Source organism: Anopheles nili, chromosome 3 (assembly GCF_943737925.1).
Source record: "Anopheles nili chromosome 3, idAnoNiliSN_F5_01, whole genome shotgun sequence".
Taxonomy (NCBI): Eukaryota; Metazoa; Arthropoda; class Insecta; order Diptera; family Culicidae; genus Anopheles; species Anopheles nili.
Window position 1 is genome coordinate 17,372,642 of NC_071292.1, and position 111,557 is coordinate 17,484,198.

At 47.8% G+C, this 111,557-nt stretch overlaps 2 protein-coding genes across 2 annotated transcripts; both read right to left on the minus strand.

Annotated features, from left to right (window-relative positions):
• Window positions 1-3,632: 3,632 nt before the first annotated feature.
• LOC128723522 (nicotinate phosphoribosyltransferase) lies at window positions 3,633-14,595 on the minus strand. The gene is made up of 9 exons (XM_053817275.1): window positions 14,427-14,595; window positions 14,224-14,350; window positions 14,068-14,151; window positions 13,765-13,892; window positions 8,822-8,962; window positions 8,578-8,749; window positions 4,309-4,574; window positions 3,834-4,243; window positions 3,633-3,769 (listed from the first exon to the last, which is right to left on the minus strand). The coding sequence occupies exons 1-9, from the start codon at window positions 14,578-14,580 to the stop codon at window positions 3,692-3,694; spliced, it is 1,560 nt and encodes a 519-aa protein (XP_053673250.1). The 5' UTR covers window positions 14,581-14,595; the 3' UTR covers window positions 3,633-3,691.
• Window positions 14,596-31,980: 17,385 nt separating this feature from the next.
• On the minus strand, window positions 31,981-48,159 carry LOC128727709 (homeobox protein aristaless). Its single transcript, XM_053821647.1, has 4 exons — window positions 47,876-48,159; window positions 45,389-45,434; window positions 32,625-32,887; window positions 31,981-32,482 (listed from the first exon to the last, which is right to left on the minus strand). Exons 1-4 carry the CDS (start codon window positions 48,157-48,159, stop codon window positions 31,981-31,983), a joined length of 1,095 nt encoding a protein of 364 aa, XP_053677622.1.
• Between the last annotated feature and the right edge of the window lie 63,398 nt (window positions 48,160-111,557).

Below are 111,557 nucleotides of genomic sequence, written 5' to 3' on the forward strand. Positions count from 1 at the left end.
CGTCACACGGTTGCAAAGCCTAGGGAATTAACGCAAACGCGATGATAAGAGGGGCGACCGGACAACCAATCAGCCGCTAAATCACTGCAAATCACCACGGATGGACTTGGTAGGTCCGCACCACATGAGATTGATAAAACGGTGGTCTACTTAGGATCTACCCCGCGACTGTCGGTGTGTCGGTAGTGTGGCGCTGCTGCTCCTGCTGTTATTGTTGCAGCGTTGCTAAGGCGCAGCGAGCTGTCACCTTTTGGCAGGCAATAATATTTTCTTTTCCCTCTGTGCACAACTCGCCACACCCTCTGACCACTCACCGCCTGAACCACGCACCCACCACCTCCAACTGCTCTATGCTGTCTCCGACTTGCGTGCGCAACAACTTCTCTTCGAAGAAGACTCCTGCCGAGATGATGCGTTGGGTCCGCACCCTGCCGTACAGATTTCGAGGAGAGCGAAAAAAAAAACAAGAACTCACACTCAACCGGAAGCTGTCATATCCCCCCAAGGGCTCTGCTTCTTCGGTTCACTTTGCCGCTAGCCAGCAGTTTGACTCACTCTTTTCACGGCATCAGCTAGCCTTGAAATAAAGCAAGAAACCAATCATGCTGCTTTGGCGCTTCTTCTACGCCCATCACGGATGCGGGGGATGCTGGCACGAAGCAAATTAAACACCCACCATTCACAACGCGATCACGGCCGTCACCGACGCCCCACTGCAACTGCACGTCGGCGAAATGATTCACGGACAGTTCCAGCTAAATTGGGTTCCCCCGCCCAAAAACTGCGTAATGCAGACTCACTGTATGACACACTGCGACGATGAGAAGCTAGAGCGAATCGTCGTCTTGCCAACGCACCGCCGCGTTTCTTGTTCTCTTGTCGCTTGCCACAAGACCTGAAAAGTCACCATCCGACACCCTTGGGTCGGTGCGGCCAAACGCGAGGAAACCGTGAGCCACACCAGGAGGGCGGGTCGCAATGCTTACCGACACCACCAACGTCGCCGCCACAGCAACCGATACACACGGAACCGTATCCCTGATCCGTTTCGGGAGCCGGAACACTCGGGTTCTTTACGCCGACAAGATGACGGAACCGATTTCACAAGCGCCCTGCAGCAGGCGCCACCACCGTGAGTTTCGAGCACGTCAACACAGAAAAAGACTACGCACCCGATGCGACCACTGCAACTTTTTCTCTTGTTCGCAAGAGTGTCCGTTTTCTCCTCCTTCGTTGTTGCTTTGCTGTTCGATTGGATTTTAGTGCCACAGCGGTGTGGCCGATGGAGCGAGACGAACGATGCAACGCTTGAAAAAAATCGACGTCACTGTCAACCTGACAGCTGCCTTGACGGTCGTCATTCCAGGTTAGCCAGCTTGTTGGTAAGGCGAATTTTTTGTTACATTTCCTAAGCTAAAACTTTAATTTGACAAAGAACCGAAATTATAACGATTGCCATATCATGTTGTAAGCTTAATATTGATAACATCTTAGAATTATGGCTTATTCACAGTGAGTTCCCATTGACAATTATGCACGTAATGATTTTCGAAGTTGTTTGAACATCCATTCGAAAATAGTTTCAGAATTTCGTTACGCGATTTTAACAGATAAGAAATTTAACAAACCAAAATTTCGGTTGATCGAATACAAGAAGCAGTAGAGCCTATGAATCTATTCTACAGATTATAAATGATTTTATTCCATTTCCCACGCAACAGGTTTGCATTTTGCATTTAACATTGCACGCTATAAATTAGGATTTGCTTTCGTAACTCGTTGCTTCTTCTCTACCAACTGTAATAGAATGTGCTCAATGTAACCAAATACCCACGGGCAATACATAAAATAGGGAACAAGAAAAACATGCACCGTCCAAACGGATGCTGCTCGTGTGATTAAAGGATGGATTTTGCTTTTTCGAACCAATGTTGTTGGCCCTAGAGGAATGCATCGTGCAGTGCAGTTAGGAGTGGAAAGATAAGTTATAGGTTGATTTGGAACGATTGTTGATTCTACTAAAAATATATTGAAGTCTTCCGTTACTAAGTTGCACAAATAAAAGAGAACTGAATCATGAAAGCTTATTTTTAACAGAGCTTTTTCTACATAGCTGACTATAATTTTTGTTTGATGAGTTATGCAGAAATATCACAAATCTGGCAATGGGTTGATCCTGGGATTACCACAGATAAACAAATGTGCACTCTGTCTTTCCTAGCTGTGCGCTGATATCTTCTATCATGTTTTTTTTACTTTCTGTTGCTCAATTGCATGCGGCAATTTAGCACCGTTTAGTCCTAATGGCTCACTATAGCTTTGTGATTCCTGTACTCCTAAGGCACGGTGATATTTGCAGTAGCAAAGTGTTGCACTTTTTTACGTCCTGAACCCTTTGGGCTACATCACGCTTTCTATCAGGTGCGTTTGACTCCAATTCCTGTTAGAAATCGTTAAACTAGTAACAACGACAGTGAAAGATACATTAATATCTTCATCTGCAATCTAACCACTAATTGATAAATGATATTACTATTTAAATATTCGCAGAGACAACAACTCTATCAAATATCACAAGACATTCGTATGCTTAACTTCAGAACAAAATAACTCCAACCTCCTTAACACAGGTGGATGGAAAATTCAACCAATTTTCGGGTGCTTCCTTTCTTGTCCTGTGGAAGGGTTTGCGGAAGTTATGCAACAGGTTCGTTCTAACACAATGCCTTAAGGGGAATCAACTAACATTATGAGCTGGAGTTGTGATTAAAATAGCCACCAGCAGACACGACATCTTTGCATCGTTCTCTAATGTACCATTGATTTCTGTTTCTAACACTGTGCGGTGTATTGTGTATGAGTATTACAGATAGCTATATATGAACGTGTCGCGTTCGTTATCACTACTTTCCAACAAATTAACTCCAGTACGAGACGGGTAAGGAATGCCTTTGTTATAGGGGTCCTCTCTCGGGACGTGTATTTGTTTTGTTTGTATTTTGCTATCTGGTGCTGTTTTTTTCGATTAAAAATAAGCTTTCATTCGAAACCTATCCTTCGGAGGAGCTAAATAATATCTACCACACACCAACCATACTCGGCGGAGGAGTTCGCCTTAAGGGAAGGTGGCCAAAGTTTTCTTCCTATTTTTGCTCCTGCTACCACACTACACAATTACCCTTGGCGCAACAAACAAATACGGTCACGGGAACGTACCTGTAACACGTGCTCCTATCGTTCAAATACAATAGGGACAATTCGACGCAAAATCCGATCGCATTTTGGGAACGGTTTCGCATACAGCAAATGGATCACAAATTTTAGTTACCATACGTTTATGCTCTCGAAAAACATAAAATTAATTTAAAAAAACTAAAATATCCTCGCGTTGTTTGATCTGGAAGGAATTAGCTGATTTTTTTCTGTTTGTTCTTAGGCTCTGATTTCGAAAACTGTTTGAAACAGTTAAATGAGAGATATTCAAACCCAGGACTGTCTGCGACAGTGGATGCTCAACAAAAAAGAATACTCCATTGATAGGAGAGGAAATAAAAAAAAACACACACACACATCAAACTTAAAAAAAAACAACCAACACTGCTTCAATGTTGCATACAAAGTAGAATGTCCGAGGGCATCATATTACAGCATCGGGAGAAAATAGATGAATTTCCATCATTAGACCGGCTTATCATGACAGCTCACCGATCGGAGCATTCTGCAGCCACAGCTCGTGAATAAAGTTGTACAGATTATCACTTACGGCCACCTGTGATCGGTTGGGTTAAGAAGAGTTGATTAATCCTAGCGTTGTCAAAGTTCTTCGATCTTACCTTGTACGGAGTTGGATTCAACGTGCGCTTATGATCCTGACGAAGTGTTTTCAGTGATGCCTGTACGCGCTCGCGAACTTCCTCAAGTGAGGGCAATACTTGGGCCACGCGTCCCTCGGTCCAGTACACCCGGTAGAGCGGCTCCACGTTGGTCGGAATGACGTACGCACGCTTAGACTCCTGGAATGGATGGCGGCACAGGACCTTCTGGCCAACTTCGGGTGGGTTCTCGTCGACTCGCTGCAACAGATCGATCAGTGCGTGTCCATCGGCTCCGTAAAGCCGGAACACGTTCTTGCTACCCGGCATCGTCACCTTGCCCACATCCTGGCTCAACTTGATGCGCGGTTGATTGTTGATCTCCACCATCTTGTACACGCAACCAAGTGCTGGCTGACGCTGGCATGTAACTACAAAAGAACCCACAATTAACGTCCTTTATCATTTGATGGAACAGATGAATGATATCCCTTACCCAGGTGCGTTCCGATGCCGAAACAATCAATTTTATGACCCTGTTCATTAAGGCTCAATATCGTGTCTTCATTGATGTCGTTCGACGCCACTATAGTCAGCTTGCTGAACCACGGCAGCTTGAATCGCTCGGCGATGCGCTCGAATGTTTCCCGCGCCAAACAACTTAGATACGCCAAGTCACCGGAATCGATACGGATACCGATCGCCCGATATCCCTGATCGTTGAGCGCCAACGCCACGGCACAAAAGTTCAGCAGCCCACTTCTAAAAACACGACGATTAATCACGAAAAGGGAAAGAAAAAAAGCAAAGAAAGAAAAGAACCGCCATGGACGGAACGGGAAAAACCTTCCATTAGAACGATCGTGGCCGTATGCTGTTTTTCGCTGTAGTAAAAGCGAACGTTTTGAGACTGAGAAGAATAGTTAAACATGTTCATATAGATAAAGCCTTTACCAGCGAAATACCGAAATGATACCGCGATAGGGATACGATCGGAACACCGTGGTTAGCACATTGAACTATGGAACGAAATTTGCGAAAACGATGAACGGTTTTTACTACATGATAGCGGCTAGGGTAAGGATGAATGTTATCTAGAAACTCCAAAGGCACACGCACGCAATTGCACGACTTTGAATGATGCTGCATACATGCAATTTATCATTCGTAAGGAGACGAATGGAGAATGATGACGTATGTATGGATAATTTACGACAAGCTACTTCTACTGTTTGATGCTACAAATCGAGTCTTTTGGACAACTAATCTAAGCTATCACCTATGGGGTTGTTTCTAACCTCGTAACGATGTGGTGGCTCGCTAGGTGGCTATGGGTGCTGTTGGGCAGCTCTAAATGCGACACAATTCCACTGAACGCTGCAAGCTCCTGTTCAAGCCAACACTTTCGACTGACGAGGATATTCAAAGTGCGTTTGAGCTGATGTTAGAATGAGTTTTGCAAATTATGACAATACAAATAATATAAGGTAAAATAGCCAAAAAGCCGAAAGTATCTTTAAACGCAAAATAGAGAATAATGCAAAATAAAAGAGAAGGAAAGAAAAGAATACTAAATCTGAAATATTTGAAAGAATGTTAAAGATAAAACAATGTAATAAAAATGAAACATCGTATAAATAATATGCATATCGTACGATTGTCTGAATAATATCTGTAGAACATTGATAAGCAAATAGCAAAATGATGGCTATAGCATCAATTTTAGTACTAAAGCATAACGAAAACGTAAGGAAAAAAGCTGTTGTGTATTTAAAAACTACAAGCAACACGTTACAGTTTCGATGAAGGAACATGAGGATTGAATGTAAAAGTTACACAACACACGCGTACGCATTACAAAGCAAAGGAAATTGAAAGCGAGGAAACAAATCCACTGACCACCATACATTGGTGCCGTTGCCAGCAACCAGGACTAAACATCAACGTTTATTCTGACACAAGCCATGCAGAGTGCTCTCTCGGACTGTGGAAGTATATTTACATTTCGATTTTGAAGTAAAATAAAGGAGAACGGAACTAAACTGTGGAAGAAACAGATAATGGGTGGGGCGAAACGATACGACCTCTTTTTTCTGGAAATGTAAGAAGGGACGAGATAATGTTATAAAAACATGGATATTTGGCCAACAAGGGACAAACCGGGTAAGGCGTAATGTCTTGGACATAGATAGACTATGCTCGTCATGAACAACAGGTAAGGAACAAGTGTAACAATCGTGAGTCTAACTATGCTCATGGTATTGTAGCAAGAACTGATAGCATCTTGTCTGACAGGATTCAATGGAAGGTTGTCCAGATGGGGAAGAAGCAGAAGCTTATCGCTAAGATTATCGTGCACGCAAAGCCGGAAGGATATACTAACAGTCATTCTCACTTTAGAATTTTGACTGTAATGAGAATCATCACGCATACGGTTTTGCCTTGCACCTATTCCCATTACAAACACTCGCAAATTCACTGTCTCATTGGAAAGTCCTGCAGCAAATGGTTTAGCTTCTCACTTATATTGCACTTTGTGAACAGCTCAAAAACATTTTTAAATATACCAATATACAATACTGGTAAGCGGTTAAGTTTAGATATAAATGAATTGATTAGCCTTCCTTCCTATACATATATATGGATTAGCGCGCTTGGTTAATCGACATTATATGGATCAAAAGCAACCGCGAAAGGGTTATAACGACGTGTTAAAAATGAATTAATGAAGATTAATAATTAATACGTAAAATAAAAATACACGTAAGTAAACAACACGTGTTCAAAATATCCAAAACCCAAAAACACTGCTAGCGTTTTTGACTGTTACAGACAAAATTGGAAAATAAATCAACATACGAATATGGTTTGCTTCGTTGATTATATGCTTTGCGTCAAATCAAATAACATCATGCATGCACACCCTCGCTATCAGATGGAATGCTCGCAACACTGTGATCATGAATGACTGCGTGAGTATTCTGTTTGTTGTATGCCATGATCGATGATCGATGGTAATGAATATTATTAATCCAAATCATTCCTGTAACGAGCATATTTATGATCAATCGATTATTAGCTGCATGAATTAGTCATAAGAGCCACACACGCAATGGAAGAAGTACGCCATTGCACAAGATCACTCGCAAAATCCAAAACCAACTAAAACACGTGTACAACGCAAATAATTGATTCTGTTTGAGCGTTGTAAGATGGAATGAACATGGCGATAGTGGTAGTGGTTGTGGTGGTGGTAATGTAGGGAGGGTTTTTTTTATTTGCTTCCTTTCGTTATCAATGGCTTCCTCTTGCTATTACCATTCATTACCTGAAGGACTTTCCAACGGACTTAAGATGGTGTATCATGGTGTTCAAAGCTTCACAATTTGCGCAACGGACAATCTCGTCCTCTGCGACGGGATTAATGGTGCCCGTTTCGTCCGGTGTGATTGCTTCTTCTTCGTTTTCTGTCACCAGACGCACGTTTTGATCTTCAATATCTTCATTACCATTTTCATCACTCTCTTTGGCAGAATTTTTCATTTCTTCGTGCGCTGGATCATCATCTTCCACGGTGATGGACGGCAATGGATCAGAGGTTTCATCTTCTGCTTCTTCTGGTGCGTTTTTATCGATATCTTCATTAATAGGCTGCTCTTCCGCTAGTTCTTCTTGCACGTCTTGTTCTGGTGGCGTCGCTTGTTGATCGTCATCATTCTCCAAGCCGCATCCATTGCATTCTTCTTCCGGAATTTCGGGTAGCGCAGTGGCGACGATCAATAATGAGTGTAACGGATCCTCTTCCTCATGATCATGAAGCCGACCCGTGCACAGCGAATCACACACGACGGAATCTGGCGGGTCGCACAGTTCTTCTTCCGGTTCTCCCAACAGCTTGTCGCTGTACCATCGATTCACAATCAAGCGGATATTAATATAACAACAGTTAAGGAGAATAATGTTCGTTATAAGCACAACCAGCCAACACTCTACCGATGAAGCGAATTTTGAAGATCTAACTAATCTTTTGGTAACGTTTTAGAACACGTCAGACATACACAGGACAATCACACATACTCACATACCACCAAGATTCACAACGAGAGCAAAATTATACCATCCACCTTTACTATACAGCCAATGTACAAGGGTGATAATGAATGGTCGAAATGTGCCTTAAACAGCAATGATTCAATTTAGCGTGTTAGGATTTTTGATAAAGCAGGTGGCGATTGCATGTTTTGTACATCCTGCGTTTACCACCGGGTTGGGTGTGACTCTGATGACTGATTAATTAATTCCTTTGACCTCAACTTCCATTGAAATCACTGTCAGACAATTGTGTTCGAAATAAGAATGTTAGCACGGTTGTGAAGTAAACATAAAACAAAGGACTTTCAAATTCACCATATGATACAGCTCGAAAGATACGACTAGATACGAATGGAGATATATTGCGTAGTCCACAAAAATCCAAGCCAAACTTTCCTTAAGGAACATTTTATGGAAAGCAAAATGCCTACACAAGGGATCCATCATCACAGATAAATAAGATATTGAATAAAACTCTCATCTGGTATAGATCTACACCAAATGTCCTTTGAAAGACATCCACAGAAATCAGGGAACAAAGTGATAGAAAAGTAATAACAACATATTAAAACGAAAGTGACAATTTACAATGGAGACCATCGAAAATAAGACAAAAATCAAGGACAGAACAACGAAACAACATCCGAGAGAGTAGAGCCTAGAAGCGGAATACCTCTTGACATCGTACGTGTCGACTAGAGCCATAAAACCGTCCGGGAAAGCGATTGCGAAGGACACCATTGCTGCTAGCTCGCCTTCGCTGCTCTCGTCGGTAGAAACGTCCAGTACGCTAGCCAGCGCTACCCGATGTTCCATTGCCAGCTCGAGCAGATCACGTGTAGTACCTGGAAAAGGACGAGACGAGAAGCAACTAATGTTCATCGTGCAAGCAAGCAAACAAGCAGTTAACTACTTACCATCTTCCTTGTGCTGAAGAACGCGCGTCTTTAATTCGTCGATTCCGGTAAAGGATGTGATATAGGCATGAGCGTGAGTACCTTTCACTGGAATGTTAAACAGCTTCCCAGCTAGCACGTTCGATGTTCCATCAAAACCACCTGGAGGTATAATCGCAAGCCGGTAATGTTAAGTTTGCCTTTTTAAGAGATTAGAGAGCTCTGTAGCCGGGAGAAATTTAGACATACAGCGTACCAGTATTTATCAATTTCAATAACTTCGTTTTTCTACGATTAGATGCTCAAAGAAATTATCTCCTGCTGTGTTTTCATGCTTATGCCAAACCAATACAAGCCGTTTTTTTTGCAGTTCAAGATTAATGTACTGAATGTACTTGAGTATTCATTTTTCGTAGGCCTTTTCAATACTGATATAAAACATTGAATAGTCATAATGATGCGCCTTGAATTGCAATATCATCTACTTCCACGCTTTAGTGAATATTGTATAGAAAATGGTAACAATTTTCACCGGGCTCCACAGCACGTTTATCGCACTCTCGCTAAAAAACCGTATCCAACGCTAGCAGACGGGCGTTCCGTTCCACCAGGGCCAAGCAGGCTTGCTGTATGCACGGATCGAAACGGATATCGGGCATGAACATGAACATTTAGTTTATATGGTGATGTTATTGATCAATCTTTCCCACGGAGCAGCCGGAACCGCGCAGTGCACGCAGCTGAATCCCTAGCTCCTGGTGCGCCACTAGGCTTTTGGAAGGGAAATGCAGCAATTATTTTTCCACCCGCTCACTCGATACACAAACAACAACATCGCCTTTCGTTCTGCGATTTCTTTTTTGGTGGAACGCACGATGTGGTGTGCAATAGTTTTTTTTCATCATGCTTGCTGCTAAATTGTACCCGCAGTAGCGTTTGACTTTGCGTTTATGAGACTCATTTCGTGATCAAATATTTTTTTTATTTCTGCACCACTTTTCGTACGATCCAGGCGAATAAGGCAACCAAACGGAACAGCTTATCGATGGTAATCATTCAGTTTTGCCCATTCACGCTACGGCGACGCCAAGGTTACCTGGAAAGAGCTGCCTAGGTGACCGCGTGCGTGTATCGTCAATTATTGCTACAAATTGATTCGAAAAAAAACAACGTGTAAAAAGCGTTTCAAATTTCCTTCACACCTATGCCTTCCTTCATTACAGGCATGCATATGAATGTTCCTTTGCAATTACATAGTTCCATCGTGCAGATGTCGAGTGAAATATTTTATGCAGCACTCATTTCTTCGCCTGGTTATGTTGCATAGTTATACCAAGATGATTGTTTTTGCAAATATAAGTTCGCAAATATGTTTTGAGTTAAAAAGAGAAACTGTGCAACTACAATTGGGATTACAATTAAATGTCAAAAATTTTATATTTTCAACAAAACAAGTTTTTTAAACATCTTATCATAATTATAAGCTTTGTAATTTATTGCCCACTCACAGCGCATGATTAACGCTAAACATTTCCGCAAAGGATGAAGCATTGCCGAAGAACACGTGCCGATGTCAGGTGAGTAAAACCGACCGAGCGACTCCTTTCCCGAAATGCATCACGCGGTTCTTTACCGGTATCGGAACACCAGCAACCGATACCGCGTTCGATCAGGCAATTTACGTTCGACAAACCCCACAGCCACAAAACTGTCGTCAATCGGTGCTATTTATGATGCCGCATTTGTGCATCGATAAAATCGCGTGTCATCAGAAGGCCACTGTAGGCAAATAGCTGCTTCAAGAATTGGTTTTTATTTATTAGATCTCCGTTTGCCGTGGAGAAAAAGATCACAACGAAAAGGGTTATAATGGATGTGGGAAACGTGCCATACTAGAAAGGTATGGGAGCGCGACACAGTCACGGCAGACAATTGGCAAACACTTTCGGTGCGGTACAGCGGACAGCAATAGTACATCTACCGGCAAACACTAAAAGAATGATGTAACAGAGCATCGACAACGCTGCGACGCGTATTCAAACATATATCTCTTCGTGTCCTTCGGTCTGGTTCCATGTCACAGATGGAATATTTATGCTCCGATCAGGCAGAAATTGACAAAACCGCTGCTGTTGTAAACGAATCAACGACGCTACAGACGTAACGCTTGCTATATGAAGTACCAGCAGATATTTTTTCCAACCACCCTCCCAATAGCCGCTACAGGAATGACTGATTGCAGGACATCGGATAGCAGCATGATAAAAAGAACAAAATGTCAACTTTTTTTTACTGGCTGCTTTTATGAAACTCAATATTACAGCAACCGTCAGCATCGCCTAATGGTATTTTAATTTATTTGTCAACAAACAAATCCACTTCGTAGCCGAAAACGGGTATGAAAATGAGGGTTTTGCTTTAATGACCAACGGATAAAACATCAGAGTTAGTTCATTTGCAGCGCTTTTTAACACGCATAGAAAGAAAAAATCTTCTGTGGTCTATTTTTCATTCCAATGTAAAACAAAAGATATATTTATTGTATGAAACCATGTGCAAATGCCTTTCAATAGTGTGTGAATTGAAGATGTTCGTTTATCCATTGCAAGGTACAAGAAATATCGCCGTCGGTCTACTGTAGAGTATCCTCACAAAAAGGGAGGAATAAGACATTTGAATCATTTTACTATTTTGTCCAATTTCGTCCTAGCGGCACCTGCAGTCAAGATGCAACCTATCAGAATCGTTGTACTAGTACTGACGATATTCATCAGTCCTGTGCATCCTTATCATACACAAAAAGGATACTGTCCAACGGTGCGTCAATCATCAGGGCTCAAGGACGTGAATCGCAATTTCTTCAACTTCAAAGCATGGTACATTTATGCACACACTGACCCGCATCCGCGATATATGTCCATGTTTCACATCCCAGAAGGCTTGACACCTTCACCTAGTTGTATGCGACTGTTCAGCGAAACGTACCGTGGATTGATCCTGCTACGGTACAACTGCTACAATAACTTCGATCTCTACCAGATGTCTCTGCACAGTGACAATTACTACGGGGATAAGTACCAGCAGATGCACAATATCCAAAGGCTTTACTTGATATACCAACGATTCGCCAGGGCGGAGGTGATCGGTACCGATTGGGACAGTTACGTCGTGTTCTACGGCTGCCACCGTGAGCGTGAACGGACGTTTTATGGTTTGCTGTTTCTGGTGCGAATGGACATTTACGATCAGTTCAAACCACCCCCGGAACTTATGCGGCTGTTATCACTGAAGTTAAAGTTTAATGTTACTAAACATCTGAACGTCAACGATCAAAAATGCGACTGTAAGCAAGCTTCGCGGTACTTCAATGCTGAAATAGTTGCTGCTTGGCGCAAGCAACAGGCTATGGTAAAAGAGAGCGAACGTTTCAAAGAACGTTTTGCAGAAGGGATAAAGTACTTTTTCATCTGCGTTCTTTCATTCGCGTTGTGTTTTCTGTGTGTGAATAAGTTTATTGACAAGTTTGTGTTCGACTTGGAATATTGATCGATCAGTGGCTAAGTGTAATTATGCTGTGTTGAACAAGTTATGGGATTTGAAATAAGAAAAAAAAATCATAATATATACATACAATGCTTATAGGAAACTATAAGAAAATAGCAATAAATAGGGGGTGTATAGTAATAGCTCTAGCAATAAAAAATCAAGCAAAATTCTAGCATTGAGATAAATATGGTTGATATTAGATATATTTGTTATCTGTTTTTTTAATTGAAGATTGAATATTGCACTAATGCTTTGAACTATTGAAATGCACTAATGCTTTGAGCAGATAATTTGATGTACATTGGCATAGATAAGACACAAAGCATAAGAAAAATCTGCTATACAAAATCTACTTGCACGGGATACATGTGTTATGTCTCTTTCATGACATAACACATTTTTTCTAAGATTGCATATGGAACCTGTGTAAATGTAAATCAAACGTTCAATATCAATTTCTATTTTAAAAATTGTTTTAAAACCACGCAAATGATTGACGTGGTGAACGAGAGGCTAAATGTTTCGAATAGCACAAAATTGCAACTACAGGGCGCGTAGCGTGAGGACAAAAATCGACACTTCCCTAGATTGGTTGCACGTTGCCGTTTGGCATTGCACATTGGGCGTTTATCAAGGTTACGATCGCTCACCAGTGACATTGACTGAAAGCGATATTTTTCGATTTACGTATGCGCTTGGCTTGAGTAAATGCACCCATCAGGGCACCCCGATCTAGAGCACAATGCGCGTGCCTAGCCCTTGCAACAAACCCCCCATCTCTTCGTTTTCGGTACCTCCTGTAGCTAATACTACTGAACAATCGAAAAGTATCAGCAAAAGCATCAACAGCGCCAAACAAACCTTGACGGCATTGAAAGGGCACTAGAAAACACGGGGCACAAAGGTTCCCTCCATGGAGGGTTTCAAATTTGATAGCTTCGAAGTTTTGTGAAACAGTTTGTCAGCCTCAAACAACAACAGGGTACCCTCTCTTCCGGTTATGACATATTCCCAAGGTTACCCAACTGCAGCATGGCCTTAAAAAACGGAGGACCACAGGGCCGAGCACCACCTGGAAAGTGTCTTCCGTATGGCATGGCATGCAACATAGCGAACCAACCATTCCCGCTCCCCGATAAGTTCTGGGGAACTTTTTCCTCCCACGAATACTTTCCCTTTCTCCTATGGAAGTGGGATCGCCACGTGTATGGAGTTCGGTAGTTCGCGTGCTAGCAACATTCTACCTACAAAACAAACCGAACTTGGGGGCACGAAAGGCAAAGATTCATGGGGTGATTTGGGTGCAAAGTATCCTTTAAGGAACGTTTCACACGCCGCCGTTACATCATCGAGCGTTTGCAACCTCCACTAGGCTAGCTCAGGCTCTACGATCGTCAACATCGTTCGTTATTGCTCACCGATATAGGAGTACTTGGATGCCGAGAGACCTCCGTCCGGGCCCTGGGCACGCCGTAGCCCGAACTCGAGTAGGTGTATATGCTTGCCGGCGACCATGCGATACCGGGCCGCGTTCGTGGCCATCAAACTGCAATGAAAAGAAGCGGAAGGTGGTGCAAAAATCGTGATATGCGTGAGAAAGTTTGTTGGAACGAGTTATGACTGAACATGAAGAATGCTTGGCAACGGCGCCATGGCAAGGGAAAATAAAACAACTTCCTACATGCGTGTATTTTTTCTCTTCAAACTAACGATTATCGTACCTTGCATAGTTCACTAATGTCAGAAGGGTAGTTTCCAGCAACTGTACAATGATCAGCGGTCCTGTCACTTTGATGAGTGGAACCCTGAGAAACAGGAAAAACACCCAAAGGATTTTTTAGAATGTAATAATGATTTACTATCACAACACACATTACCTCGGGAAAGCAACTGATCCTTCCTCGATCGCGTACAACGTCACGTCCTTGGCCGTCAGTTGGCTTAAATATTCGAAAAACTCATCTTCGATGCCTTGCGACAAGGCATGCTTGAGATACTCGATGTCTGCAGAGTGGAAAGAAACAAACATGTGTGAGAATAAAGTATTATGCAAAAACATTACGCAAAAATCCAGGCTTACCTGTTTCTGAGTAGTGGAAGCTGTCTAAAAATTTCAAACACTCCTCCAATCCTGCGAAAATAGTAAACTCGCCCTGGAATGGGTTCGTACGGAAGAAGAGATCGAACACGGCATGATCGTCGATTTTACCCGACTTCCAGTAGGCGTAGGCCATTGTTATTTGATACAAATCTAAAGAGAAAAAAAAACAAGTAATAAAAAGATCAGATAGATTTGATAAAAACAACACTATACAATAATTGTCCTAGTTTTAATTTGAATGATGTATATTTTTTATTCGTTTTAAAACAAAGAGCTGACGTAACTTTCATGAAAGTATATTTATATCAATATGATGCAATTGAACCAAAATATGATGCCCAAATTCGTCTAGCATGATATTAGTCATGGAAAGGCAACTTCACTGCTTACGAAAGCAAGCTACAATGTTGCACGTGAACTTTCCTGTCCTTTTGGCCTTCTTCATGTTATGCTTGAAAAACAAAAAATACGATTTTTTCGAAGACTCACCATCGTTAGCAAAAGAATCACTTTCCCGCCATCGTACATTCTCTGTTTCAAGCGATTGAGTCAACAATCCCGAGACCCTTCGAGCCCGCGGTTCCGGGTTGGCAACGCGCACCGGCCGTTAGCAAATCAGGTTAAGAAAGTAGAGATAGTAAAAGAATCTCTCATAGCGGAGCCTGTCTGGTTTCGTCTTATCAGTTAGTTCAACTCCCGCCCAGAACCGAGCCCTGAGCCACGGGCGAAAAGATGCTTATTGTAATTGCTTTATGATGACGGATACGCCACCGGCGTACGATAAGAGCGATAACGCGTCGGGGTGATAAAACCATGGGTAGTTAATAACAGTTCATCGAGGGGTCGAGATTTTTCCTGTCATGAAAGCATGCACTATGCCGGCGATGAGCGAGAAGAAAAGCGGTACGAGCTGTTTACAAACAACATTTGAGTTGAAAAAAAAAATACTCGCACGAAAAACCGGTAGTGGTAGCTCGTGCCAAACTACCAAACACAATCGATGTCCTGAGTACGAGGACTCGAGCGTGGGGCCGGTAAATAAAGCAAATAGAAAAAAAAACACACACTTTATTTCGTTCAATCACGTAGTACACCCATCGTAGTAGGGCATGCTCATGAATGACGGAAATCGAAAGTAGACGGCGGTGGTGCGCCCGGTGGTAAATCAAAATGCACAACTCCCTCCCCCAGTCCCCCTCCTCAGCTCTTCTACAAGGGTGCATATGCAGGCGTAGCACGTGTGACAGCTGCAGGCGGCAATGTGGTGTGCGAAAATTCGCCCCAAATTGCAAGTGTAAGCGTGCAGCGATGTATTTTAAAAAGACCGACCCGCGGGAGGCTGGCGAGCAGTTTCGCATTCTCGTTTTGTGCCTTTTTTTTTCTTTCTCGCCTTTCTCAAGGTGAAAAGAACGAATTTTCCCTCCATTTACCTGTCAACAGCGGCTGCACGACGCTGTTGTGATAGTGGCGGTTCCAACTGTTGCGGCCAGCCGCGAACGCACTGTCCGTGGACAGCTCGCGGTTCAACGACGACATCTCACTACCTTTTTCTCGGTTGTCTGCTTAGCAGCACGAATTCTCGTATCGCACGCGTATGGGCGAGGGAACAGTTGATTAGGTCGATTTTCTACTGTTCCGGCCCGTCTCACTCGCAGGGCGCCGAATTCTACCTTCCCTCGGGATCCGTCTACACGTCACTAGTGATCTATTTAAGCGCGACGCGAATAAAACGCACAATACACAACAATGTTTCGATCGGCGGTTAGTTTTTTTTACGCCCGATAGCGCGCGAACGTTCGAAACGAAAGACGGATGGGTCGCGTTTTGGTGTGCGTGATCTTGAGAGGGTATTCAGTACACACAACACCGAAAAAAAAGTGTCACTTCGCCCGACGAGGGTTCGTAAATCGAAATCGCAAGATTACGCTCCCTCAGGTGCTGTATGATAAACGGACAAATTCACACTTTACGGTTGTGGAGCCAGCTGGAACGTAAACAGTACAACACGGGATTAAAAGAACGACCGCCAAACGGAGCGCGACTAGAACAACAGAACGAGCGTGCTGGTTGTGTGCGGAATGGAGATTGACTTTGACGCACGGAACAGCCGGACCCAATCCACAATTCGAGGCATCGCATTGATAGACCGACGTGTCTTCTCTCTCTCACTTATGCTTTTTACCTTCACTACGCTCTCTGACTGTTTCAGGGCTTTCATGTCGGATCGCTCAGAGATATGAACGGCAAGGTCTCGTCCTGTTTTTATAACATTTCTCACAGGGGGATTACACATGCAGTACTAATGTGGCACACTATGGTTTGAGGGCTATACTAGATTTCCTATAAAATATCCCTCGAAGTAAAATAACTTGGTGCCCTTTTAGCGTCCAAATTCATCCTGTTAAAACGATTTTGTGCCAATTCTAAGGATCGTATCTTGATTTAATGTCCTTGCATTATTCTGTCAGCTATAAGTATGACACATGTAGGTGCGCTCTAACTTACTCTAAAAGAGAGAGGGATGTTTACCAACAATACGCTGTTCGACTGTTCTAACACTGTTTTGACAACAATCAGCTTATAGCAATGAAGGAAAATTAAAAGAAAGTAGGTTAGCACATGACTTACTTTTTAGAATAAGATAAATTTAATTTGAATTTTAATTTTTTGTGTTTATAGAAAAAACAAACGATCGTTTTTGGAAATACGTGTGATTCAACAGACCCATTAATTTACTATAAAATAAACACTCATTCAAGAATTTCCTAGTTTAAACTTGAACCAACGTGACTCAATAACAACCAGGCTGAAGGGAAGCGTTTTGATGGGAAGGATGCTATAAAACGCTTCATTGATACTATAATATTATGTGCTCAATTTTGAACTGTACTATTTTGTTATAATTATAACTGTGCTACAAATATTCAAAATTTCTTACTTTGCAGTGTACTTAACTGAAATACTGAATTTCAATATCTCAATTGATACTGTATTATTGCAGGTAAATGAAAAAGTGCCAACAAAATTACAAACCTCAAGTTTGAAGTAACGAAAATAATACCAGGTAACTGATGTTATTAGCATTGTCAGTTTGATATTGAAAAAATCTTTTATGCATGTTGTATTGCATTACAAAACACAAGTTTTCAACGGTGATAAAGAAATGATCTTCTGCGCCCGTCCCGTCAGGTGCATTTCCAAGCACTGCAGACTGCATCTACTGCAGTCTTCGACACTAGCTTATATGCAAATTTTACCTAATTTGATTTCATTGCAAATGGCCACTAAATCAACTTACGGGCACGGTGCGTCACTGCGCCGATGCACCGAGCGACGCACCCCAATGGTCGAATATTAATGAATTTTTAATAAGTTAATTTTTGCTTCCGATCCACAACGGCCGCACCCGTTAGCGCGCGAAGCTGCCAACAACCATTGAGAAAGCAATGCCGTCCGTGTGACAGTGAAGATAGGCAACGTGGTTGCCGATGACGGAATCATCCGCCGCGGCTGTACTGTCCAGAGAGGGCCATAAATTAAAAATTAAATTACATTTTAATAAAAAATAAATTTACAAAATTCACAGCCTACTCATGGAAGGCATCGGGAAACGGAAAGGAGGTAATCGAACGAGCCAAAAGTGTTTACTGGCATGGTCCTGGAGGCGCTGACGGGAGCGGAAAATGCCAAGAGTAAACGTGATTGATCGTTTGCGTAACTCGGTACGCTGGTTTCGGAAACGTTTTTTTTCCCTTTGATGAAAAACCTATCTTTTTTCAAAAGCTACTTCTAATGAGAATTATTTGCAGCTATAATTTTAAACTAAAATACTTATGTAGGCCATATATACTTATGTTATATACTTATGTTATATATTGTAAAACTTCTTCAAGTAGTAATACGTTTATCCCTATAGTTATTAATCAATGATTAACTTAACTTCCAGAAACTATAATTTTAATGAAACATAATCCTACTTTGTTCCAACTCCTCTCCCAACTCTGACGATCCATATCATTATCAATTAAGGAATGATAATCAAAACTAATGTGAAAATAACTGATTTTGGCAACGGATTAGAATTCTCATATTTGCCCAACAAGCACTCGATCGACATGATTAGATCAATCGGCAACGGGGTGTCTAATATTAATTCGATAGCCCTTCATCGGTCGGTTATTCGATCACTGGAAGCCGGTATAATTAAATTGACCGGGAATAAAAACACGTGGCCACGGTTTTACATCCTTCAACCGGTGCGCGACCGACCGAAACTTTGCGCCACTGTCGAAGGAACGCGTCCAGTCCAATTGCGCGGTATCGGATAGCTTGTTATTATCCTAACTGTAACTAATGGCAAATGTCCCGACCAGTTCAGTCAGTTTCTTCGCGTCGCAGCGAGCAAATAAATTGTAATTTACGCGACGCATTTCGGCACTTGTTCGGTTCTGTGATCGCGATCAGGTGTTGTGGCAGCAGGTCGGTTGTGCTGATCGTCGATCAATTGGAGGCGTTTGTAATAGACTCAACATTTGGGGATCTTGTGCATTCCAAGCACGATGGACAGGGTACAATTTTACATTCGAAGGAAATAATTTCCTGTTTTTATACTATGTTAGAAATTTACTTTTCAATCATCAATGAGCCCACATTTAGCCAACACCTTAAGTCCAATACGCGGACTTATAATAAAATATCGATTAAGTAACACCATTTTTTACCAGCTTGATGATCAGCCCATATGGTCTTGGTTTAAGTACCTACAAGAGCCTGTTCGGAACACAACGAAGAAGTGTGGATAAGATTATCGTTCCTTCCCGAACGCCGCACAATAGGGGCGTGGAGCATTTAACTAAAGGGCATGCAATTTACCACTGAATTCAACGCGTTTGCGCCTGTTTTGCACGGAACTTTGATAGTTCCCCAAGCTGCACGCGCCGGCTGTTTTCGAAATTATTTGGCCGGCCGATATAGTTACCTAATAATGTGCTTGCAGCACTCGTCGTGAGTATTACTGGACATCTGGTTTCGATTCCGTTACATCGCGCGTGCTTCCGCAGAGCTTGACTTTGGAGAGAGAACCGAGCATGATGTAACACCAATCGGTGGAAATTCACACTTTACCAGCTCGCAAAGGCAGAACTCTACAATGGAGCTTTGAAAAACGGTCAATCACTAAATTCATCACTAGACAAGTTTTGCGTTGTCGTCATTGGCGAAAGGAACATGATGCGAAGCTAGAACACGAGGTTTTCTTCATCGAAATCAACCGTAACCTCACTTTTCTTACTTACAACTGGAATAGGTATTAGAGCACTACTCTATTCTCAATTCTGTGGAGCCCGGTACCACATGCTAGCCATCAAAACAACGAGGAAAACGGAAGTTAAACCAACATGATATAACTGAACACTGTAGGGCTTTTATTAGAATATTACATATAGAGTTGTGCTACACTAGCGCTGGACACGACACTTCACAGAACAATGAGTTAATCAATCGTTGTGTAGCGCAATTGAATTCACTCGAAAGTATCAAATGTCATACGACGTTTACAGCGCGTGGTTCAAAGACTGCAAGGATGGAAATTCGAAGCAGCAAATGTGGCGTCCTGCACTGTGCAGGATGACTAATTGCGTAATATTAGCTGGCACATCAAAAATCACTTATCGCATCAGAATCCCTTAGGGCGCTATGGGCGCTTAGGGAATGTTCGTGTAAGGGCCAAAAATCAATCATTATCATTACGATGCGCGCTCTTCAAGAACCTTATTGGCTTTGGGGCATAAAGCGACAAACTGTCGCCTTTATTTTTTCTTTGCTTCGACGTTGGTTTTCGTCCCTATTGCATGCTGCGCTCGCGATCAAGGGTATGCAAATTGGGCCTACGGGCTTCCTACGGGTTGTTATTTCGGTGCAATGTTTCTCATCCCTGCTCGCCAGCATAATGTGTCGCAAGGGATGGTTGTTCTTTGTTATCGTCGATCAAACCGACAAGTTGTTCGATCGGTCACAAGAGAGTGTGAAACAGGCACATCTTTTATAAGCGAGCCATTTATTACGTGCTAACTTGTGGACGATCGTCTCAAGGGACGACTTTTCTCCTCTTCAATTAATCGATGCGGAGTGGTAAATGTCTCTCCGTAGTGAATTAATTTTGCCGGGAAATTCCAACCCGTAAGCGCTCACTTATTTCCTCGCGAATGAAGTTCGATTACGTGCTTGCGTCCCTTAACCAATAACGAAAAAAAGAGACCGGATAAATTAAGCTGCGTCGCGATCGTTCACGTCCGACAACGCACACTAGCATCGGAAATAATTTAAGATTATTTAATTTGCTTACTTTGTGGCCCGACGCCACAGAATACCCGAGGGTTCCGATGCGCGGCCAATTCGAGCATAAAATCATATTTAAACCACCCTCTGCCCGCTCGGGGCAACAATCGAATGCTGAAACATGCATTCGCAATCGAGACCCCGGGTCTGGCGGGCAACGGTGAGCTGAACAAAAAATACAAGCAAACAAAAATGAAAAAAGATGGCCAAATCGTAACCCGCAGCTAACGAGAGCCAGGTTAGCTCCCTGTCGTTGCGGTGCAGCGCCCATCACCACCGGCAGAGGCATCCCCGCGCCCTTTTACTACCGACAATTGCCCCGTTGACGATCCATAACGATAACATATTGAGCATGAATAAATTTGAAAAACAAACAAAAATCATTCGCGGTTGGCTGATTATTTACTGGCCCCTCTACAGCACCCCACGAACCACCCAACCCCTGGGGGTGGGCTGCACCCGCGCTTCTGCGATCGTGTCCTTTCGCGGCGATCGAGGCGTCGTAAAATCGCAGCCACTCCGGGCTGCCGTTGAGGATCGTCTGGAGCGTGGTGCGAGGATGCCAGTACCGGGGTGACGGGCAGGCGTCTGGATGCATGCATTTTTCCCTCCTTCTTCTTCTCATTCTTCCATGTGAAGGGCTCGGGATGCACCAGCCGCCTTACGGGATGCTGCCGGCGCAAGCGATGAACCGCACGATCGTTCGCAAAACGGCCAACGGCGAGCCGGCTTGCGGACGCGCGCAGTGTGTGAATAATAAATGATCGTAAAAGTGAAATATGCGTTATTGCAAATTGGATTTTCTGTTCCTCTTTGTAAACAAATTAATGAATATTTTTTTTATTGATTATATTTTGCATATTTTCGTCCGCCAGACCAATTTCCAACCGTCCGGGGCGGTGCCTTATGGTGGCGTGTGGGGGGCTCTGCAAGGGGTTGGTAAAAGAGGGGGAAGGCATGAGGGAACGGGCCGCGTAATAGCACTCCCGGAACGAACGTGAATTAGTGCCGGAACGAACGCACGATGGCGGATTGAGGCGATATTTCGGTGCGCCACGGAAATCCACGCAATTTGGCCGTAACTCGGGTTGGCCCTTTATTGATGCAAGAGCCGATCGGAAATAAATAAGCGCGCATTGTAGATTCATTTGCCCTAGCACGGGAGCGTCGAAGTGAGGGAAGTCAAGAGACAGCGGTACAGCAACGAACATGGCGGCAAGTTTGGATATGCAGGCGCCTCCATCGTTCACAGTTCATGTGGCTTCGAGAAGAATGAGCTTCGAATTATGCAAAAATTTTCGAATAGAACTATTTGTTTATTATTTGTTTAAACCACGGGACAAATAAAATTTCGACTAGCAAGCAGCTATTTATAGAATTAATATCAATGATGCTATGTTTTGTTAGAGTACTATATTTGTTGGTATGTAAACATTTTAGTTGAAGCAAGTTTTGTATTTACCGTTCTGATTTTTCCCAATTCAAAACTATTTTAAGAATATTTGGAAAGCCATTGACATGATATTGATGTTGTTGAAATGTACCGGAATATAATTTGCAATATATTGCTACTCAATAAGCAATATTTTTAAAACAAAATTTTAACTATTCCTCCATCATGGACTTATTTCGAAACACACGATCTCCTGCTCCTGGCTGGAAACTAATATCCGTTCAATTTGTAAGTCGACAACATCCCACAAAAAACAACATTTCACAGTCTCTTCTGCTTCGGAGCGATCAGTGGCTGTGTTGCAAAAGAAAAACAAAAAATGAAACGCAATTTCACTCTCAATCAATCATTCGTCATCAGCCGTGGCGAGTTTTGGGACGTGTTTTATTATTTTTTCCAGCACCCCAATTGGCATGTGCACTTTTTTTCTTCTCTTCTTCCCCACATTAATGCCCTTCCCGAGAGTCGTTTTTCGTTGCAGTTGGAATGGGCTGACAGCAAGAACACTTATACACCGAAGCGGATTCCGCTGCAATTGCACGTTTCGTCATGCTTCAAGGTGCACCATTGCAAGCGATCACCAACACCGAACACCACCACCATCGCGATCGCCACCGTGCAGGCATAGCTGAGCTGATGAATATTGCTATTTCATTCCGCGCTGCGGTAGGCAATTTAGAATGTAATAAATTGAAGTTCATTTATAACCGCGTCCGATAAATGCCATTCCGTGCCGGGCACCCTTAACCGTCACTTCCCATCTCCTGCGGTCATCCTCCCAGGAAAGGACGGGACGAAATTCGTCAAACATTGCGCACATATCCGTCCGCCGGCCGAGACTTCCTTATCTCGAGCTCCTCAGGAGAGGAACCGACCCCGAGGAGAGCCGACCCGAGGACACCCGATAGCCCGAAAGGGGGATTAGCCGGGCCCGGGTCCTGCATCCTTCTCGCGAGCCTTCAATCATTATCGGCTGCTAAATTCAATTTGTTAGCATTGCAGTTGATGGCTCGTTCGAGCGCGTCGCGAACCGCCGGGCCAACATGGGCGGTACCGGTAGGGTCTGGTGGTTCGCGATCGCAGGAATGCCCATATTTCTTGGGCCAGCCGGAGCCGTTTAGCTTGATTGCCGGTAATGGATTTCTGCGGCCGTTCTGCCCGTCGTGGACAGTGTGGATCGTGAAATTAAGCGAACGAAATAAAACACACGGCTTCGCGGTGGGAGGTTGCGGCCTGGTGGCGGGCAGTAGTGAAGGGTGCTGTGCATGAAGGGTTGTGCACGAGGAAGCTGACGCATTGACGATGGCCTCGCGTTCGCCCAACTTTACGAGCGTTGCATCGGTAAATTTCCATACTAAATTAAGCGTGTTTTCTTTGTGCCGAATGCATATTTCCTCCCGTGGTACGTTCGATGGGGTCGTTGTCATATTTTCACCCTTTTTTTCTGCCCTTCTCTCTCCCTCGCCGAGAGACAACAGCCAAGGAAAAGTGTACCTTTTTACGATTTTCAGTAATGGACGTTTAACGACGATCCAAGTGGCCCGGCGCTGTTTCGGGCCTGGCCGTGGCCATTTAACGATCGCGTGGAACGACCCGGGGAAATATGCACGCGTTAATTACCGAAGCAACCGTCGGCGGCCAGCAGGCGAGGGTTGCTACGATCGGGATGACGCTGCAGGCGCTGTGAAAAAAGGGCCCGGCGTGTATTGAGCGCAGTTTCCTAGGATACTAATTTATTCCTTCGAGTGACAGGTGAGCTATCGCCATTTTAGAAACCGATAAATTATGCATGCTGCATACACAATCTCGCTGCCTCGTGGGTGTAGGAAGATGGATATGGTCGTGTTTGATGCAATCCTAGCGTAACATTCCCAATCACAATGTGGGTCAATGATGATCCGCGTGTCGGAAATTGAAAATATGTAGCAAATTCGTTTAGCTTACCGGTGTTAATTTAATACGACGTGATTCGCATTCTTCTAAAGCGCTTCGTAATTGTTATCTCGCAGGCTTGTGTCGCAAATTAACAACGATCGTGCCTTTCGGCTGGCTTATGAATTAATTCGTTGTTCGTTCGTTCACCCACAACCACAGCCTCCAACCGGAAACGAAGCCGTTGAGCCATAAATCTTGCCCCTCCTAACGATGGGCTCGGTCCTAACAAGGTGGCCCCCGATGTTTGTTTTTGCCCGGATACAGCCCGGATCGATAAAATTTACATCTTCTGAAACGATCCTGCTGCCCACCGGTCCGGCGACGGTTCAGCGACGGTCCTCGAATGAGAGGAGGGCATCGGTCGCCCGCGAAGCCGTAAATCTAAGCAATTGTGATCGAAAAAGCCATCCATCCGAGTGCCGGATCCATGCGGCAGCGAACACGCTTTGGGAAGCAGTGCCCCGTATACTCCCGCATGGCCGAAAAACCAAACCACGGGCAACCCGCTGTGATAAGTGCGTGTCATCCTCCCTCTCGGCACAGATCGGCAGCAGTGGTTGGTATTTTCGAACAGGCCACCAACACGGTTTCGGTGTCGTACTCCTCAACGCCATCGCCGATCGCCCTTCGCCGTCTGAGTCACTTCGGTGCCACGGTGAACACGGCGACTTACGGTAACACCGCCAGATGACATTCCACACCTCATTTAACACCCAACTAGAGTCTATTAAAAGTCATCGGTAAGACGATTTAGTATTATTGATGGCCTTCTGCGATCACGAAACCAGGGGGGGGGGGGGGAGTCACGGTGCGCCCACCAGAACGCGCCCAGGAACTCGATCATAATCTGCGCCGGGTTCGTCGCTTGCTCGAGCATCGATGTCTTTCTAGCGCGAAGCTCGCCGTTCAGGGCCTGTTGGTTGTATAATTTGGTACGAAAAAAAACCCAAATCGTAGGATAATCCCCGCGCTTTCTCTCCCTCTCTCTCTCGCCCTTGTCTGTTCTCCAGCCCCCCTGAGGATCGTGCGATGTCGCTATCGTGCCACGACGGACATCATTTGGAATGGAAAATGTCTCCTTATTCCTATTTCACGAATAACGAACCCGCGCGCTCTCTCTCTTTCGCCGACGTGTTTTTTAGCCTTCTTCGGAGGAATAAATCCTGCCCAACGATCACCCTGACCATCGAAAGGGTACCGACGGGGGGGAAGAAGGATTCACTCTCGATTAATATGCCTTTGTGTGATCGGTGCCGAGAGCGGAACCTCGGATCGGCTTGGTGTTTCTAAATGTGCCTTTAGAAAACCCCACGCTATGATTGAATTAAATACTGCTGTTGACGAATAAAATGCGTGCCGGGAGGATCGGTTCGGCTCTCGGTTCCTAGAGCCGGACCCTCTCTTTCCTGATCCTCTTTCGTACCACCCCACCGGATCGTCCTAACGACTCCATCTCGGCGTCATTATTCGAATAATATTTTTTGTGTCTATCTAATTTCCTAAAATACCATAAATTATATTTTTATTATTTAATTTTATGTTCCGTTTCATAAAAAGTAAATAAATTTTTATTTTATTAGCTCTCACGGCTGCGAATGGGCCGCCCGGACCGGCCGACGACGGCCGCGCGGACTCAACCGGCACCTTCCACCGGCCTTCCACCGAGCCGAACCGGACCCCGGGAGTGGGACCAGATTTGGAGGTTCCGTTTTTGGAGCCACCCGGAGCCCCCGGGGGCCAGATGCCCAGCGTGCGGGTCTAGGCCCACGGTCGCTTCGCCCGCCTTTGAACCTTTCTACGGAGCGCGCGCGCGGCAAGGGGTCCACCATTTAATCGCGCAATCTAATTTGATCCGGAGAAACGGTGCGGCTTTATTATAGTTTCCCGAGCGCGCCGCGTCCGTTTGTCCGTCCCGGTTTGGCCTTCGGTATTCGCTATGATCCTTGCGGTTCGGTTCGCTCCGGACGCGCCCGTTCCTCATCAACGCGCGAGGTTGCGTTTGTCAAAACACGTGAAAACAAATGTACGCCACGGTCCTGGGCCCGGGCGTCCCGAGCTGTGTGGCGTTTTATTAAAACATAAATTTTCATTAGATTGTTTCTAAGCGAAAGGTGAAAAATGGTTAATATGAAATTAGTGAGCATTGTTAATTTTAATGTTTTTTGTTCGTTGTTCTTCTGTTCTTTGCGCTTCTTCGTCAACCGGCCGGACGGATGGGCTGGGGATGCGATGCTGATTGCGACGGCCAAATGGCAATAAAATTAAATTATACCCAAGTGAAGGTGCATTATAAATAAGTTGCTAATTTCTATCATCCGATAAACGTTTTTTTTTGCCTCTCACAGCTGACGCTATCGACGAAGTGGGGATAAGTTGTAGCTAATTGTTTACTTATGTTTGAAGCAAGGCACGAATACACCTTACTCGAAAACTCTCGAAACCCACAAACCATGCATCCATCGAACCATCCATCAATTGATCCGAGAAGGGGAAAAAAATTAACCATCTCTACGCTCTAATTGCTCAAATTTATTATTTCAACAAATATTTAGAGCCACCGATGATGGATGATGGTCCAACGTGAGCCGAATCAACCGATCGCGAGCGCCAGCGTACGATCGTCTGCAAGAGCAACGAAAATTAGACAACGATTAATGCTCCGGAGATGGTTTGGCGTGGATTGTTTTTTGACCGCTGGCCAAGCCATGCTAAACACCAACCAAACGCCGGGCGTCGCGTCGTGTTGGGCGGCGAGATTGGTGTGAACAGTTCTGGTGGTCCACATGCCGATCGAGGATCGAGATGCGCGGATGTAGTTCAATTCATTAGCGATGATTATAGGGACTGTCGTGGGGACGTGAGGATCATTAATTACGGACCGCGTTCGGGCTCGTTCGCTTATTATCCCGTCTTCCTGGAGCTGGAATCCTGCGCCTAGTTCACCCCGCTGTGAATTAGTAATGAAAAGCTTTCAGCTACAATTCTCAACTAAACGTTGGCGTCGGAGAAGCGTTCGAAGCTTTTGCATTTTTGGGCGTACTGTTGGGTCGATTGGAACGGGTTTTAATTCGATCGGTTCGATTCATGTGCAAAAATCGAACTAATCTGCATCGCTTGTGCATCGGCGTGGGCACCGACGTATCTGACCCGCCAAGGAATCCTTGCTGGCACCGTCAAAGACGCGCCCGAGATGGACCAGCGACGTTGGGGATTTAATAATTTTAATGAAATTAAATACACCGCCTGCCGCGGATCGGTTTTGGCCGCTCGCAGGTCCACGCGGTTCGAAAACCGATAATAACTCCGTGCGGGCCACATATGAGGAAATTTATTGTCCTCCGCAGTAACGACTTTGTAGCTGGCATTTCGTCGTTTGACGAGCTGCTAGATCGCTGCCCTGGATCGTGAGCCCGCATTGGAGGGGCCCGCATACGCGCTCGTAAAAAAAACGGTCCCGCAACGTTTTTATTCGTGGCCGGTTCTAAATCTTTCCCGCTTTAATCATATTTCCATATTTTCCACTCGATCGAACCGAGCGGTTTTAATGCGTGCTTTTATGAAGCATTAAAAGGCAAAGCAAATCCTTCTGCGCTGGGGTCTTTTGGGTTGCGCGGTGATTTAAGGAGGAAATAAAAACGAGAGCTGTTTACTCTCTTTATTCCTGCCTTATTGTTGCCTTTTTGGTGTGAGCGTGTGTGTGAGTGTGTTCGGTTTGAGGTTGCTGGTGCGTGAGAGCGAATCCGCGTGAAAAGGGATCGAACCCCTCCAAGGACGGGGTGCGCTGATGTTCACGAATCACATCGTTCGCTGGCCGGACTTTCCGAAAGCTTGATGGGGTTCTTCCCCCACGCACACACACACACCCTCATTCCGAGCAGCATCCTCTTCGACGCCACGGGAACGACGGAGAGAAATTTAAACAAAATTAAATGTATTTTTCTTAATATGCTTGCCATAAACCCGTATTTAAGAGTGTGATTTACGGCAACGCTCAGCAGGAACACTTCCGTCGTGCGCTGGTGCTGATTTGGCTGGGGATAGGTTCCTTCTGGGAGCTCGCTGGTCTGTTGGCATGACGCAAACGCGAACCGTGGTTTGAGGGGGATTTTGCGTGGATGAGATCCTTTCCTTTCTCAAGCATTTTGAGCGAATGAAGCCGAGCTCAAGCAGCTTGAGCCAAGGACAATTCACGTGTTATATTTACTCACGAAGCACAGGGAAATCAATTCCGGAGCGTTTAACAAACAACTCACGTGCAAATTCCTTCTCATTCTCGTCCCAAAAGTTAGCCCTAAACCTATCCGCAGGCCAATATAGCGTCAAATAAATGAGACCACAAATAAACCGGGACCAGCGAGGTTTTAAACTCCGTCCGTCGTCGTCGTCGGCGTTATGGCGCCTCAATAATCATTTATTATTGTAAACGCTGTTAGCTGTCAGAATCATAATAAGAAAAATCCAATTATGTTTGCTTTTGTTGCGCTGCGTTTGGCCCACACGATCCGGTGGGTTGGAGCGGTGGAGAAAAAGGCTAATTGAATTTGCAGTTTCCCTGTCGTGAACGTGCGCGAATTCCGAACGAATTCCAAGCCCCTGTGGAATGCAAATTGTGAATGGTCCATCAAGTTGAGCGTTATCAAATCGTATCCCGGTCGTGTTTCGAAGCCTCCTGCACGGCGTTTATACACAATTTGAAGCGTTTATAAAACAACAATCGCAACCGCATGCCGTTAAACATGCTCCCCGAATGTGTGGTTTCCATGGCGATGGCGAAAGATAAAACTCGCGAGGAAAACGCTTGCCACCATCGTGCAGCAGGCCGTGAGGGCTGCTCCTAACGAAGCATGCTGGAACATTTGTTTATAATTAATTTTTTGACAGCTTCCCAAAGCTCCACGACCAGCCGGGGGTTCGGTGGCGAGAAAGAGGAAAAATTCTCCCGCCATCCCGCAGTGGGGTGTGCTTGTTATGTTGCTTGTTACGGCGGCCAACACGAGCTACTCCCGCCGCTTGAAGCTCGTTGAAAGTTCGGCGCAGCTTCCGCTGGCTTCTGCTACGCCTGGGCAGTAAATTAAAAAAAAACAAAAAAGAACAACCCCCCAAGAAACGCCCTTTTCGTGCTCTTTTCGCTCTCGCTCACTTTTTATCCACGTCTTTCACCTTGTTTTACGAGAAAACCCGAAGCATGAGTGAGCGTGAATCGTGAGCTAGATGTCGACGGATTTTAATTGATTTTAATGGTAATTGTCTGAACCCCTCCACGGTGAAACTTGGGGGTCCTTCGCAGCCGTCCAGCCTCCCATACAGCGGTTCGTGTTAGCCTTTATTGCATCTCATGATCCTCGACAGTGGGTGCCAAGAAGGGGTTGTGTGTGTTTATGATTTATGAATCGAAAATGATGCCATCGCTTTTCGCCGTCGTTTCACGCGCAATGACACAATGTTGCGTGAGTTTTCAGCTCTAGTTTAGCGTGCCAGGCTCGCCGGGCTGCTCAAAACGGTAGAGATGACTCCACGCAGCTTCACGACAGCTTCTTCCGTCGGCCGTGATTGAGTAGGGTCACTGGGTGCGTTCGAAACCCTTGGCACCGGGGCGGGCAGCATTAATTATGACGGTGGAAAATAGCGATCTCGCGTTATTGTTTCTGAAAAGTCACCCACCCACCCGTACGGGTGGTAGGAAAAGCTCCCATCGGAGGGGCGTAAGTACAGAGAGCGAGTAAGAGAAGGAGAGCAACAAAATTCAATTACGGCTAACCTTTTGAACCGATCGTTTTCGGCGTCCGGGTTTGCCGGGCTGCGGGAAAAAGCTCACCTGAACGGAATTTTAACGATACGGTGTAATATATCTTTTTAATTGAATGACGTCCCCGTTCTTGGCATGGAGAGCATGGCAGCAGCCCTTCGGCAAAGGGAAGGTTCGTTTATTACTTCAACGGCGAAATAATACGCCCGGCTCACGAATATGTCAGCACCTCATCCGTGCGCTCAAACTTGACACGCACGCGGTACGTAGAAATTCAATTAAAAATGCTGCCCCTCACGGAACGCACCGAGGAGCCGTTTTGCTTGTTTAATTTACTGTTAATGGTCAGCATTAATCAACACACGGTTGGAGATTGTTTATTGTGCTCGGTCGACTCCTCGGAGCCCGCTATAAAGCTCTTTTTCCTTGCCCAGTTGCAAGTGATCGTACTCTTGATTCGAAGGTGCTGATGATCTTCATCGTACAGTTAAACCCAAGCAGGCAAATTGGTGCACATATTCGTATATTAATTACCGGCAGCTCGAACGTTACATTCAATTTCCCTTACACGCGGACGCGTCCTTAATTCGAGTGAAATGTTTGATTTATTTATCCTTCCGGCCGTCATCAGCTACAAATTGCAATTGCACAAATTTTTCAACACACGGTGTCCGTTCGTTAAATAGTTTATTTCTTTTCAGCAATCAAAAAACAACTTACAAGGATAATGGGTCAACCGAAGTACGCACGCGCCTGGTGGCGATTAATGCAAGCTATTTACAAATTCAAATAATAATCGCTTCGCGCTCGAAAGTGGCTAAGTTAAAAGCTATACGCTAACCCTACACTGGTACGCTTGTTGTGCGTTCTATGCTGCATCCTGCGAGCGCCTACAGTGGCCTTCGTGATCGTTCTTAGTTGGTTTCTTTTTTTTTGTTCTTCATATATACACTCGGACTGTTAGTGGGTGAGACAATCTGCTACATAGTTTATTCCTCTAAGTTGCCGCCTAACGCCTAAAGCTCGCTTTAAGTGGTTCGTTTTCGTCTGAAGTACCATAGCGCCAGAGTTGCTGCATCGTGCCGACGATCGCATCCTAATAAATAACATCCACCCTTCGCGACCTTGAGTCCTTGATCGTTCGGTTCATCTTTCGCACGCAAACGCCCTGCCACCCTGGTCCGGTTTCGTTTCGGTTCATTAGCAAACGGTGCCGCTTTCCAACGGTAGCGCCGGCAAGGACGACATACACAGCGCCTGGGGCCGATCGAAAATGGCTGCCCGGAATCGGTTTCGAAATCAAAGCCTTCCGCCCATCAAAATGATGCATATTTTCTTCTTCTTTTTGGTATCAAAAATATCCCCTTTCGTTTACAGGGCCACCGATCGTTCCCGGGAGTTCCTTTCCGGCCGTTCGAAGGACGCACGTCAATGCGGAAAACCAGAAGCTTTATTTCCCGCGGGCACAACGGGCCCTTTGTGTTGCGTATTACATTACATTTTTTGCCTTTCTCGGGCTCTCTCTCTCTCTCGCGCGCGCGCTCGCATTAGCAGGAACAAAGCCGAACCCAGCATCGCATGGTGATAATGGTTATAATCATGGTGCCGCGAGCTCCCCGGGCAGTTCCCCGGGAATAATGATGATTTCGCCGCGACATAAGCGATTTCGATCGAGGTGACGGTGAGTCCCATTTGCGGGATTTCATTCATTCGGCAGCCGATGCCTTGGAGATGCCGTGCCAGGGCGACGTTTCATTGAGGCCGGCTTGTTTTTGTGTAATTTGCGGCAATTTAAAGCTGAACCGACGGGGTCCTGGCCCTTTTCCGCTGGCTCGGGCACTTTGTCACGCTAGCGCTACCGGTGGCACGCAGGCGGTTCGACGGGTCTGGGCGGTTGTTGTAATTACGACGGCGTATCCTACGAGAAAGCTGGCTTCCGAATTTCGAAGAATGAACGCTCGTCGAACGGGCGCAAGCAAGGACTTGGATTTTGGACGCTGTCTAACTCGTGGCCACAGTCACGGCTGCTGGAATGCGTCCGCGTGCTGACACTAGATGCGTCCTTAGCTCAGGATATCCCCGTGGCCGTTCTGACGCAGCATTTCAAGGCGCAGCTCGTGCTCACGTGCCTTCAACCGCAGTGCGGCGATGGAGGAGCTACGCCGATCGGCCTGCGGGGGTGACACGGATCCGGGTGGATGCTGGGATGTTGGGGGTGGCAGGGCGGCCTGAGGAACCGGCATCACTGGTGACAGTGCAGTCGGTGAGATGGGTGGTGACGTTGGTGAGGGTGGCACAGGACCACCACCACCGGGTGGCAATCCTCCAGCCGAATGGGGCAACTGTGGGGGTGGTGGTGGTGGTGGTGCCAGGTAGTCCACCATGGGGCCCGAGGGTGGGGGCTTCGAGGGCAGACCGGGTGGGGCACGTTGGGCCGCCGAAATGTTCGCCAGCAGCGTCTGGAAGGAAGCGGTCGGGGCGTAGAGGGGTCCCACCCCCGGGGGAAGCAGCGGTGGGGGTGGCGCTCTGCAAAATTCGTCAACGAAGGAAGAGAACGGTGAGACGCTACATTCGATCCGATCGAGAAAGAAACAGAGAGCGAGAGAGGGAGAGAGAGAGAGAAAGAGAGAGAAAATAAAATCTGTCAGCAAGGATGGTGCGGGCGTGGCGGGTGGTCAGGTGGGATGAAGGACGCAGGGATGCTTACCGGTGGAACTGGTTGAAGTAGGCCGAAGGGAGCACGTGGCCGGCTCCAAGCGAAGGATAACGAAAAGCGGCCAGACTGGCCGCATCGAAGGGCTTGCGCAGGTTAAATCCAAGATGGCTGAATGGGTTCGGTGGCAACGGCGGTGCGACGACGGTCGCCGAAGGGACCTGAGCGGCACTGGCAAGGTACGGATTGTACGGGTGTCCCTGCGGGCCGACCTTCTCCTGTTTGCGCCACTTCGCTCGCCGGTTCTGGAACCAAACCTGAGAAAGCACGAAAGAACAATGAAAACAATGGAAAAAGAGAAGCAAACAAAAAAAAAACAAGCACGGAAGCACGGTTAGCGAAAGCTGTTGCGGCCGGCGAAATTGAATTACGGAAAATTACTGCCCTTTCCCTTCGCAAAACCGTTGGCCAACGTGCAGGACGAGAGCTTGCCTCCAAGAACGCACGCAATTTTTGAGTAGGAAATCGTGCGCAACAACCAAACGACGACCAACGATGGAGACGCGACGTTTCGGCCCAGGACGAGCCATTAGACGAGGCATTATCAACCCCGCGGACGGCGGACTCGCCAAAGCGTGCCGATAATTTAATAAAAACTTCGCCAATCCCACCGGGCACGCGGGATGTCCCGCCGATGGAAGGAGTGGAGGGACAGTCCGACGCGAAACGTGCCCCAACCGTGTACTGTTCAATTGCTTTAATGTCGTTCCGGGAATCGAACACACCGGAGGGCTCGTAATTTTCCGTTTCGGGGGTCGATTGCAATGATCATATGCTTCGCGTTCTGCTGCACGCGATGATTATTTGATGATGGATTCGGACGCAGCGTGGCTCGATCCCCAAGCGCACGATGGTTCGATGTCCTTGAGACGGGGGTGGTCGAATGGCACCGAAATGGTCCCAATATGGCTCCGTTTTGGAAACGGGCAACAGGAAAGAGCAAATAATAGCTTCGGTTGCCTGTGGGATAATATATATGTATTGGCGAAGGCGAACTGTAAGGCACGCCGTGTCCTTTTCGGGGCTCAAATCACGAGTCCGTGAATTAGAGGCGTTTCATAATGAACGCTTAGGGGGAGTTTGCAGTTTTGCGTTAGTGTTTGTAAACAAGATGGCGTAGCCATTTCGAAACTAAATCCATGCTTAAATTGTGCATTCATCTGAGACTAATTTCATTGCCCTCAATCGCGAATCAGCCTACTAAGACGTGATCTGAGCTTTGACTGCTCGAAAAACCCTACGCCAAGCGAAGAAAGTTAAGTGCTTCAACCACCTTAAAAGGGCGTTTTTCCTAACCTCAATTGCAACCATTCTATTAAAGTTATCTGACAACCAGCGCCTCCCAGCGTTTTCCTAGTTCCATTTTCCAGCCCAGACCTCAAGCACCGCAGATTGGTCTTCCGACTCCTAACGAGTGATTCAATTAACGTAGGCCCTCAGGAAACCGCCCCGTTGCTGCCGTTGGGGACTCCAACATGCAGTTGAATCGTGCTGAAACCCACACGAGATGCATCTCTTCGGAAGAGAGAACTCTCCGCCATGGGAGTGGTTTTATCGGGTTAATTAAATCTAAAATCTGTTCGAGCAAGCGAATGATTGTCGCAGCTTGAACTCAGCAGACAAAAACTCATCCCAAAAGGGCTCTATCTCCCGGAGAAGATCACCACATCAAGCTCTAACGCGGCCGCCGGAACAGGTCCACTCAAAGGGCTGCTCATCTCACGCAACTTTGTTGGGTCCTGCTTGCTTTTACGGTTCATTAAACAGCGATAAAACGCGAAGCATAAGTGTCCCCCTAGGCGATGGCGACGGCCCTGCGATGCTCGTTACCCGCGCGAAAGGACTCGCGGCGTCCGTACCGAACCGGCCCCAGAGACGTTCCATCTTGCCGGAACACCGGTAATTGACCGGTTTCCGTGGCACCGGGCCGCCTCCGGGGGCTGGCAGCTGATTGGTGCAATTAACACGCCTCGCCTCGGGAAACCGCGTCGCGAACGCGTGTCTGGATGAAAATGGATGCAAATTTTCCACCCCCCCCCACCCCCTCTTCTTCTACCTCGTCGCCGGTCAGGACGAGCGTCTCGATAAGCATCCTGCAACGAGGCAGTATCCAATTTAATCGCGTCCTGATTTATGGCCGGTAAACGCCTTAAAACCAATATTATCGTTATTGAATCCGCGAACGTGGGTGGACTCGTTGGGCAGGGGGGGATGACAGGTGGGGGTGGGAGAGCATATATATGTTCGCTTTTATGTAAACACTCCCGCAGCGGGTGGCTCCGAGTGCAGCGAGTGATGATGGCGTTGTTTTTCTCACCCAAAGCCCCGTAGCACGGCACCAACAATGGCGTCGATGAAGTTTTATGTTTATGCCGTGTCCTGATCCTTGTGCACGCGAGCGTGGGCAGCATTCAGACGGCCACAGTGGATTCGCTTTTTGCGCTGTATCGAGCAGCGATAACGAGCTGCAGTTCGCCGTTCGCCCCGTGGCGTAATTAGAAGGTGACACAAGTACACCTCCTGCTTTTGGGTAGCAGCGATCCTCTCGATCGGTGACGTGTTGAAGGGTGTGCGTGATCGCGCGAAAAACTCCCCAACAGGGTGCGAAGAAATGACGGCACTAAGCGAGCGAACAGCGTTAAACGGAGCTTTACAGATCAATTAATGGTGCGTATCGGCGCGAGCTCGCGCAGCTAGATAAGCGATCTAAATGTGTCCATTCGGTGGTGACGACGATGGCTGATTGAACCACGGTGATACCGGGAAGTTTAGGTTTGTGTGTGTTGCTCCGATCCAGGGCTGGCAATAATTTTTCGTCTCGTTGCCGCAGCCCGGTGCATTCGCGCCGATATCCGACGAAATGCCGGAGCCCAATGCAACAGGTGATTAGCGAGCTCTCGTGGCCATCGTTAGCCAGCAAGCCCTCGAGATCGAGACCTGCGCATGGTCGGGGAATGCGAATGGAGGGAAAGAGCCCACGGACTCACGAAAAAACAAAAAAAATCCACACATCCCCAGCAAGGCCGCCCTCCCGGGGTGAATTAGATTAACAAAAGCACCATGCTGCGCTCAAAACACATAATTTTTATCTCCCTTTGCCCTGGCCATCGGTCGCATTCGATTTCGGTGCCGTCGGTGCCATCGAGCCAGGCGACGAGCGGATCAATCGGCGTTTCCGTCGTGACCGGAGTAGAGAGAGACGGAAAGAGAGTGAGTAAAACAAAAAAAAATGAGAAAAAGCTCCTCATAAATACATAATCGAAACTAATTCTCGCTCTATTCTTTTCCATTGTTTATGATGCGCGGCGCATCCGCCGCCGAATGATACTTGGCATATTCTTTATATTCTCTCTCGCTCTCTCTCTCTCACTCTCTCCTACTCCTGCCCGATCCGCGGTGGATCGGTTTACACAAAGCGAAGCGTCCCGCGGGAAAACCAATTACGGGAAGGGCACCACGGACGACCAGGATCGGGCCGCCCGATTCCGACTGGCCAGGCTAAGACTTTGGTAATAATTTTAGCTACGCACGCTTACCCGTAATACCCTGGATTGATTTTAAATTATTGATCACCGTGAGCCACTAAGCGGCCTGTAAAGTCCGCCGTTTCGGGGCGCCTATTAGCGGTTTATTTGCTTTTTCCGATGGCGACGGTGAACCGGTGTCCCGGGTGCGTTGATTGCGCGCTTTCTGTTGGTTTAGTCGCCAATTTGTCATCGGCGATCATGATGCGATCGAGACTCGCGATCTTCACTGGGTGATCTTGCGATCTCTCTTTCTCCCGTTTACGTAGCTTCACGCTACAGATGAACAGTGGAATGGGGTCCAGGTAATGGTAGTTTTATCAGCTTTTCATCAAACGTCTAGCCTAATCCATCAATCACCATCAAACTCCCCATCAAATGGGGAGCGTCCATTTCGTCCCGAGTTTCGACCTCAACCAAATGCTTATCTGTCAGCGCCACTCTCGACAGAGCTCCCACAGCAACGTTAGCTCATTGAGTCGTTGCCAGACCGTTCGGTTGGTGAGCCACAAGTTCACGGGAAATAATGATATAAATTTGATTAGAACCTGCCCCATCCGGGTGGTCCGTGTGAAGGCCAACGGTGCCCAAGGGCCGTTTCTCGCCCGGGTGCGCCAGAGAAGGAGTACTACTTCGCACCCATCAGACTTTGAGGGTGATCGCGATCGTTTGGGGGTTATGTTTGTTATGTAGCTGTCTGCCCGACGTCGGCTCAGATAGGTGCATGCTGAAGGAGTTCGTTTTCAGTAACTCGTTTATGTCACTGTCCATCGCATCGTGCGTCTTACCGAGCGTCGATCGTAAGGGCCACGATCGTAGGGCATCTCACAGATGGAGCCTGTCTCCCGCTGGGAAAGCTGGGTACACAATCAAGCTCGTTGGGACCCAAGAGTTGAGGTGCCTACTGAGCGAAGAGGAGCCCATTGGATGGCGATTAATGGCGTGAGCAAACATTAAGCGTGTGTAATGGAACCATTAGCGGAGAAACCCATTCCGCACGGGTAATGAAGCTCGAGCATCCTGCACGTTCTGTCAAAACGGTTCACCCAATCTGGAGTGCCGGTGTCCGTCACGCTTGACAGGACGAAGCTATTAAGTTTCGGTACGACCTGAGGCGAGAAAACCCTGGGGATGTTTAAGCCCCCGAAGGACTCTCGAGCGAATTTCAACACGCTCGAAAACGTCCCGTTCGGATCAATCACATTCTTAACGTGTTGCAACACGAAGGCATTGCAATTTTGCATTGGAAACGCATGAGATAAACCGCACCGTGAGATAACGACGCGTTTGCGGCAGGAAACGATGCCAAAATAATGAACCGAATGTGTGCGAATTATAATTTTATTTCCTTCCCAAAAATGGATGCCAACCGACTGCGGGGCGACTTGTTATTGAGAGCTCGGAATCGACCCCGAGCGGGGGCTCATTTAAAAAATAAAAACGAAACGAACCAAACGTGAACCAATTTCAGCGGCCATCCCACTTATGTGCTCCAATCCCGTGGCGGCATTCGGTGCTCCGGGCTGGCAGCACCACGACGGCGCAACAAAAATCTTTACGTGGCCCACAAAATATCTCCGCAGACATATAATTTAGTATTATTAGATTATACCATAATTAATGAGTGATAATGTTACCACCTACGTGATTTCCGGTCGAACGTGGAGGAATTCATGGCCGGGGGTTTGTCTGACCCGACGGGTTAGTGAGGAGTAATTAGTAGGAAGCCCGGGCGTTTTGCGGGCTTCGGTTTTGGAAGTATCCGCCTTCGATCGCCCAACCGTCGTCTCCTTTCTCTCGGGGCGAGTTTCGAAAACAAAACCGCGAGAGATGAGCCGGATGGATGGAGTGGAGAAGGAAAAAAAAAGCATAAAAAAACCCCCGGCGAGCTCACGAGCCTTTTCCGTTTCGAATCGACGGGATTTTATTTGACACAGGCATGCCGACGGTGGAGCAATCCGTCGTTTAATAAACACGTCCTCAAAATGACCCGGATGATCCAATTAGGCACACAACGATGCCGCCACGAGACGGTCTGATTGATGGAGCGACTGGCTCACGCGACCGGACAGGACATTGCGCGATCGGTCAAAACAAAACTGCCCTGTCCGTTGAAGGAAGAAAAAAAAAAGCACACACTCACAGAAACGCTCGTTCCCGGTATCGAAATTCACCCTGGAACCCTGGAAGCAGCAAAGTGGCTCGTGTCACCGATAAACGTGTTTAGTGTCATCTTATCGAACATCCAAATCTTGTCGTGCGGTTCGTAGAATCTCGGCCCGCGCGTACTACGCGCGGCACTGGCGCCTTGTTGGAAGAATGGGCTGGCCGAGGATCATCGGTGTTCTGTTTTTTCTTTCCGCCTTGCTTTTGGCCATCTTTACCGGACCATTTCCTGCGCCTTGTGTTTCGTGTTCCACCTGTGGCCGCCTGCCTGTGTGTACGTCGGAGGGGCCGATTTGTTCTGGGCTGGTGGCGTGGTACCGTGTTCCGGAACTTGCTGTCTCGGTTTCGGTTTTATTGCGGCCAGATCGACGCCCATGTCAGACCGTGGGATTTTATGTCGCAAGCTTTCGACGATCGGTGGCTGTGAAGGGATGCTCGCAGGGATGAAGGAGCGTTCGAAACGCGTATTGATGATCACGTTTCCGAGCATGATTGTTGGCTTTCAAGCGTGGAGGATCGGTGACGCATCCTGGAGTGTGCATCCATTTCCTGTGCGATCGTCGGGCTGCCCTTGGCTGAAGGGCGATCGGGCTTGAATTGACTTATCTTGCAGTGGTGTGTGTCAGCGATACGTAACGCGTATTACACGCGAGATTGGGGCATTTTTTTTTTAACCGTATTGGGGTTGATGAAATCGATGAAAAAGTGAGGTTAGATCGTTCTACTAGACGGGTTTCATTTCGGGATTCCGCGAGAAGATGCCTCACATTCCAGCGCTATCTTAAACACCCTGACGCCATTCGCCGTCTGTCTGGTGGCTTTGAAGCGCCAGCCAGCACCAGTGGAAAAAGGACCGAGCAAAAAGCGCGCGTCCTATCAGTGCGCAATAAATCCGCGCAGCCACGGTGAGGCTTCCACATTTGCTGCCGCCGCCGCCACCGCCGCATGCGATACGCACCGCGGTGGGGTAATTAAATTTTCAGTTTTTGATAAATGTGCCTCCGAAATCGTGGCTCCCAGACTTGCGGATTGGTTTGGTTATTTATTTTCTCCGTTGTTTTTACGCTCCCGACCAGCGCAAGCACGCTCTTAAGCACGTTTTTAAGCCTTTCGGGGGAGGCTCCCTAACGTGGGGCCAAATTTCCATTTCGCGGTCTGACAAGTGATATGCAGTTGATATGCGCCGTCGGTAGGCGTCGATCGGGCAGGATGGGATGGCGGCAAACGGCCAGAATGAGCGGCCGCGCAGACGCAGATTATCGTTAATTAAATATGCAAATATTTGACCCTCGCGAGATTAAATTAAGAGCATCGTTTCCAGCGGTTGTGCCGGCTCGATGGAACTCGGAAAGCACGGAAAGATGAGAAAAAAAAACAGGCACAAACGCGACGATGCCGCCACGGGGTTTGATTGGGTCCCCGGGCCTCTTCGGCGACACCACACCACCGCACCTGCAGCACCCCTGGGCCAATCGATTAGGGACGAAATTTATATGAACGACGGTAATTAAACTGTCAAAATAATTTAGAAAATTAATCAAAAAAACTGAAACGAAAAATTAGGTCTCGGGCAAACGCAGAGCTTGGTTGGGTGGGTTTCAGTTTTTGCTGTGGTCTCTTCTCCGCCGTCGCTTGGGTCCCTTGGCAGAGGCTTCAGAGACGATGCCACGAAATCGAGGAGCGAGGAAAAATGGTCACAATAATTTGCTCACGCCATAGTGGCTGCTCGCTAACAGGACCGAGTTCGGCGGCGGCGGCGGCGAATAAAATTCTTTTCTCTTATTTTGTGTGTGCGTGTCGCTCTTTTTTTTTTTGGTTTTGTTTTTGGCACCAAAGCCCGCGCGCCGCAGAAATGAGAGAGAGAAAGAAAGAAAAAAAGCATGCGGCATAAATTATATTTTTCACGAGCGAAATCAAGAACGCGTCGCCCGAATCCGAACCCCGGAGACGGTAATGGATGTCGGTGCGGTCATTTATATTCCGCCAGGGTGTTAACCGGCCAAATTCGGGGTATATTATGGGCCGCGTCTTAGCGGGAGTTTTCATTTGAAACGAAAGCCCACAAAGCCACAGTCACACACGCGTACAAACGCGGCAGGAATGCAGGGATACAAATTGGCTGAATCGAGGGGTGAATCGGTTAGCAGGTTCGAGCCGATCGCGCCCGTTCACCGTCACCTAACGAATAGCCTTAAATCCTATTACGTGCTAAGAGGACCTTTATGAAAGCCCGCTGCCGGTCCCGGGGACGGGATGAATTACGGTGACAAATGGGAGATTAACGAGTCGGTGCCGTGAGCATGCCGTGCTGAAAGGTTAAGTCGACCCCGGCCAACATCATGTCTCATCAAACGGTTCGATAGGGCGAAGAATGGGTAAAAGCTTTCACGGCAACTGCTGCCGAATGGGATTCGTTTGCGTTCGATTGCTGGTGTCGAGCCGCCGAGCACTTATCGCTGCTTTATGGGTTCGATGTTCGATGGCGATTTGGTCGGGTTTTGGGTGCGCTTTTTTCCATATTTTTTTTGCCTTCTCCTTTTGAAACAGCACGGTTTTTCCTTCCGAGAGCTAGCCAACCCAACCGGACAGGGACAATTTCACTGGAAGCGCTTCACGGAGCAGATGGGAAAGTGGCCTGTGTCCGTGCGACTTCTTGGAAAAAATACAGTTACGATCCCAAAAGAAAGTCTGCCCACTGGGGTCTGCCACGAGAAATGCACTTCCGCCGAATCGAAAGGCACACATGTGCGCCCTCGACGACTTCCGCCCATTCCGAATGCAAAACGTGCACCCTTCCAAAGGGTTCGAACTGTCTTATACAATACGCAAAACCCTTGTTGCCGGGCGCCCTTTCGAAACGGGGGCCCATTATTAGCGCCAAAACCTCTCCCCGAAGCCCGAGTTTCACAATTTGCATCGGAATCGTATCAATCAAATGTTCTGCATCATTTATTGGCTTAATGTGATATGCGCGTTTCGGGCGCCCATGCGTAGCAACATGAACGCTCTCAGGCTCGGTTTCGTTTTCGGGGCGACTTTCTGATACCTCACCGGGTGGATCGGGTGGATGGTATTTTCGCGGCATTTTCCGAAAACCAGCTGTTTAATGAAACAGTCCTACGCACTCGAGTGGCCGCCATTCCGTACGTCAATTAAATTCATTAGCGACGCGCGCAGCTCGCTCCAAAAACGGTCACTTTTCTCTTCCGTCCCCGGACGCTGGGTCGCCCTTCGAAGGGCAGCTCCGGTCCTCGCGAGCCGCGCAAAAGCTCGAATTACAGGACGCCATGCTGTAGAGGGTTTGCGCACGCCAGGACCCCCTCGCACGAACGGGCATTTACGACGAAACTGTTTGATTTCTCGCAGAGTGATCATTTCCAATTCGATCAATAATTGAACGATTCCCATCCGGCCGACGAAAGCGCCCGCAGACGCAGGCTACCTAGCGCTACTAGCCCCTATGTTATTTCGCCGGATAAATGCAACGTTTAGATGCAACAGCTCGCGAGATTCGCCCGAAACTCGGCCCAAGCACACCGTACCGCCAGCAAACGAATCGCAAAATTAAAGATAAACATTAACATATCGCCCAATCACACTCTCTAGCCAATTTAGCGATGCCATTTGAGCCATCCAGCCACCTGAGCCCGCGCGGTCCGTCCAGCGGGTCCGTCGTTAAATGATTGTGTATGATTATATGCAATAAAATTAATTAGCAAACTACGGCGGGCCCGAACGAGAAAGGTGCGGCATTGCGAGGCGAACCTTGCAAATGCAAGCCTTGAGCCTTTATTCTCGGTATGAATTTATGCAAATATCGCTTCCCGGATCGCGCAGCGCTTGCCAGGGAGCGGGAAATTCTCCACCGAGGACTCCGATCGCAATGATATGCCCGCGGGGAAAATTCGTGAGACTTGATAATAACGATCTCCGGACACACCGCTCTCTTTTTCATTCGTGGCTCGCGGTGTTCCGTTCGCGGCGAAGGACGAAGGCGTGCTGGCAGAGCGGCAGGATAACACGCCGACCAGGGGTTGGACTTTGGCTTCTGGTTTTGACCGCCCTTTCCCGAGGGCTTTTGCCTTCGCTAGAAATGCGCTTCCCGTGCGGCCAATTACAGGCATTTGTCTAATAGAAAAATCGTGATTATTCTCGTAACGGGCTGTAAATTATGCCGCGCAATGGCCGCCGGGGTTTTCCGCGAGCCACGGCGAGTGCCGCTGGAGCGAAGAGGAGGCTTCGGGAAATTGATAGCTGCCGAACGCATGATGAGTGGGTAGGGATCGCTAAATTTCACAGCACGTAATGGATAAAAATGACCCTTTCAATCGCGGTTTACTTAGGCAATCGCAAAAGTGTGACTGGTGGCTGGGAAAAATGGGGAAAAACGATCGTGCCTGATCGATCCATAAACGTGTCCTGATGATCTGAATCATGTTTAACGGTGTTTAAAAGACTTTTACCTCTTTATTGTTAAGGAAAACATTACTTTTAACACACCTTTCGAAAGGTTGAAGCCTTCATATATAAAAGAGACTCAATAGATTTTTCAGCTATTGCTTCCTTTTCACTCAGTGGTTATTTACCAATAAAAAGCTCATTTCTTGACAACGTTTACCCATTTCCACGCTCCCTTCAGGGCGGCCTCTAGTCCTTGCGTTATCCTTCAACCGTTATCCCTACTTGATCGGCTAATTATCCTTAATTTTCAATGGCCTCCTCTAATGGCCACGCATGCTCTGAAAATGTGTTTGTTGTTTTTTTCACCGTCCATATTTTTTTTTGTTTCTCCACTCATCTCACGAACATTTGTCCGCGTGTTGGCGGGAGTAGGTTGGAAGCCCTACCTCCCAGCACCATCCATAGACTCCTATCTATTTGCATAAATTAGGCCGCGCGATAAAAAGGAAACTAAAATTCAATTATGCCATTTACCGCGCTAGGATACCGAGCAGCGGCACAATGCCGGGGCAAGGTGTAAAATCATCGTCATAAAAAACAACTAATTAAAGCAATAAATTTCCGGGCAGCTCAGCTGGCTCGGCCCCATCCCCCTTTTTTGTTGCCACCGGGTGGCGGGTTGGATTGACTCGAGTAAAAAATATCAACCCGCCACCGGCGCTGACCGATTGCCATTAGACGACATTATATCCATTAAGTTTTCCCTTCCCGGTGGCTAGCCACGGTGGAAAATGGTCGCCACAACGGCGCACAAATCAGGCGCAAAAGGCGAATAAAAAAAGAAAACGCAGCAAACCAGTACCGCCGGCGAAGGGCTGGCGTAATCGTAGGTGACATTGCTTCAATTTAGCTCGTAATTAAATCAATCTAAATTTATCGCCTTCCACACGGGCACTCCCATGGACCGCGGGGGCCAGTTGCTCCGGTCGAGGGCAGCAATTATGGGGTCCACTTTTTCCCTCTATCGTGTAATGTCTCTCTCGCTCACTCTCGAATGCACCCAGTCCCGTGTGGTGCATTTCCTTCCGTTATATACAGCGAGGTTGAAGCCAATCTCGTGTCGGTGGGTTTTCCAGCGACAAATTAACCCGCTCACGACTACCAACGGGTCATGTACACGTCCATTTATACGCGTGATTCCACATTCATCGTGCTCGAATCGGCCCCGTCTAGCCGTCTCGCAAGGAAGCCCGAACCAATCGCCGTGATGGTGCCGTATGCGTATGCCGGCCCTCGAGCCTCGTGGGCTTATGTACTATGTTGGCTCTGGGCTGGCCGTTCCCATGTTCACTCCACCCATCCCAGACACGCTGGAGGGGAAAACTTATGCACGGCATGCGAGCATGCACCCACTCGCCGGTTTCGGTTTTCATGTGTGTGGTTCTCTTTCGTTCGCTCCTGCGACCGAGAAGGACCACGTTCGTACGCAAACATACGCAAGCGTGCATGCCGACCGCCAACCAGCAGCATAATAAATATGCTAATAAGCGTGTTTATGCGCCGGTCCGTGCGTGGGACTCGGCGATGGCGTGGCGCGACGTGCAGCGGCGTGATCGAGTTCGATAATCTGTTTGTTTAACTAACCAGCCGTTGGGTTTGTTTCACCGTGCGCTACCCGTGGAGGTGGAATCGATGGCTTTTTGGCATGAACGGAGCCCTTCGAGGGTCTTTCCGTCGTGATCGGTCATGTTGGTGAGCGGATTACATCGTGAGGGTGCATGCATGTGTGGAGTGCCACGTACCCATATCATGTGCAATCATGTTGGAGGCTCAAAAGGATGCCATATTTGAATTCACAGGGCAAAACATGCATGGATCACATGGCCGAAAAATCAATACCTTTAGTTTGTTCCATTTTGAATTCTACTAGCGGTTGAAATGTCTTGATTTTTCAACGCCATTAAATGATATCACTCAATTTATGCAGGAAACATTCCTCATTCATTCAAAACGAACTTTTCTGGGTTTTTTTTTTACCAAGAACCACTTTTCGCTCCAACATTCTCGTGCGCGTTTTGCTCAATTAGCAGATCATCTTCGCACGCACGTGATTTGCTCTACGCGAGCTAAGTTAAAGCTTCATCAAATGATACCGGTTAAGGAAGTGAAACGAAACCTCCCTCGCAAACAAGGACGAACTGTGAATGGGGGGTTTTCTCCGTTCAACACGAGCGCCAGATAGAGCGGCAATGGCAAGCCCGCACAGCAATCCGAATGCGAGCTAATTTAATTTGCTTCCCTTTTAACAAGCAATCGGTAGGAAAGTTGTACTAATGACGTTGCGTGATACGCTTCCGTGCCCGGTTCGGCCAGCTCGGAACGGAATGTCGTTGCAGCGCTTTGATTGGCGAATGATGCAGGGAGGAAAATTAAGCGGCAAAAAAATGGTTCATTTCCTCGGATTTAGTTGCCATTTTTTTTTCTTCTCCACCCTTCTCCAACCCAAACCGTTTCCCCCAACTTCGCTCCAGGCGTCTCGTGGCAGCGAACCACGGCCTTGCGGGCTCGTAATGAGGGGTAGAGATGTTTTCCGAGTTCTCCCCCCGGGCGCTAGGCTTCCTAGAACGTGCGCAGTGAAACGCAATGGTGGGCTTCATTATGACTCACCTGTATCCGGGCCTCCGTCAGTCCTATTTTCATCGCTAGCTCTTCCCTGGAAAACAAAATGAACAAAATTAGATGAACGTTCAACGGTGGATCGAGCACGGCTCGGTTCGTTCCTTTGTCCGGACCTCCCCTGGTGCTGGTGCAGTGCGCGTTGCAGCGTGCATTAAATATGCTCAAGAGGTACTAGCTTCAATTTCTTTTCATTACACCTTAATGTCAACAACTTGGCTCGCGACTTGGCAGCACGGGAAATGTTTGCAATCGGGACCGCCCTCCCGGCGGATCTAGCTAGGGGAATCCTCGTGCATCCTTAGCTCACCCCGATGGCGGTGACGATCGATAAGTGATGTGAGTAATTAAATTTTAATCAATATGCAAATTGCATTATGTTTTATGCTAATGCTCCCATGCCCGCCGCACGCTTTAATCGTGCGGTTTCGCTGTAAACTGCGGTTGTTATTTGTTGTTGCAACGTTCGCTTCATTAATTTGGCACCCGGACACACGCCCCATGGCGCGTTGCACTCGCGCTCGAGCGAAATAGAGCAACAAATGCAACGACGGTGAGGAAAGCAACATGTACAGGAGAAGAGAAAAAAAAACACACTAAGCAATAACAATTTCTTTACGAACGATCTCGCGATTCCGGGGCGTTTCTCGGTGACATTGTGAGCTGGCTGAAACCCAGGCTGGCCACCATCCGGGCTTAAAAAAGCCGATGATTATCGGTAAGCCCATGTTTATTTATTATGTTTACGTCCTTTCGCGGTCTGCGTGTGTGTGTGTGTGTGTCACAGGGATGGCGAAGGAAGGCCGAGTGGATGGAATGTGCACGATTCGAGAGCACGTCAGTCAGGCTCTCGTCAAGCGTTATGATTAATTATGAATACAACTGCCACGAATTCTGCTAATGAGCCCGGCTGCCCGCAAACCGTACGAACCGGCGCACGCGAGATACCGGGGCGGGTGTGAGCTGTCTTTGGAAAAATAAGCATGCGAAACGGTTCCATTTCCATTAGTTTCAATTTAAAAATTTGCGTTTAAAAACCGTGCATTTTTTTCGTAGTCGATCCAAGTAGGCTTTTATAAAAAATACTCCCAATCCAACGTCGGCGATGAGTGTGAATTGTGTTCATGAAGCACACACTACATCGAACAGCGTGTATCGGCTCGGGCGCAGATCAACGTCAGCGTGTCTACAACGGCAATTAATGTCAAAATGTCAACCGCGGCCACAATAATTCTCAATTACCCGGGCATGCCTTTTTATGCTCCCTAAATATATTGCCCGTCTGGGGGAAACCATGTTATCAGTGAATATTTTTATACAACAACAAAAAAAAAATAAACTACACGTTAAACTAATTACCCGCTCCGTGGCGAACCGAGCTGGGATATGATTTTATAATTCATATTAATTAAATTGTACGTACATTTTAATCTCGCGTGTGCTGCCGTGGAAACAGAGAAGCACATTAAATATAGTCATCCACCGGTGGGAGCACCGTTCTGCCTGCCGAATTGATACAGTTTTCATCGGCTTAGCAGTTTGCTTACGCCCGGCAGATGCACTTTGTGCCCGGTGGCTTCAAAGCCCTCCACACGATGGGGACAAACGCGAGATTGTGTCGTCCTCTCCGCCCTATTTTGTGGCACGGGAACGGAACGGAAGAGAGTGCCCGCAAGATGCATAATTTGGTGCATTTCGCACCCGAGCATGAAATTATAATGCCATGCAAAACTTTTAAAACCCCGAGCGGCGGGAGTGAGCGAGTAAAAAAAACAACAAGGAAACGAAATAGCACGGTGTGGCACTGTCATTATTGTTAGTGAATTACTACTATGCAACTGCAACTCGGGCAGAGCCAGCGGCAGGCGAAGGATACGACCGGGTGGACAAGGGAAATGCAACTCGAGTTGCATTTGGTTGCACATTCGGAACCGACACACAAGCTCTATCACTTGTAATGCAAAAGGTGTTGGCGGCTTTGTTGCGGGTAATGAAATGTTGATTAAATAATTGTCGTGGTCAAGCCGCCCGGGCGGTGACGAGCCGGCGCTATTTGTTTTGTGTAACGACAATAATTGGCGGCCCATTACTTTGCTACACATCGTGGCGTTTGCTGATTGTCGTGATTGTTATGAGATGCCGCCTGAGTGCGGGTGTGCTGATGTTGCAACAGTTGCACTTTGGGGTGATGCAATTGGTTCCATTCGCTTTGATGCATTTTCAACGGAAATGGAGGAAAATCAGCTGTGTCGTTAGACACATCGAGGGGTGCTGTTTGCATCCCTTTTCTTCATCAAAATTGATTTGTGAATGAGAAATCAATTATTCGGTAAAATAAACATTGAAATCAAGCAGTTCAACTAGCTATAAAACACATGGATATTTTTACGATATCATTCGAAATATTTCCACTTTTCTGATACCAGCTGCCTCCAATTCAAACACCTCTTTTTCGAGGCGCCATCATACAACCCTTACCTCGTGAACACGTCCGGGTAATGCGTCCGCGAGAACGCCTTCTCAAGCTCCTCGAGCTGAAAGCTCGTGAAGGTCGTCCGGTACCGGCGTTGCTTCCGCTTGGGCGCAAAATCGTCACCGCCATCGTCACTGTGCGGGTCCGAAAGCGGGCTGTTAGGATCACCGGCGCTGCTGCCCATCAGTTGGCCGGTACTGGCGCTACGCTCGTGCGGACTGCCCTGCGGCGGCCGAGCCTCATGGGGTCCGATGTCCTCGAGCCGGCTGGCCTCGTCCGATATGCCCATTGGTCGACTGGGCTGCTCTAGGTTCGCCAACCGTGCGATGTTGTAAATTTTGAACCGGTATTACGCGCTCGCTCGTTCCGAGCTCGCACGTCCTGGTCGTCCTGGGGTCCGGAGGGTTGGCGAGCGTCCCTTGGCGCTCTCCTGGAGGCGCTTTCCTGTGGAGGATTAAACAAAAAAAAAAAGAGAGCAAACGTTAACGTAAGAACGAACGTCTCACAAGGCGGCAAACGAACGAGAGATAACAAAGCGAAACCGGACTTCGGCTTGGGCCGGTGAAAAAGGAAGCCAAGGATAATGAGCATTAATTTTGCTAAATTTAATCAAATGATGGAAAACTTCATTTACAAGATAAACGATATTTCCCGTCCCGTCGCACAGCGCGCACTTGTGGCCGGCGCTTGCGAGATTGCATTCCGTGCATTGTGCGTTGTTTCCCACCGGAGAAATCCCGCCGGTAGTAAATGGCTGAAATTGCCTCCCGTATCCGGGCTCAGCGGTACCGCTGGTCGGCTGATTGCAGCAGTTCTACGCCCCAAGTTGAGCTTTTTTTTTCGCTCCTCCCGACCCGTCGGAAGCGAGATCATTTATCACACCTTGAGAGGCCCGATTATGCGTGGCATTGAGGGCGATCGAAGTAGCAAAAAAAAAAACAAAACAAAAAAGAAGCATAATTCAATGTGCGTATGTTATGAAACATCCTTCCCCAACCGTCGGCATAATTGGGCAATCAGCAGATCGGAGCATATCGATAGTGTTGCAGCGTAATTTACTGACTTTCATAGTTTCCGCTGATAGGAGCGCACTGTCCAAACCCATCCTAGGCTGAGGGCTGTCACGAGCAAGCAGTCCATCATAGCACCAGAAAAAAAAAGAGCGCGTACACATCAGCTCGAGAGCGACGACGCTCGGAAGCTCGGAGTACAACAAGTTAATTTTCCCTCATGACCATAAGCTGTTTGCTCGTTGCGGTGGGTTCTTCCTTCGTCGCGGTTTTGCTCGTCACCCTGTACACTCTGTCTTTCCACCATCCAACCAACCGAATCCCTCGAAGGGGGTGCAGGCATTCCGTCCAAGGGCTCGCGCAATTGGCATGCAACACGAGATGAATCTTTAAGCAGACAGGCGCGCCCCTTCACCGGTAGTGTGGTTGGGCGGCTCGACAGGGCTAACGAAGGGTGCAGAGTGCGACTGCTCGCATGACTCCACTCGCGAAACCCAAAGGCGAAGAACCGTCGAGAGCCACATCAGGCAATCGCTCGAAGGGCTGTGTGGTTTTTTTTCCCCCACTTCGGTTACAACTCTATTTACCAATCATCCTTTATTGGATAGTCACAATCGATCGCTGATCGATCGGTGTGCGAAATAGGAAGAGCAAAAAAAACCGCGCGAGCACACACGCACACACAGCAGCCAAGGGGAAATGTGTGTCGTGCAAAAGGGCACGGTGTAAAGCACTGGGCACGCTCCCGCCGGTGACGATGGATCGTTTGTGTGAAACGGGGTGAAAAAAGAAACACAACCCACGGTTAGGATCGATGGGAGGGAAAGCAAAAAGGGCATACCTCCCAGAACAGAAGCCGTGTGGATGGCTGTTGGCACGATCCGTCGTCCTCTACGGGATCTAGGAGCGCCCTTAAGTCGGCCCAAGCACACGGTAAAAAGGGATGCAGCGCAATTGAAATTACCGTGAAGATCGTTCCTACGCCAGTCGAGCGACGAACGCGCAAGAACGAATCGAGCGTTGAGTTCATTTACAGACTTAATTATTTATGGAGTGTAGCAGTAATTGATGCTACCAAGTGTAGCCGGGGCCAGTTTTTGTGCCAAGCGACAGTTAGAGGGCTCTGCTTTTTTTTTTTGCTGCTGCTGCTGGTTATACTCGCGCTCTGGCGCGCCGTTTCCAGCGCTTCGCTTTCCCTGGGGTGTTTCCGATCGAAGAAGATCGCTCGCTTGGGGCAGCAAAAGGACGGATCGCTTTATAAGGCGACGGAACCGATCGGGGTTTTGCTTGGTGGATTGGGGCTGTTGGGCTGTTTCACGTTAATTGCCACCGGCTCGGGTGAATTGCTCCCGTTTTTCTTGCCCATTTGACAAATGCCTTATTCAGGACTGATCAATCGCACTAACTGCCACAGAGCACAGGTGGTCGATTGTTGATTGTTTGAAGCAGCTTTTAAACTTGAATCCATTTAAAAAACTATGCAACAAATTTTGAAGCTTTTACCTCCTGGAAGCTTTTTCTTCTTGCTCATTCCCATGTTCTCGGCGTCCCATTGCATGTGCATGCGAAAAAGTGTGAAACCAAATGATTACCATAATTGCGCTGATAATAATGATTACATTTATTAATATTACTATTATTGCTATTATTTTCGCTTCCTCCGTGCGTTCGGGGTGGAATCTTATCAAACATCAGCCCGAGTCGGTGAACAAGATCGCGCGCTATCGCGACGTTTCGCATCGAGAGATCGCAAAGCCGGCCCGGCACCAGCAGTCCCGAATCGATTTTATTTAATAATGAAAATTAAATACTAATAATTGTAATTTTCTGTAACGAACGCCATTAAACCGGATATTGAATTTCGGTTCCAGCATCCGAAATCGCCCGGCGAACGCATCGGTGCGGTCAGGATTCCGCCAAGGTTGGAAAGAAAATTACCCGCACCGTCGGTGTTTAACTGTAATTGGGTTAATTTCTGGCATGAATCGAACATCACCGATGGTGAGATTAATCTATTTGTAGCGAAAGGAAGCCAAAATGGGCTTTGAAGCTTTTTTTCGCTTGAGCGATGAAAATGAACGATCGCGCTGTGCGATCGTCAAAGGAAATCTGTATCAGGGTAAGGAAACTTTATCGCCCTAGCACACAACTATCACTACACGTGAAAGCAACAGCGCGAGTGCTGGACCAAGTCTGAAGGGTTTATCGCGCCTACGGTGAACGCAAAAACATGGCCTCAATCTAGTTTTATTTCTTAATTAAATCATGCCGCTGGACACAACCAATGCCAAAGCCGGGGCTTGATCGCGAAAAGAAAACCGTACCAATCCGCCGACCGATCGAAGTGTTGCGTTCATTAGCCGTACATAACGACAAAGCGAGCAAATCCATCTCCTCACCGAGCACCGGTTTGAGCTGTAGCCTTGACCAGAATGTTTTATCGATTAACTGTGCGAGCATCACGAGCAGGCGAAACGTCGCAGAGTCAGTCCGAGCTGTGGGTTGGCACCGACGGCTGCTTGAACCCGCGAGATCGGATCGGATAAGATAGTGGAATGTCTGAATCCGTGTTCGGGCGCCAAAGGGTCATGAAGCTGACCCTACGTAGGCTGCTGCGGGCTGTTGCTGACAGTGAAAGCGATACAGACGAAGAAAATTGATTCCTGAAAGAATGGCGTCACCACAGGTGAAAAAGCTCTAAAGCTGAGAAGGACGAGGTTGAAACGAATAAATCTGTCGAATTTTGCTAGCAAAACGTCCAATTTTGGTACCATTATTCATCGTTTGGCATTGCAGTCCGCCTGCTAGCCATCGCTCACGCGAGAGTGATAATTTTTGTGGACGTGCCTCGAACATTAACATCCCTTAACGTTCTGCATCCGCTGCCCGAAACGTCCCAAAGGTGGAGTCCGCTTTTTTTTTCGCTCACGAAATGAAGCAAAAAGCTATTGAAGAAATCGATCAGCGTACTCGCATTCACTCTCTCAAACCCGAGCCAAAGGATGCATCCTTCCCACCGACCAATCGTCGGCGAACATGTGAGCGCGTGCTCATTTCGCAAAGGAAGGCGATCCGATCGGCCGTTCGGTCGAGCCTCCGGGAACTACATCTTGTTTATGAATTTTTAATTAAAATAAATTAACAAGATCACCGTGTGTCCTGCGCCACGAACCGAACTGCGGCAGGCACGATCGCTGCCCCGATTGCACTCGGTGCCGTTTTTTTTTGCTCCTCTCAACCAAGCGCTCGTTTTTCATTCATTTTCACAGGATCTGCGTACGCAATCGGTGCAGCCCGGCTGGTGGTAGCCCATGCAAGATGAACGAAACAATTCGAGGGGTGTGGAAAAAGTTTAATAACATTTAACTAGAACCGATACGATCGCCATTTGCTTGGACGTCCACGGTGCACCGGGACTGCTAAGGAAGGATGTTTGGAATCTTGTTTTTTTTGTTGTTTTCATTCACAGCTCCTTCCGCTGCTGCTGTCTTGTTTTCCCAACCGAACTGGTTACGCTGTTATCGATAATTAAAAATTGAAGTATCATTATTGTTGTGCGCACTTCTGCACCACGCGGAGGTTCCGGAAGGCATCGCAGGCGGATTGTTATGTCTGATCCGGGGCCGATAAGTAAGCGTTTTAAAAAATGAGAAGGTCGAAGGCTCCTGCGCTCGCTCCACACAGACCGAGGCTTTCTTTCTTCGGTTGCTACCATCGCACCATCGCACACGGTAGGAGGTAATGAAATTAGCAGTACGCGAGCAGCTCATATTGGTTGCTGATAATCTGCCAATTGGAAAGCCGTACAACCGGTGCATCTCTCATTTATGCTCAGTCTGCGGCAGCCCTTAACGCACCTGAAAGCCTCCACCCGACGGCCGCGTGCTTGGTTGTCTCGATTTTCTTGTTAAGATCAGTATGACGCGATAGCGCTACTCGTTTGGGTGGAAAATAAGCCTTCAAAACGCAAATCGAATCAAGCAACGCCCGCAAATTGCAGCATCCTCACGCCGGATGCGCGGAACGGAATGAGGTTTCATATTTTATTCATTTGCTAAGTACACCTCTCCGCCGGCGGGTGCGGCATTTTTGCTCGCTGCTCGCCATCAATTTCGCTCGTTCGTCCCGTTCGCGTCCCACCAAGTGCGAACAAGCCCCGGGAGAGCTCCAGGAACGCTGAGGGAGCCACATAAAATTAGTGGCAAGTGAAGCAAGTGCGAAAAAAGCAAAGCCTGCCGTCGGTTGGCCGGTGCACGATCGACTAACGAAGACAATGAACACGAAGGAGCTCAATTAGACCGCAAGTGACGAACCCCACGGGTTGCCAGCGTGCAACAAGCGAGCTGATTCTGGTGCACCACAAACTTGAGGCAATTAAAACGTGACTGGACAGTCTGGGTGTATTCAAATGCGAGCTGTTTGACTGTTACTTTCAATTTCACGAAGGGCAATTCGCTAGTCATTATTAACATTAACATTGTTTGTGTCACTCTCATCGCGTGTAGCGCAACGAATTGACGTGGTTCCGTACGATCGTGTACGATCACTCCTTCGCAAACGACACAACCAGCTGGAGGGGAGATTGGCAATTGAAATTAAAATAAAATCACCCCGCGCAGGACGTGATCATTAATTCATTTTTGGCATTCCTTCGCGTCCCATGCCTAAGTCAAGTAAAACAGCACATTGACCATGCGCTCGTCCCCGCTGGTGCTGGCATGTGCGATCACCGTACTGCTATTTATTTAATTTCCTGCCGTCCACGCAGTGCATTATTTCGCCCGCTCGATCCATCCTCTCGTGCGGTACGCGGCGTGTGGAATGCGATCGACTGACAGAAGTCAACCCAGTGACGTCCCATCCTCAACTGGATCGCTATTTTGCTGCAGAAGTGCGTGCGTACGTTTTTTTCTTCTTCCTGCGTGAATCTCAAAGCGAACGATGCGCGAGTGTGCGTCGGTTGCACACGGAATGCGCATTTCAAGACGAGAGTCTATCGATCCTGCCCCGAGTCCGAAACGACGTGCCGCGTGGATGTGATTTGCTGCCCAGGAGCGGGATTCCGATGCGTGCCGCGAAACGAGCCTTCATTTGGCCCGTGAGTCCCGCGGGGCCAATCGCGCCAGTTTGGCGAAATAGCTTGCACCCAAAAGCGTTGGTTCCAACCATCGGAAAACCGGCTCGACCCGCTCGACATTGAGCAACGGACGTCTCTCTGGGGAGGATCCCGTGGTGCCATTCCTGCAGCAATAAACGCTGACTGACCAAGTCGGGACGTTGCAACGTTTGAACGCTGGTTGAGGTGGCATTTGGGCCGTCGTAAAATCTGCAAACCCTCTGCTAGTGCAGCTCAGGATCGTCCGTAGCTTCGAAGACATTTTATTGTCGTTCGAATGCACCGAACGCAAGGTGGCTCAATGGGTCCGATGGCTTCCGCGTGTGGTGCAATCTACGACACACATGCCGAGCCCTCCGAAATGTGAATGATTGCATTCATGCCGCACCGCAAATGAGGTCCACCGGTGACAATGCACTTCCCATTGTGACCCACTTCGATCGGCGAGTCACGCTGCCGGCTCTGCAGCGTACCATTCATTATCGCCTTCCTGTCTGTGCTCTTTTTTTCACTCTCTCACTCGCCTTCATGCCAATTTAACCCATCCCACTGTTGGCTACAACCGAGGCCACTGACTAGGATGCTCACTTACTCCTGCAGTGGCCCCAACAAAAGCCTCCCCTCGACTGCCGACTGCCGAGCGCATCGGATTCCAACCCTAACGGCTACATTTACGGGTGCGATTGTGGTCCGACAAGTCGCGCCTGAAAGCACGTGAATTTCCATCTCAATAAATCTAAATTCAAATTAACAATTATTTGCAACCACTCGGGCCATCCCCACTCTCCGATGCAGCGCGAATGCAGCAAGCCTTCCACACAATGAGTTGCACTTTTGTGCGACCTCCCTCACAGGTGAGAATCGCGCACACAGGAAGAACCTCTCGTGCTCGAGCCGCTATTAGCTGCCCCACGGACACGGGCCTCTAACGGGCCTCTCGGAGCCGTCGTGGTACAGTGGAAGCAACGAGGCAGCGAAAAAAATGCCTTGTGTCATGTAATTTAATTAATTGTGATTTAATTTCGCTCCCCGACTCGCGCGATCCCACCACAATTGAGTGAATCATCGCGCAACCCACGCCGGTGGGATTAATCGTGGCACGATGACGAGCGGAAGAGTCGACACAAATGCGACTGCCAATGCACAATGCCAGCCGCCATCCGGTTGCGGCGTTGGGAGATGGAAAAATGAACTTGTTAAATGCATTCGGCCTGGTTTGGTGGATGGATGTCATAAATTCCGCTCATATCGTTGGATTGGAATTCACAGAGCGAGCGCGTCATTGTGTTAGAGTGCGCATTGGTGCACTAACGTGGATAGAAATTGGCACAAAACTCGTGGAAACAAGCGGTTGTGGTGCGATTTAATCGAATTTGCTTCACTACAACTCTGCCGTGTGTGATGTTTTCTCATCCGAAAGCCACGCCACATCGGTGCGAATAAGTACTCGCTTTTTGTTTCGTCTCTCCAACTGCTCCTAATCAACACCATAAAGGCCGCATTCGGCAAGGACACACCGCTTTTTAAGGGTGCATAATTGCATTATCTGCGCTGCTGCCGTTTTTGACTTCTTCTTCGCATGCCACCTTTCGATTGTGACGGTGAAACGGTTGCGATCACTTCCAGATTGGTTCGCGTCCGATCGCAGCATCGCCTGATTGAAGGTAATTGTCAGCGAACCTCGCAGAAGCGGCATTCTGGGACGTAGTTGCAGCCTGCCAACCTGTCACTAGCTCGAACCATTTACACGCATCTCGCGCCCGCCCGGAGGCTCGCAGGTTGAAGCGTTCCGGCGCAAATGACATTATTGTTATCCCAACACGCTCACCGCATCGGTTTACATCAAGTGCCCACCCTCGGAGTGTGGCGGTCCTTGCACCCACCGTGGAATGGGAACCGTAAAAAAAAAACCGCAACCCATCGCGGACGACGCGGACGACGACGACGCGCAATAATGCGACAAGTCATCGCACATCGCGACCGGCGACAATGACGGCGATGATTAAAAGCGCGCTAATGATGGCCACGGGCTGTAAAAGTTGATTGAATTTTCCATTCCCGATCGTGTGTGTGCCCGCGCGCGCGCTAGACGCACGCCACAGGGAACGGCCAAAAATGGACGACCATCGCGAGGACATCCACGCAGTCGCCATCATCACCATCATCATCATCATCATCCACATCATCAACGCCACCACCGGCGACCGTGGGCCGGTGATGAAGTCGAGCACAAATTAATTAATTTAATCATAGCATACACGAAATATGCTCCTTTCGCGATCGTTACGATGCGGTTTTTATCGCGCAATGAGCTCGCGCATGGAATGGGACGCTGATTAGATTACCGTACGTACGGCCAGCCCGTGAGAGAGTGTGACCGTCGTCCGGCACGACCTTCTGCTCAGTCTCGGTGTAATTAGCACCGCAAACATTGTATCCACCCGGCCACTTGGCTCCGGCTTCGGCTGAAGGTAGGCTGAATAATTCAATTTTCAGCCAATCGATCCGGCCGTCGTAAATCATTCGATTTGCATCGATCGTCCCCGCGCTAATGGGCGACCCGACGATCAAACCCATGGGAGCGCAGATCGAGTGAACGCGGGAACGCTATTAGTGATCGCGCGCTAATCTTGATGGAAAATTTATGATTGCTAATCAAGAGCCGGTGTGTGAGCCATTTTTATGTGCTTGTTTAGTGTCGCGCGCGCGATCGAGGGCTAGATCATGGTCTGGCGTGCGCTGGTTATCCTACGGTCGTCTTCACACCGTGTCCTCGGTGATATGGGGTTGGCTGTTGATTGCATTCCCCGCGAGTGGGTGAGCCCGCGTGACATCGTCGCTCGCGTGGAATGTCCGTCAAGCTTTCGTCCCCGTTTGAGCGAGCCTCGTAAATTTGTGCCTGATTTATGCTGATGAAAATTGAATTGTGTCCCTGAGCCGGGACGAACCATAACTCAAAGCCGAAGGCGTGGGACCCGTGTTCGGTGATGGATCGATGGGCTGACCGGGCATAAACAGGCCGTTAGGTTAATTTAGTGGATCGTTCCTTTAATTAGCCCGTTGTTCGAACGGCCCAAAAGGATGGTGCTTGTTTGTTTCCCGCGCCGGTTATTTGATTATGCCATTTCCAGTGGCTTCCAAAGGCAGGGAGACTACGAATTAAGCGTTGTATTTGTGCAATGCTCGACCCTGGGGTGGTATTTTTGTTTAACCCGCTTCCTATCGAATTAGCGCAGTTGGACGTGAAGGCATCGAGCACGAACTGAAACCGGCGGCTGAACAGATGCATTCGTACGCGCCAACGGACGCACGGTGCACGATCGCACCGAATTACAACCGCCAACATTAGTTACGTAGTCCGGGCACGTACGGGTTGCACCGGCTAGGTCGCTTTTTTACGATTCCTAATTATAGCGTTTAAGTCGTCGTCGGGCAAAATGGTCATCAGGGCCGGTGCGGCGAAAGCTCCAATTCGCAGCAGGCGGGCAGGAAGATGTATGAATAAAAAAAAAGTGCTACGCACACATTCGCGATCGTTCGTGCGTAATGGGCTTTCGCTTGCCGCTTGGTACCGATCGTGTGTTTGCGAAACTACAAATAGAGTAGCTTGTGAAAGCAATTTTCCGAATGTGATCAAACAAATTCGCAGCAGCAAGATCATATCGCCGTGGTCGGTTGGTCCCGGGAATGGGTCGCAATGTCTCGAGTCTTTTCCGTTTTTTTTTGCTATCTCTCTCACTCTCTCCCTCGATGACTCCTGAACCACATCGGCCTACAAAAATGCCCAGCGCATGCAGAAGTAGATTCATCATTCCTCCCCAATGCTCAGAGCGATAAGAACGCGGACCCAGCAAAGATGGATATCATATCCCGTGCAACATGACAGCAACACAATGTTCGCAAAGCCCGCTTCGAAACCCATCCCACCCTTGCTCCCAAAGGCCCTATTATCGGGCCCTTCCCTTTCGGGTGCCGTTCCGTGGTGGCTGGATCCTGCGGCTCCGGCAACAACCGATAATAACACGGGCGATTGCCTGCCCCGGCGCCGGTTGCCTGACTTTGGGTGTGGATTTCGCGACCTAACAGCTCCCGGGCCGGCAACCAAACACGCACGCGCAGACATCCAACGCTAGACTGCAACGCGCGGGAAGCAAACGAACGTGACGGTTGGTGCGGCGCAATGTTGAATGTTAATTTAATTAGTTTTCAATATTCTCGCACGGCCCTTTAGGGGTAGTAGCTGAGGAGGGGATATGCAGCAAATATCGCCGATGTGTTACATTGCGATGCCGTTTCGCATTCGCACACCGCACCTGGAGCCCCAACGCAACCGACTGCGGAAGACCTTAATTACCGCTGATTACAGGCTTAAGCCGGTGTGCGGTTGGCGAGTGAGCGACAGACACACATACACATCCCGCAGGATAACGATATCCGATGGCAAACGGCAATTGAAATGTTGCCAGCGTGCTGCTCTCGAGGCTCCCACAAATCCCGGCAGGACAGTGCGACCGATCTCGAGAGACCAGCCGTCAAACGGGGCGACCGGAATCGTGCCAGTAATTGATCGAGAAATAGCTCGTGAGGCGTATTTTTGAAATATTTTGACGAGCTAGAGTGAACCCAACCACCATCACCGAGAATCCTTGCCGGCCGTGCGATCGCTACAATGTTGCCGGAATCCCTTTTTGCCAAGCGACCGGGGCGCATCGTAAATTAAAATGAATAGCTGTCACATTCAATTACGCCTAACCTGGCGAAGCGATTTCTTTCTGGCCCTTCAGCTCAATCACCCCAAAGCTCGACGAGCAGTTGGCGGGAAACGGAGATCCGGCGGCATTCCGGCGGCCATTGGCCCTTATCTCGATCATTCGTGCACTGCTTTTGCCTGTCTCGCTCACCTGTCCACCGGTGGGTTGATGGACAATTTGTGAATCTTCTCATTGCCTGCCTCGTTACGGACACTTGCACCGCACGCAAACGCTTGCAACCCGGGGGATGATCAGAATGCACCGTTGGGAGCATTACAAGATAAGCTTTGTTCTCATGTTCTCGGCTCGTCAAAACCCTTATCGTCGGGGTGAGTAGGATTAGACGCAAATCAATCGGCTCGAGATCCTATCGTATGCAGGTGTTGAGTATTTTTCCCATTTATGTTGCGGTGTTTTTTTTGTGTTTACTCTCAGCCATCAATTCCGTGAGCTGGGTGGATATGCTGGGAGCTTACAAGGGTCTCACCGAAGGGCTACTGGAAGGGCTTCTTTGCAAATGCACACTAACGATGACTTCCAGCAAAGCATTGCTGCAACTGCACTCGCCACCGTGCAGCGGCCTATAGCTCAATCCTGCACCCTGGTTTGTGTCTGGCACAACAAACTGCCTTTTTATAATTACCTTTATTAGGCCCGGTTCCGAATGGTGGCGTGGACGGTCCTCGTGGAAAAAGGGAACAAACAATGTCTCTCGCGCGGGTTCCGAGCGCGTGCATACGCTCATTTGCGCTGCCGGCCCCGGAAGGGCCCCGAAGGGCAGAGCCAGCAATCCGCAGCATTCCGGCAGGAATGCATCGAAATTGTGCTACTTAGTTGCAGGGAGTGCAACAGTTTTTTACGCACTTTGCGAACGATAAAACGAGATCACGCCAACGAAAGGGAAATGGAGCTTAAATGGAGCGAACGTGAAGGGTTGGAAGCAGACGAGCAGCTGTAAAGGGCTGGGGTGATTCGTACTTGCGCACCAAACTGTTGCGAATGGCAGTAAATTTACGCTGAAGCGTTGAGCCATCCCCAGTAACGATCGCGAGCCGAATGAAATTATTCGCCCAGTTGGGTGATTTTACGGCGCATTTACGCAACTGTTTGTTTTGCTCTACCACAGAGCACTGCACGTGTGATTGTGGTCACTTTAAAGCGTCCAGTGAGCTTTTCTCGTTCCTGTGAAGCTCCCAATCGCCTAGTTCGAGTGATTTATGAGGCTTCGCAGAAGGTGGGATCAGAAAATCCGCGCTCCCACACGGAGCGGATGCGCTTTTTTTTCAGCCTCACCGCGGGATAGTGCATTTATAATAATGCTACCTTTGCGTACCATAGAAAGTATAACCGGTAGCCGGCGTCATGATTAAGGACCACAGCCCGGTACGGTTGCTAATAAAATATCGCTCCTTTCGTTGGTGCGTGCGTTGTGTTTTTTTTTTTTGCTCCCCCTGTTTGTTTCATATCAGTGACCCATTCTGTGGCATCGTTTGATAGCTTCCCTCTCGGGAAACCATCATTAAACATTTCTTTCATTTCATAAACACGCCGCAACACAGCAGTAACACAACAAAAAAAAAGAGCATCAACAACAAGAGGGGCAAAATATCAAACGGAAATTGCAAATTACTGTTTACACAATTACGTATGCGGGTCATGGTTGCGAGCCCCGGCCGGTAATTCCTTTTCCCTCTCGGGACTTTTCTTTGTCTCTCGCGGCTCGAAGCTGTCCAGTTCGGCCCTTTCATCATCCCACTCGATGCCATGGCTCCGGTGTTGGCAATCTCGCTTTCAATCATCACTCCCTTTGCGGGTGTGCGAAAATTCTCATTAACGCTGGTAATAAAATAAAAACCTGCAGCTGCAATAGTGTAGTGCAGTATGTGCACTCGTCGGAGAGGAGTGATCAACCCACGGCACTTCCGGTGGTGAGATGACGCTATTTCCATGCATAAACACATCTCCTATTAGTTATTAGAGACGGCCACAAATAAAGGGATTCCATTGCCATTTCCATGCACAATTTCCGGCGCCAGTGGCTGTAAACGGGTTGAGAAAAATGTTGAAAAAAAAGTATGTCAGTGTGACCGACCACCTGGTAACTCGCATCGAGGCAATTGAGCTTGCCTTTGCCAATTAGAGACCGCCAGACTTACCGATTTATGCCGAGACATGTTTTCATTAGGCAAAAGCTTGTTCGTAAAGTTATACTGCCCGAATAAAACATGCGCCGCATGCACGGTTGCTGCACTCGGAACATGTCGTTTTAAAATGCCGTCTCTCGCAGCGGGAGACTTGCGTCTTCTAATGTCTCAATTTTGGTTCCGTCCGAATTGATTAAAATTCAATTAAAACCATCCCGAAAATGTGCCAGCAAAGTCTGCGGCTGGATCTTGGGCTAAATTGCAAACAAATTGCACGAATTTTTGTGCCGAACGGCTCCTTCTCCTGTTCCGCTTTCCTGTTGCCGCTTTATGCTTCCCTCGATGGTATGTATTCGTCATGAATTAATTGTAACCACCCGTGGCCTCAAGACGCTGGCCGGGCCATATCACGTGAGAACGCTTGAACGTTTGATGGACCAGTTGACATATTTCTGCGTCGATCCGTTCTTCACCAATCCATCCGTTTTCGGTGTACGATCCACCTAATTCGGACTGTATTTTTTTTCCAGTTTACTTTCTGCCCCCAAGGTAACGCCACTTTCGGACCACGCCGAGTGAATATCACCCGAAAAATCCCCTCCAAGCTCGTGGCGACGAACGGCGACTGGCAGGAGAAATGTGTTCCATTTTGTGCTGATTCGATTTTAACCGTTTGTTTGTTGTTCCGTTTTATTGCCCTCGCGAAAGGGCAGTTTTCTTGCGCGAGCCGGCTCCGGACGTTTACGATCGGCCCGCGTGCAGTCGTTACGGTTCGGGACAAAATGTTCAATTTTTAATCACTCAATTTAGATGCTGGTGGGCGATACATTAATGCCACCCTGCGGGGTACGTTTCCATGTCCATTGGGTGGCTGATTCGATCGTAAGGAAGAAAAAAAGGTCCCTGTCGATTGAACCCCTTACCGTCTAGTTGGACGGAGCGAATCCGAACCCCTTCGGCGGGATATAAAACTCTTCGAACAATCTCTTCATCCTTTGGCTCTCAACGAGCAGACTCGTGCACAACATAACCTGCCTGATAACTGTCGAAGGGAGATTAATCATCACTCGAGCCAGATATCACAGGCGCAACGCGGACGCGAGACAACACGAATCAATGTGATCGTAATTTTTACGCATTCGTTACGCGATCGCGATCGATACGCGGGCGCCCGGGTTTTCCCGATTCCGTTCGAGTGTTTTAATGATCTACATGTTTGTTTCTCGCGCGGGTCCGTTGCTGTCGCTAATTAAATATTTTTATCACCGGCTCCTGGGGGGACGACAATTTCTCAGGCCCTTTTTTCCCGCCCAATCATCAGGACGCATGCATCGCAGCATTGAAACAGCCCTCGAGGTATCTTGTCAAATTATCGCCCCATTTATGTCACCCTTTCCCGTGAGCGCGCGTTCGGGAAACAAATCCAAACTCATCGTTTCCTTTCCATCTCATCGTGCCATCGATGTGCGGAACGAGTTCTTCCAAGCGAGAGGCCGCGAAATTACACATTATTCGCGTTCCAGCCGCCTGTGTGCCGTGTCTGGGCGCCGACAAACGCCCCGAAGCCACGAGCCTAACAAATTAATCACTCCAATACGATCCGACATTCACTTTAGCCGGGTGATCGGTGCCAGTGACGTGACGCGCGTGGAGCTTTATTTCCGCGCGATCGCGATCGCGATAGATCGCGTCGGTGTTTGCGCATTTCATATTTGATTTCTCGTAACGGCTGCGCTTGGGTTGCGCGCGCGCGCGCGCGTTCAGTTCAATGACAATTCGTACCGGACGGCATTAATTGCATCGGACAGCCCTCGGGTGCGCTTTCCGGGAAGGGAACGTTGCATTTCGCCCCAACACGGTCCTATCGGTCGCGGTGAAGCCTTCAGGTTTCATTCACCACCAACAGCCTGGTAAAGAAACCCATCCCCAACGGCCGAGGGAACGTTTCCTTGCGCTAGCAAATAGTGTGCTAAATTGTAGTTAAATTGTTACAATCGAGCCCTAATTGCTGCGCCCTTGGGCCGCTCGTTGGCGCTTCCTCAATTATCTCGCACCCGTCGTGCAAAGACGACAAGGCCCGATTCTTTTTAACAAACAATCGATTTGGAAGGCACTTCTTCCCACCGTGCGCGACTGGCGACATCCCGAGCGTTGTCGCTTTCGGGGTCGCTCTATCTAAACTGTACAAATGGGCGAGTACGCAGGGTAATTAATTACACACACATGCACACAACACCGGCCCTACCCTGCTGGAGGAAGCGCACGCCCGACGCATCGCGTTTCCTGTATCCATTCCGTTACGATAGTAGTGGCTCCTTCCTGGGTGCCGCAGCGGCCTACGTTAATTCAATTTTAATAATCTAATAATAATTAGCCCGCGCTAAAGGGCAACCAGCACGCCTGGCAGCAAGGCCCGGGCGCACTCATACAAAATACCGGCGCAATTATAGAGCGCATTTAATATGCCCCGCCAGGGAAGGGAAAACGTTGCTCGTATTTTATCTACCCAATACGCGATACGAGCATGCGTTGGGTGCGTGTGCAAGATTTCCTTCATTCCATCACGAAACAAAAGACCCGCATCGACGCCAGCGTCTAGCCGGCTCGCGCTACCAAGCGATTCAGTAGGAACAACGAAAGACTTCAACGCCGCCACAAGCAGGAAACCCGCCTCAGTCTAAACGCTCGGTCTGGATGCAACCGGGTCAGGAATCATATGCTGCTCGTACGAGCGGTGCAATAAGCAATGCCATCGCGTTTTGATGAAAGAAAATTGCATCATTTTAAATGGTAGATTTCACCTTTGCAACAATGTCCTCATGCCAATGAGCGCGGCCGGTCAGTGGAAATCTGACTTCTGTACAATCTACATACGTTTTAGCACCCAGCAGATCATTTATTATCCAGCTGTCAGATCGTGTTACGCAACGAGCACCGAGGTACGGCAACATTACAGCACAAATTCCAATTAACCCACTTCCTGGGGCAACGCGAGTTCCCGGAATCACCATTAGCGCAAATCAAATCATCCGAGCAGTGCCACCTTCCGCTCACTCGTAGAAAAACAACACACTTCGCGGTCGCGGAATGTCGCGTGAAAAACACTACGTCGGACGGATTGAGCCAGCCGGCAAATGAATGGATGAAATCCACCCTGCCAAAGGTGCCTCTCGCAAATGCACTTGACAGCTCGAAGCTGATAATTATTTCGTCGCTAAAATGAGCCAATTCAAATGGTAATTAATAAAATGCAACGCGACGGAACGTTTGGCGCACCGGAGTGTGCGTGTGTGGCGTTAGATCGCCGGAGGCAACCAAACAGACACACTCACCCACGTGTTGGAATGTGTGGTTAGCTAGCTCCACGATCGCCCTGGCTAGCTGACTGATCGCCCATTTCGCACCACAACCGCGACCTGCCCTATCAGCCTCAGGGTGGCGCTGACATGTTGGCCGCTCACCACGGCGTCATAGGGCGTCTAGGGCCTAGCGGGTGACCCCGCGGAACCGCGGCGCCGCGTCTATTGGCGCAATATTTATTCAATTTCATCCACAGCTGATGGCGAGCCGATGTAATTATATAATGGGCTAATTGATCGGGCTCAATTATAGCGACCCACCACCTGACAGCCGACCGGACCGGGGTACACTATTTAAAGTGTTGCTCATATTTGTCTCCACCGACGGACCGTCAGTTTCCTTCGCCTTCTCAACGCCAGGCTCTTTACTTTTTTTTTCCTTCGCTGCCCTTTTCCACGGTTCGTTCTGTGGGCTCTCTTGAGAGAGGGGTGTTTTTTGTGCTCCTTGCAGTGACATTCCCAGCCCTTGGCAAGGACGGGCCAGGGAGCATTCATGGGAATCTGCCACCTTCGGCTGGTCCAGTCTGGGTCTCATTATGACCTACCGTTTCTCATGCGCCCGACTAACGACTAACGTGTATGCTAAACAGACAAAATCGGCGGTACGCCGACACAAATGGGCGCACAAATGGCGGGCGTGTTACTTTCCCGCCTGGTAGTCTAATGAAGCCGAAGCCTCCCCTTGGAATGTGTTTTTCCACCCAACGGAGTGGGAAAGTTGTGCTCCATTTCAGTGCTTTCCCACAAACGCGGTGGAAAGCGGCTATTGCACAAGCGACAACTCGCGGAAAGTGCGCTTGTTTGCGTAGGAAATCGCACTCCCGTACGTGAGGAAAATCGCAATTTTCGCACAGGCCGGCTGTCGAAGAAAATTGATGCCAAAATCGACTCCCAGCCGGCTGCTAGTTGCGTGCGACTATCGCTCATCGATTGACAGCGTTGGTAATTGACGACGTAACGTGCCTTTGCAGCTCTCTGGAAAGCCGATCCTCGCTGGAATCCCACGGTGGACCGTACGTGACGGAACTGCTAACGTCGTTCTGCATAGCCACCCGTTCGGCGGTCATTCTTGAGTTAGTTAGCTCCCGCTCCGGCGGTTTAATGTGAAATTAAAGCCAATTTCGGTTGTAATTTCTTCATCAATCCGAGCCACTCGAAACTATGCGCCACAGGTTTTAGCCCTTTTCGCGTCAAGCGAGCCCTCACGCGAATCGCGAGTGCGCGCACGCTCGCACAGCCTGATACAAAGTTTCACCGCACCCCGTATCAGGCACCCCGTAACAGGATCTGAGCACATTCCGACCTGAACCCCCGGCAAGTACCCCCGAAATGCCTCGCGACCAACGGCGGACTGTTTACGGAAGCGGTGCAGCGAACTGTCTCCGATTACGGCAAAGTGTGTACCATTAATTTATACCATCACTAATTGAGATAAAAACATTTGTCGATCGATAAATAAGTATTTCTCCGCGCGGGCTGCTGCGGGGTGCCATTCGGTGTTGCTCCACGTCCATACCTACGTCCTGCCATCCGAGCGAACCCCTTTACGGTCTTATCTTCCGATTCGTGTTACATTTTTCCGTCCGCCTTTTTTGCCGTCCTTTTTGGTATCCTCGATCGCCTTTTGTTGCTCTTTCTCCGCCGGTTCCGTTGGTCCAGCGTTCTACCCCTTTGCATTGTTGGTTGCTCTTGTTCTTGCCCAGCAGCTCCAAATGGTACCGCGCACGATCGCCTCGATCTCGATTGTGCCCTGCGCAGGCGCAGCAACATGAACCACAGACGCTCGGGAGCAACGCGGGCGCGCAGACACCGATGTTCCGATTATAACATTTTAATGCAATTTAATGTATGATTATTTCATTTCCACCGATCCCGGCCACGGAAGACGGATCGGTCAGCGAGTGTCAGCGTCGTGTGTTTGATTGCGAAACCACCACCGTGGAATGTGGTCGGTCGCATTTGTGTGCTTCATTTTCGGTAATTGCCATGCGGAGATGGACGGCTATCAGGTTACGCTACGCTGGTAGAGGAGGGGCGGTTGGAGGGGGGAGGGGGGAAGGAGTTGGGTGGGGTCGTGGAGGGCTTCACCCTTCACGGAGTGCCCCCGGGGTGTTGATTATGGCTCGATTTAAACGCACCGGGAGCAAGTTTTTTTTTCGTGCCTCCCGATCGGTCCCCATTGCTTAGTCTTTCCGCGGCTCTCGGTGAAACTGTGCATTGCCCAAATTAGGGGATGACATTTTTCCGCGGCGTACACCGGGCGGGATGCGCGCGTCCGTCTATGTGTGTGTGCGTGTGTGTGTGTGTGAATCAGAAAAAAAAGAAACATTTTCGCAAAGCGAACAACCCAACGAGCGGGAGCCTTAATGAGTGGCAAAGGACGGAAAAGGACTGCAACCTCGGTATGTCTCGTTGTCGGTCAACATGGCTGCAGGGTGGAACAAAACAGAAAGGAAAACAACCGCGGCCAGACACAATCGAGGAATCGTTTAATTTAATTAAACGCACGCCGTACGCTGCCCAAACCTCGATGCGTGCAGGCTCCCGAACCGGAGGCAGTTGGATGAAAATATAATTTAATAAGCTCTCGCAAGCAGCCAGCATCCTTTTTCGCGGGTTCGCTTTTCCTTCCCAAGCCCTGAGTTGGGGTTAAGGCAAGCTTTGGAAATATTTTCGGAAGTATTTCGCATCGTTGCCCTCCTTCGCGGTAGGACGAAATGAGCACGGACTGGTAATTAAGTAATTTTGTTGAGCAATTATTTATCCATCACTACCGACTTTATTTGTCACCCCACCGAATGGAGCCCCGGGAGTGATGGTTTCGCTTGAACTGCTGCTGCCGAATCACGCTTAGAGCTACGGGGGGAAAACACTCTAATAATATGACCGAGAGTGATGACAAGCCTCACCATTTGCATGCTAATTTGCGCGCTATGAGAATGAAACCACGGACGGCTTCCCACCCAGTCGGCCCATAAGCTGCCACTCATTAAAAGTCCGTACCACGCACTGGCCAGCTTTGCATATTATCGACGACGCTCGATCGCAAACCCCAACGCACCCCAGCAATCGATCGCGATAACGCCACGTCTAATTAGCTTCACCGCGTCATTGCGCGCGAGATCGCTGAATCCGTAATCTTTATTCAATTAGCTCGCATTTGCTGGCGGTGCAGCAGGTGCCGGTTGCGGTTTCATTGTTGGTTCTATTAACGGTCGCCAAGTGTTGCTCGATCGTAGCTTTCACGCGCTCGGCCGAACGCGGGCATGAAGTCGAATTTATCAAGCCCAGCGCGATAAAACCAGCTCCGGGCGGAAGCCTTCTGATCGTGGAGTGGGAAAATAATTTCACCACAAGCCGGCCGCGTTGAAGCCCCGTGAGCCCGGGAGATGTTAATGCATTTGTTTTGCTAATGATCACCGCCGGGTTGCTCTGCATTTGCCGAGGGTGTCGCTTTATCGTGAGGCGTTAAGAAATCCACCCCTGGTGCGCAACAACCGGTGCATCAATTGCAACCGGCAACCATCCCGTTGTGGGGTGTTGTAAAATTAAGCAAATATAATTTTCCATCCAACCATTCGACAGCTAAAACGCCCCAGCTTCACCGGGGATTGAATAATGCGTAATTTGCGTTCTTTTCTCGCTTAATTTTCATTAATTATGCTCAACCCTAATTGCCGGCCCCGCGCGCGTACAAATCGCTCACAAAGGGGGATCTCCTGCGCCGTCGTTTTGCAGCTGCACCTGGACGATGCAAGCGATCGAGAGTTGCTGTTCCGGCGCGCATTATTTGTGCGCCCGATTGCAATCGAAACAAAGTCAGTTTGGTCGATCGGGGGGGCCCTAGAAGGGTGGCCAAGGTGATGCGCACCACCGTCACTCATCCCTCCAGCGAAGGGTGCAAATGCACCCAGGCCAGTTGCACGGCGATCGCACTCGATCACGGGCGCTCCGGAAAATGGCCCTCGAGTGTCAATAATTGATATTAAGATTACCAAGCGAATGGCAAAGTCGAGCGATGGCGTCGATCTCACTCAAGCGGGTTGCCCTCTCGCTCGCTAATTACCCTGCCAATTACCCGGACCTGATTAGGGTTGCGCTGCCGATGGCTTCAAGTTCATTTAATCCTAGGATTTACGGTCGCGATCGCTAGATCGTTGGGTGGATTTTCCCGCTCTCGCTCTGGCACCTCTGCTTTTGTGTTTTTTCTTTGCAAAACTCCACCGTGCCTCGTCGGCCGTGTGGGCTGCTCAAATGCAAATGCGAAATGAGCGAAACGCGTGCAAAAAAAAAAGCTACGCGTAGAAAACTATGTACTTCATAAGCGAAATTAGCAATCGTTAAAAACAAATATTAATATTTATGAAGCAAGCGGCCCCCGGTCGGCCGACCGCTGGTGGTGATGATGATGATGATTCGCAGAAACTGCTGCCTAATAAAGCTAACAAGCGCACCGGCAGCCGGGACAAGGCTCGCGGGACTTCGCGGTGAAATCCCTACTCGGGTACGCATTCAATTAAAAACGCTGCCACAAATTGCTGCCCCGGTCGGTGCGCGCTTCCACAAACGCCTTGCAGTTCCAACCCAGCCCGCCCGGGAGAAGGCCCTCAGAAGGCTAAGAAATCGGCGTGAAATTATTTTGTGCTTAGTTGCACAATTGGCCGGGCGGCTACTTTGTAATGGCCTCGTACTCACCCGCTCGCATGCGGCACATGTTGCCGAATTAGTTATAGGCTCGTGCACAGGGTGCTCACTGGAACCGCCAAGAAACCGCTCGCTCGATCGATCATTTCCAGCGAGCCATCGAACGAATCGTCGGGTGCGATTGAAGCTCACTGGCGAGCACACTTAGCTGGCAATTAAACTAACAAATATGGACAATGAACTACTCCGTCTGGCGATTACGAACGCAACGCCATTCCTTGCACCGGGCGACAACCGAAACCGAACAAATGAATCTAATTACAAGCCAGCCACAAGCCCTATCTGCGGCCTTCTCCCATCCTATCATCAGTGCACATTTGTTCCGCTAGAGTGCGCTTCACGCGCTTCGTGGCGGCGGAACTACACGAGGATGCACTTATCACCCATTTCTTGTCGTCTCGCATGTCGCTTTGGCTTTGGGGGCGCTTTTGGGCTCCGTTCTTGGCGCTCTTTTATGTCTGTTTTATTTTTTTGTCTTTTTTTTTTGTTTCGTTTCCCACAACACCGCCCGACCGGCCGTTTAACATTCGGTAAAATTCGCCAGCAATAAAGATAAATTTTCGGCTTTTTTGACCAACTTATCGCTCGCCCGGCTGCTCGGCCACTTCGGTCGGTCGGTTGCGAAAGTATGCCAAGAATGTGTCCCTTGCAAAACGATTGATGGTGAAGCCAGCGGTGCAGCCAACGGCATGGTCACGTTCCGAGCCGTTCGGGCCGTTGGATGTATTAATTCCCGGCGCATTATTTTACCTTCTTTATTACGTGTTAGCGCTAATTCGTTCTGATGCAGTTTCCGACATTTGGAAACATTGCATTCCTGCGCCGTCGTCCATCAAGCGCACCGGTTCGTCCCGGTAGATCGACACCTTCCGAGGGCGGGTGGCACGAAGGGTCGCTTTTCCACATAGAAATATGATTAATTTTTCTTTGTCTTTTGTCCGTCCTGCTGAGCTGGGCTCTTCTGCCACATCCGGAGGCATCCAAGCGGGTCGGGCTTGTTCGAGTAAAAGAGGACAAAAAAACACACACACACACACTTCTACCAGGGATTGACCACGAGTCGAGCAGCGACTTGCGATTGCGACATTGTTTCCAAATCGGCCCGGTTCGATTGAACTCGTTCCGTAATTTATTACTCCGACCCGGTTTCGACTGCAAATCCCGTCCCGAGGCGTCGCGGTGAAAAATGAATCCAATGCCAACCGTCTCTGGACGGGGCCTGGTCACCTCTAGCACCGGTGGCCCTAACAAGAGCATCATTACCTGCTTTAATCACACTTCGGTTGACGCGGGCGACTAATTTCTGATGTAAAATAATGCATCCATCACAGCTGCACACAGCGTACCGAGATGCTCGTTATGCTCGGTGGTATGAGTGGCTAGCACACATGCGCTACGCACCTACACACCGCACTATCGACGACGCACTATTCTGTTAGAAACATCAACGGTGCACATTCGAGTGATAGATGACTTAATTGCAATTTATTTCCCCTTTCGCGCGACTCCACCACGCCGTCGCTAGGAAGAAGTACGGGAAGCACGTTTGCACTCGGCCAGCGCCATTTACCGTGGCGTAATTAATGATGGCTTAATTATAAATTCAGATTTAGCCACGGTGCCCGCTGCACCTTGATCGGGGTGATTTTTTAATGCGTGCAAACAGACGAGAGAATACCTGTATGATCGCTTGTACAAAGCAGGGGTTTGCTTTGATTTTTTATCTTGCTGCGTACAAGCGCGCGGTCACGATTTATTATGTTGTGAAAATGTGTCCTTAAATATCTCTAACACGCTTGAATGTATCCGAATCGCCTGCTGTGTGACTCCTAAACTATTTGGAAAACAAAGCGCACCCTGCATGATTCATGCTTCTATTGTTTATGGCACACGTTTCTATGACAGCGATGATGTAGTGACACTTTTCACGGTCCGTAAAGCTTGTGGCTTTGGAATTTTCCAACCACGGAGCTTCGCGTCGTTGAGCCGCATATTAATATCGTTTATCTTGATCGCGCGATATTTCTGATTAACAGCGTTACGTATTTATGCAGAATATCGGACTTAAAGCCACCATTTGAAACCCATCAGCGTTATAATGTCCCATTCAGCTGATTATTTCATGCCCCAAAATGTGACTTTCAATGAAACAATTAAAATTCCAAATAAATCAATTTTACGGTGGCACGAGACAAGCAACAAGTTCCAGTTGATTCCCTTTCGCCGCATAAACAATTTAGCCACCATTCGAGCAAGCGAAATAAGTCTGCGCTGAAATGCATCGGGAATTGCTTCGATCTGGTACAAAATAACTTATGCTCACAGCATCCAATCCGATTAATTTATCTCCGTTTTGCGCAGATTCAATCGTCGATCACCGATCGCCTACCTCGCGTATGATCATCCATTTGCCCCCGCGGGTGAAGCATACAAGCGCTGATGCGTGATACATAAGTGTCGAGGTCAAAGTTCAGCACCGAGGAAGCTGAGCAATAAATCACCCTCTCGGCATATTTATTGTTAAAACATCCCTCTCCAAGCAGCATAAAGCAATACCCGGGAACAACGAGGCTGCCTTTGTCGATCGAATCGCGCGATCGTGAACACGCACCGTGTGCAAAAGGGAGCTTAGCGTGAGCTCGACATGAGCCCAAAGCTCCGATGCGGTTGCGGTTGGGCGCGAATGTTGCTGGCTCCTTTCGCGCTACTTTTGTACGCTTCTTTCGTGATGCTTCGTGCGCTTTAAGGCTCCTGTGAGGCTCACCGTCAGCCTCCGGTCGCATCCCAGCGGGAGGGCAATGGGCCACGTTTGTTTGCTAATAAATTTCTCTCGCTCTTCTAAAACGCTCCGGCTCACCCCAAAGCGGAGTGTTTGTAGGAAGCTACTTATTTGTCAGAACGCATAAAGTATGCCCACAAATGATTGTTGATTCCGATTCGGACCGGTGTGCGATGTTTGAGAGCATACTTTGCGCTGCTTCCGTTGCTTGTTTTAACGCTTGTTTGACCTTTGTCTTGTGGTCGTCTGGGAACTTGGGGAATTTTAGATTAATACCATTACCGACGGGTGGCCTCACGGTCAATGGAAAGACCCATAGACTTCGCAGGGCACGGCACAACGGCGTTCAGGGCAGGTGTCATTGGCTCCATCGTTGGCATGTGACTCATGTTAATCTTCGTCACTCTCAACATCCTGCTTCCGTGGCTGAGTCAGGACTGTCCGGTCCGAAAAAAGGAAGAAGAAGAAAACAAACCACCCGATAGCGAGCCACGACCTGGGCTCAAAATTAAAAGCGCTCATTTTTCAAACCACCCGCTTGCGTTCGGGCACGCAGAGGATTCCTGTTTCTGGTGGGCTTTCTGCATTTATCGAGCCGGCCATTATCGGTTTACAGCTTGTGACTCATCACCCTAGTTTATGTGGGGTGAACGTAACCGAACGCCGGCACAATGGCCTCGCGATAGCACCGTAGACCGAAGGGCTGGCTCACGAGACCGAAATTGAAGCGTGTTTCGTTGGCCGATAACCCGTGAAAGTAATTCAAAGTTTTGGGGGCTTTTCGAGTAATCATAATAAAATTTGTCGCATATCTTAATGTTATTTGTGATGAACGCACCGATGACTAAGAACGTCGCAAGGCAAGCGGGAACGGGTGGTCGTACGACAACAGTCCATCAGCTTTACGAGGATTGCAATTAAAAGAGACACATAATTTCGAGTTTGTTTGATCCACTTTTCCGTATCGTGTGGTATCTTTCCTCTATTTGGTTGAAACCGAGTAATAATTCCATTCCCTGACTGCTCACCACTGGCTCTGAGCAGCAGACTTTCGGTATTTGAGAAAGTTTGCAAAAAAACACAATCATAAAACAGCGGGCGCACGTTGCCGATGACCAGAGTCCTTTTGGATCATCTATTTTCTGTTAATCAGATAAGCCAAACGCTCGTCTCATGACCAGTTCGTGCAGGTCAAGACCCCTGTCATCGTTAGTTAATCCCTGTTTTGGCCCCGAAAGTGGCCCTTTAACCTTCCCAAAAACAACCTGACTCCCATAGCGAGCGATGTATACTTTCGAACCATTAACCAGACCGTGTTTAACGGCGCTGCCAGATCGTACCACCGTACCAAAGATCGACCGTGCTGATCACCCCCGATTGCTGTCATTAGAAGGCTTCAAACAAAGGGGAAATCATACGGCCACCGTCCACGCATCTGCCTGTCCGTTTCGACCAATTTTCGACAGACCACGGCTCAACAATTAATCATCATCTGAACGATGGAAACCCCCACGACTCGGCGTTTTGGGAGGAATCCGACCGACCATTAGGGCCATACTCACGCTACGAATCCACACCACGAAGCGCCCTTGGTTGGGCCCGATTTGCCATTCGCCAGCGTGACACACTTCCGAAACACTTCATCGTGAGCTCAACTACCTGTGCAAGGGACCAGTTTCTCCGGTTTAAAGATCGTCCCTTTTGCAGGCAAATATTTCGCACGTGAAACAAATCCCAACCCAAGTAGATCAAACCCAGAATTGGGTGCAATAAATCAAAGCTGTGAACTATCAACTCATCGCCCTTCCGACGAAAGCTGACCCTTTTTTTTGTTCTTGTTGTTGTTTGCGGTCGCGTACGCTGGGAGAAAACATTAGCCGAAAATTAATAGAATAATTGATTTTGTTTTTGCGGCCAATCGTCGGCGTAATAACGGAATGATAAATGATCACGCGATCGCGGTTTGTGGTTGTTTCCTGCCATACACAGCAGGAAAGCTCTCGGCTCAATTTATGAACAGAAATCGAGTGTAAGTGATGCAGCATACTTGATCTCAGGCTTTGAACGACAGTGTGCAGGTAAACGTGTTCTTTTTCATCCGTGACTGCCTGACGCGATCCATCATATCTCGCTTCTCACGAAAACCCCCATCCGGTGTAGATAAATTAGTTTGCCTAATTGAATTTAGTGTTTTGCTCTCCTCAACGTCCTCGTGTCGCAACGTTCTCGTGGCGCTTACCCAACGCACCTCGAGCCTACTTGAGACAGATCCATTGGGGGTAGTTTTGATGGCTAAAACCCAGCCTAAGCATTCGATTTTTGAGTGGTGATTTTGGTGATCCTATCCAACCGGTGGAAAGTCCTAGCTGTGGGATCCCGCTATGGTTTCCTGCCGTTCGCGATAATCGGAATTAACGAGCAATTTATATTTCGTTACCTCGTATTATCTGATCCTTCGTTGATCCACAAGTTGCCATCAACGAAAAGTGCTGAGCAAGAGAGTGCCCTTTCAGCCCACAGTGGGGTAAAACGATCGGGTGCATGGAACGGAACCCTTTCGGATTGATTGATTAAGTTTACTGGTCCTTAAATCAACCGAATGGCGCCTTGGCCCGATGGACGATGGGAAGATGGCCGATTGGTCACCCCGTGAACTACGCGACGCCATGCTGCGATCGAACCCGACCCGAGGAGGGGTTTCAATGTTAGTTTAACGGAGTGTTAACGAAGTTTTGGTCCTCGCTATTAGCCATCGTTTAAAGCGAGCCCACCTGTTTTATGTCCAACGACGACAGATTCATTCCCGCACTGTGACTGGATTGGCAATAAACACTACATTTTCTTTTCGATCAATGTCCAAATTAAAGGCTCGTATGTGCGCTCTATCCCCAGGGCATCACACAATCATAATTTTAACAGCATGGGAGCTGATCATCTTGATTAGTCGTATGTAATATGATCTTGTTGAGTCTAGGGAAATTTCCGACCAATATCAATACCTACTTTAGAAGAGAATTTGGAGTACGGGATCAAAAGGCTTTAGCCAAGTTGCATCATACCTGGAAGAAAAATATTTAAAAAAACGCTTTTTAGTGGGTATATAATAATCTTTTTTATATAACGATTCTTGCTCCTCTTTGTACTACATTTATAATCAACAAAAATCATTCACCAAACAAAATCTCGCTACCGTTGGTAAATAGTCTCTATTTTACTTCGTTTTTAGCCTATTTATTTTCTACTTAGGTAACGATTATGATCCCTCTTTTGTGCAATATCATGCACAAACGAAGATCAGGCAAAAAACCGATCGAACGCCTTAGATATAAAAAAACCTAACAACCTTTATCAGACCATTCTCAAGGAACGATTCACGAACGCTCGGATAGAAACCAAGAGGAATGAAATCTAATTTCACACGCACCATCCCGAATCGATTCGGGATCCTTTTCTTGATTGGATTAAACACAATCAGCTAGAACATCGAGCTCCGAGGTTGTAGTTTAATTCGTTTACGATATTACGCGACGGATTTGGGACCCTCCCATTGCATGTTCGGATGATGAGCCTCAGCCTCGTCTCGTCGAAAAAGATCCTATGAATCAATTGTACTGGCCATCCTCCAAACTCCGTGAACTGTGAAGTGAAGCATTCAGCGTTCGTTTGCTTTCGCTCCTCCTCAACAATTAACTTTGTTTGATTTGGCTCAATAGTGGCTGTAGTTTTATTGTCCGTGAATTTTACACCGCAACCGTGAAGGAGTTCGGAGCTCTTAAGGGCAAAAGAGATCTAAGCTCGGTCGACGCGTCGAAACTACCCAAATCTCAATGCTGGCAGCGTGTTTATAAAAAATATAATAAGGAAAAAAACGCCTGAAATTCCCTCGTGATCGCGATCAATGCACGAACCGTTCCGGTCGTTAGCTTGTGGCGATCCAACGGCGATACATCATTTATCAATCGCCCTGTATTGACAGCTGCAATTGCATCTGTTTTTCTTGGCTTTATTTTATGCCTATTCGAGCCGAGCCAAAGCATGCTGGTACATTTCCTCACGAACGTAGCTACTTCTGCGTTTCCTTGAGTTGCTGTGTGTATGCTTTTTTGTGTGTGTGCACCATTCAGCCACAGCAGGGCCATTAAAGACGGACAGCATTGCGAAGAAACCCCCTCCGTGAAATGGCGCCGAAATGGAACGAATAGCGAACACACAATTAAGAAACACTTCCGACCGGAGCCACGAGGGCACGACCTGAGGCGACTCCGTGGATGTTGCTAGTCGTGTCCGTGAGGCTTGCTTTTTATATTCATTTTAGCGCGAATCCGCCCTTTTTTTCTCTTCAACAAATTGCAACTGTGACTGCACTGCACTACGTCTCCTCGGTGGCTCGTAAAGTTAGATGGGGTTTCAAACTTCCCGACCCATTGCACAACAGTTCGGAACCTTCTGGCCTGAGAGACGGCGTAAACTGCAGCGATCCTGCTGGTCGAGTTCTTCCCCGAAAATGCAGCGCGAGCTGTCAATTGCCAAATTTTTCGTTCAACCACCGCATCGAAGACAGCCACGTCGGCAAACTGCATGGCCCTGGAACGGTTTGGCGAAGATACCGGGACAAGGCTGATTGCCGCGAAAGACAACAAACGCCGCCTGCCGAATGCAATCACGATGCATCGCAAGGGCTGCGGACCTTCGCAGGTCGATGTCGCTCCTTCAAAGTGTCATTTCTTGGGCCCAAAGAAGCTAGCCTTCCAGGCGAAGACACTGCACCCGACCCGACGGTATCGATCTGCACGATGTGCATACAGAACGACCCGTTCGACAGGCTGTCCTGGTGCAGCGCTAGATAGCTGTTTATTTTACACTTTTTTTTTCCCGCACTCAAAACTCGCCTCGGTGCTCGAAATTAAACTCATTATATTCAGCGGCACCACCGGCGACGTTTGTGGACTGACTTTTAATGCAATCGCTGGCCCTGGCACCCGGCAGGATAATGCACTTTGCGGAGGTGAAGGGTGCATTCGATGAAATTGTTCGAATCGAATTGGCCTTTGAACTATGCTGCTGTCAAGCACGTCCCATGTTTTAAATTAAGCGCAGAATACACCTCACCACGTAAACAAACGCAACGACAGGAAAAATGAGCTGAAAAGTCGATAGCAACAGAAAAAAAACATCAAGTTCTCCGCTCCTTAAAAACGACAAACATTTTCTCACCTCCGTCACGAAAAGGGATGCAGACTTTACGTGTGTGTGTTTTTTTTTATTTGTATTTAACGTCCCAAGTGCAAAGACATTTACCTGATTATAATCTAACAACAACCGAGCAAACTCGTCCGGCAGCAAAAGCCTTTTTAACGCGCTCGATCGCCCACGGCCCACCGTAGACCAGTTTGATCGCGCCCCGGAACCAGCCCGCGCAAGCAATGGCGTGCTCGTACGCGCATAGACACGCGCTAATCCTAAACGATTGCGTTTTGTCGGCGCCCACGGAGCCCACTATCAGCATTGTCCGGCCTTCCTGCCAACCCGAACGGCTCATATCGGTGCTGTCATGCGTGTAGTTACTCCAATTGGACGCGTTAAAACACTCTCTTTGCGCCCGCGCGGAGTTTCCCTTCGTTTGTTTTTTTACCAAACGAACTAGTTTCGATAGTGCGATCGGCTTATATATATACACATTTTTTTCTGCACCCTGGCATTCGCTTAATCCAAATGCCCGCGCGGGTCGCAACGGTGAAGGTGGAACGCTAATCTCTCCACTCAGCGTGTATAATTAGATTCCAATTGCATGCTACCAATCGGTGGCTGAGTGGAAAAACCGGCCAAAAAGCGGTCCCCGCGACGACAGAGTGACTTCGCGTGGTGCATCCACCCCCCACGGGGGGTGCCTGCATGATGCATTGTTGCGGAAGATGTTGTGCGAACGTGTGGTGGGCACTGGCTCAACCCCAAGACGATCGCCAATGGCCAGCGGACGTCAGTTTGCTAGTATGGCAATAAATAAAACAGTGCTACTTCATTATCAAACTTTATAATGCCTCTTAAAACGCATTTAAATTAATTTACGTTATCTTTGCGACCATATTAACTGCGTTATGTGTATTTTGCCTTTTTGCTTCCATCATCATCGCACTGTTTCGCCCGCGGCTTGCTGTGGCTCTGTTTCTTGGCTCTTTTCGCGTTTGCCTGCAGCACTTTTTCCAACAGCAGCAGCTCGAAAAAGCACGAGACGGACGCTACCGCGTTTGGAGCGAACACGCCGACCGAACGCACAATAAGCGGCTCTTGTCCTACATTCGGTTGGCGACTTATCGAAAGTGTTTTGTCGTCGTACGAAAATCAATTTCGCGCTGCCAAACCCGCCGTGCAGATGCGGCGCAACGGGAGTACGAAAAGCGTGCAACCGCGATCGAGCCGCGAACGAAAAAAAAAACACTCCAAAACCCCAAACAAGCCAGCCCCTGTGGGGCGAAAAGTCTTAATCCTAAAATGCACCGCAAAAAGGCAACTCGAGGCTTCGTTTGTCGCGTCGCACATGGTCGCCGTGCCGTACTATCTAAATTTCACGCTCCAGCGCTGGTTCGACGCCGGCCGGCGTACATTAAGGGATGTTCGAGCGCTCCGTTGGGGTGACTCTCGATTTTAATTGACGATTACTTTTTAACTACTCTCTTTAAGCCCCGCGAGCGCGCCGTTTCGCGAAAACCACGATTGCATTCAATGGATCGAAAGGATCGCCTCACTGTGGGAGCCATTAAGCAGATATTGCCACACATAACGATTAGCCGGCCAGGGAAGCCTTGGATGCTGTTGCCGACTCGACGATCCTCGAGGTGCTAAAGGTCAGGACGTTTATTTCTGCATCATGCGCTGCCTACGAGGCAGCTATTAATTTTCCATTGCTCACTTGCACCTTGACCGATGATCGGCTTCGATAAAGGGAATATTCAAAAAGAGGCATGTTTCAGTTATTAAACCAAGTTTTTTTTAATTCATTCATAAAATAGAATTTTATGAGTTATGTATTTTTAATTTGACCAGAAATTCAATATAACCATATACTGATCATTTATTACATTATTTCATTTTACAATGCGTAACCAATAAGCTTTCCCATATGGGTCTAGCGTAAAGGACCCTTTCAAAACCTGCACGACAGAGTTCCCGATCACCATTGGAGCATACTTTGTTATAAGTGCACCTGAGAAGCGATCGTTCCGGCCAATTCGTGAAAGAGTGTCCCCGCGAGGCTAGCCTTTGATCTCCGTTTCATTTACATGTCAGGACTCACTGAGCGATACAGCAGTATCGCGCGACTTAACTCAATAATGCGGCCAATAACAATATTTGGCGCCATTCGTATTATCGGAAGCGAGGAATGTTCCGTCCCGTCGGGGGCATCCGCGGGCACCTTCTGATCCCTGCGCACGATTCAACGAACAAGCGAATGAAGGAACGCAATACACACCGTTGGAAGGCTCCGACGGTAAGGAATACTTCAACAAACCGATCTTTAAGCCCGCACCGACCGAGAAGTGTTCGCTTCTCGGTCATTCTACGTTCGCTCTTTCGGGCATGCGTTTTCTCGAGCGCGTAGGGTAGCGATCGTTTTTGGAAAAGGTCATCGGCGGCTTTTAATTGGGAGGCGTTTCGAGATTTCCGCGTTCGCTTGCGTCGGAACGTTGGTGCTCGCGCAGACATCCCGCGCGACCTGTGTTTTACGACAACTGAACATCTTGTAAATAGTTTCGAAACAAAAAAAAAAGGTTCCTCCCGCCGGCAGATAAGCCCGTACTTTGGCTGGTCTGAGCCACGGATGACTCACGCGCTCTTGGGCTGCCGCTGGAAAAGCAGGATCCCTTGTGAAGCGAAACCGCTGAAACGCGCCTCGAGACGAGTAATGCTTCACTTCCGTTTCCCGGACACCACCTGGTTCGATCGTCTGGCGGACGTCGTTCGGCACAAGTGATGGTTTGCTCGCGTTGCTTTGCCATCCTGCGAACGACCCTGAGCCGCTGGTTTTGCAACCTCAGGTGCTGACATCTGACCCAAGTGTGTCTCGTCGGGCTAGCCTTAATCGTGTACAATTAGCGTGCGATTATCGGGCGGTGAATAAACTGTCCGTGTTGGATGCGTTACAAAAAGCTTAGAACAGAAGTGTGCAAAAAACCGATGCTTCCGGTTGGCATACGGCATTAAATGTCCAAAATAATGTAAATGTCCTGATGCAAGTTCATTTATCATGCTGTCAACTAATATTTAATTTGTTGTGCTGTAAAACGTTTTATTCATCGATTCCTTGGCGTATATATTGTACTAAATGTCTACTCATTTTTAGGCTTCCTTTGCACTACATTCTATGCACAATGCTTTTCCACTCAACGAAGGACCATTCAACGACCCACCCGTATTCTACGACTCAATACCAACGGAGGCCACACAAAGGCGAGCGCGGGTGGGATCATTTCATTAACAAATCGATAAAGCATGCTGCTCTATGCCGCTCAAACAGGCCAACAAGCAAAACCAAACCAACACGCACACCGGCGAGGATGAAGTTCGAGCACGCTATCAGGAACTGCGCCGCCAAACAAGCGCACCCACGACCACAGAACGGCACAAAGAAGTACAAAGTTCCAAATCTAATTATACCGAGGTGCCCGTAATTCGCCCCGTCTCCGCGGCCACCATTCCCGCCACCAAAACGCATCCAATTGGGACTCCAAAATGCCCAACCAACCGAGGGCAGGTGGTTTGGGCCACAAATTCTGCTGTGCCCTCGCGGTGCCAGGCGCAAATGTGACGACGCAGATACAAACAAATTTCCGACACCCCTTTCAGGTCAGGTTCCGTTTCTCGGGCTTCGTTTCGATTCGATTCGCGATTTCATGGACCGTGGCAAGGCGCGTAAATGGACGCTTCAATTCCGGGGCCCCCGAAGAGGCTCGTTTAAGTGCCAACACCTTGCGCCCTTTGTGGCCGGTTATTGCCGGGCGGCAACGCGAGCTGGAGCCCATTTTGGGTAAACAAAACCGATTAAATGAGTCGCTTCCAGCCCGCGCAAGAGTAGTGGTGCCGCTTGGTACGCTCTCTTTCCGCGAGGCAATTATTTGGTCGTTCTATTAATTTCGTATCACCCAAATTGGATGCTCTTCCTCGGTGAAAGTACGCCCCGTGGGCCTTTCCCGCGACGATCGTTCGGAAAAATGTGGTACCAAATCGATTGCGCACGCCGCAAAAGGGCGAGTGTTGTGTTCTCGCCTAGGGCGGGTGTTGTGTCTATTAAAAATTGAATTCAGCTGCCCATGCGTAGCTAACCCGGGCACAATCCGTGGCCACCACGTGATGTTCGCGGAAAAAAGGACCCTTTAGTGCAAACTCATCGTGTGGTTTCGAACGCGATGTTTTCTCAAACCCCCTTCCTTCGAGTGGGGCCTGTTGTGGCTGTGAAAATCAACATACTTTTCCATCGGACGGGCTCTAACGCGAAGCTTTCGCATTGTATCAATCGCACGGTTTGTCATTCAAACTGGCGCGGGCCATAAACGTTCGGGGCTGATGTGGCGTAGTTCCGAACCTGGCACCACCGTCAGCAATAAGTAGCCAACTCAACTACATCCGCTTCAGACACGCTGACAACGGGCTGCCGAAGTCCTCGTCAAGGGCCCGCGAGCTCCGGAGTTCGCTCGAATGTGGAGAGGGTGTGAAAATTGATTAAACAATTTTACCCCCACGCTGCACTTCCGTTCTACCGTTGCCCGAGGGTCCCAATTCGCACCAACCCCTAAATGTCGTTAACGTGAGTTTGAGCGTTTGAAAAACTCACTTCCTGCTCGCGCTCAAATGGCGCCCGGGTGCTGTGCGAATGGGGGTTTTGCTAAATTCGATTTGATTTTAAATTTTATTATATTCATTAGGGGCATTTTGGGTGGGCGTGTGAAGACGTGCGCACGAATCGCGGGAGCCTGCGCCTGACAAAGGCCACCAAGCGTGGGGGTTTTTCCGACGTTCGACAAACAATTGACAGCTACCCCTTCGCTGACGAGTGACGTTTCGGTAGGGGTGGAATTGCCACCGGAAAAAAAGGGAGCGCCTGGGCCGTTGTACGGTGGCAGCTTTTCCGATGGAAAAGCTTTTTGGGAGTTGCAATTCGAGTAATGTGATTGATTTCCCTACCGACGTACGCTTGTGCATGTGTAATTTAATTTGGTAACTTGTATATGAAAAACGAGAGCAGCACGACATACGACGTTGTGGAAATTAAATAAAAGTCAATCATCAGACACATTTTCCTTACAACACATACTTAGTTTTTTAGCTACACACAGCTTTTGTGATATTTTATCTCTTCGAAGACTAAAAGCAAGCCATGAACATGAATTCTCTTACAATATTTGCAACTGACGTTCGATCGCACGATCGAACTACAAAACCTATAAAACAACGAATGTCTCGCACCACGCGACCCATTAACGGAAATGTTGCGCATAATGTCAACAGCGCGATGCGAACGCCAAACCAAGATGGCGAAGGGCGACATTGAGCGCGGACTCGAACCGATCGAATCGATCCGGTGGGAAGTGGCGCGGGCTAATGATCATGCCATTCATTCGTTCCATCCCATCGGATACGTAATCAATGATGTGTGTAATTGTATTTCGGTTCTTGGAAACCGGATCTCGGGCCCGGCAGCGCACATGGCACGGTGGCAGTTCGTGGTTCTCGGCTGCATTCACTCGCTTGTCGACGGCTTGCCAGCTAAACAATGACACCTATTCGCCAGTTCCGGATGCGGAATGGAAGCTAGCCAGCAAACAAATGCCTTCTGGAGGAGCACCGAAATAATATTTGAAAAAAAAAGCCAACCCATTCGAACAAATCTAACATGTGCCCTTTTTATTTTACTTCGTCGTTGGGTCGACCGTTATGCGGTCATTTGTGGGCACATTTTGAAGTAGGTGCTTGAAAAATTATTATCACTAGCACAATCGTTGTGTGAGGTACCTTTTTTTTATGAGTGCTCGTGTTTTCAAACGTTAATCAGAGCGTGTGTAAACATGCAACGCGCAAGTATCGGTAAAACTTCCAGCTATCCGATAATTAGATTAAATTATTGCAACTGCACTGCGACGTTGACGTTGGCCAAACTCATTCATAACACACACATGAACAAAAAAAGTGCATTCCCTCCCGGTGCATAGATGTGCGAGAGCAAACGGCAACGTTTTGCCCGCTCCACGGGCAGAAGTTTTTATTAATGCAATTACAGTAACACAACCATAATTGGACCGGAATTTCAGCCAAACAAAAAACCAGCACGCTCGCCTTGAAGTTTCGTTTTGTGTGCTGCGATAAAATAAAAAGGATAACAACACCACACGCGTGGTGCATTTACCAACGGAATAATCCACACTTATAAAAAACGCCCTGCTGCACTTGACCCGCCAGGACAGGTGATGTGTCGAGTGGGCGCTAAACTGCCGCCCAGACAACAGATGGGCGCAGGATAGCTGCAAATCGCAAGCGTTGGCAAACAAACTGATTTTTGCGAAGGGGCCTCCTTACGAAGGCCAGCAATTCCGCACAGCTGAACCGACGGTGAGTCCTCCGAAGGGTGGCACTCGTTGCAATTACCTTTGCCCATGCACGACCAATTTATCCCTTTCCCGGTGCACACCCCAAGCACACCTGGCCGCCAGGGTCCCGATCCGCGCACCGAAAAGGGGCACATTCTATTGCTCCCTTTCCATTGGGCTTTACAATTTCAAACGCTCGAAAGGTGAGGAAAATTCAAATTATCCAGCGTTGCTTGTTTCTTTGCTTCTACCTTTTTGCTTCTTGCTGCACTTACATGCGAACCCTTGCCGGTGCAAAATAAGCGATCGACTTTGGGGAAACGGTCGAGCATGAAGGTGTTTTTAAATTTAATTTTGCTTAGCCTCATTGCCCTCGGCAGGACTTTCTCCTGTTCCTGATGGTTGGTGTGGGTAAACACGCTCCTCGAGTGTGCGCCAGGAAGCGAGCTAACCCTTGAGTGCACAAGTAAGATTCCATTTCTTTTTCATTCAAGCACATTTTTAATACACTGCTTCAGGTGGTTATAAACATTACAATGTGCAACTCGCACGACAGGCACATTTTGATTATCCACCGCAAGTGGTATGCTACTTTTATGATGCTTATTTAGAGAACAAACATTCATCGGGGATTTGCTAATGCGTTTACGGCTGGCTTCTGCGGAAATACAACCACACCGTGTGCAGTGCCGTAGGTACGCGTCGTGATGGTGATAAGATAATTCAGCAAACACTCATCTTTTGCGACGTCATCGAACCGAAAGTGGCTGATAACGGGCCACCAGCGAAACACGCGGTGTGTTCGCGTGAATCGGTTGATGCGATGACGACTCCTGCGAGTTGGACGCCTTCCACTATCGGCGTGCTTATTGCGAAGTTGCGATTCTTATCGCGGTAATGAAATAATCTAGCTGGATAAAAGCTAATGTTTCCCCCCACAGGGAAGTCTTTTGAAGCTTCGATCGAATTAAAAACACTGCAATGCCGTATCGTTGATGGCATAACATCCGTCACGACGTGCTCCACACGCCCAAGTACCAGCCTGAGCTGCAATCCTAACCGGTCACGTAAAACCCCCTTTTTTGTCACCTTTTTATTTTCGATCATGCCCGATCGCTATCTTCCAGGTGCGGAATTATTTTACCGAGGATGCGTATCGCACCGCGCCGCGTGCAGGTGCAACGCGGTACACGAAAACCAAAATAATCTGATGCATAATCCGCTTATCAGCTGCAGAAAAAGCTTCTTTATGGCCACAATCCAATCAGCGGCTCGCCAATATCTGCACCTTGGGGCATATTAATTTTGGAGCGTTTTGAGAGATGTTTCAATAGGATTGTTGCGTGTAAGATCGTGCGAGCGATCGTACAGACCGGATCGGTACCGCCGCCAAACGCCAAACCAGACAAATCCGCTTGATGACGATAGCGACAAGAAAGGGACGGAAATCGATCCCGGGCAGCCGGTGCTAGCGGACGAACAAGGCACACCGAACAAGGACTCGATTTATCGGTCCATTAGGCGCGTAAATCTTAATTGACGATATAAAATATCGTACTTTACTACCCAGCGGCTGCACGGCTTCGTCTCCATTTCGGTCGGAGCAGGGCTATATATTGGCTTAGTATTTGCCAATAATCGGGAAAATATGGAAAGCCTTAGAAATGGCAGAAACAACTCATCCTCAATGCGATCGTCTTGGGGCGCAGATGCGACCCATTCGCGTTCGCCAGCTCTCGCTTGGTCGTGGTTTTCTCTTCGCAATAATTCTGTTAAGCTGATTAAAACCATCTTCCCATCAAGTAACATCGGGGCGAGGTTGTTGCTTTCATTTTCACCAAAAAAAAACGCGTACGCCCGAACCATTGAACAGGACGTAAAAAAAAACGACGAGTCTCTGGTGCTTCATTCTACTCCCTTCGGAGCATGTCAATCAACTTGCAGCACGGCGATCGATCGGACAAGATCAATTAAATCGGCCAGCATTCCTGTTCCTAACTTAATTACCTATCGCAGGTACACTCACACAAGCGCACGGGCAGATAATGGGAATGCTTTTCAGAGCCGTATAGGCCCGTTCGCTGCGCAGGAGGCTTTTTTTCGTGTGTCTCTCGTTTTAACATTATTTTTTTTTGTCTTCTGCCGACTGCAATCTCAATACATTTATGTAGTTGCTTTATTTCGTTGAACCGTTTTCCGATCAATGTTTTTTTTCTCTATGTTTGTTTGATTGTCCGTTACGGTATCAAGGCCTGCTCCACAAGGCATTCAATCGTTGCCAGGAAATGTGCGCAAAACAATTAAACTAATTGTCAAACGTTTCCTGTAATTACCCATGGTGGAATGGAAGGTTTAATTTGAGTTTTTTTTTTCATTCGCTTTTCTCATTCACGTTAAAAAACGAATGACATCAGGCGAGGCTATACTAACGTTGACAGTTTGCTACGAAGGACCGAATCAAACGAAATTGAACTGATTTATATTGCAATAATTAATCGTTTAAATTAATTAAATGGGCTATGTTTAACTACTAATAATTCGAATGTATGTTCAACATTTGTCTAGGTGTAATGGTTCATTCGATCATAGAAAGTACACAGCTGGTCGTTATCGCAAATTGCATAAACTCTCAGTGCTGGCGAGTCGCTAGACTCGAAATGGCACAAACACCCTTAGATTGGATCCTTCCACTCGATGACAAATATTTACCCTTCCATCAAGACTTCGTTTTTGCTTCAAACGAGACGTTAAAGGGTGGCGTTGACAAGTGAAATATGTAACGCACCGTTTGTTCGCTGCCTGCAACCGCTGCTGCACCCTTGCATCGATGCACTTGCATCGTGTGGCGCTTACGCTGAGGTCATCCCTTTTTCACGCCCCGTTCGCTTGGGGGAAAAAAACGGACAAAAAAACAACAGTCCACAAACCGCGCGTAGAAACAACCACCCAACGATTGCCCTTCCTTCGCCTTTGGCCACACAAAATCGATTCATATGCCAACCCTGATCGCTTATCGCGCCCGAAGACGGAGTTTCCTATTATAATTGACATTAGCTTCAATTAGTGCATCACGATAAGGCTCCGGGACAGTGAGCGCGTTCCACATTTAAGCCGTACCTTCCGTGCCCTTCGACGAGGGAGGGCTTGTCATCGATTTGTGTCAACACGACCGGTGATTGATACATGCATTCTTTCTCCCTTGATCCGTTGGCGTCGATGATTAGCCTCCATCGGCTTCAACGCCTGGTCACCGCCCTGACACGTACGCCGTAAATCCGAACGCCCATGATGCCACCGATGCCATGTTTGTGCTTATCAGTGCTTCATCGTTTAGCTTAATCCATCAAACAAGCGTACTGGTACGACTTCTGGCTGAGCGGCTCGATACGCCTCACACCCAGTTCCGTACCACCTCGCTCGAAGGGACCCATTGTGAGCTTGATCGATGTCCTGTTCAGTCCATCATGGTGGTGTATTGAAGCAACAGCACGCGGGAATCATGAACTCGGAATCGAAATCACAGTCACCAGATTTCGTTTATCATCGGGTTAAACCTAATCACAAATCGGTGCTCGAGGCGCACTCGATTGGGCAACAAATGAGCTTGCACGAAACAATTAAACACCATCGGTCACCTGGAACAATCGGAACACCGGGAGCTGTGACTACGAGCACGCTCAAGGTGCTCATTAGCATTGTTAGCCAGATGAGTGGCGCGAATGGGATTTTAATCGAGCACAGCAAAATGCAATTAGGCTTCGTCACCGGGCATCGCGGGCGGGAAAATTTGGCGATTAACAATCGATCGACCCGATACCCGGGCCAGGTGCGTTCGATTGATAAAACGGTAATTGATTTTGCGTTGACCAATTGCGAGCACCGTTGTTTTGGAAGCACGGTCGAGATTACGCGCCAGCTATGATAAATTAGAGCAATTGATGGAAATTGATGAAATCAACTCCACACAGTTGAACGTTAGAGGAATTTTTTGCAGAAAATTTAAGTAGGCATACTTTTCGTATCAACATACAACATAAAACAATCTCAAAACAACACAACAAGATAGCTTGAGAAAAAAAGGTTTGTTATTGCTTAAAACTCGGGTGTTTTTCCGCAACATTAATTTTCCAAATGACCTCTTCTTTTTTGCTAGAAATACCAATGACGCAAAAGCAAAAACCAACGAATGAACATGTTTGGATACACGCGATAAAACAAAAGAAAATCGCCGCGATATCGGCCACCGTGTTTGTCGCCGTACTCGCTCAAGCGGGAACAGAAAAGGGCTTTTAATTTAATTACAAATCGAAGGGACCGCACCGCGAACCATCCAAGATGGTGCGTCCAGATGCGCCTTTCGGTCCAGGCCCCAATCGCTTGTTAACGGTTCAAATTAGACCGTTGTTACCGATTGCGTGATAACCGTACCGATTCCGAGAGCAACCATTCCACCGACCAGCCACCTGGGGCCCAGGACCCTTGCCCAATGCGCTTATCGGTTGCGCGGGCGCTGCAGGAGCTTCCCGACCGATGCTCCTGAAAGTTAACGTTAATTTGATTAAGCGATACGGCATGTTTCTCCCCCGGTGTGCGGTGTCCGGCGACATGCAACGGAACGCAACTACCGTACGCGGCCACTAGCTGGCCCCAAAGAGGCGGCAGCGGCAACCGAATCTGGAGCAACCAGTTGTAAGCTGTCAAAAAACGCTGCTCGTACAGTGCTTTCCACTTTTGCGCGGTTTTCATATCAGCGCCCGCGGTTAGGGCTGCAATCGGCCACGGCAGAACCGGGGAAGACCCGCAGCCTCGTGGAGGAGTGCCTCATTACCGAGTGGGTGTTGTAAATTAGGCAAACAAACCACCGATCCGCGATACCGAGGCTGCCCTGCTACTGCGCGGCCGTGCTTCGACGCCTCGGCGGTGGTGAATTTATTGCTAATTGAGTTAGGAGCCGTTCGGTGGTGCTATTGGAGCCATAAAGTGATTGAGCGAGGGTGGTTTATGTGCAAGTGCACGTGCGCCTAAGTGCCGAACCGAGTGAGGTGGAAACAGAAGACGAGCGCTCGGGCAAATGTTTCAAGCCTTGTGAGGTTGCTTCGTGGGTAATTTTAATCGCCTATTTAGATTGATAGCAACACGAAGGTTGCACCATAATTAAGCGCAACCGTAAATGCGATCTTATGCGGAAATTAACACAAACATCAGCACGTCTAGCGAATGTACACGACATTGGTGGTTAAGGTAAATACATTTTTTAAGCAGAAATGTAAATAATACCCTAAGTTACTTGTAAATTCTCTGAGTTGCAGCACGAAAAAGAGGCCCTTCAAGACATGGCTCAGTTCAGATTAATCGATAGAAGATCCGTTTTCCATTTCTTATCCTCTCACAGAACATTTGAATGAGCTAAATGAGCCAACAATACCCCAACGAACGAAGATCTAATCGAATGCTCTCATCGTCCGGAGCGTGCCAAGCGAAGCTTTCCACCCAACTCGGTGGCTGGGCTCGGTACCGTGGTAATTAATTAGTCGACCCCGTGTTTACAAGCTCATTAAGGGCAAAACTTTATGGCCCTTGCTGACGCGATACTGTTGCGCTACTGTCTTACGCCCCCGAACCGGTCCGCGTCCTCCAACACCATCGTCGTCGACGTTCCGCGAACTACGAGAGACTATCCCAGACCAGGACGGTGATCCACACGCCAAACAAAATGGCTTCTAGTAAAACGGTGTAGCCTCCACCGAAGGTGAGGTATTTCTGGTGCGATCCGGTGCGAAATGAACACATTTTCATCGCGCGAAACACCGATGGTGGGGCGTTATTTTCCTGCGCTTGACGAGCGACTCAATTTCGTTTATGTTTAATTAGATTTTATTGTTATACCGTGCAGGATTATGCCCACGATGGTGAACCGGTGAGCAGGCGCAGACGAACGGCAAGGGTTTCGTGCGAGCGTGCAATCGAAACATGAACACACCAATGCCTCACACTAGATAAAGGGCACCCGGGCCGAATCCAATAGGCGTGCTAAATTAATTTAATTTTTGCCACAATTTTGGAACGCCGTCAGCGGCCAAGGGCATCATTTTGTGAGTGCAAAATTTCTCACAAACCGTATCACATGTCAGAGTGTTTCCCTGCTCGAGCTGATGGCGCAGTTGCGTACAGGTGTAGCTTTCAATCGCCCATTGCACATACCACATTCCACTTGTGTTGCAGATAGAAAGTGATATATTTTCCACCGCGCGAATAGGCACGCACAGCAGGCCATGCAAATATGTTTATTTGCTTGCGTTTCGACGAACATCCGGCACGCAATGTTGGCCTATGTTTTGTGGGGATTTTTTTTTTCCTCCTTCAAATGAAATTGTAGCCAATTAGACGCTGACAAACGCAAAACAATGGAAAATGCATTCCGACAAGGCTGGGTCGTGCGTGCGCGGTAGATTGAATAGGGAAATTATAATCATGGTACATGAAGAAATAACAATAATACAAGCGGTTCAAGATGTTGGTTATAACACAGTTATTAAATGCGACAAAGGGAAGCTTATTGCATCAATATACACGATATATGATTAGAAATTGATGCACAATAATCACACGAACAGAAAACTTAATTTCAATTAATTTATATAACAATTATATTTATGCTTTATTCCTGGGGCGTTAATTAATGATGAAAATATATTTTCGAACATCATCATTACAGCAACATTCCTTTTGAAACAGCATCGACGCTACTCGAAATAGAAGCATACATAAACAACTACGGTAGGGTAAACTCGTTGATTAAACGTTAAAAATTCAAATGAAACACTCTCCATTCGGGAGACATGTGGCTTGAGTTATGACAAGCGCGGGCACAATTTACATTAAGATTGTATGTTTCAACATTGTTCCTAACGAGCGCACGCGTTGGTTCGTTGATTTTCTGCCAACACTCCGCGGCGCACTAAGCGCCCAACCGTCACCATCAATCATGCACCGTCCGAAATAGGAACGGCCATTTTACGATCATCATTAGGCTAATTCCTTATTTTCCCGCGCATCCGGGAGGCGTCCTCTCCCGCGCCGGAAAAGTGTGACGAAAAACGGTCCGCTTCCCAACGGGGGGTGCCCGAAAATTGAAATGTGATCATTAACTTATTACCCACTGTGCGCGTTGGTGTGGAGCTGCGAGTGCTGCCGTTGGGCAAATATTTGTACGCGGGGGCATCCTTTGCTGACGAATTGGCCGACCTCTGTCACTGTCAGTCGAGAGGAAAACCGTTTCCCTGCGGCTGGCTCGGAAAATACTAACCAGTCTTCTACACTCGTGCATAATACAGATCGCTTCGTTGTGGCGGAGATTGGACACAGCGGCATTCAGGTTCGACTAGAATTTCCAATTCAAATCACGTCCCCTCCTTCGTAATGGGATTTTGCTAATGGAGTCACGATACCGCGGCTCAGACTAGCTTATTCCTAATGAAACGGTTTCCGTCCGGTGTTGCCCTCACATGTGAAACCTTTTGGGCATCGTTTAAGCGGCTTAGACAACGCGCAGCGCCGGCAAGAAGTGCGTTAATTCTCGGCAAATAAAATCGCATTTATGTAATTGATTTCGGCCGTCCATTTTGAGAGCTCCATTTCCATTGTGGGGAATAGTTTTTCATTGATTCGCCTGCAGGTGCCTTCTAATTTGGTACAACTTCATGTTCAGCTTGCTTTTAAACGGCACCGTTGGCGTGCGGGATGTCCATCAAGCTAAATGAAACAAACTCGTATCGCCTTGAAATGGTCGGTGTGCTTATGAATCGTGCACGAAACAAACAAAAAAAAAACAACAACCCACTCTATCTGCAACATTAGCCGCATGCGGTATAAGCGCCGTTTAGTGTCGATAAATCGAGATTCTAGACTCTTGGCCGGGGAGTCAGACAACACCTATCGACGGTGGTGATACGGATGTTGTACAGTTTGTATCCTCGAAGGCAAGCCGCACGCCTCAAACTGCGTGATTGAAGCTCCATATTTTAAAACCGCTCAAACGAGTGGGGAAAAACACTTGAGAAAATATCGCTCCAAACCCGTGCTGCCTTAGGTACCCTCGGGGGGTGGCCAGGCATATGCGACCCAACCGAATACGGACTGGAAAAAGCTGGACGCTTGCCAGTGGCATCACTTGAGGGTTTTGGAGTTGTTCGTAAAATTCTGCTGGAACTGGTTTGCGGTTGGCTGGGCCCAGCCAGCCACTTGTGATTAAGGAAATTGCGTAATTGGAAGGATTTCCTGGGCAGATTAACTCGTTCGAATCCGGACGCAGGCTAACCGCAGCCTGGCCAACAAACGACAGGCGAAAGGAACCACCGCAGGGCCAACCATCGTAGTCCCGGCTCGGTGAGAATGGCGTTTTTTTAGCAGCAGACTCAACTCTGCAGCTCGACAGCCTTACCTCTTTGAAAGCAGTGAAACCGTCTTCGATGCACCTTGCGATGAACCGCACCTTCGGCGCACCTTGGTATCCTGCGAAGCGGCTGATAATTGTGCACAAGCAGTTATCAAACGGTGTACCGAGAAGAAGAGTCACTGCCAGGTCAATGCTGGATGTGGTCGGGTTCCTGTGCCACGGCGGCGTGTTAGCGATAAGGCTCGAGGCTCTGCTTCTAGCTAATTGCGGCTAATTGAAAAACGGAGCACCGAGCTGAGTGCGTTGGAAAATATTTGCCCACTCGCGGGGTTCGCGCATACATCTAGCACAGTTGCATAATTCACTCGAGCTCGCCCAATCCATAATTTGCGCACATACACCTACACACACACACGCGCGCGCGCACACAAGCACATAGGTATTCACAGCAGCTAGAGGACCGGGCAGAAATGCATTGTTAATTGAACGCCAATGAGGAGGGCGCGCTAATTTTAACACTTCACAACCGGACCGAGCCGCACACCGGAACCGAGGGAGGTTTTGCTTGTAAAACACTCGAACTTGGCGAAAGGGGCAGAAAAATACAAGCACACACACACACTTGCACTGCCTGCCGAACCCCCGAAGAATGCACTTCACACCGAACAAGTCCGCGCGTGTGGGGGTGCCAATTGAATTATCTGTCAGTTATGGTACGTTTTCGCTCGTTCGTAACAACAGCCTAACGGATGCTCGGTGGTCGGATGCGAGCCTTTGATCTTTGTTGACGATGCTGCAGCAATGTGCTAATCCCGCGGTGTCCTGTTGGTTCGCGTTGCACCGCAGTGTCAGTGTCACATGCGATCACTTTGACCGATCGATCGCACCAATCCACTGCGTAATGCGAGTGCAGTTTCCTGTCAACGACAAACGCGAACCAAAACGCCTTCCCGACGGCCAAAACGCAGCGGTGAACAATTCGATGCGTGCGTAAACAAACGAGCGAAACGCGCGGACGCTCCGGCGAACAAACTACGCAAAGCGAACGTCGAACTAAAACTAAAACATATATTATTTACCTGACTGCCAGGTAAGCCCAGCCCGCGGTCGCTCGGTCGGGTGCGTTCGTTCGTTCGCGCGTTCGTTCGTGGTCTCGCGCGATAACCGGCCGCGAGTATATAACCGGTCCTGGTCACGTTTTTATGTGCACCGTTGCTGGTTTCCACCATTGTGAGGCGCACACTCGCGCACGACGAGCGCCATGTTCCACGCACACGACGGTGGTTTGGCGTGTGGAATGTGCAACCGGCAACCCTTAGGCCACGCCCCTTCGCAACCGATCGTCATCCAATCAGCGAACCTTCGCGTGTTAAGGGCTCCTTGGTTAGCGGCCCTTTTCCCCACTCGATGCGGCCACATGGGTGCAATTAATTTCGCTGGATTTGCAATTGATTCGAGCGGTGGACTGGTGGTCAAATTTGCGACAACCGAGCGCGGTGTGGGGTGGTTAAAAATGGCTCCTTTCTCGCCTAATGCACCGAGAGAGTGCGATGCACCGAGTCGGTCAGTCAAATGTGGCCTGGAAGCTGTCACAGTCAATCAAGCAATCGGGGGGAGTTTTCGACGAAGTTGTGACAGGATTTTTTTTAGAGGACCGTACCATATCCTTGGTGGATTACTCGGTGCACCGTGTTGATGAGCGTTGATGCTATTACAGACCTCCTTAACAGATTGAGAGGATGAGAATCTGTTTGAGACACGATTTGATGAACATAGATGATCTGCCGGTATAGCCGGATTGTTTTATAACAATTCGATTCACTACAAGATAGCATAGATTGGAAATGGATGGGATAAATAAATGACGTAATGATTTTTTGACAAATTATATATTATTTTGAATATATGATACTTCAAGGAGCTCAAGCGATTTTTTATGTTTTGTATCAGATATTGTGTTATTTTCGGGTTGAGGTTTATAAGATTTAAGCTGATAAGTTAAGAAGATTACATAAAAGTTTAAAAATATATATAATTTATATCAAAACTAATGCCTTATGGCGACTCAAATTCTGTGTTAATTTCTGTGTTTAAATAACAGATAAATGCAATGCAAGATAAGTATAAAAGTGCCGTTAAGGTAGACTTTAAACTGTATTTTTTCCTCCGAAAATGCTTGACAAATAGAATTGGAAATCATTGCTTTTAATTCGACATACTACTCGCAGGTTCCGCTCAGCAGATTGCACAAACTTCGTTTATCCAAAATTACAACTAACTACAACGGAAATGTGCTCTATTGGCACAACGTCAGGAAATTCGTTAATGAGGTTTTGATCGCGTTATGCCCTCACTGAAACGGTCATTCGCACGTGCTCATTTCCAAAATCTCACAGCCAGATCGCCTGACGTAATAAAAATGACTACGATCTGCGAATTGAAAAAAAATGACACAGCCGTAGAGCCTATTTTTATTGTGTCAGATTAATTGCCCCCTGCTTAATGTCAACCACATGCTTAAGCTTATTGCGTGTTTCGGCTAGTTTGCGGGGTTGTAATTACTTTCGAAGCGTGGTCCTCGCCGTAATGATCCCAAAAGGTTGACAGTTCAGGTGAAGTCTGTAAAAAACAGCGCACAAGTGTAGTATAGCTGTTAAAATTCATAAATGAAACACTAAAAACAATCGCAACTCATAAACGCTGAGCTTAGACGGGTAAACTAATTCCGTGGAATGATTAATTGCTTTTCAGCTCGAATCTAGCAGAATCGATGATGCTTATTCACTTCTCCGTACAGCGTTTAACTAATGTTTCCATAGCTTTGCGTTCCCAACGACCACAGCTAGTTTTATTCGACAATCATGCACAAAGATCACCATCGATATGGGGGTTGATTTCGCTGTATTTTGTTGCCCGAGTACTGATGCACTGCTAGGTGGATGTCAAAGATATTAACGAGCAGATAATGAAATTTATATTTCAAACCCGAGTCGCTCTACTACAATGAAACGGTCTCTCCCCCCTTTGGCGCGCGCGGTTGAATGTGTGCTCGTCTAATCATTCGAGAGAATCTTAATACGATTTTAATTGAATGAGAACTATTATACACAGTCTCGAAACATGGAGCCTAAAGGTCATTGAATATGAGTGGGACAATTTGATTCATTAGAAAGGGAATTTCAATCGCGCGTTTGTTTGCTGCTCAACGGATGGTAAACGAAGTATTTGGAACTGTTTTTGGAGCTCAGTAAAAAGAATTCTCTTCACTGATATTTTTCTATCATAATTTTTCGAATATATCCTCATTAGTATACATGGATAATGAATTTCATATATTCTAAAAATATTAATCAACTTAACTTAATAAGGATGCTTATTTATATTACTTCGTTACATAAAATTATCTCGAATTATCTGAATTTCCAAATCTATTTGATCTAATGCTGAAACGGAATGTAACTATGATTGTCGCTGATGCATGATGATAAAGCACTACAAGCAGCGTTTGATCGTGATATTTCTATTTTGATAACTACCTTTTTCTAACAATCGTTCGAAGATCACTTATAAATCAACACATTTGTATGCATGTATCCAGATGCCTTCACCTAAACAAGTGCCGAATGGTACAAGCGAATAACTGGCGCCGTCCTAACAGCGGGATGCATCCCAAAACACACTCTCCGCCAGTTCTCCAGCAGGACCGTGAAGCGTATCGAATCGAAAGGTAGACGCACCGTCCCCAACAAGTACAAGAAGCTCAGAAACAGCTCCTAATGTAATTTAGATTAAAATTAGATTCGCTTTCCTTTCGGACGAACCAATCAAATCATCATTCTAAACATCGATACGTTTCTCACCGGAGAGCGTGCTGCCGCTTGGGTCCAGTTTGTGCTACCCTTATCTGATCGAGAGTACAATCCGTGGATCGCTTTGGCTGGCGTTGACTCCTGCTTAGCGATCATTAGCGCGATGACGCAGCGTCTGCGGCGATTTCGGGAGCTATGCCAGCGTTTATGCTCTTGCAAGAAACCATTTGTAAGCGAGATCTGACGTTTTATGCATGCCACTGGCGGGCAGAAAATTAAACCTGTATGCGTCCTGCTCATTTTGCTTCCTTGAAATATCGCGCTTGCATGGAGCAACGATCTTACATCGGATACGGTTTGGCCCGAGCCATCGCCGGCTCCCGTCAATACGATCTCGAACGCAAAGCATCAAATAATCCAATAAATTAACTATCCATCTTCACCCGAACACGCTCACAAAGGGGTACGTTATTCTTCAGGCTAATAGAATCGCAGAAGAACAAAATGAGCTTAAGATGCTTTAGGTTTGGAAAGCGGTTTCTTCCCAACGTATCTGTAGTCAGGCAGTGTAGTTGTTTTCATGAGATGATAGACACTTGTACAAAACAATAATAAAATTTCATTTATACTAGAATGATATAAGTTTATGTGAAACAATTTTAAAATTTGAGTAGTTGAAAGTTATCCTCAGCGCTTTGTTAAATTTTTGTATTATGGGTGGATCGATATGTACAAATTTGTTAGAAACTGCTATCCATTTATTTGGTTTAGAAACACTCCGACATACACATTCAAATTTTCTCTTTTAATTACCCTCAAATACTGCTCCAGAATTGATTAGATTGAGACCCTTCACCTTGCGACCTCTTCTTGGCCTCCTCGCTCCACGAGTGGCTGAATCCAATTCCCCAACATGAGATGCAAAAAATCTTGTTCGATCCGCTCCGGGGCTTGGAAAGCTTCTACAAACATACTCCATCACTTTAGCCATCACGGTCGTCGAAAGGGAGAAGTAACGCCAGCCAAACACCACCACGACAGTGGGGAAGTAAATCCAATTAACATTATCTTATAATCTAATCAAAACAAATCCACGGAACCGATGAGAGGACGCTCGAGGAAAAACAAATCCTGCCCGCCGGCCGACAAGCCTGGCCATGAAAAAGCAAACAGTTTGCGTTCCAATCTGCATTGGCAGCCACCGAAAAACCAACCCCTAACTCCTCCCAATTATTTTCGGTATCGAAAGCTGGCAGCACTGCCACTTTACCGAATTGATTACAAAGAGTTCGATGGGGCTTGAGGAACCGAGTGGAAGCTCTCTCATACACACACGCGCACAAAAGAAACTACAAAAAAAACTACAATCGCCCGAACGTTTCTGTGAAGGAAAAATCTAATAAAACCAAAATCTAATGTCTATCAAATCGCTTTAATACGATTCCAGCTAAGAAGGCAGCCAAGAAGGAGTTCCACCGATCGACCGATCGTACGCCTGGCTACTGTTTGGCGTTCTTGATCAAGCAAACAAAAAAACCCCTTCACAACATATACAACGCCTGATCGAAACTGTCGATTGGACAGCCAAACAAAACGCTCCAATCCGAGCGGGCTCGCGTTCGTCGAAGCGTTTCGGTGGATTAAAGCCGCCCGGGCCAGGCCTGTGACGTTCGGCGTGAATAAATAATAGAGCGGATTGATAAATTAAAAAATTCCGCCGCCAAATTAATTGCCTCCGAGTGCGGTGGCCAAATGGCTAACCCACCCGTTATGCTGGGGAGTGACGGTTATTTTTTTTCCGTTTTGCACAAACCCCTGTTAGCCAGTTCGCCGGGAGGCGTAGCATGGAAGCCGGTTGCTATCATTTGTCATTTTCTGCTGCCGGTTTGACCCCGGCTATGACGAATCCTTGTTTTGATTAGCTTGTAATTTTATTCAGCTTAATCAAACGGGAAGGTTTTTCATGGCCGTATATTTTGTTTAGAAGAAGGAAACATGGCACTATTGCTTTACTATTAAATGTGAGTGAAATTCAAACAATAATTGGAGCAACTCTTTCACAAAAAGTCTCTCTGTTACAGATTAGCATTAACAGGATATTTATATGGTTTATATGGTTTAAAAGTTGATAACTTGCCCACGTTTTTGTACCAGCTATGAAAACCCATGCCTTAGTGCCAAAATAAGCTGACTCATAAACAATCGCCTTTCTCAAACATTTAAACACAATCGTTAAGAAAACACATCATTTTGATCGATTCATTATCCTCAATAAAATGTACCAACGCAGTGTGCTCTCGTGAAGCTGCTTTTGGGGCTCGCTTGCATCATCACAATTCCATTTGTTTTCTCTCATACGCGTGCGTGGGCTTTAAAACTATTAAACCGCCGTTAAAAATGTCTCCACGATGTCATCGTTCTGGGAGGGCCCCCGGTGATGTGAATATTTGTTTAACTTAATGCGCGTTTGTGTGGCCATCTGCCACGCGATTGGACTTTAGAGCGCTTGCTGTGGTTAAAAATACAACAATCGTTCCACTTCTTCAACAACCATGGGTACTATAAAATTAATCTCTTCGTCACCAAACTGGTTTAAGCATAAACGCTGTTTGCAAACAGTTATACTCTGCTGTAATGGTTTATTAGATTTTCACTTGAATTTGTGTAGTGTTTTAATGGAATTAAGTAGTTTTAATTCATCAATTGGTTATATTTTTTGAACACGTAACAAACATTACAAAGGCGATATTTTATCATCAACGAATAAGCAACGCCATACATTCGTTCAATTCCACTTGTGTATTTCTCGTACCGTGTGTGATAAAGATAAAGAAATATATGAAATACTATCATAAATTTCCCTTTTCAAATCACGAAATAGTATCATAAATTCCTCATTTCAAATACGCAGTAAAATGATTGATCGTTACTTGATGCATTTTGATGTAATACAAATATATCGTGACAGCGAAAAAAATAAGCAAAGTGCATTTCGTCCTCCAATCTACTGCGAGCTGAAGACATATCCAGGAAGTGATTTGATCTTCCGGGTCACATATGTGCCGTCCTGTGGGAAAGAAAACAAATGATCTAGCATCTGAGCGGCGAGGAAAATCTGTACATTCGCGCAATTACCGCGGACAATGAAGGACCACATCCTTAGCGTTCATTTAAAGCATTACCATTTAGCTGGCTCAATCGCTTCCTCCATTAAACGGTTTCCCTTTGTTTAGCCTGTCTCGCTGCATCGAACATCGGCAGGGGGTTTTCAATTAGTTTGGCTTCAACAAACCAACGCTGGAATCGGCCCATTACCGGGCCGTGCATTTACGTGCATAATTTCATGCTGCTCGCGGTTTTCTCCGCATGCAGGCGGGCGTATTGTTGCACCACGGTCGTGCTCGTTTCCGAAAGCGATAAACGGTAAGGTAAGCTTTTATGTCGAACCATTTCATGGCTCAAGAGCATCTCGGAGTAAATATATTAGATTTTAAAGATATCCGCAGCACAGGAAGAAGGGTTTACGATATCAGCAATTGGACAAGCTTTCGAAAGACAGTACCAGCAAGGCTTTTGTGGAGGCAGCTGTAAATCCTTTCTGGCATCCTCGTGCTGAAGAGTTGTTGACGTCGAAGAAAACGTGATTTCTACTCAAGTGGACCATCTGCTGTATCCAGACCCCATATGATAACTACAGGTTCAACAGCCGATCAGTCAGACTTTAAATAACGCACTGATTTGTGGTTGTGATGAACGAAACCTACCACAGCAATCAAAACAGTCAAACATCTGGCCTGAGACAGGGTCGAATTAACAAAACAACCATTGCGGTTGCTTTAAACACATTTTGCATTGATCGCGCATCGTGAATGCAGTCAAATTATGCAAAATAAATAAAACGAAGTTTTATTTGACTATCAGCAAATGGTACTTTTTGTTAATCAACAGTTTATTGCTAATAACACATTAGAGCACATAACCAAAATCATTTACATAAACAGGTTTTTAAATTTGCCACATAATTGAATCCTTACTTCTATACATGAGGAAATAATTTATTTATTACTTATTATCAATAATGTAAAAAGTTATATTAAATAAGCAAATATTTTCCTTCTCGAAAAGCTTTTTCCAAAACATGCAACATTAAGTCGTTAAACCAATACATTGATCATATTATAGTTAAATATTGTAATTTTTATCCTTTGTTATGAGTTATGTTTGCAATTATTGTTCCTCTCAACGCCAATGATCTATTTGTTCGCCAATGATCAACATATGCTGATGATCGTCAATGATCGTGAAGATGTGTATATAATACTCCTGTGTATTCGCCAGCTCCTGCATGCTTTAATGCGCTCATAACCACAATAACCGTTTCTCGCTGTTTATTGCCAATACCATTGATGGATCTAATGTGGAACGCTTCTAAGCCATCGTAATCTGATCACACTATCCACACACGCGCGCAAATTCTTTGCCAAGAAACAATGTCTGCGCTCGAGCTGGAAGGTTAAATTATGGAGCAATAATTTATGAATTTGCCTTTCCACTTCAATTGGTCTCTCGCCCTTGCCGGTTCGCCCAGCCCTTCACTGTTCGATTAACGATGACAGATGGATGTGGTCGAGTGAACCAAACCCCCAAGCACTTAACCCATTTGAGGTCGATCGTACGAACGAGATCATTACTGCAAATGCGCAAAGCACATCCAATGCGGAATTCCATGAGTACTGCACACCAAACAAAAAAAAAGATAAACAAAGAAGGAAAAAAGGCACTAAAAACGAAACACAACAGAATCGGAGCAACCCCAGGCGGCCATCGCTAGTCGCACGGTTCGCGCCAGGGGTATGGTAATGGCCACCCGAGGGCGACGCATCACGTCCCGGCCGCAAACAAGATGAAAATCACTTATCGATGCTTTATTGCGATCGTTTCCCATTTGGCGTGCTGCAAAACGAGATCACGGCCAAGCGCGCCTGGGAAGGAAATTTGATTATTTATAAAACAAATGACGGAATTATCGCTCATTACCTGGTGCGCTTTCCCGTGATTGACCACGTCCCGTCGTACGAGCAGCTCGTTTGGCAAATCGATTGCGGCGGGCCAGGTGAGAAAACGAGCCTCCAAACGCAACCACAGCTTCCCGCGTGTCCTTTGCATCAGCCCAGCGTCCGGTCTTATTGATTCCCGTGACGCCCAAGGTGTACGGTGACGACGGGCACGATCGATCGATCCGACCATCGGCCATCACAAACTGCACGAACGAGAGAAAAATCAATTATGTGACTTATGCCGGGCGCACGCAGGCCCTGGGGAAAAAGCGTGCTCAACCGCGACGGAAAACCACGGTGCCACGGTTCCTCCCCCGCAAGCACCGATGCCAAAATGCAAATATGAAAATATTGTGATCAGCTTCATCAGCGCAGAATCCCATTAAGTGCGCCATCTTGGTCGGAATTCGGCCGACTCGGAGCCCCCTACGGTGTGAAAGCATAATCGATTTTTCGGTTTGCTCGACGGCCATGTTCTGGCCATGTTTCGGGCACGGACGGGCGCATGATAAATGACGAACGCGCCCCATTAGGCCTAATAAATGTCAAAATCGGCCAGCAGCCCTAGCTCGTGGGCTCGTTGTGTGATGCGTCGTGGAGACAATCGCTGTCAGCGAGCGCTTCCTTTCCGCGCGAGGATCGAGCACGATCGAGGTGATCCGTTATTTATCGGTTTCGGGTCGCCGGATCGAGCGGAGATAATTTCCATATCGCTTACTATGGGCCACTTTTCGATGGGCGGATGACGGCTCGTTAACATACGGCGTACGGAGCGGGAATTCCTAATCAAACACGTGTTAACGAACGGGGCATGTCCAGTGCGCGAGTCGAAAGCTCCAACGGTCGGTGATGGCTGCCGTTGTTAAAGAGCGCGTCATGCTGACGAGATGAAGCATTAAGCTTCGCCCGGCCAAATTCGAAAGTCATGCTTCACTCTCTCTCTCTCGCTCTCTCTCTCCCTCTATTTTCTATTTGCTTAATAAGACGGCAATCGGGGAGCTGTCCGAGGACGGCTTTCTTCCGCAGGACAATCCGCTTTTCGCTCCGGCCTCCGGAATGTGTGAAATTCAGCCCCATAAACGGGAGATTGTGTGTTTAACAAACAAAAAGGGGGAACGCCATCAACATCAACCGCTGTCGGCGTGGAAATGGCTGCTCGAGCGGGCCGTTGGGCGAAGATTAATACCCGGCAGTGGTTTGTGTGCATTGCGCAATTGAGTGCTTATAATTATGCTTTTATTCCCCGTTCTCCACGCTTTCCATTCGGCCCTTCAGAGAACGGTTCTAATCAACCTTTGCCCGCTCGATCGAACCTACGTCGATTGCTGGCAGGCTCACCGTTTGGCGGTGCGTTTTAAACGTCGCACTATCAACCCCAGCGACCACCGGGCAATACTCATTTCCGTAATGGTTTAATTTGGCCACCCGGAATCCCGAACTCGCGGCACGATCCAGCATTGTACCCGCCTTGGTGACCGGCTGGAAAATCAAACGCCAAAGCCGGCTTATGGCATGGTGACGGTGACCTGTCCTGCGCCGAAAAGAGGAAGTGCTCTATAATTGCTGAGGTGCCGGAACCCGGGATGTCGATCCGGGATGCCGAAACGGATGCCACCGGCGTACCGACAAAGCGCCGCGTGGCGATGGAAAGTGTGCGTTTCCTTATGTCCGAAAGCGATCGACGTCACTAGGCGCTTTCTTCGCGCGGGAGTTTCTTTCATCTCTTCGACGGGGCTTCCGGTAAGGGTTCCAATTATCCCGGACCTGTTGGCCTTTGCATCTGTTCCGTTTGGTTTAAAGTTTGTTGACTTCTGGGCTGGGCTCGGTATTAAAGGGCATATGGCGTGAGAATTAGGCAACAACAATCGAACTCAAATGACAAGTTGGATGGGCTCGGGACTCCTAAGCAGAAGGACCTTTCTTATTAACGGGATCTTGTAGCCGTGTGGGCTGCTAAACTTATGCAATCAGCCGTTCCCTAAAGACAGATGGTGGTGGATTGGTTTCACATACAAATGTAGTTGAATGAAAGCGACTAGACTTAGCCCGGTGCCGTCTTGAGTTGGCAGTGAATAAATGTAACACAAAATTCTCACTTTTCTCAGCAAGCTCATTATTATTGCAATTATTGTTTTCTGAACAAAAAATGAGCCATAACCAACGTGAAAAACATAGCCTCGTACAAGGAATCAGACAAGTGTACGCACTGCTAGGCAGTCTTCCAATAACTTCCTCACACAATATGAAATTAATAATTCCACAATTGAAAAGAAAACCAAACAATCTAAATTTCGCATGCATGTCATCGCACAATAACACCCGTCAATTACGTTATGAAAAGCAATAAGTAGCACAGGAATGCATGAAATCCATCTCGGCACAGTTGAACCGTGAAATAGTATCCCTCCACAAAACCAATCCACACTCGGCAGGCGATCCGCAGACGATTAGTATCGGTCGGAAATAACGATCCCTTATCATGGCAACGCGTTGCATCGCCAGTTCACACATTCCTCCACGCGGTTCTACAATTCCAGCACCGAATGCACGTATGCATCATGCTTCTCGCGCGCATACGCTTAAGAAGCCATTTAACGCTATTCAATCGTCGTTAGTTTTGTGGATTGATCGGTATTCGGTTTACTTGGTTCCTATTTGGCACGGGTAGCATAAGGAAACCGCGTGCGAAAGGTGAACCAATGGTTGCTATGACCGGCGTGATTCGAAACATACGAATCCGCATGCTTTGATAGGAACACACAGCTGTGGGGGGTTCGTTTCGGCCCACAATGCACGGTGTGTCTGATACGATCATAATAATCAATTGATTGAAACACTCTTGTTCGGGCTGGATTTGAGGAGCCGATCGATGCGATTAACCATGGGATTTTCACAACATCGGCATGTTTTGGGAGCGTTTTTTTTGTGTGATATCATTAGCAAATATTATCGCTATGCATGCATCTACTCACAAAATCGGGCGCACGAACGAACGTGTATTGTGTTAAATGGTGCTTTGTTTATCATTTACCGCTCATCGTCTACAATCGAACGGTGTATGTGAATGAAGTAAAAGTGCAAATGTCTTTAGTGCTCAAAATAATACTTGAATGCCGATTTCGTACCGTTCTTTGGCAGTTTTTAATCCAGAGTGCTTTCGCACTGATGGGGAAATTATATTTCTGTGGATATTCGTCACAACCTGATAGAAGGCCTAAAAAATATGCTAATTTGCGCAATTTTCATTTACCATTTTAATGTTGCTCCAGCAAGCATCCTCACAGTGAGTATGATATGTTCATTACCATGCTCTGGTAAAAACTCACCCATTCAAATTGTTCCTTACATCCTGACAAATTGGCATCACTGTACGACGTTTGTCTTCTAGGGAAAATTACTGGTAAAAAAACAAGCACCCTCCATCCCAACTAACGATCCTTTTGTGACCTCAGGAAGGAAGCAAATGCACCAAATCTGCACCACAGGGTTATCGATCGTTTTTGCGCCACTTTCAAGCCTCACTCTCACGAGAGTTTCGGTGATGTTTTGCCTTATGGCAGAAACAACAACAAAAAAACAACCATCCCGCAATATGTTGTTAACACGCTCGTAACCAGTTCATTTGCTTGCAGTACCTGGAAACGATCAACTCAATGGCTCCGGGAAATACTCACCATTGGGTTCACAAAGGACGGCTTAATTTAAACACAAAAGTCCAAATCCGGACCAATATTTATTAGCAGCACTGGTGCACTGCCACCGGCTCGGTGGCACTGAGCGCAACATAATCATCATAATCAAATGCATTAAACTCATTAGCGGAACGTGATTTTTTTGTTTTTCCGTTCTCCGTGAGGATCTAATTTGTTGACAAACGAACATGTCGATGTGGTTACGGAACCTTCGCAGTATTGCATACGTTTTGTGAATTTCCATGGATTGTAGAAAGGATGATTACGAATCATGAAATTAAAACCTCCGAAATAAGTAACTAATTGAATGTAAGGATTATGACAGACTATATCAATTACAGTGATGCCAATGGTGTACTTAAGACAACTTGAAATGGCACTATTTTTACACTCGTCGGCAATAACTCGAAAAGTCTATTTCATGGAACACTTCAATAATAAGCAAGCAGTTTTAAATGGTCCAGGCGTCAACATCGGACATCATTCCGCCCTTAAACAGATTCTTCTGCCCCCGTTTTCTCCGGCAATCGTGCAAAATGCCCCGCTACAGGCAGAAACTCCTACTCCGGTCTCGTGAAATGTAACGTTTTTACAGCCCGCGGGCAATCCATCCTGGCATCCAGCAGGCGGCAGGGATACCCGTCCTGCGTCACGATCGCAACCAAGCGATCCATCATTAATCTTTCCAACACCTTGACAGCAACTTTCGAAACAATGTCGACGACGTTCGAGCCCCGAAGGCTCGAAAGGCTTCGCAAACAGGGAAACCGCTTTTCCGATCGTTAATTCAACCCGTACAACGATCAATTTTCTAATTAAACCAGCTTCTGTTCATCAACTGGTCGACTGCACGGGCACGGGCTCGTTCACGAGCTTCGAGCGTTCGATCAAGGGCTCGGGCTTGGGCAAATAAAGCAAAGCCTCCCGGCCCAATCGGTGAGTCACCGCTCGCTGCCTTTTCCTAATTCATCTTTTAATTAGATCCCTGGAAGTGCCTCTCGTCTGATCTCATTAACCGTGGGCTCGGGCGGCAAGACCGGCAGCCCCGATGCGGCCGCCAGCGTGTGTAATCGAAAGCCCAAATATTTAAATTAGAAACATCAGCCCTCTCTTCTCGGAGCCCGATTTGTTCGCCCCATCGGCAGCGTGCCGATTGAGATGAAATACCACTTTTTAATTGCTTTAATGATCGTTCGATTCGATTGATCCGGCGTTGCGAATGAGCTCCGGTCAAGCATGATGACGAGCCCGGCTCGCATGTGAGGCTCACTTGGGCATTCTTCAGCCACGGTTGCAGCTCCCGGGCGTGGGCATGAGGTTGTGCTTTATTTTTGCGCTTTCTTCGCGGCACTGGTGTGTATTTAAATTGTTTTTTTTTTCCTCCACAGCGATTTTCTTTTACTTTTGCGCCATCCATTGGCCCATTGCCGCTAACACTAGCGCCGATGCTCTTTATCGCGGGTGAAGATTGAATCCAGAATATGATTAACGAATGGCTAATTACTGGACAAATAAATAAATAACAGGAATGTTGATTGCGGCATAGCTTTAATGTTGCGATTTTCGGCCCAAGCAAGTTTCCTCTCCACCATCGCACGCTAAAACAAGCTCAAGCGATTTGCCAGCGATTTTCCAACGTGCCTGAATTCCGGTGGAAAATCCTGCCACCGTTTTCTATTCGCTCGATGTAATCATCGTAGCTCACCGCGTGCTTCGTTTCTTTCCCACCCGAGGGGCCATTCTTTCCGCGGACGGTTTCTCATAATTAAAAAGACATTCGGCCCAGTTGCAGGGAGGAATTCGGTTTTTCGTTACAGATTCACGGTACGGTGGCGAATCAAACCAAGCGCCATGTAAATGAGCCACCGGAGCCACCGGAGTGATTATTTTGTAATTAACCCGAAACCATCGATCGTTTTATTTCGCGCACAACAAATTAAGTCACCCCACCGAGCACAAAATCACATCAGGCTCGCACGGACCGCAATGGGACGTTTTGTCGTCCTCCTGCGGTTATTGGGTTAGAAAGGTGCCATTTGTCAACTTATCAGCGATCAGAAAGCGACCGACAAAAGCTCGCTCGCAGCGAAGTGACGCTTTCATTGTTCTACCGCAGTCACTGCAAGCGCCTCGACCTGTCTAATTATATTACAAACGAACGATTAAATAATAATTTGCTTCCTGTTGACATTTCGCCCCGGATAGCGCGTGTGCCTGCTCACGCATCCCCTAAAGCGCACAACCCCTAAGGCGCTGGTTCGTTCGTTCGGCACGGTGAACGCAATTAGGCGACCTCATTATTTCGATGGCCGGGATCAATTTCGGCCGTAACCATGGCTAATGACTTTTGATTACGATAGTTCGCGACGGTGCCTCGGACAGGCTGGAAGGGAGTTTTGGCAATTTTTCCGACCTCCTTTGTCGGTATGTGGGGCGCATAATTAATGGGACCTGTGGTGAGCTGGCCATACCACAGCTAGATGGCACATTTGACGCCACTCTTGAGCTAATTATCCCCGGGCGTACCGGATCGGTTTCCAATCTATCCGTGCGGTACCGACCGCTGGTTCGTTCACAAAAGACGATCGGGGAAAAAAAACCTCCCAGTGTGGCTGAACATGCGATCTCCATTGGCCGGCCGGATGGAGCCCCGGATGGACATATGATTAAAATATCAATTTCCGATATTAGAACACATCGCCGGCACGCTAGTCTCATCGGCCGGTCCGGGCACTCCCAGCCCGGCAATTACATGCTTCCACCTCATTTAATAGAAGCAATTACCAGGCCACCCTATCGGGTGGGGGATGAAATGAAACTTGGGAAAACTATTACGGCGCACAGGCGGACCCAACGCGACAACACACGGTGGCCTCCCGGACCCTGCGCTGGGTGGGAAAACTGCACCGGTTCTCACATTCTACTTTGTCGGATGGCATTCAAAGGGTTTTGGCGTGGGGGCCGCGTTGTTTGGCCACTTTCTAATGGGAAAAAGGAGGCAACAGTGTGCGCCATGGTGCGGAGAAAATTTTGTCTTCGATCACATTTGATTCGATGCGAAGGATTGCGAACCGTGTTTAAGCAATTTATTCATAACTTCATTGTTAAGAAATGGTAGCATTATGCTATGCTTTGTATCGTATAAAATAGAACTTACTAGCGGAATTGTAGAGCAGTAGCATTTGCTCTTACTAGCTTTATTTAGGACGCCGATGATTATACATAATGTTCCCAGTTTGTAAACGATGACTATCTATCATTTCTCCGGCTCAGCTGCAGCTAATTCATACTAGTCCTTAAGCGAGTTATAATGAACCAACCTTACATTTTCTTCGCCGTAATTAGAAGCATTACTCATCTGTCTAATGTCAATCTTTCTTGCGTTTCATTTTAATCTAGTATCCTTCGGAGGAAAAAAATCATTTTCTTTGAAGTCAGCGCAACTCAGTTTTCGAAGCCTTCTTAGGTGTGTCTTTAGGTTGACACTCTGCAAAATCACTGCTTAAGACCTCTCTCTCTCTCTCCTCACTGGGTAGCTGCACTGGATCAAGCAAATGGAAAATGGCCTCCAAAAAGACGAATTGTGCCCCACCAAAGACTTCCCCTGGTTTTCTTTTGCCCTCCTCGTTTCGTCATGATGGTTTGTCGAGATAAAATCCAACGCGGTTAGGTAGACCGATGCTTCCGTTTTCAGCATGGCCTCCCTGCCGGAAGCTCCCGGACTTGGCCACGTGTTTATTGTGCACGGAAATGTCTTCATTAGGGCAAATGAACATTAATGTTATGCTCCCGTGCACGGGGTCGGAATCGAAAAGCGATAACAACGACGGGCCAGCGAAAGCCAGCACACATAAATCAGTGACAGATTCACGTTTTTCGTTCGAGCTTTCGAAACATGCCTAATTGTGCTCATTTTAAGCGATCAAAAACAGCTAGATTGAAGTTTGGCTAACTACGTCAGCTTCCACTGGAGCCTGATCGTATTTTGGATGCGGAGCCTCTCGGCAAATTGTTCATCGTGCGGTAAATGCTACAATTTGTAACGATCTGCACGTCCCTGTGATGTTGCCGACTTCGAAAAAACACCCCGAACAAATTGATTTAGGTGTCGATTCAATTTAGCAAACAGGGAAGAGCCTATAAGCCGGACGGGTTAATTTACTGCTTAACACTTTAGGCAGCCGAAAATACGGCCCCATAATGGGGCGAATCAGCTCCCGCCGAGCCATGCTACGGAACAGGCCTTTTCATCAATCCATCGGCGGTTAGAATCATTTCCGTTGCGCATGAACGTTACAGCAAGTAACGTTCCTCAATTATGGTAAATACCCGCCGAAGAAATCCACCAGGAGAAACGAAGAGAACAATAACCACACCAACACTCCCGTGCTGCGGCGAGTGAAGCAAATCGCCTTGCGCGCACACACTTTCGATTCTTAAGAAAGTTAATTTCCTCGGCCCCACCGGATGAGGCGGAAATTGACTTATCTTTGGTCAATTTGGCGGTTGAATCGTAACAGCTTGGGCCCCCGCGAGTGTCCTGCCAAGACGTGAAAAGCAAGCCCGAACCAGGCAAACCCGTATTCAAACAGTGTACGGAAAGTAGCTTCTGCCACGCCACGCTCGGTCGGACGGTCAGTCGAACCAAATTGAAGCGTTTATTTTACGACCTCTAAGTGCGACTGCAACGCCATTCCACCACCGAGACGGCGACGTGGAAATCAGCGGCCACCGATGCACCCGTCCTTTGTCTAATTGGCTAACGAAATTGAAATCAATTTCGCGCCAAGTGCACCGGATGCCGCTCGGTTCGTGTTGCTTCACACTTGAGCCATTTCGGTTTTTCCCTGGTGAAGGCATGACGCCGCCGAAACCGCACCGAATCGCAGGGCGGCTAATAAAAATGGATCAACGAGTCTGTGCAACCTGAGGCAGCCGCGTTTTGCCAGCGATCGAGAAGGAAGTTTCGCATGATCGGTTCGCCTTGGCACCGGGACGCGACAGGATGAGCAAAAGCTCACACCACACGCTCATGACGGCTTAGCCGAGAGTTAATTGAAAAGTGAACGGACCGTTTCGCGGTCGGATGAAATTATTATTAGCGATAATAAAGCTGCGACCGTGGCAATCGCCGGAGACACAGCGCCCTTCGATGATGGGCCCGTGTGACCGTGGAACGGTGGGATACAACCCTACAGGAACGGCGCGTAATCGAGCAACATAATTGATAATAAACGCGCATAATATCATCTACCGGGCTGCCGATCGATCGGCACGAATGGCAGCCCGGGACGATGACGGTGGGGCTGTAATTTGCAGCAATTTAAATAATTCTAAATAATATAATTTTCAGCGCCGCTTGTGATAACGCTAATGGTAATGAAGATCATTTTGTCGTGCGGTAGTGCAAAGCAGTGTATGAAGCTGATGCCAGGACCACGGGCCGAGACTTACGTTTGTAATACGCTTTAAATTAAGGTACAAGTTATTTAAATCTATCCTTTACGAATAAAGCAAAGAAAAAATATTAATTGCCGGTAGGCCCATGGATCAGTCAAGAGCAAGAATTTTCCATTTTAGTAGTTTTCGCTAGTACATTGAATGATCGACGTATATTTTAGTATTCAAGATGTAGTTTTGTTTTGCAGAAATATAACAAAACTGCAGTGCTATAGCCATGGAAAATATAATTAAAATTATTTTCAGCTTCGTCAAACCACCCCAGCGGCTGTTCAAATAATGGCTTTATTGCCTGTGGTGCATTAGAATAAGGTATGCTCCACCATTAACAGGACGTTCGCCTCGTAAACCGTGGGTTTCTTTCGGTTTGCCTTGGATTTCATCAAAAATTCAATTACTTTCAGCGCTGCGTTTACGCCGCGCGCCGGCCCTGAGCACAATAGGGTAAATTTCTCCGAAAACCCCATAAAACAAAGCACAAACGAACGTAGCAGGCGGAGCGCAACCTAATCAAAACCAACGCCACGCATCCCATTCTAGATATAATTTAACGATCACCCCGTCAATCCACCGGGCTCGGTCGGTTTGCTTAATTCGCCGGACGCAAGACACTGCCAGTTATGGCACTTTCTGACGCCATTTTATTCGCGCACTCGTGTCCTCGTCCACGTCCTCGGGTGAGGCCGGCGACCGCGTCCACTTTTGCCCGTTCCATTAGCGCGAGGAAGAGAGGCAGGAACGATAAGCATTAATTTAATTTTTCCATACTTTAAAACGGCATAAAGATAAACAACGCTATTACGGGTTTTTTGCCTCGCTCTCTCTCTCTCTCTCTCTCTCTCGCTAGGTTCTCTTGTGGCCACGTACGACCCTGTGCACGGCCGTTTTCGATCGCTGCGTCGTTGTGCACTATTTCTTTAATTCCTTCGCCGAATTACATAAAAACGCAAGACGAACGCGGAGTGGTTTGTGCCGGGAGGCACAACCCGGCTCCGGTCACTCGTTCCCGGGCAAGGCGCGGGAAATGTCGGCGTAATTACGTTAATGGTGGAGCGAGGCTTCATAATATCGCCATTTGCATCAAACGCCCCGGTTACGTGGCAACAAGGCCACGGGAAAGGGTTCACCCGTAAGCCAAATTGAATCTCCGGCTTGGGAACCTTCCCGTGGCACCTTGCCAACATGGTGCGTAGGCCAATTCCCGTCGTGCCTCGTGGCCTCGACCACGTGTGACATTTATCGTCCTCGGGGCGCAGGTTTCGATGCGTGGCGTTCGCCGGACGACGAAAACGGTTTGCGCAACGAAGCCTTTGCCACGTGAGACGGAAAAATGCACTCATTTGTCACGCGGAGGGAATGGAAAAAGGTCGGGTTCGCAAAAATTTAATAACGTACTGCAATTCCCATTACATACCGAGCACTAATGAATGATAAATTTAAATTAATTACTCCCAATCTCGACCATCAGCACCGGGTGTGTCATTGTGGCTCCTTGTGACCGCGAGCGACCGGATCGCGCAGATTCTGCCCCGCGGCCGTATCCTTTCGGGTGCTGCCGTTCCCTTGCCCTTCGCAGCGCCATGATTAACCGGTTCTGGAACGAGCGCAATTGTTGATTTAACGGGCTGTATTTGCCATTATTATGCGCCTTGTTTTTCCGTGCCGTCTTTGCGTCTCCACCGGCGGGAGTTATTTAAGCATTTAATGCTACAAAACTCCCTTCTTCGCCCACGTGAATAAGCTTCAAACAAAGTGGGCGGCGCTTATTGTTGCTGCTGTGTATGTGCTTCCCCCTCCCTCACCACTAAGGGGAGCAAATGCTAGGCCCGGGTTTT

Bases quoted from the DNA above. Each gene is read 5' to 3' on its own strand.
- LOC128723522 (XM_053817275.1), bottom strand. From the start codon at position 14,580: ATGGCCTACGCCTACTGGAAGTCGGGTAAAATCGACGATCATGCCGTG. The intron at 8,750-8,821 runs GTAAGTAGTTAA...GTCCTTTTCCAG, and splicing joins TCTTCAGCACAAGGAAGATG to GTACTACACGTGATCTGCTC. The intron at 4,244-4,308 runs GTAAGGGATATC...GTTCTTTTGTAG, and splicing joins CGGCATCGGAACGCACCTGG to TTACATGCCAGCGTCAGCCA.
- LOC128727709 (XM_053821647.1), bottom strand. From the start codon at position 48,159: ATGGGCATATCGGACGAGGCCAGCCGGCTCGAGGACATCGGACCCCAT. The intron at 45,435-47,875 runs GTAAGGGTTGTA...TTTGTTTTCCAG, and splicing joins TACCCGGACGTGTTCACGAG to GGAAGAGCTAGCGATGAAAA. The intron at 32,483-32,624 runs GTAAGCATCCCT...GATCGAATGTAG, and splicing joins TACTTCAACCAGTTCCACCG to CGTCTCACCGTTCTCTTCCT.